General features: G+C 49.6%; 1 protein-coding gene across 7 annotated transcripts; it reads right to left on the bottom strand.

Moving 5' to 3' along the window:
• Nucleotides 1–356: 356 nt before the first annotated feature.
• Nucleotides 357–97,649, bottom strand: PLCG1 (phospholipase C gamma 1). 7 transcript variants are annotated; one of them, XM_065565858.1, is made up of 33 exons: nt 97,522–97,649; nt 96,283–96,626; nt 54,982–55,134; nt 53,944–54,037; nt 53,118–53,165; nt 39,372–39,456; nt 37,731–37,814; nt 35,227–35,249; nt 33,008–33,080; nt 31,498–31,599; nt 30,628–30,746; nt 29,757–29,842; nt 28,414–28,534; nt 25,943–26,111; nt 24,643–24,765; nt 23,620–23,721; nt 22,414–22,601; nt 21,082–21,282; nt 20,460–20,579; nt 18,897–19,077; nt 18,364–18,441; nt 15,942–16,045; nt 15,101–15,197; nt 14,801–14,873; nt 14,114–14,271; nt 13,400–13,496; nt 12,106–12,330; nt 11,043–11,191; nt 7,170–7,284; nt 5,339–5,500; nt 4,137–4,225; nt 2,256–2,434; nt 357–967 (listed from the first exon to the last, which is right to left on the bottom strand). In XM_065565858.1, the coding sequence occupies exons 2-33, from the start codon at nt 96,482–96,484 to the stop codon at nt 925–927; spliced, it is 3,843 nt and encodes a 1,280-aa protein (XP_065421930.1). In that variant the 5' UTR covers nt 96,485–96,626; nt 97,522–97,649; the 3' UTR covers nt 357–924. The 7 variants fall into 7 exon arrangements, with proteins under 7 accessions (XP_065421930.1, XP_065421931.1, XP_065421932.1 ...); XM_065565859.1 differs by having other exon boundaries at nt 14,801–14,870; XM_065565860.1 differs by having other exon boundaries at nt 2,256–2,431; nt 14,801–14,870.
• Nucleotides 97,650–120,343: the final 22,694 nt, after the last annotated feature.

Below are 120,343 nucleotides of genomic sequence, written 5' to 3'. Positions count from 1 at the left end.
TTCTCTGGTGAGCCTCAGCCTTCTGCACTCCCATTTTCTTGCTACCCCTTCAGTTGGGAGTGCTCATGCAGGCCTCCGCGGGACACGTTCCCTACCTGACGTGCCGTTTGGGCGACAGAGAGCGATAACCCACAGTATTTCAGACCCCTTGCCTGAACTGTTTACAAGGCAACATGAAGGCAGGGAGAGCGAGCGAGCTCCAGGTCCGCCTGAAGGTGCAAGAGAGACTGCACGCAAAAACCACAGCTAGCTGCTGGCTTGAAACGCACTGAAGAGTGGCCACTAGGCCCTTTTCTGCTGTGGAGCATGAACTCGGCAGCTAGGGCAAACCTCGAGAAAGCGGAGACGTTACACACTTAACACTGACTTTTTTATTGTAACTTAAAGCTAGAGGGGCCTTGTAAACTTTGAGTTTCACTACTGGACCCAGAGGCAGAGGCTATACAGGTACTTTGATACAACAACAAAAGGACTGAGGTGCATCCTGCCTGGTTCTTAGAAAGTACCTCCCTATGGGGGCATGTAAAAGGAGGGAGAAGAGGCAGGTCACTCAAGGGAGTGGGAAACATTTACATCGAGTTAATGCTGTAAAAAGCTTCCCTACCAGCTTCTGAGCAGGGCTGGGATCTAGATTTCTCAGGATATAGGCTCAAAGGGAGTTTGTTTGATTATAGACACAGTTTTGTCTCCAGCCTTAATAGCTGACAGGCTATACACATTAATACACTTCATTATGGGCTTGGTAGTAGAAGGTGGTTGGGTGGTGAGTTTTTTTTAATTTCTCCACTCAAACACACACCAGCAGAGAAACTGGAAAAGCTGCCTGAAAGTAGGCCAAAGCAGTGACGTTTCCATAGAAACCAGTTCACAGCGTTCCGTGATAATCACAAGCACTAGAGGTGCTTTTCAGCAGGCGAAGTTGGGCTAGAGCCGGTTGTCCCCATTCACCCTGGTCCTTCGCAGTACCCTGCAGGGGAAGAGAGGAAAGGGGAGGGGCTTGAGATGAATTCTGCTGCAGAGACCTTAACAAGCAATTGTGCACTATTTATAACCCCAGTCATTGCAAGGTCACCCAACTCCAGCACTGGGCCTCAGGCTGGGCCGCTAAGCCCTTATGCATCCATCTCAGAACTGTTAGATAGAGCTGGCCGAAACGTGTGTTTTGGGGGTTGAGACACATTTCAGGTTTGAAATGTGGGCTGTGCCGCTGAATGAAACCCCTTTTACTGAAGTTTCTTGGCAAATAGAAAATTTTGTTTCAGAAACACCAAAACCTTCTGGTTCCCAAATGAAACATGAAACTGACGTTCTTGTCAGTTTCACGGCTGCCAGTCACTCAATGTCCGTTTCATGGAGCTGCTGCTGGGGCTCTGGTGCAGCCCCATAATGTGGACTGTCCAAGAACCTTGGCTTCCAAACTCCTGGCCCAGGAGGCTCCATGGGCTGTGTGACTCCTGAGCGGGGCAGCCTGAGCCAGCAGTCTGGAAGCCCTGATGTTCCCAGCCCCACAGCAGTCTGCATGGCTGGGCTTCCCCAAACCCTGTATGCCAGTCCCAGGAATTCCAGGCTCCCAGCTTTATGGAAAGGAGGCCTTAGAGACTCGAGTTAAGCCAGGGCTCTCAGAGCTTTCAGGTTCTCAGCTCCCAGCCAGGAGCCTGGCAGCTGGAGCATAGCCAGCCCTGAGAGCCCCAGCTCCTCCTCACTTAGTGTTAAATAGGGTGAGGACTTCCTTCCTGCCCCAGAGCGTGAATGGCAACCTGTGAGATACACACCTGTCTTGCAGGCCAGAACTCTGCAGATGAACCTTGCTCATCCACCCGTCAATATGAAATACAGGCGCTTTGCAGGTGCCTGACGCACCAGCGTGGGCGGAGAAGCGTGGGCAGGTGGGGAGTGTGCTGCAACAGCCTTGACACAGGGCCTACATTATGACCTCTCCATTGACCTCTCCATTATGACCTCTCCAGTGCCTCTCCATGAATGGTAGGATGTCCCCTGCCTTAGCTCTGCCACTAAACCAAACCCCTCACTGAGTCACACTGGACTCCTGGTAACTGTCTCCATGGGCTGTCGAGATCAGGGAGCTTACACTCAGACAGCGTCACAGGGAGACGATAAGGAAAACTGCCGACTAGGCAATAGAAGCTGCACTGATTAAAATCAAGGGTAGCTTGGATCCAAGGCCATGCTTGGTTTGCGTTATAGGAGCTCAAGGTAGAGAGAACAAATCCCTTTCCAAAACTCCACCGTGTTACCTTCGCTCTCGGCTGTCAAATTGGTCTGCTAGCTGCTCCCGGAAATCCTCAAATGGCTGTTGGTAGCGGGCGTCGAAGGACCCTTCCCGGACTCGGTTTGTCAGGAGCTGACTTGAAGGGTCACCTGTCCGTTCTCGGAGGGCTGAGGCACCGAAGAGGTTAATTTCTCCATTTTCCTGCTTGAATCAGAAACAAGGGGAAGTGATTTTTAAAGCACAGCACTGGGACTGCATGCACATTCTCTGCAAGGAACCAGAACTGTCTGTGTAGTTGTGCAAACACAAAGATGATGTGAACAAGTCAGATGTGCAAATGCACATGCAATTGTGCGCTGATGCTCTTTAGACGTCTGCCCCAATTTTAACAGACAAACACTAGCTTTAGGGCAAGATTTTGTTTTTTAAAAGACCTTCTGCTAGAAAGGGAATTACCAACCCTTCAGGCAAAAATTGTGCATGACAGAACTACATGAACCAGCCCAATTGAGATGAGATATCAGCCTCTCTCCCTCTCCTCTCCCCCAGAGGGAATAAGTTTAGAAACCAACATCTCCTGGGCCTGGAAGCTAGAACTATACCTGCTCAGACGGGAGCTTTAGAGTGAGGATCCAATGAAAACCAAGTGCAGCACAGGCAGGTGCGTTCAATCTTCATCCCCAGAGCTCTGCCTCACCCCACTGGGATAAACCCACCTCAGGCAATGCCCCAGAGGGGCCCACAATATGCCATGCTTGTCTCCTGAGCAGGGGCTGCCAGTTATTCCCAGCTGTGTGGTGGGTTTCTCACAGGGACCAGCTTGAAAGAACCAAGCTGGTTTGTTGTGAGAGACTAGGGGGATGTTCTGGGCTAACGAACAACAGCTCTGGAGTCTTTAGGATGGAGGCGGCCATTCAAAATCCCGCTTGTGTCACTGCGCAGCAGGCATGGGTGAGAAAGCAGTGGGCTCTTTAACGATCGCCAAGAGGTCAGGACCTCATCTTTAAGAGCCACCCAGGAGATAGCATCTCCAGCACGGAGGGCAGGTCAGTGCTGCCTCACAGCGGGCAGTGCCACGCCGCTTCCTGGAGCGCCAAGCTGTTCAACAGAGGTCTCTCCTCCAAGCACAGACCAGACGTACCCTGGCTTAGATGGGAGATCTGATGAGCTGGGAAGCTCAGGTTGTGAAGTAAGATTAGTAAGGTGGTGAGGAAACAATGAATTACAGTCTCACTTAGAGTGTGTGTACACTGCAGTCAAAGGTGTGAATGCAGCATGGGCAGACAAACCCGAGCTAGCTTTGATCTAACTAGCCCAAGTGACAAGAGCAGTGAAGAGGTGGCTAGCTGCTTGAGTACATAATGAGGGTGAGGGGTGGCCTTGTACATCTGTGCTGCTGCGGTTTCACTGCTGCTATCAGAGCTAGCTAGATCAAAGCTAGCTCAGGTACCTCTCCTCGTGCTGCAGTCACATCTCTCATTGCACTGCAGATATACCCTAAGGCTGGGTCTACACTACCCGCCTGAATCGGCGGGTAGAAATCGACCTCTCGGGGGATCGATTTTTCGCGTCCCGATGGGACACGACAATCGATCCCCGAATCAACGCTCTTACTCCACCAGCTGAGGTGGGAGTAAGCGCAGTCGACGGGAAGCTGCAGAGGTCGATTTTGCCGCCGTCCCTACAGCGGGGTAAGTCGGCTGCGATACGTCGAATTCAGCTACGCTATTCGTGTAGCTGAATTTGCGTATCTTAAATCGACCCCCCCCCGTAGTGTAGATGTAGCCTTAGTCATCAGGGGAGCTCAAAGCCCTCTGGACCAGTCAACCCTTGGTTTCTAAGCCCATCAGTGTATCTGCTCTCCTGTGTTACAGAGAAGGACAACATTCAAGTGGACCAGCCTTACCTTGCCAGGGAAGATCTCTATTTTAACAAGCAGGGAGGCCAACTCCAGGTTCTCGCTGTAGTTGTTCTTCAACGGCACAGCTCTGTACCCTGATACAAAGAGAGCACAACCGTTACCGAGGGAAACCCAGGGGAGGGCTGGCTAACAGGGGCCATGCACAGCACAAGCAGAGCCTCATGCACACGGCCACCCCCAACCGTACACACACCTGCTTGCTCTAATCAGCACAAAGCAGACGGGGCATTTCTAACACACCCCTGTGCAGAGGAGCCAGAACAACGTCTGTGCCCACTTAATCCTTAGGTTGAGGCTGTCAATGAAGCTTGCGTGGTGTACAGACTTCATGCTGGCCCCTCGACATAGGAGGTGAAATTCATCTATTTTAGGGCCAGAAGGGACTGGTCTGACCTTCTAGTGTGACCTGCATAGCACAGACCAGAGGCCCTTACCCCATATTTCCTGCATCAAGCCCATAATTTTTGTCTGAATTACAGCATCCCTTGTAGAAAGGCACCCCGTCTGGATTTAAAGATTGCAAGGGATGGAGAGTCTACCATGTCGCTAGTTACATGGTTCCAATGGGTAAATACCTCTGTTAAATGTCCACCTTATTTCTAGTCTGAAGGTGCCTAACTTCAGCTTCCAGCCAGTGGATCTCTTTAGGCATTTTCCTGCCAGATTAAAAAGCTGCCTACAATCGGAAAAACTCTTCCCCATTTCAAGCCCTGTGAGCATGACCCAAGACAACGATGGGTGCTTGTTGCACCCAGGCCACAGAAGTAAATTGAAGGGATGCAGGGCCTCACCCTTCCCCCAGTGCCCTCCTGAACCCAGAAACCAAATAACCGTTACATCCCTAAAGGGAGCGGCGCACCAGCAGAGCCCTCCACACAGTATGCAGTTAGGAGGCTAGGAGAGCAAAGCTCCATCTGTTGGTTTCATCCCACTTGCAACAGAATCCTAGTGGTTTCCTACGTAGGAGGGTTTGAATGCAACCCAGGAAGCGGGTGAGTTGATGGACCTGGAGCAAGGACCGCTGGCCTACGCCATCCCCAGAAGGTGACTAGGAGACTTAGGGACAGAGGGGATGTGAGCCCTGTGTTCTGCCATGCTGCTGACCCACCCTGAGACAGGTCCTCCCCACACAAAGTCTACGCAACAGCGGGAAGGACACACACACGAGTGCAGACACCCAACTTTACCTGTCTTCAGGCCTTTCACTGGGAACGTGGCCTGCGCCAAGAAATTCTCGTCACTGAACATGTCCTCCTCATACACCACGAAGCGCAGGAAGGCGAAGTCGGGGTTGCTGACCTGGAAATTGAAGGACTTCTGGGGCCAGAGGGGGTTCAGGCCATTGTCCGCTATTTAAAAGCACAATCAATCAATCAAATACCAGCCCCAACATTCCCTTTGCTGCAGTATGGAGCTTCCCCACGGCTTCTCCCCGTTTGATTTCTCAGAAAAATTTACTTGAAGTCTGGCTCATTTAGTGTCTGGAGTGAACGCTGGCAACTGCTCCCTTCCAGAAATCTTGTTTCCTTTGGCACCTACAGATCTAACAACAATTGTCCAGGAGCTCTGGGCTTTGAGCTCTCTATTTGTACAGCACCTAGCGCAACATCAATCTGCTCACTCAGGCAGCTCAGCGTTATAAACCTCAGAGAGGGAAACTGAGGCACAGACAGCTCAAGTGACTTGCCCCATTTCATGCCTCAAGTCCATGGCACAACAGGGAGTGAACCCAGGACAGTGGACACCCACTCCCCTGCCGTAACAGTTAAACCAACATTCCTTCACACCTCCGACGGTATGGCACGAAGTTCAAAACCCTGCCACTGTGCCTTGGAGTGAGACTGAGTCCCGCAAACTTGCCATTCACCCCTCAGTTCTACATTAGCTACAAATGGCAAATCATTCAAAGAGTCTCCGAGCCGCCCAGCATGCTTTGAGGTGAGGAAGAATTCTTGTAACTCTTGCCTCAGGAGAACAAGCGCCTGCAATGTGGCATGGTTACACTCTTTGAAGGGACAATGTCAACTGGAATTCTTTAATATTGGCCCCTTTAAAAAAAAAAAAAAAGATATCCATTTTCTGACAGTGCCCCCCCCCCCCCCGCACCCTTTAAATAGCAAGTACTAGAATTAAAAGATATCCCTTCAAAGGGAACACAGATAAGGATTTCTGCTCCTCTGATGGAGGTTTCTTCAGATCTTTTCAGCCAGAGGGGAAAGTGACTAGCGGCAAATTTCACCCCAGCTGTCTATAGAGGGGAAAACCATGAAAATGACTATCCCCAAAGTGCTGTCAAATACACAGAGGAAACATATTGAAACAACAGAGAAATTGTGTGTGTGGGGAGGGTTTGCTAGCTTCTTTCATTTACAGTCTTGGTCTCTAGAGGAACTGTGGTGTTTGCAGGTGGAAATGTGCTTCTCACATTGACATGTCCCCCATTAGCACTGAGCTCACACCATGCAGTACCGGAATAGAGCCCCTGCTTGGCTCAGTGAAGCTTTGAGCTATTTGCAGGGTGTGCAACGCTGCTCACCACATCAAACGGCGCCCACAGTACATTCAGGACTAATGTTTAGCATGAGCACGAGGCTTCCCAAGCCTCTCACTGGCCCCATGCCTGGAGGCTCAAGGGTGAGAGCCGCAATAAAGTGTGTGTGTGTGTGTGGGGGGGGGGGGGGGGGGGCGGGGGCAGAGGCAGCTAACATGAGGCAAGATCCTGGCGAAGAGCAGCGGGTCTATGTACAGACTGTGGAGAAGTCTAGCCTAGCTCCTGTTAAAACTACGAAGTGCTGGGTCTTCACGAGGAATTTCCCTCGTGTTCGCTAACACAGTATTTTCCCCTAGTGAAGATGCCTGCCCAAGTGTCAGATCACACACCAGGATCAATGGGAAGGGAAACCGTTTACAAACAGGGTGAAGCACATTCTATCAGGGGCTCCTGTTTCGCAAGCACAAACTGCGCCTGAGATTTTTTGCGCCCGTGGCTCCATTGGGAAAGCCAACCCCGGTACTCACCCACGATCTCCGTCTTCTGTTTGGCATTGTCGTACTCCGCTCCAGACACCTCGACCTCCACAAACGGGCAAACGATCCCCCTCCCGTTTTTGGGAAGATGGCGTGCCCCAAGGATCTAGAAAAAGGAAGAAAGAATTTGTGGTATTGATGAGAATGGAAAATTGCCTTCTGACCTGTGAATTTTCTAACACCCACCCTGTCTGACAATCTGTACTGCAGGGTGCTCCCCCTCCCCCTGCAAGCAGAACGAGGATTGACAGCCAGCCCAGCAGCAGGACCACCCTCTGCAGAATCCCAGAATGACAGCTTCCAAAGCTGAACATTATTAACTGCATATACCACTATGTCACCTACCATGGGAACCTGTAACAGAGCCCTAGGCAATAGACCAATATTCCCTTATGCAAACATGCATGTTCCATGCTAATGTGGGAAAACAGAGGACAGAAGCATCAACTTCAATTCTAGAAGTGAATCCTTCTCCAGGTGGGCCAGACTGTCAGGGCCGGCTCTAGGATTTTTGCCGCCCAAAGCAAAAACAATTTTGGCCGTCCCCACCCCCTGGTTATTTAATTACCCCACCCCCGGCCCCGCCTCAACTCCGCCCCTTCCCCAAATCCCCAGCCCTGCCTCCTTCCCCCAGGCTCTCAAGCCTAGGAGGGAGGGGGAGAAGTGGCGCCGCACCACGGCCACTCGGAGTCTCCCCCTCCCTCCCAGGTTTGAGAGCCTGGGAGGGAGGAGGAGACTCCAAGTGGCTGCAGCGCGGGCACCGCTTCTCCCCCTCCCTCCCAGGCGCCCAAGCCTGGGAGGGAGGGGGAGCAGCGGCACGCGAAACGGCCGCTCGGGATCTCCCCCTCCCTCCCAGGTTTGAGAGCCTGGGAGGGAGGACGAGTAGCGGCGCGCGAATCAGCTGTTTCGCACGCCGTGGCAGCAGCAGCTGAGGTGAGCTAGGGCGGCCGGGGCACATTTTTAGGGGCGGCATTCTGGCGCCGGCCATGCCGCCCCTAAAAATGTGCCACCCCAAGCACCAGCTTGTTTTGCTGGTGCCTAGAGCCGGCCCTGCAGACTGTCAAACAGGGAAGGTATTAGAAGGAAAATTCACAAGTAAGAAGGAATTTTTCCTCTCTTCTCCCTCACCCCCCTGTTCGACATGCTGCATTGTGGGATGCGCTAAGTAGTTCTCAACCCTAGGCTGGGAGGATTAAAACTATGTGCTGAGCCTGGATTACTACTGGGGATGCACATTCAGAAGTACCCTGCTCCTGAAGCCGAAGCCGAAGAAGAAAGGACATCACCCTTGTAGTGTTTTGTGAACGCTGATGGCCATGTAGCTGCCGGACAGATTTCTTTATGTGAAGAACCAGACCTTTCTGCCCAAGAGGTCGCTGAACCCCTTGGGGAGTGGACTCTACTGCTGTCTGGTGGACTCACTCCAGAGGCTCTATCGGCTTCGACAATATATGCCTTAATCCTTTTTTGTAGTGGAGGAGTTAGAGGCCTCCTTCTCTTTGACACGGATACAAGATGAAAAGTGATGTGGACCTCCGATATGGCTCCATGTGCTTGAGGAAGATTTTGAGTGCTCTCCTGACCTCCAATATAGGCCATTCAATCTCCTAGGGATACTTAGTATTGGGGCAGAAAGACAGCAATCTGGGGGAAACTTGGGGGTTCTCCAGTGGAGTGGCCCTTGCTCCAGGCTGGTTGTCCAGTGCTGCCCTGCCTCCAACCCACAGGGAGAGGGGCACAGTACGACTGTCTGACATGGAGGGGGTAGGAATAAATGGACTGATGTGGAGTGGGGCGAGAACTACTCTGTTCCCTTGCACATCCCTGAACAGCAGAATCAGCCCTATTGCCAGTCCAGAAGACATATCCATTACACACACTGGGGAGAATGTGGCACAAAGGCTAAAGTCACGGAGAGAGCCATGGACACAACCCAAGGTTCCCGCCTCCCAGCCCCATTCACTGAACCCACACATCCTTCCTTTTTCATTCAACTGCTTGGTTTTATTCCGTATTAGCTAATTCAGAACCACCAGCTTGGAGTGGATGACCAAGGCCCCCTTACTGGGGAGGCCATCCTGCCTTACCGGTACAGAAAGATGCTACAATTGAAGGCAACCTTTCCCCAGTGCACCTGGCCTGTACAGCAGTAACTATCCTCCAGGAAGGGGAACTCCTTTTAGACCCCACATGGCGTCAGGGGGTCTTTGCTAGGGAATGATGTAATATTATTATAGCCAAATCCTTAAGGACAAAGGACACGTTGTCAGATGCCTTCACCCTGTAATAGGCCATCATGAGCTCAGGCAGCACTCAGGGAGGGATACCATTGGGGAAGCCAATCCTGAGGTGACCCCGCCTTCCCTGTGAATCGATCTCTCACTGGCTTTGAGGGACAGTAGACCTGGTAACTCTCGTGGGCATCAAACCCTCAGGGACCCAGCTTTTCTTCAGCCCCAAGGGGAATCCTCTCACTACCATGAAATGCCTGAGAAAGTGCAATTGGTACCACCTCTTACCCTCAACATGTCTGATCCCTACTGGGCCTCAGACTTGCCCCAGGGAGTAGCTGGGCCAGTGAGTTAACAGTCGCCACTCTGTGCCTCAGTTTCCCCACCTACAATGGGGATAACGATACCGACCTCCTTCATAAAATGTTTTGAGAGCTAGTTAAGGAAAGCGCCACAGTATGTGGAACAGGGGGTATTACTGCAGACAGGTCACTGCACTTCCAGGAGGGCTGCCTATGCTAGCATCAGGCTGCCGTTAAGAGAGCAGGGCCCCAATGGAGTCAATAGCAAAATCTCATTGACTGATTTCAGTGGGGCCAGGATTACACCCCAGCTGTTAAAACCACTAGGGCGTGTTACTGCAACACTTCGCTGGAAGGCAGCTGGGATTTAGCCCTAAATTCTTTGAGTCCCTGCTCTTGGAGAAGCTGCCTCTCCCCCCCACCGAGCAGTACCCTGGCAGTAGAGATCAGCTGAGCCCTCCCTTGAGCTTTGTTAACCTTCCGGTCGCTCTGCGAAGCTAGTCTACTTCTCCAGGCTCCCAGGGGGGCTTCAACTGAGGGGAAGGGAAAAGCTTGCTTCGGGTTGCTTGGGAAAGATCTTTATATCTGGGGGAATCGGTTCATGTCTTGCACTACCATTTTCACAGGCCTGGAGCAAGGGGTCATTGTGTTTTAAATCAACCTTAATGAACCACCTGTGAGAGCATCACTTTGGCTGCAAGCCATGTGCACGCGCATGCGTTTTCCCTCCCTCACATACACTTATCATTAAAGCCGAAATCACACTGGTGATTGGACAGCAGCTGTCTTAGGAGTATGTGGTCCTGCAGGGGCAGAGCACCACCTGCTGGTGACAGAAGATGGTCATTTTTCTCTTCCCTGGCAGTTCCAGGGGGTGCTTCTCCTCTTCTAGCTTATGCTTCCAAGCAAATTCCTGCCACTAGATTCAAGGCAGCATACCACATCTGGGCTTGGTTCTGGCTCAAGAGTTGCTGCCCAAATCCAAACCATGCGGGTATTAACGGGGCCAGGACAAAGCCTCCCCAATAAAGAGCACGTGACAATCTGAGTGAGAAGATGCCAGAGGCCTAGGGGAGGAACATAATTCTCTATCAGTGTCCCCAGGTAGGATTAAAAGGGCTGATTCCACATGCCTCTCCCATGCAGTCAGCCAGGCCCCTCACCTCCCAGCAAGGGCTCAGACAAACCAAGAACAGGGTTTTTGGCAGATGTCCTCTGCTCCCCCCACACAACAGGGGTGGGGCACTCTGGGGGATCACAGCAGGGACAGCCATTCCTTTCGTAAGGGGAAAGGTAACCAGGTAACGGCAGGGCCGCAGGCCAGTACAAACCTCGATGGAGACCGAGAGCGGCTCCAGCCCGCGCACCGTGCTCTTGTCAAAGGGGTCGAAGAGGTCGTCCCGCATGTTGGCAGGCTGCAACACGTACCCACACTGGCCGCCGGACATGAACAGGGCCTGGTTCATCTGCATGGGCTTGTCTGAGAAAGACAGGCAGGGAGTGATCGCTTCAACACGGGCTGGCAGTCACAATCAGAGAAGTTACAGGAGTGCACGGTTCATTGTCCCAGCACCAGGACTGGCTCTGTCCCTACAGGGCACTGTATGGCATGTCACCCAGCCTAGGACCTCCTCCACCTCTTCCCTTCTACAGCCTGGTACATCACACACAGTTTGTCCCGATGTCCAGTTCCCCTGTTTAACCCCATCCCGTTCCTGCCGGGTATCCTCTACTGTAGCACCCTAGAGCAGTGGTTCCTAACCTGTAGGCCGCAGACCCCTGGGGGTCCACAGATGATGTCTAAGGTTTCTGAAGGGCAGCACCTCCATTTGAAAATTTTTAGGGGCCTACAAAATGAAGAAAGGTTGAGAACCACTGCCCTAGAGGATCCCCCCCACCCCCTAAATACCTATAGGCTTCCACCTCCCCTGCCCGCATTGCGACACAGGCCCTCACTCATTCCATCTCTCCCCATCCATCTGTCCTTGCAGCCCTCTGCATTTCTGTTGCTGTTCCCTATGCAGGGGGTCAGTGTCCCCCCAGTAACATGGGGCCTGGGACCGAGCGCCAGGATCGCATGCTGCGCTAGAGAGTGAGGAATGAAGCCCCTCTGCCTGCAATGGAATGGGCCAGATGGGCTGCAAGCGTAGTCTCACCTACCCCACTCTTCTGCTCAGGTGTCAGCGATCGCAGGGGGCGTCGCGTGCTAGTGACACTGTGTCCTGAAGCGATTGTGGGAGGGGCAAGTGGCTGGGTGGGACTGACCTTCAACATAGGGATCAGGTTGCAACTCCTCAGGGAGGGGGTTTGGCAGGGCACCTTTAACTGGGAGCTCTGTGTGGCACCCAAGCTATGCCCCCCCTCCCCTTCTCCCTCCTGGCAGGCAGCTCTCACCTGGGGTCTGGAAGTTGAGCGCCACCAGCTGGCTGCCACAGATCCACATGGGCAGGGGGTCGTAGTTGGAGGAGTCGAGGCGCTGGCCCTTGGGGTAGATGCGGGAGAGCTGCAGCCGGTTGTACTGCAGGAACTTCTTGCCTTTGATCTTGTTGACATACTTCTCCGCCTTGGTCTCGGGGAAGGACGACATGTCCCTGTAACAGGCCCTTTCTGTGCCAATCTCTGCCAGGAGACACGGAGCGGTCATTCGTCACGCAGGAGCTCCATTGCCCCTGGACAAGGCTGGGGGAGCTGCTCCCACCTCCAAGAGATCACCAGGGTCTGCATTCCCCTTTCCACCTGCAAGCTGACTCCCTGGCACAGGCCTCTTCAGCGTGTGACTAGCAAATACCCTGCAGTTGAATGGGGGGGGAGGGGAGGGAGGAGAGACTGTCCGAATCCAACCCCACCCCCTGCCTAAGCTGGACCACTGCCCCCTCCTCCAGCCCCTGCTCTAGACACTCTCCTGGTCCTCCCCTAGCCCTCCCTTAGCCAATCTGTGGCCACACAGCTCTTCCCTCCACTAACCCTGATCTAGCTCAGAGATGCTTCTGGGCATCTCCAGAGCCCTCCACCTGCTATCCCCCAGGGCAGGGGTTCTCAAACTGAGGGTCGGGACACTCAGGGGGTTATGAGGTTATTACATGGGGGGGGGTTGCAAGCTGTCAACCCCCACCCCAAACCCCGCTTGCCTCCAGCATTTATAATGGTGTTAAATATATTTAAAAGGGTGTTAATTTATTAGGGGGGTCCGAACTCAGAGGCTTGCTGTGTGAAAGGGGTTGTCAGTAAAAAAGTTTGAGACTCACTGCCCCAGGGCGTGTGGGCGCAAGGTGTGGGGGCAGACAGCTGAGACTGCCAGAGCCACCGTTAATTCTGAGGGGAGCTCTGTGTCTCAATATCCCCCTGGTGGCTTTGACAGCTTGGCCTGAATCCCCAGATCCGAACCCACTGTGGTGGCTTTGGTTCTAGGCCAGATCCCGTTGGCAGGTGGCTGAAATCTCTCGAGAACAGCTGGCTGTGGGAGATTTCCACCACCTGGGGCTTGGAATCTTAGGAGCTTGACCTCAACTTATTTCCAATCTGGCCTTGAACCCCAAACCTCTGGTTAAATCGAATGGGGTCTGCGCCCAGCAGCTCAGCCCACCTCTGACAGACAGTCAGGCCAGGTTGTGCTGGGGGCATTTTGGGGGGTTATAATGCACCGGCAGCCTGTCTGCTGTGTACCGGCACTCTGGGGACCTGCACTTACTCTCTTCATCGAAGGGGACGGGCCGGCAGTAGATGACAAGTTCCGATAGCTCCAGGGCGATCTTCTTCCTCCTCTCCATCATCTTCCCTTCGGAGAGCTGCCAGGAGGCAGACACAAAGTCACCAAGGCTTCTGCGCTAGCAGCAGCATTTGCCCAGCTGTGACCTTGGCTACAGAGCGATCACTAATCACCGGATCACTAGTCACCGTGACTGGAGGCTGCTGGACTCTGCACTAGGAAATATCATGGTCCCTGAAAGCCTTTGGGGGCAGAAGGGGGCTTCAAAAGCCCCTGACGTGACTTAGGAGCACAAGTCCTAGTGGCCTTCAGTGGGGCTTGTGCCCTTCAATCACTATGAAAATTCATGACTACCAGCTGCCTCCGTCCTACCTCCACCCCACACTGTAGGGCGCTCCCCGGCCTGCCTCCACCCACCAGAGAACTAGCCATCTACAGAGTGGAGGGGGGAGGTTACAGTCTCCCCTTCCCTCAAGCCCCTCTCTCTCTCCAAGCGAGGAGCGCTTTGGTTATTCAGCTGCTTGTTCCAGCCTCTACCAGGACCTGTCCCTCTTCCCAAGGGCTGGGAGCAGAACTCCCTTTACAAGGCTCAGTGGGAACAGGTGTCTGGGCTTGAGCAGCCAGCTCTAGGAGGACCTGGCGTCCATCCCCAAGGATACTAGGGGCCTGTAGGGCAAGGTGGCTAACCAGACTCACCCTGGCGTCGGCAGTCTGGGCTGCCTCCCGGATCTTCTTCACCCAGTCCAGCAGGTCCTCGTGCGTGTCAGCCGCCACGTCCATGGATGGGCGCGACATGGAGGCCTTGCTGATGGAGAAGACGAAGGTGCGGTTGTTCTTCCCCTCGGGGCGGATGGCTGTGACGGGAGAGGGAGGGAAGGGAAAGATCACAACCGCTCATGCAGCCAAATCCTCTGCGCTCTGGACTGCGATTAGTGAGGGGAGGGGAAGGAACAAGTGCTGGGTGGATTTCCTACGGCCAGGTCCCGAGCTGCACCCAATTCGCTGGCCTCCAGGTTTATGATGACCAGAGACGAGGCGGGGGGGGAATGGAAATGGGCCAGCGACCTAGAGGAGGCTTGGGCTTGATTCCTGGCCTCACTGCCCAGAGCTGGGGGAGCAGGCTCATGGCACCCCTGAGTCCATTGCCGAGCGCTGTTCCTGGGCTCAAAGTGGGAGATTCCCCAAACCCCCAGAGAAGCCATGTACCCCAGGTGTCCAGGGGATGCAGGGCAGGAGAGGAGGTGCGGCATTGGGCTCCAGGAACTGGAGCTGCTGTGGACGGAGAGGGAAACCAGGCCCCTTCATGCCAGGGAGCTCCCAGCAAGACCCACATATGGGTGCGAATGAGAAAGCAGCCGACCCCACTCCCACCCCAGTGCTTACCTATCTGGCAGGATGGCACATCCAGGGTGCCTCCGAGCAGGACTCCCAGGGGGCTGTTCTCGTCTAGCTGCTGCTGGGAACGGATCACAGGTCGGCATGTCAGAACTGACTAGTGCAGCAGCGAGCCCACCCTGCACCCCAGAGCCACACTAGCACCCCAATCCTGAGCATGGGGCACGTGTCCCAACAGCCTGGAGGAAAGCATTCCACTCCGGCTCAGACACGGCCACTCTCCCGCTGACACGCCCTCACCCCACCCCACCTCCACGTCCCTTCCCAGGCACTCGGAAACACGCTCACCTCCCTGTCGGGCTCCTGGCCACCGAGGCTGGCTAGTTCCTCCACGTAGTTGGAAGGAAACCACAACTGTTTTTTGCCCCCATAATCTCCTCTCCACCTGGGACAGACAAAGGTGCAATCCCTGTCAGAACAGTCCCCAGCAGCCCCAGGGAGCTGCCCAGGAACTCCTGGGATCTCAGAAGGACACAACCCTAAGGAGGCTCCACATCGGGAAGGGCCCAGCTCCTGGAGCCACTGTGCGGCCGCAGCAGAATCGGCAGAACCTGTCCCCTCTCACCACACTCCTGTGTGAGCTCTGCTGGCATCGGGCACAGAGGAATGCCCCCGGCCCTCCAAAAGGGTCCCGGCCCCACCGGCTGTGTAACGGCTCCCACGGACTGTATTTTGAATGGCTCATTACAAGCTGACGGGCAGCGGTGGAGTTTACCCCACTGACAGGTGGCCATTTCACAGCGAGGCACTCGTCCACGCTCATGGGTCCGTCCCTCCCAACGCCCTTCCACCACCACATTTATTGTGGCCCCGCAGCTCAATTTCACTCACTACTTCTCCAGCCCCACGTGCCCCTCCAAAGTAGGAAGGGTTTGAGTGCTGGTGCCAGATGGACAGTCCTAGAGACCAGCATCCTTTGCTCATCTACAGAACAAGAACAGGGCGGCAGCAAGGCCTCCTCCTCTCCAGTGGTCTCCATGACCCTGGCAGACCCCTGGCTTCTCCTCTGAGGCTGCTGGCTTTTGGGACCCGTCTGCTAGGATGGGTGCAAGGTCACCAAGCTCATCCTCTGGCATCCACCATCCATGGGGGGCAGACACAGGAAATGGGCAGGGTGGGGGTCGCTCACCAGCCTCCTTCCTGCTTCTCCACGTTCTGGATGATGGCGTTCTTCATGAAGGTTAGCTCATCTTCCCGCTGCGCCTTGTAGTCAAACAGGGCCTTGACGGCACACTGCAAAAACAACAGAGTGCCGCCAGGCATGAGGCTGGGCAGCTGACACCAAGGCCAGCATGAGGCCTCCTTCCTTCAAGAGCTCCTCGTCCACTCGCCATGGCAGGTATGATCACAGGGTAACACAGAACCTATGCACAGCCACTCCACAGGCAGGGCTCGCTCGCCTAAGGGCACCCGCCATTCGGATTGTCCACCAAGAGCCAGGATCTAGCAACCATCCTAGGACAATGTGCAACCCACTGCTGAGAGCGTGTTTCTGGTGCCTAGCTGTGCCTGTCTATAGAGGCTACACATCTATTAGGGAACCTGGGCTCCTTAGCTCAAGCTCTAGCAGCTGTTAGCTCTGGAGGACCCTGGTTCTACCCCTGGTGTGCTGGCCAAGATGGCAGCCATCACACATGCAAGAGCCATTGATTTTCCCTAGCGTGTCTCTTCCTGGTTTGGTGTTGCATTTTGTTTCTCTGTCATTCCTGTGCCTGGCTGCTATAAAGATGAGTAAAGGAAATGTTGCTGCCCCGCCCAGCTTGATGGCGCTATTGGACTAAGCAATGACAGATACGGGTCACAGCTCGGCCTTGGTTTTCTACACGGCTTGTGTGCAATTGGGCACTTAGTCTCCCTGCACAATCAGATCAGGAGACATCACGTGCAAATGGACCTTTACACGGTCAAACAGGCAGTGGCCCATGACGCGCATAAGATGCAGTTTGCACTCAGGCTTTGCAACTGTGTTTTGCAGACGACACACAAATGATACAAACTCGCATGCAGATTTTAGGGGGGAAAAAACCAAAACAGGAACCCAATGTGTGGTTTGTTTCCTTTATCTTACTGCTAGGAACCCCATGAAAAGAAATACAGGAGATTCCACTTATTAGCACCCCCCCTGGGTTGCCCACAAAAAGTTGCCATTATCCGGCAGTTGCTAATGAGCGGAAGGCAGGTGCATGAGGTAGCAGTCAGGGAAGGAAATGCTGGGAGGCGCCTTTCCTGGCTGCAGCCCTGCCTGCTGGTAGGACAGCGGCAGGAAGGGGGGGCACTGGGGAACCGTTAGGCTGCCCTGTACCTCTTCCTGAGCTCTCCAGAGGCTGGGGCTCTGCTAATCCCTGCGCTTCCTTCCCTGCCTGCAGTCCCCTAGCAAGGTGCAGCCTGGAGAGCGCAGAGAGACCATGCAATCCCAGCAACTGGGCTGCAGCCCCCTTCCAGCTACTGCCCTGCCCACAGCCCCTCACCTCCTGTGCAGTCCCTGTGTGCACGCAGGTTTCAAGGGCTGCAGACAGGGAAGGCGCATCCCAGCAATTCCTTCCCTGCCTGCAGCCGGGGCTTTTCTTAAAAACAAACAAACGAAGTTGCTAGTACGCGGCATGCCTGTTGCCAATATTCAAACCCCATTAATAGTGAGGTTCCCAGAAAAATGTTGCCATTAACTGGAAGTTGCTAATATGAACATCCGGATTGTTACGAAGTGGAATCTACAGTACACAAAAACTTCAGAGGACAGCAAGTGGGAGATCACGCCCCTCCAGAAGCTGCCAGCAGGGGGAGTCAGAACAGATCATTTGAACCCAGGCACCCTGTTCTGATCACCAGGAGAAAAGCAGATTCTTCCCTCTCCTGGAAGCTCAACTGGTGGGGACTGAAGTGCCCTCACGGAGATCTCAGAGACATCCCTCTGAAACACAGAGACTGCCAAAAGCACTGCAGTCCCCGGAGCCAGAGCTGCAGCCGGGAGCTATTTGATCACTTTCGCATGAAGGCTGCAGAACAGATGAACAGACCCATGAAATGCCACGGGGAACGCTGAGGGAACCACACTCGGCCGACTTTCTCGGCGATACAGTAACAGACTCGACCTTAGAACAGCACTGAAGCCACCCATGCACACACACTCTAGCGACGGGCTGGGACGAAGCCAGGAAACCCCCCCGCCATCCCTCTGAACTCTCTATGAGAGCAACAGAGGGGCCAGGAACCAGGCGCAGGAACACGGACTCCTGTCTAGGCAGCAGGCATTGGGGGAGGAGGAGAAGGCATTCCTGACAGCAGGGCAGTGGGTCAGGTCCTGCAAAGTGTCCTCACTCAGCCCAGCCACCAGAAACTCCTCTTTTCCCCTCAGCAAAGGTCCGGCCTGTAGCGATGGGGGCAGCCCCAGGGGCAAGCAGAATGGCAGTGGTGGGAGATGGGGGGCAGAACTGGAAGTGAGGGGGAGCCCAAGAACAGAGCTGGATGCTGAGGGTAGCCCAAAAGCCCCAGGGGCAGAGCTGGGCGAGCAGGCCATTAAAATCGACCTGTAAAGACAAACAGCAAGAGAATACCTTGAAGGTTGGCATGGGATTGGCCTCCACATAGAATCCCGGATGGCGTCCTTCATAAAGGGCTCCATAGTCTGGCTCCTACAAAACAAAAGCACATACACTGTCGCTTGGAACCAAGCATTTGCTGCAGGGAGAACTAGCCCCTTTTCTTGCTGCTACTGGGGGAAAGGGCCACAGAAGCTAGAGGTGCAGAAGGGCTCTGGCGTGTAGGAAACAGACCCTGTCTAAACTAGTGTGCTGGCCACCTCTACTGCTGGCCAGAGGGTCTGCGGTGCTGAGCACCCACACACCTCTCTGAAGCCAACGAGAGCTCGGGCTGCACATCAGGCTGTGCATACCCAAGGTCTGGTGGGAGGAGGGATCCCAGGTCCTCCTGCTAATTTGGCTGTGCAGGTACCACACACTCGCTCAACCTCCGTATGGCCAGGGGCAAGCAAATGGCTCCGGACAAGGCCAGCAGAGCCGAGCCCTCGCTCCAGATGGGCTGACTCCTTTCCTCCCCTGACCCGTTAACAGGCCTGCCTCGCGCTCACCGCTGTCCCAATCTTCTCCAGCGTCTCCTCGTTGATGGGGTACCTCAGCTTCATCTTGCGGTAGAGCGGGTGCTTCTCGTAGTAGCTGATCAGATCCACCAGGCTGTCGAACTCGGAGTTGCCCAGGAGCACGGTCTGGCCCTCCTGCAGCACTCGGCAGTGCTTGATCTTCCCTTCCGCCCTGCCAGGCCGAGACGAGCAGAAATGCTGCTTGGCAAACAGCCAGAGAAACCCCCTCCCCAGGCAGCCACTTGGGAGAATGAGACCCTAGCCCAGCCCTGACATCTTCCCTCCATGCCTGGGGCCACCCTGACTACCCAGCAGCACCGCTGAGCAGAGAACACTAGCACCCGGCGATCAGTATTGAGGGAAGAGGTGCCCCCACCCCAGATCACACAGGAATCGCTGTGGAGCCAGATGCCCATCTCCAGAGCCCAACACCCTGAGCTAGGGGAGATCTGAGCGAAGCACTAGGATGGCGCATGCGGCACCAACACAGGTCAGAAGAGGGCGACACAAACTCAGGGATGTGTCTAAAGCTTGCAAGGAAGCCGAGTCACTATGAAACCTCCGATAGTTAAAGCACAATCCCACAGATCCCGAAGGCCGCACCCGTTAATGAGACAACACAGGGAAAAGAGCTGGGGAACCCCCCCGAGCATCCCCAGATGGTGAACATCCCCAGAGCAGGGCAGCTTCGTGAGCCACCCGAGTCTAAACGCTGCACCAGCAGGCATGCTCTTCTTCCCTGCAAGGTCAGGGCTGAGCAGGAATGGCTATTGGGACAGAGGGGGAGGGATCTGAACCTCCCTTGCTTGGTGCTGCAGAATCCAGTGGCCCAACTGTCTGTCTGAACCAGCACAGCCATTAGGGACACAGGGGCCCTGAAAGGCCCCAGAACCAAATACAGCGCTTCATCACAGCAATGCAGGGAGACTAAGGTGCAGATCCTCAAAAGGCAGTTAGGCACCTGTCTCCCACTGAAATCAATGGGAAGTAGCCTTATTTCCAGTCTGAATTTGTCTCGCTTCAACTTCCAGATATTGGATCGTGTTAGACCTTCCTATGCTAGACTGGAGAGCCCATCATTAAATGCTTGCTCCCCAAGTAGGAACTTCAAGACTGTGATCAAGTCACCCCTTAACCTTCCTTGTTAAGCTAAACAGACTGAGCTCCTGGACTGGCTCACTATAAGGCATGTTTTCGAATATCTCGGAGGATCTGCGTGGGCTCAACTTTCGGCAGGGACGCCTCCCTGACCAGACAAACTGCTCCTTTAATGCAAAGTCGCTGGCAATTTAAAGGGGTTTATAGTGTGCTAAGCACGAGCGGCGAGGACTTCCCCCACACCCAGGTACACACCGAGGGAGGGGCGCAAGGCAGGGGCCATGCAGAGGAACTGCGAAGGCTCGTGAGAGCGCAAACGGTGGCTCAAGGTGGAGATTCCCAAGCCAAACCCAAAGCAACACAACCCCCCGAGTGCTGAAGGCCAGGGCATAAACAAAACCTTCCCCATGGGACGGATGGACGGCTGCACGAGCGCTTTCCAGCCCGGGGGCTTACCGGAACGAGATCGCATAGGAGTTGGGCTCACTCCTCTTGCGCACTAGGAAGGCTCCGTCCCGCGACACCCTCATCAGCATGTGCTCGGCCTGGGCCCGGGTGAGGTTGGCGTGGTACCACCTTTGGGTAAAGACATCATGACGTGAGTGCTCGTGTCCCAGACACATCCAGCCGAACCCCAGAACCAATCCAGGGCGAGGTCCCTCTCATGACGCAATGTAACCAAATCCACTGGTGGCGGTTTCTCTGCTCACGGGGGAGCGCGTGACACGGCCAGGAGGCGGAGAAAGGGACAGTATCTGGAGTGATTAAGGCCCATCTCACCCCCTCGGCAGAGACAGGCCGGGGATGAAAGGAGCGCAGACGTAGGACAGATCGGTCCAGTAACCATGGCAAGGGGGAGGCATTGTCCCCGCCCTCTCCCCCCAAATGCCACATGGCTCAGGGTCAGAAGGGCAGGACGGCAGGCTGCGGATACCACGCAGAGCATTGCCTCACACTCCAGCACCAGGAGTGGCACAGCAGGACCACAGTGAAGCGGAGAGCGGCGCACGCTAGGGGATCACCGGGCAGCCACGTGGTTAGGAACTCCCTCCCCTCCCCCGGCCCCGCCCGCGCTTACTCTTTGCTCTCGTGGGCGTTGGTCTGCGGCACAGGCTCAGTCAGCTTCATCTCGAACTCGTTGCACCTCAGAGGCACCTGCTGGTAATGGGTGATGAGGTCGTAGAGGCTGTCGAACACCAGGTTGTCGGTCAGGAAGAACTTGGGGCTGCCAGCGTCCTGCCGGGAATGGATGCGGCAATGCTGCACCTTCCCATTTCGCCTGGATCAGAACAAGGAGAGAGAGAGAGAGAGACGCTTGCCCTTGACTGCCTGCCCCAGCATCCAACTTGAGTGAGGACTCTTGGCAGGCGGGGAGAGAGCCATTCCCTAATGCAAACTGATTGGGCAAGATGCCATCATGTGACTGGCTCAAGCCAATCACTAGCTGGTCATTTCTGTAAGGCCATGGCCCAGCTAAACTGGACACCAGGAGTAAAGAAATCTAGGATGCGTGGCCCCCGTCGGCTCGGGGATTACATTAAACAGGACAAAGGCGTGATCAATGTACACTCACACTAGAGAGGTCAGCAGCATTACATGGCAGAGGAAACCCCACATGCTTAAAGACAAAAGCCGATGGCGAACTACCTGAGTTAGGAAGGATCATCTTCTGGGGCATGTTACTCATAATTGTAATTTATGTATCACACAGGCCAGCGATCTGCCTCGCCATAATTCCTAGTGCAGATCTTTTAGAAAAACATCCAGTTTGATTTAAAAATTGACAGTGATGGAGAATCTACCACCACACTTAGTGAATTGTTCCAGTGGTTAGTTACTCTCACTGTTAAAAACGTACGGCTTATTTCCAGTCTGAATTTGTCTCGCTTCAACTTCCAGATATTGGATCGTGTTAGACCTTCCTGTGCTAGACTGGAGAGCCCATCATTAAATGCTTGCTCCCAAGTAGGAACTTCAAGACTGTGATCAAGTCACCCCTTAACCTTCCTTGTTAAGCTAAACAGATTGAGCTCCTGGAGTCGCTCACTATAAGGCATGTTTTCGAATCCTCTAATAATTCTCAGGGCTCTTCTCTGAACCCTCTCCAATTTATCAACATCCTTCTTGAATTGTGGACACCAGAATGGACACAGTATTCCAGAAGGAGTCGCACCAGTGCCAAATACAGAGTTAAATAACCTCGAGTTCTACTCAGGATTCCCGTTTTTGCATCCCAGGTAGAGAAACTGAGGCCCTGAGAAATCAAGTAACTTGCTTCAGGTTACACTGCACATCAGTGGCAGAGGAGGAATTGAACCCAGGAATCTTGGCACAGAAGTTAGAGGTATTGATAAGGAGTTAATGGATTAAGGCTATTTCAGAGCTGGTGAAAGGGGTTGCAGATCCTTACCAGAAAGAGAGGGTGTAGTCTCCCACGAAGGTTTCACTCTCTCGTACTAGGAAAGACCCATCAGGGGCGCCTGTCTCTATGCAGTACTCCATCAGCAGCCTCTCTGCTATGTGGCGCCCATCACGCCCGGCCCCCAGCTTGCCATGAAACCACTTCTCAGTTGAGTGAAGTTCAGTGCTGTTGCTCACCTGGCAGGGGGCAGAGATACATCTCCCACTTCACTGAGCACCAGCACTTCAGCTGAGCTCCCTGTGGAAGGGGCCTGCTGTTCTCAGAGGCAGAGGGCCTCCAGCTCTGGACCATGAGTGTTTGAATTCCCTTCCCCTTCCCACTAAAATAAAATCCCTTGGGACTCCAGTAATTTACATCCATTACTGTTCAGCATAGAATGTTCCAGGGCCCAGACCATCCCCAGGGTGGCATAAAAGTCATTAACCCCATTGTACAGATAGGGAAATTGAGGCACAGAGGGGTAAAGCAATAGCCTGATTTTCAGACGTGCTGAGCACCTGCAGCTCCTGCTGAAATCAATGCTCAGAACAGCTGCTCAGACAATCAGGCCACATAGCATAGGCAAGGCCCTGAGAAAAAAATCAAGGACTTTTTTTGGGGGGCAGGGGGCCGAGAAGGGGGATGTAATTCCTGGCAGTACCATGGGTAAAGTAGTCAATTTCACAGAACTTGCCCGGCCCCTGAGTCGCCCCTGCACTGCTGCGATTTTTCACACAGCGAGGAGGTGGAAGCGGGCATCTGCACACACCGATCTCTTGCTTGGGGTTGCTCAGAGCACACGGCAGGGCCACGTCGGAGCAACAGTTTCGGCGTGGGAGGGGGCTCCGTGGCTGGGTTTTAGCTGAGGCACAGTAGCCCACACTGCTGCGGCGTGGAACACAGACTATTAGATCGGCATGTGCCGAGGCCTGCCGAGGCCATGGCTGCTCGTGCGCCAAGCAGCGGTAGCACTGGCAACTGTGCCTCTTGTAAAACCAACCGCTGAGTCCTCCCTTGCACAGCTACTCCGACGTGACGCTGCCATGCGCTATGAGCTGCGCCGAGCACGAGGCCGGCGTGTGTGGCTGCCCGCTTCCACTTCCCTGCAGTCAGAAAAGTCACGGTATTGGGCTAATTTCACGACTTCCGGGCAGTCCATGAAATGGAGATTTTCAAGGGGCATAGGCACCCCCTCTTTGAAAGCATCGCCCTCACCTCCTTTGGTTCCTCTTCATCCTCGTTTCCCTGGTGGCCGGTCGTCTCCTCAGAGTAATAGATCTTGCTGCTGGTCAGGACAAAGTAGTGTGGATTCCATTCCTGCAGGGAAAGACAGAAAGATCTGTACAGGGAATTCATCCAAACAGCACCCAGCAGACCTTATACCACCTTTGGATGGATTTTCAGCCCTGTGGTTGGTGGGGCTGGGGGGTAGCGAGGGAAACTGATTGGTGAATTTTAAGGCTCATGTAAGACAATGATCAATGGCACTGATAAAAGGTACATGCCAGCCAAGCTTCCAAGACACCACCAGCTCAACTACACCCTGCTAATTCAACTCAAGAGATACTCTTGAGCAGAGACTTTCAATAGCATCAAAGCGTGGGGTAGCTTGGTGATGCAAACTGATGCTCATGCGGGATCAGACTGAGAACTCTCAGCACACTTTTACGGGATACTGTCAACGGGAAATCTAGTTAAAAAAATAAAAGTTCAGAGTTGATTCAGGTTCCACACTAGACCCGGAGTCACCCAGGCAATTTCTGTTGTTTCACCCTGGCACCTCCCTTCTTTTCAAAACATGCGTGAGAAAGATCCATGCAAAAAACAAGGGAAATTGACCGGAGAAAACACCGTCAAAAGCACACAGTAAAACTGAAACAACAGAAGTGCTCAGACCCATAAGAATCAGACTGTTTAGTCAGGTGCCTGAATATGGATTTAGACGTACCCAAGTCTGTAAACTCTGGACTTATTTATAACTTACTGCAATAATGGAACCTGGTCTATTAAACAAGGCACATTCGGTGTCACATAATCAGAGGAGTGAGAAAACCCCTAAGTAATTTACACTATCTCCCTTCCCAGGCAGGATGGCTCTCTACCATGCACATGCTAATGATTTTCCCAGCAGCGTTATTGTTAGTTTACAAGATCAAATTGGCTTAATAATCCCCAGGAAACGATCTCTAGGTAACCTGAAGGAAGTGGATGAGGTGGCAGCCGCAGAAAGAAACATACGTGATTGATGGGATCTTCCAGGTAGAGGATCCCGTTCTTTATGGAGTTGCTGATATCATTCTCCGAATACATTACAGACGTCGGCAACTCTTCATAAGCACTGCCCTCCGCCAGCTTCTTGTGCTGCAGAATGAGACACTCGGATCAAATACCCTAAAGGAAGCAGCGGTCCCAGAAGAGACCATATTCACCTGTTATGCTCCGATCTGAGCAACCTTAACGTTCTTCAGCTCTATTACAAGGGGTTCCCCCTAGATCATAATTATGGATAAAAGATCCCCCTCCACGCTGCAGAGAAGGGTCAAGAAATTCAGTGATGCCAAAAACCCCACTGTGCACTTTGTACTGCGGTGGTAGCTAGGAGATTCAGTCATAGACCAGTACTCCACTGTGCTAGGGGGCTCCACAAACACATAGCAAAACCAGGTCTTGTCCTTAAGTGCTTCCAATCTATGTCCCTACCAGATGCATGGTGGCTCTTGGAAGAATCCTTCAGAATTTGTAATCGAGATTATGTGACAGTACCATCTTGGCCAACATGCCAGGGATTGAACCAGGGACCCTCCAGCCGTTAAAACATGAGCTGGCCACAGCTGGTTCTAAAGCTCCGTAGATTCCTCTGTGGCTTAGCGCTGCAGGAGATCCGTAACACACACTCGCCAGTGGGTTAGAATTAAACCAATGTGGTTCTAAAGAAATGACTCCAAAAAACTAATCGAAGGAGATTCTGTCTGCGGGTTGCTTGAATTTCAGAGCATAGGATATTTAAAAACAACAATCTATACATTTCCCAGGTGGCCACCAGGGGGCAATAAGACAGAGGAGTTAGAGGCTCTCCCCAGTTCTGTTTAGTTTTCAGCTCCATGCCCCCTCCCAACCTTAGAGCATCCTGCATTTCCAGCAGAATAGAAAGTATTCTCTGCCAGTGCAAGGTGCCATGGTAACCAGACGGTGCTGGAGTAGACAGTGAAGCAGATCAAGGAGACCCACAGTACAAATATCAGATCATTGGCGACATGGGGGGAAAAAACCTAAAGATGGATCCTAAATCCAAAGCACCCTGAACTTTGGGGAAATTAGTATGTGGATCCAGATCGGATCTTCTCTGGCTCCTCTAGGAAAAACCAACCTAATTCAACCTTCTTGGGAAATGGGCCCAAATAAAATCAACATGCACTGTCCCTTTAAGGTTCAAATCACTGATGAGCCCTTCCAATGCCTAGGTGAACATTCCTTTCATCCCAACTCCACTCCCTACTTTCCTTTGCAGTAGAGACACCAGCTACAAAGGAAATTTTACCTTAATGAGAATCTTCCTCTTCAGCTGGTTCGGGGAGGGGAGCCCGTCAGCAGATATATCCACCGGCTTGGTCAAAAGCATGTCCCCAAAAACCTTCTTAAAATTCTGAGCCATGTTCCTCTGCTGAGCAATACTGCAATGATCTTCAATGGACAGGATGACAGGATATCTGGTAGGTGAAGAAGCAGGAGGGAATAAAGGGGTTAAATAACAGAGTGGTGATTGGGGGAAGGTCAACATTTCTGTAACTGCATGAATTAACTACTAGCACCAACTTGCAGGAATTTACCAGTTGCCGACTAGACAACTCTACAAGTTACTCTCCACAGAGTCTGGTTTCAGCTTCTTTGCATCCCCTGGACATTCTAGATTTCACTCTCATCCCCACCAAGATGAACACAAGTTTCTGCCCAATGGCTCAGTAGAGTCCATCTGTACATTCCAATTCAGGACTGGGCTGAGAGGGGGATCAGAGACACCTATCAAAAAACTGCAGGGTGCTTCCCAGTTTAATTTAACCTAACAAAAATTTGCCTCCCCACTAACTCACAGAAGGACAAGGACTTCCATGTAGGAACCAAACAGACTACAAATATGGCACATGTACTTATAATACACAACACAAAACAGGCACTTTGGTGCCTCCTGCTGATCATGGCCCTCTTGTGGAGAAACAATCACATCTGTGCCATTGGTAGGGCAGGAGCCCATGGTCAGAGGTTGTCCCCTCGTTGCTGGACCAGTTTAGCAAGAAGAACTTCAGTATCTGATCATCTGTGTACCGTCCATGTGTGCATAAGGGTCACACAAAAACCATCATGGACCAAAGTTGTACATGAGTACAAAGAGGAAAATAAGCCCTTGGCTGCAATATCAAAGGACACTAACTAAGGCTATAAGCATCACTTGTCCCAGAAAATCCCAGGCTACCAGAGAAATTACATTTAGTAATTTAGTTAGACACATTCGCCAGCAGGGATCCTAGTTTTCAGTGATTAAAAAAAAAAAAAAATTCTCCAATGAAAAACCATAAAAACCCGCATTTTCCCACGATTAAAATACAACACTAAACTTTAGTTTCCTTAGCCACAATATACATAGGTATCAATTGAACACAACATTTTATTGATATGTTTACAACTTTTAAGCAAGTTCAAAGCCTACCAGTGCCATCAATCATTATAATAAAATACAATTAATAGAATGATCCAGAGACAGTGCATTGTTTCTTTACTGTTATTGGGGGCACTGCTCTTTCAGCATCTTGTTTTCGTTTCTTTTCATTCAGTTTATGTTTAGTGCTTTCCAGGTGTTCTACAACTGTCTGCCTTCTAATGTGATCTACAGCCTTGCTGCATGCAGTGCAGACCAGCACATTACCATCAACATGAAAGTTGTCCTTGCCAAACTCAGTGACATGGTCTTTAGGGGGAACTTTTAAAGTTTTCGGCTTCTTTTCTTAACTTTAATTACTCATGTCTGGAGGCCAAGTGAAATTTGAGATGCATTAAAACATGAACCCTTATGCACCATTGAGTAGCCTCTATATGCAGGGAGCAGTTTATTGGAGTAGGTTTAGCTATGTAAATTTAAAGCACATTGAAAAAGCAACCACAACAGGGGAGGTCGTGCACATTGAATAAGTGACACTGGTACTCTCAGTAACATTTAGTTACTAGTTAACATATGTTTTTACTTTTTCACAAAATGTAAAAACTGAAGATTCTCTGTAAAAATGCAAATTCTGTGCTTTTCCATGGCAAATGGATTTCTAGGAGCCCTGTTTATCAGCAAGGACACAAGTCAGATTTATCAAGTAGAGTCACCAAGTTCAAACCTAGAGAGAAGTTAGGCCCTACATTTTCAGAAGTGTTACTAATTCTGGGTGCCCAGCTGATACTCCTCCACCCCTGCACTACCAGATTTAGAGTTTGCCAAGCACTTACAAATCCTATGGACTTCAGCCAGAGCTGGGAGCTCACAGCTCCTCTGAGTATCTGGACCGAAAGTGTCTCCAGTTGGGCACCCAAAATTAATGGACATTTGAAAATTCAGGCATAAATACCATGCTCAGCATCACAAAGTGAGCCCATGGGAGAGCCAGGGACAGAACTCCCAAGACCTTGACCAAATGAGGACATTCTTTACTGGTGAAATCACCCCTGTGCAGAGGGGGCAACAGTGCTTAATTTGTGCCACGGCTTGGCAGTTCATAGCCCCGGCACCTCTGGGCTTGGCACATCAGTTATGAAAGTAAAAAAATTGCTTGAGCCCCTGTACCTAACAAATTAAACACTGAGGGGAGGTGCGGGGCTGGGGGCAAGCAAAAGGCCTGCATGTGCCACTTCACGCCCACTTAAACCCTGCATGGAGGCTTCGGGTGTGTCCTTTGCACAAACATGAGTTTCACTCTAGCTGAATTAGAATCAGACCCAGGAGGATTCTGCCTTTTGCACACCTGTTCTACTTACTCAGAGGTCATGAAGGCATGTTCCTTGATGGTCATCAAGACGTCAGAGAATTTGATTTTGGTGGTTAAGGTGTGTCCATGGTAAATCACAGGCATCCCATCGGGGCCGTCCCAGCAATCCACTAAAACAGAACCCAATGGGAAACTTAATCAAACCCAGTGATGCAAACAGGACGTCAGCGCAAAATGGGTCAAACCAAGCTAGCTCTGCAGGGGAATCCATATTGGATGGGAAAAGGAGAGAGGTGAAAATCAAGGATCTTTCTGAGAAAACAATGACTTTAACAAGTACCAGATGGTCCAACAAACAAAATCTCCTGAACCCTTTCAGTGTGAGCCCACATGCAACCATAGCATTATGCTGGGCATTGCAAGAGTGTCAAAATGCAGCATGACAGGACAATAACAGTGCTAACAGCACTTCAGTGGCACCTTCTATCTACTTCCATGGACTGAATCTCATAACAACCAAGAAAGTGAATCTCTTCATCTTACAGATGGGGAAACTGAGGCATGGATCCATGATGTGACTCACACAGCCAGTCAGCGTCAGAGGGAGATTAGCCTTCAGGTCACCTGACGGAGCTGGTTGAAATTTTTTGACTGAAGATCTTTGAGTTAAAAAATGGTTTGGTTGAAATCAAAATATATTCCACAAAAACAGTGTAATTTTCACTAAATGTTCGATTTGCTGACAAACAGGATCCTCACTGAAAACGGTTTCATTTAGAAAAAAAATTTCAATAAAAAAAAAGGCGAAATTTTCTGTGAAAAATTCCAAAAGAAACAGCTTCATTAACATTTGTTGTGGAAATACAATTGGATTTTTTTAAATGAACACTGCCTTCAGGTTCCCACTCCCCTGCTCTAACCACTGCAGCAGGCTGCCTCCTGGAATGCAGCATAAGCATGTGAAGAGCTGACAGGCCAGACTGGTAAAAGTAGGGAAGTGCCTAACTCCCACTGGTTGCCAAAGGGAGTTAGGAACCTACATGCCTTTAAAAATCTGCCCCAGAGTGTCAGGCTGTGGTGTTGTGGCATTAGGACGAGGTTCAAGTGGGTGGTAGTTCTATCGCCACCATTGCTATTTGGTCCCAGGAAAGAGAGGGGTGGGCTGTGACCCGCAGGCCAGGCACGGCACGGTGCAGGATGGAAAGATGGGGCCGTGCCCGCCCAAAATGGCCCACGGGCCAGCCTCCAGGGCACACTCTTTCTAAAGGCACTGGCTCGCTCACCACACAGCAGGCCCCACTCAACAAAAGGAACCAAGAGCCTCAGATGAGGGCAGCACAAAATTCACGGCCATCGCTGAAGAAAAGGAGCCAGCCCCTGCTAGGTACTCACACTCAATGCAGCGGCATCCCATGCGCAGACAGCGCGCGTAGGCTTCCAAGGAGGACTCGCTGGAGAACTGATCCCCCGTCAGGTACCTTCCACGCAAAAGAAACACGCCATCAAAAAAAAGTAATTCGCTGCGGAAGGGAACACGGAGAGCTCTGCACGGGACATCACAGGAGCAAGGACTGGTGCAAGCCACAACCTGGCTTCGTGCTGCTAGAATATGACAGACACACGGTCCTCCTCTTCTACCCATCCTGTCTCTCGTGCTACCCACAGGAATGGTTCAGATCAACCCACCCTCAGCCCTGCTGGGTTGCAAACTCAATCTGCAGAGCTGTGCCCTTTCCTGCTGATGGCACCTGTGACTGTGGATAGACAGGGAAGCAAACCCAAGCTGCCGTCCACTCCGTGAGACGCACAAAGCGCCATCAGCATTTGCCAACTGGAGGATGTTCCATTTCTATGGTTCTAAGAGGGTTTTCCACACAGCAGCAATTCAAGCAGTCAATCTCATCCTTCCAGGCTTTTTCTTATGACCCTCCGGAGAGGCGGGGGAGGTCGATAATGCTGATGGTAAATAAAGCAATAGGACGACAGCCCAGGCTCTCAGACTGCAGCCAGCACAGAGGTGCTCCTGACCATGCACAGAATGAAACACCGCCAGAAGCCAGCAGTGGGGAGGCTTGGAGTACTGGGGAGGTGTCTCTGACGAACAGGGCCACAGACTGAAACCTGGGGAAACCTGGACCTGGGAAATCATCATGCCGCTGGAGTTGGCACAAAAGGGAGAATTTGAGTACTGCGTAATGGCGCAGGAGGCCTGCGAGGACGGACGCACGAGGGCTGGGGAGAGACACCTCTCCTCTGTCCTTACGTGTTATGCGAGGAGGAGATCCAGTAATGGGAGAGGGGATTGTTCATGTTCTCCGCGCACACCGCGTCCAGCTGCGAGTTCCAGATGCTGTTCTCTTTGGAGAAGAGGAAGGCAAGTATCTGCCCAAGAAGAAACGAAAAGGCGTCAAGGACAATTAAGGGTTTTACTTCGTGGGTTGTAATTGACGCAGAGGCAGATGCAAACCAGATCATCCTCACTACACGCAGTCACAAGGGCCGGGACAGTTCCTAATGCAGTGCGGGCTGTACCTGGCCCCAGTGAAGTCAATGGCAGTCTGCTCATTGACTCCAGTGACAGCAAACTGATAAAGGGCCTGCTCCAACCCCAGTGAAGTCAACGGGCAGACGGGGATGGGAGCTGGTTGTTTAAGGTCTCAATGCTGCGGGACTTTAAACATATTTACACACAGCCAGGGACATGAACCCTTATTTAATCTCTGTCAACGAATAGACTATATTACGTGGCAAGATTATTATTAATAATCACCAAATAATTCAATTAAACAAATAATTCTCTAGCCCAAGGGGTCTTCCTAACCTTGCAAGATCAGCACAACCAGACAGAGCCCCATGGAGCATTCTGGTGGGGAGCTCAAATGCCCAATGTTTGGTCCCAATCACAGGGAACTGGGACATTTAAATTCTCTCGTGCGGTAACAATCGAGTGCTAGCTATTCATCGGGATGATCACATGCAGCAATGCTATGCAAGAGAGACTTGGACCCCTCAAGCAGCATTACACATGGCAGAGGTAAGGGCACACTTCCTATAAAGAACACTAGATCAACTGACTATTCTGAGTCCTCCCTCAACCCCATTTTTTATACTAATAGCTTCCTCAGAGCCTCACCTCATCCAGAGAGAAATAAGGCTCTTCAATCTCTCTCAGGGGGTCTCTCAGAAAGTTAAACATGAACTCCTGAACCTGGAGGATGTCTGTAGCCCAGAGTTCCTGCAAACGTAGAGAGGGGAAAGGAAGAGTTTTGCTTTGTGTGAAATGAACATTTTCAGAAGCTTCCATTTAAAAACCACATTGAGTTCATTTAATTTGCTGATTTAAATTAAAAAGGGGTCTCAAAGGAAAAGGATCCAGGACTGGGAATTTAATTGTTAGTACGAATCAAGTAAACTAACAGTAAACCAACAGTGAACTCAACCAAAGAAACCCTCCCCGTTGTTAATTAGATCTTATGATTTTTAGGATTTCAGATATATTTCTCTCTGCTCATGCTGTCCTCTGCTACCGAAAAATGCTCCTCACCCAGCTACACCTCCCTCCACACCCTGGGTCTAAGGCAACAGAAGCCAACCTGGTTCCTTTTTGTCAATTTCTCTCCCGGCACATCAGCATCTTTCATTAGGTCAGCCAGGGAGATCAGGTTAGTTAACTGCTGGCTGCAAAGTGGCAGCCAGAGAGGCACACGCGGGTCACTGCAAGGCGGGAGCTCCATGCTATGAAATATTAAGTATTCTCACTGTAGTTACAACCCATATCAACAATGAGGGCACATGGTTACTGCGGTCAGCTAGGTTCTCCAGTGCGTACTCTAACTCACAGAGCCCCTGAGCATGAAGTTTAATTTGCACGATTGCATTAATGAGGGCAATAGTACAGTGGTGGGTGCCATTTATGAACCTAGATGGAGAGAGGTTGCACAGTCTGCAAAATACACAGCACATGTGTTAGCTTACTGCTTTAGAAGATGCACTTTCAAAAGAAAAGTCAGCGATAAAATCAATCAATTGCCTGTCAGACTCTGCTGGCAGTCACACCACTCTCCTGAGCGGACAGGCAGAGACAAGCAGCGCTTCTGCTACCTTAACCCTTTTGACTGATCTAAAAGCCTAGACCAAACCCTCTTCATAGAATATCAGGGTTGGTAGGGACCTCAGGAGGTCATCTAGTCCAACCCCCTGCTCAAAGCAGGACCAATCCCCAAACAGATTTTTGCCCCAGATCCCTAAATGGCCCCCTCAGGGATTGAACTCACAACCCCGGGTTTAGCAGGCCAATGCTCAAACCTCTGAGCTATCCCCCCCCATCTCCTTCATGGAACCTACATGCGCCCCAAGTATTTGACTAGGATCTCCCCACACTACTTTCTCCTGCTCCCAGACCCGGATGGCTGGATGAGATGCCTTCATAAGATGGTCAATGCTCTTCCTTAACCAGCCCGCTGTTCCTGACAGGAAGTGTTGTGCTCCCAGGACTGCCTCCGGGGCAGAGCATGCCGTTACCCAAGCACCCAGCACCGCCAGATCAGAGTCACCCTTTGGACACTAGCTCCCTACAGATGGCCCGTATCAGAGGATAGCGGAGTCCCCTTCCTCCACTCTCGCTTGCCCTTTGGGGAGCTCACCATCTGATACTCCAGCAAGAACTTCTGGAACTCCAGCAGGGACACTTTGGAGTGCTCAAGTCTCTCTGCACACCTGGGGGAAGGACACAGAGAGAATCTACAATCAGTGATCTCATCGTTTCGCTGAATGGTCTCTGGGATCCATCGGAGATGTGAAGCCATTACAGATCAGGATGGCACATGCAAGTAACACACAACATCCCTCAGAGAGCAACACAGCAACCCCCACCACCACCCTAGCACCAAGAAAAGAGAGAGACACTTTTGGTGGTGCACACACAAAAGAATCATGTCAGGGAGCAAAGAGAGAAGTGCTCCTCTCGCCAGCCTCAGCCACCTGCTCCTGGACATTGCATTTGCCTGGGGCACCATGTTACAAGCAATACAGCACCAAGAGAGGCAGGCCAGAGAAGAGCAGCAAAATTAATCAGGGAGCTAGCGGGCTTGACTTGTAAGAAAAGATTAAAAGAGCACAGCTAAGGGATAACTAAGGACAAGGCGTGGTAACAGCCTACAAACAGATGAAGGATATAAACATCAAGGAGGGAGAGGAACTATTAGCAAGGCGGGGGGTAGAACGAGGGGTGATGTGATGAAGTCAAGAAAAACGTTGGCTGACTATCAAGAATGTCCTCTGAGTGAAACATACTAGAGGCATCAGGACAGTGCATAGGACTTGCAGAACTAGGCTAGACAAGACACTAGAAATCCTGCACTGTCTTCTAGGACAGGGATTAGCTGAGCTGGTAGGTTTTTCCATCTCCAGCTTCCACAATTGCATTGAACTTCTGATTAGCCATAGCACAGATGCACATGGGCGAGTGAGGGCATGGTTTGCCAATGTACCTCCAGCACCATCTGGCTGGGATGACCTCTAGGGGTCAGAGGGGTGTTATTTACCAACGGCTAAGCCCCTTCGTTTTCAGTTTAAACCGTTTTTTACCAAAAAATTCCTGAGTTTTACAAAAAGTATTATTCATTTTTTTCTGATTTTCACCCTAATTTTGTATCATTCAAATATAAATAAAATAACATGTTTTATTAGGAAAATACAATACATCACATGAGCTATATGTATTACAATAATACATTAGTCTGTGTGTATATGCAAAGCTGCCTGTTGAAGTAAGGCTATGTATTAGTCTAGAAGATACACACAATAGACAAACAGGCAGGCATGCAAGCTCTGAAGTGTGTGCACATCTGAATGTACCGATGAATCTCATGCCCACCATGTACACATTTCAAACTGTTAGCAGATAATGGTTTAAAGATTTGACACACTAAAATGGGAAGAAAACCAAAATCTGTCTCAGACTACGTTTCAAAACACAAGGAAGTATTCAAAAGTTTTAAAAAAAACAAAACAAAACAAAAAACAGGAGAAAAGGATGAAGTTGAGTGTATGTGTTGCAAATGGTGTGTCCCAATTATTAAATGTAAATATTTATAGGCTAATAGTTCTAAGTCTACAACAGCAAACTGTTCATTCAAAGGAAAAGTTTTATTTGGGGATTACAGATCTATTGTTTTCTTAAAACACAATGCCACTTTGGAGTTTGAGTTCTGTTATAGTTCTGCAGCAAACCTCATTGAATTCCACTCATCAAAGCATTCAGCTACTGAATACTTTTTCCCCGTCCTTCCGTCCACCAAAATAAACCCCGATATTTACCCAGAAAAATGAATAGTTTTTTGCACTGATTTTCACCTGTTTTTGTTGTTGTGGTTATAAACACTGACAAATTCTTGGAAAAAATTAAATAAAATAAAAACTGAAAACGAAGGGCCTTACCAATGGCCCACACAGTCCTTGGCTTCTCTGATGAGACTGTTGACATTGCAGGTGCAATTAGCATCAACTGTGGGGACAGCTTCTGAGATGTGGGCAGCTGTCCTCTAGAAACTGGATCAAGACCAAACTTAGTTCACACAGACCAAACAAACAGCCATCAGATGGCGCAACTTCTGGTCGCTACTGACCAGGGCTGGATTGTGTCTGGTGAGCTAGAGGCTCCAATACTAACCTCCTGAGCCCTGCGATTCTACAACAGAGATGCTGGTTTAGGACATGCGTAAGCACGAGCAGAATCTTCTCTGACAAGCAAGGTGCGCACAGGACGGCTCATGCTCCCACACAGCTGCCAACACCCACGTGCAATGAAAGTGTAAGGAAATAGCCTTCCACCCCCCACGCCCAAAGTGAGAGAGGCATTTACCTTTCCAGGAATGGGAGGTCCACCTGCAACAGAAGAAACACGCACATCAGCCTTTCCATTTCCATGGACATAGCTTCTTTACAAGACTAGACCTCAAACGCAGCAGGGCTAATACTGTGCGTCCCTGCATGGCGCTGGAACCTGGGATCCTTTGCTGACCTTCTCCAGTTGAATTTGGGTCTATGGTGCTTCAGAGGAAAGCCTGTGCTAAGCAGAGCTACTCAAGGTGAAAAGTTCCTTCTCTCCTGCACATACCAGCCCCCTCCAGTACTAGGCAGCATGCCTCTGTCAATTAGGCAGACGTCCCAACTTTCCTGGGACAATCTCACCGTTAGCCCAGGAGTCACTGGGCCTGTTCACCGCGGTCCTCCACCTTGTGCCATCATTTACACCAGTACAAAGTGAGTCAGTGGAGAATTTGGGTTTAGCAGCATTTTACATTCTCTTTGATCCAGGCCTGAAACACAAGGGGCAAGTTGGTGGGGAACCAGCCCCGCCGCATGTTGATGACTGGAGTAAGGGGCAGGGGCTCAGCCTACCTCTAACAGGCTCCACAGGGGCAAGGTGGCCATTCAGGTTCACCTGGGACTAATTAACTCACTGAGTAACTGGGAGGCAATTAATTAGGCAGGAAAGCACCTGGGCCTGATAAAAGGCAGCTTCTCCCAGTTGGGGTGAGCTAGAGACCAGGGACTCCTGGGGAGAGGAACAGCACAGAAGGGAATCTCCCAAGGGGAGGGCTTCTCCGGGGAGCCTGGGGAGGAGGCTCACCAGGAAAGGAATCCTGATGCTGGGTGGAAGAGGCTCCGAAAGGGAAGTGCTACGAATGCTGCGTCTCGGCAGAACTTGGCCCCACGGAAGCACTTCACCGTGCGTAGCAGAAGTCCTAGTTCGGAGGGATTACAGGCTGTTCCAAGGAAGGGTTGTCACAGTTTGATCTCTGTGGGGACCCCGACCCAAGAGGAGAAGCCCTTCCCCAGCTGATGACAAGAGGCCCTGGCTCCAGAAGAAGCTCTGAGACCAAGAGGACCTTGCTGGTAAGGGAGCTGGACATAAGTGGGGTTGATGGACCATGATTAACTCAGCCCTTCTCCCCTTCAGTTAGAAATGCTGAGGTGGGGGCCTATTTGTATAACGTGCCACCTTCGAGTTAAATAAACTAGACCCTTGACGGGGCACCGTTCAACATACATGAGCCTCATTGGACTCACTGAAGCCCATTAGGGGAAACTGAGGCAGACACACAAATGCAATGCTGCACCAGGCTGCCAGGGACACTCCAGGGGTGAGGGTCCCCTCATTGGCCTCACTGAAGCCCATTAGGGGAAACTGAGGCAGACACACAAATGCAATGCTGCACCAGGCCGCCAGGGACGCTCCAGGGGTGAGGGTCCCCCATACACTGCCCCTCCATCTTAGATGTATGGCAGAACAATGGTCTTCCTTGCTTCATCCTACCTCTGGATCCAAGTGCAATGATTAAGTGCCGCCGCTGGACCTGGTCTCTCACCAGGATCTGCCCAGCTTTGTTAAACGTCCTTCAGACACAGCTAAGGCCCATGGACTAGCCCACAATGCTCAGATCTTATCAGCAGGAGAGAGATCAGGAACCTATAAGCTAATCACACTAAAGCGATAAGTTATCAACCTCTAAGCTTTGGAAGGGTCAAGGATGGGTCTGATCATCCCATTAGTATTTGAATGGGAGAAAAAACATGGTTGGAGGATGACAGAACCTCCAAAAAAGACAAAGGCCAGAGCTCTGGACACATCACTTCGGTTAACAGCCTCAAGGGAATAATCCCGATACGCAGCAGGTGAAGGCTACACCGTGAAACACTTGATTCACTGATGCCAGATTTGCCAATTGTCTGGCAATCCGTGGTAATCACTCGCACAGCGCTCGACATGGGGGGAAGTCACAGCCCGCTAACCTACAAATGTGCATTCTTTCCCTTCCATTACCTACGTTGCTCTCCCCTGAGCCCCTGTGCACTGAGATGGGCCAGAATCCCAACCTCCAGGGGCTCTCTGCTAGTGGCAGCCAGCCTCATGCTGTGGCTAGTGTACGCAAAGCACAGGGGCACATCGGCCGGAGGGGCAACACATTAAAAATGGTAGGGAGGAGGGAGCAGAAATGCAAATGCATGAACCCTGCAGCCAAAAGGGGAACATCCAAAGGGTAGTTCTGCACTGGAACGGAAACATTCCCTTGCCCCACTTAGGTGGTTGAATCAGTGGCCGGGGAAGGAGAAAGATGCAAAGCAAGGAGAGGGTAAGCAAAGGGATGCTCCCATAGCGAAGGAGAGACGGAGAAAAGGATGGAAGCATGCGGGACAGACACATCCTGGGCAGACGAGTGCAAAGAGGCAGAGGAGTTCATATATATATGTATGTGAAGTGCCAGAAACGCCAATGACCAAGTCACTCCAAACCATCTCCTCTCATGGCTGGCACGTTTCTTCCCCCCGCATCCTCAGTACAGAGAACTTGAGCCATCTCACCGTTTTCTGGGCGTCATACATCAGGCTCCGGTAAAGCTGGGCGAACTGGCTGTACGTTATATCCCCGTTCCTCTGCTCCACATCCTGCAGCCAAGAGGAGCAGAAATATGACAGCGGCTGTGATCACCCGAGACACCACACCGTTCGTGGCCTGGACAGCCTTCCCTGCACTGGGGCTTGCTGCAGAGGCATGGGGTCCCTGCAGGGAGGGCAAAGCGAATGCTTGGCCCAACTGTGCCCACTGTCCTTTCGTTCATGCGCTACAACCAGGAGGGCCACCGCGGCACCACACAGGGTCTAGAAACATGTTTCAGAAACCGATCTCTCAGATCTGGGTTTCTGCCGGCAAGCATCACCAAGGGCTGGGTCTCACCGATACCTCTGCCTGCAGAAGGCACAGGGTGTGAACTCTCTGATCGATGCAGAATATGCCTACTGCTGTAGCAGCATGCCAGACGCTCTGCCTCCAAGCTCACACCCTCCCCCACAGCTTACAAGCTGGAGCGGGAGGAGACTCAGACATATTCTGCTCCCTGTGGGTACCGGGAGATCTGCAAAGCAAAGAGTTCAGCGCAGTAAAAGCACTGCTGCTCCCGGGCGGGAGGCTACGGGGAGGGAAGCAGCAGTCTTCATAGGACATTCAAACCCCAGCGAGTGAGAAACAAATGGAGTCTTCACACATCAGCCATGCACTAAAGAGCAGGGTCATCTCGTGACTAGGGTAGGGGGCTGAGATTGCAGAACTCCTGGGTTCTATTCCCCGTCTCCGCCACCGACTTCTTGCGGCTGCAGGTAAGTCACTTTCACCTCCCCATGCCCCAGCTCCTCTATCTACAAAATGGGGTTCATGCTGGCTTATTTCACAGTGGTCTTGTGAGGTGTAACAATTTCACGTGTGCTTCGAGATCCTCAGGTGGCATCGTTTAGAACTGCCTGCCAATCGCATGGGTGGCAGAGCCTGCAGGGGCGCAGTGGCCCTGGGACAGGAGTGGATCAAGCTCCATCATCCCAGATGACCATTGCCCTGCCCCCACTAACGCGGCATGTTTGCAAGCTGCCCACGACCCGGCCATCCCTGGTTCCATGGTGACCTGACGTAGCCAGCTGCCGGATCAGCTCAGTGTTTGCACAAGGCTGCAGGGTCAGGCAGCAGCCTGCTGGGCTGAACTTCTCTTCTCGTGCAGCGCTTGGGTCAGCCAGGACAGGATGTGTGACAGGCGGCATGGGGATGTGCACCCCCACCTCTGAGCATGGGAGCATCTCAGGGAGCAGGGACCACAAAAACGTGGGAAAGATCAGAGAGCAATAAACACCAGCTGGTGAGGAGGGGCCTAAGAAGGGTAGGACAGAAAATCGAACTGGCCACATAGGGGCCAAGGAGTGGCATGAACAGGGATTTGGCCCCAATTCATTCACTGCAAGAGGGCTGGGAAGCCTGGCACTCAGACGTGCACAGCGTTATAGTCACAGGTGAGGCTGGTTTAAAACCAGGCAAAAGGCTGCCGCGGGTCCAGAGACAGGTGTTTAGCAAGGCAAGAGACCCTTTATCGCTTTGCTACACACCAGTCTCTGGATCCTTGGGTTTCGAGCGGGGATGGGGAGAAGGATTGTGACCGGTCAGGGTAAAGCCCGAGCACTCACCGTTAATCTCTCCCGCAGGAACCGCATGTTTGGGACTCGGTAGTTGACCTGGGACAGCATGTTTTTCAAATCCTTCGCTGAAATCCTAGCTCAACAGAGGAAGGAGGGGAACACACACAGTTAGAGACTCTGCTTTCATGGAATGAAGAGCCCAAACCTCAAAGCTCTGCCCATAAAGCAGAACGTTTCCATAGGGGAGCAAGGAGAAGTAACCATCCAAAATACCCCAAGCTGGCATCAATCATCTACACGTTAAAAATGGTAGGGAGGAGGGAGCAGAAGTGCAAATGCATGAACCCTGCAGCCATAATAAGGGGAACATCCACAGGGTAGTTCTGCACTGGAACGGAAACATTCCCTTGCCCCACTTAGGTGGTTGTATCAGTGGCCGGGAAAGGAGAAAGATGCAAAGCAAGGAGAGGGTAAGCAAAGGGACGCTCCCATAGCGAAGGAGAGAGGGAGAAAAGGGTGGAAGCATGCGGGACAGACATGTCCTGGGCAGATGAGTGCCTGGCAGGAAACCGGGGACGGTCCTCAGGGTAGATTGAAGAGAAGATCCGTAACCATATAAGCTTTCATGCCCACACAGTGCAGTGAGCCCCTAAAGCTGGAAACGGGATATGGCATACTGAAGGGGCCATTGCAGGAGGCTGTATTGTTCCCTAGATTTGAATTACCTGGAGCTACTCAGAGAATTGAAGGCCAGAAGGGAGCATCACAATCATCTAGTCTGACCTCCTGCACATTGCAGGCCACAGAACCTCACCCACCCACTTCTGTAATAGACCCATAACCTCTGGCTGCATTACTGACGTCCTCGCATCATGATTTAAAGACGTCAAGTTACAGAGAATCCACCATTTACTCAAATTCAAACCAGCAAGTGACCCTTGCCCCACACTGCAGAAGCAGGCGAATAACCCCCAGGTCTCTGTCAATCTGACCTGCAGGAAAATTCTTCCCAACCCCAAATATGGCAGTTAGTCTTAGAGCAATGGGTGAGACCCACCAGCCAGACACCTGGTAAAGAATTTTCTATAGTAACTCAGAGCCCTCCTTGAATAGTGTCTCATATCTGGGCATTGGAGATATTTGCTAATAGCAATCACGGATGGGCCATTCTAGACAACCTCATCATACCATCCACTCCATAAACTTATCAGTCTTGAAACAAGTTTACATATAAAATTATGGGGTCTAAATTAGCTGTTACCACTCAAGAAAGATCTTGGAGTCATTGTGGATAGTTCTCTGAAAACATCCACTCAAAGTGCAGTGGCAGTCAAAAAAGTGAACAGAATGTTGGGAATCATTAAGAAAGGGATAGACAATAAGACAGAAAATATCATATTGCCTCTATGTAAATCCATGGTATGCCCACATCTTGAATACTGCATGCAGATGTGGTTGCCCCATCTCAAAAAAAGATGTATTGGAATTGGAAAAGGTTCAGAAAAGGGCAACAAAAATTATTAGGGGTATGGAATGGCTTCAATATGAAGAGAGATTAATAAGACTTGGACTTTTCAGCTTGGAAAAGAGATGATTAAGGGGGGATATGAGAGAGGTCTATAAAATCATGACTGGTGTGGAGAAATAAGGAAGAGTTATTTACTCCTTCTCATAACACAAGAACTAGGGGTCACCAAATGAAATTAATAGGCAGCAGGTTTAAAACAAACAAAAGAAAATATTTCTTCACACAATGTACAATCAACCCTGTGGAACTCCTTGCCAGAGTATGTTGTGAAAGCCAAGACTATAACAGGGTTCAAAAAAGAACTAGATAAGTTTATGGAGGATAGGTCCATCAATGGCTATTAGCCAAGATAGACAGGGATGGTGTCCCCTCACCTCTGTTTGCCAGAAGCTGGGAATGGGCGAGAGGGGATGGATCACTTGATGATTACCTGTTATGTTCATTCCCTCTGAAGCACCTGGCATTGGCCACTGTTGGAAGATAGGATACTGGGCTAGACGGACCTTTGGTCTGACCCAATATGGCTGTTCTTACATTAGGTTTTTTTGCCCCCACTATTCCCCTTGGAAGGCTGTTCCAAAACATCACTCCTCTGATGGTTAGAAACCTTCATCTAATTTCAAGCCTAAACTTATTGATGGCCAATTTATACTCATTTGTTTTTGTGCCAACATTGGCCCTTAATTTAAACAACTCCTCTCCCTCCCTGGTGTTTATCTCTCTGATGTGTTTATAGAGAGCAATCATATCTTCCCTGAGCCTTCATTTTGTTAGGCTAAATAAGCTAAGCTATTTAAGTCTCCTCTCATATGGTAGGTTCTCCAACCCTCAGATCATCCTAGTAGCCCTTCTCTGTATCTGTCCAGTATGAATTCATCTTTCTTAAACATGGGAGACCAGAACTGCACACAGCATTCCAAATGAGGTCGCACCAGTGCCTTGTACAATGGTATTAATGCTTCCCTATCTCCACTGGAATACCTCACCTGACGCATCCCAGGATTGCATTAGCCTTTTTCACAAACCTATCACACAGGTGGCTCACAGTCATCCTGTGATTGACCAACACACTCAGGTCTTTCTCCTCCTCTGCCATTTCCAATTGATAAGTCCCAAGGTTATAGCAAAAATTCTTGTTGTTATCCCCTAAGTGCATAACCTTACACTATTAAATTTCATCCTATGGGGCTATCAGGGTAATAGTACAGATGGGCAGGCTATGGTGGCTTCAGTAGGTTTGGATCACTGTGTCTTCTGATTCTGACGGGGCAGTGGCCTAGTGCCTAACAGAGACTAAGGACTAGACTAGCTGAGAGTTGGAGGAAACAGCCCAGTGAAATGAGTTGGGAAGGCTTGGGCCTATGAGCCAAGAGTATGTACGAACAGGTAGGTGTGGCATCAGCAAGCCAGGTGTGCACCACGCTCCCGCCTAGGTCAATGGAAGTCCCACACAAAGAAGGGCTTGCAGGGTTGGGCCTACAACTGCCCGTGCAATTACTCCAGGAACAACCTACGTGCCTCAGCCAAAAAGAAAAAACAAGCTGGCATTCAGTATTTGTCCTTCAGGCAATGCAAAGTCACAGTGTGATGATTCAAACCTCCCACTGAACCCGGGTGATCCCCGGGGGGAAGTGACTAGGCTGGGTGGCAACTCTAGAGAGAGAGACGGCACAAGTGGGCGTTGTGAACAGCACAAGCGGGAACTGCCAGAACACAGTTTGGTATCATTTTCCAGCTGAGTCTGATGACACTACTAGCAAGGAGACCCTGTTGGTCTGGGGGAGACCGGGCATGGACGCCCACAGAACAGTGATGTGCAGAGACAGCTCATGTCTGCCAGGAAGCCAGAAGGGAAGCCCGTGTGCCTCGTTCGCAGGCGCCCTTCAGCACCAGGCCCAAAGCGTTGCTAACCTGGGCGCCGTCTACCCAGCTGGGAGGACACTCTTCTGTTCACAGGACAGAGAGTGAGAGTCAGATCATTCTGCAGAAAAAGGCAGCAGGCCCAACACACAGCCCCAGCCCTCCCCACCCTCCCCCTTCGAGCAGCCAAATAACTGCAGAGCCAGCGATGCGGAGTCACCCAGAAAGCTGGATCAATAACATCACCTCCCCTACCAGGAGAAGGTTAGTCCTAATGGCCGGTGCTTAATTTGTAATGAAAGAGTTGTCAGGGCTCAAGCAATTAGGTGCAGGGGCTTATGAATTTTTTTACTTTCATAACTGATGCGGCAAGCCCAGAGGTGCCAGGCTCTGAACTTCCAAGCCCAGAGGTGCCAGGCTCTGAACTTCCAAGCCCAGAGGTGCCAGGCTCTGAACTTCCAAGCCCAGAGGTGCTGGGGCTCTTAACTGCCAAGCCCTGGCACAAATTAAGCACGGGTAATCGCACAAACCCAGCTTCCTCTGGAAAGAGAGTGCGACAAAGATGGGGAACAAACGTATTTAATGGAGCTATGCAAGGTCTTGGGCAAGCCAGAGAGAAGGCCTGCACGCCCAGAAAACAGCTACCAGGGCCTCGGGAGGCCCGGGATTCAGCGTGCATCTGAGATGGTAGCACGGGGTCAGACAGGGAAGGGATTGCAAGGGAGCGCAGTGCCAAACGCTGGAGGATGGAGCACACACAGTGGCTGGATCAATGCCACCTGTGACTCCTATTTTGGGATCAGCCACAGGAAATGAATCACAATAGAGGAGCCACAGGATGGGGGAGGGTGGGGGGAGACAAGGGAGATTGTTCCTGTGTCATCATCCCGCCATTTGTTTGTCAGCTGCTTTTACCTTCCCTGCCATCCCCTCTGCGGGAAGCAGCGGGCCCTCTCTGTTCCCATCTGGGGATCCCCTGTGTTTTGCAGCTGTCCATCTTTGAGGCTCTGTACTGTGGCCAAGGTCTAGTCAGGATACCCTTTGGAGACTGTTGATGCAGATCCTTAAAGTGGCCGTAGGGGTCACTGTTGAGCACGGCAAGGTGCTCATCCCTCTCCTCCTCCTCTCCTGCCTGCCCTGTGCAGAGCAGGGCACGTAGGGTTGCCAACTTTCTACTCGCACAAAACCAAACGCCCTTGCCGCGCCCCTGCCCCTCCTCTGAGGCCCCGCCCCCACTCACTCCATCCCCCCTCCCTCTGTCGCTCGCTCTCCCCACCGTCACTCACTCATTCATTTTCACCAAGCTGGCTCAGGTGGTTGGAGTGCGGGAGGGGGTGAGGGCTCTGGGGTGGGGCCAGAAAAGAGGAGTTCAGGGTGCAGGAGGGGGATCCGGGCTGAGGCAGTGAGTTAGGATGTGGGAGGGAGTGAAGGCTCTAGGGTGGGGCCAGAAATGAGGGGTTCAGAATTCCAGAGGGAGCACCGGGCTGGGGTGTGTGTGTGGAGGTGTGAGGGTTCCAGCTGGGGGTGCAGGCTAGGGGGTGGAGCTGAGGCAGGGGGTTGGGGTGTGGGAGGGGTAGGGGCTCTGGGCTGAGGCAGGGGGTTGGGGTATGGGAGGGGTAAGGGTAGGGATTCTGGGTGTGGGTTCTGGGGTAGGGCCAGATATGAGGGATTTAGGGTGCGGGAGGGGGCTCCGGGCTGGGGCAGGGGATTGAGATGTGTGTGTGGGGTCCAGCTCCAGGCTCTGGTGTGGGGCCAGGGATGAGGGATTTGGGGTGCAGGAAGGGGCTCCAGGCTGGGGCAGGGGGTTGGAACAGAGAGGGTGAGGGCTCTGGCTGGGGGTGTGGGCTTTGGGGCAGGGCTGGGGATGAGGGGTTTGGGGTGCGGGCTCCGGGCTGGGACTGAGGGGTTCGGTGGGTGGGTGGGGGATCAGGGCTGGGACAGGGGTCTGAGGGCTCCAACTGGGGGTGCGGGTTCTGGGGTGGGGGTGAGGATGAGGATGAGGGGTTTGGGGTACGGGAGAGGGCTCCAGGCTGGGACCGAAGGGTTCGTAGAGCAGGATGGGGATCAGGGCACAGGGTTGGGACATAGGAGGGGGACAGGGGTGCAGGCTCCAGGCGGCCCTTACCGGAGGCAGCTCCCAGAAGCAGCGGCATGTCCCCACTCTGGCTCCTAGACAAAGGCGCGGCCAAGCAGCTCTGCGCATTTCCCCGTCCACAGGCGCTGCCCCCCGCAGCTCCCATTGGCTGCGGTTCCCAGCCAATGGGAGTTGTGGAGCTGGCACTAGGGACAGGGGCACTGTGCGGAGCCTCCTATCTGCCTTTATAACTAGGAGCTGGAGGGGGGACATGCCACTGCTTCCAGGAGCTGCAGGGAGCCTGCCTTAGCCCCACTGCGCCGCCAGTTGGACTTTTAACAGCCCGGTCAGCAGTGCTGACTGGAGCTGCCAGGGTCCCTTTTTGACTGGGCGTTCCAGTCGAAAACCGGACACCTGGCTACCCTAAGGGCACGACTTGTGCTAGGGGATCCCTTGCCACCAGCTCAGCATTGAACCACATTGCTCCAACCAGGGTGTGACTTTCCCTGCAGAGCTTTCTCCACAAGCATCCCAGCCCACCCATCACATCACATGCTTGTTGCATCCTAGGTCCAAGAAACAGGGACAATCAGCTGGCCTCACTCAGAACAGCAAGAGGAAGAGGAGAGGAATGGGACATCCAGCAGAACACCTAAGAATGAAGTCGCAGGAAGCAGCTGTCACAAGCTAGAACCATGACCCAAAGCCATCGGATTACAGGACAGACCACAAAGAAGGTGAGCCCCGACCTGCCGCTCCACATTAGCGCTAATACATGATGTGCACTTTATGAAGAGATGTGTGCATGGGATGGGGAGGGTGTAAGAAAAAACCTATCCCTATGTAGCAGTGGCATTAGCCTTCACCTCTAGCAACAAGGGTTCCAGCTCCCAAGGGGACATGAACCTGGTTCTCACTCACAGGGGGCATCCTGTCTCTATCTTCCAACAAGACACCACTTCATTTCTAAAGCAAGGCAAAGGGCTGGAAGCGCCTGGGATTGAGTGGGTCAGGACTGAGGGGCAGATCTGGGTGTGTGGGGCCCAGGACTGGACCAGTAAGAGACACAGCAGTTGAGGATGAAGGGGCAGGGGCAGAGCTAGGAGACTAGGCACCCAGGACCGGAGTATCAGGAGGTGCTGTGGTCACAAGTGAGATGCATCAACGGGACAGGGCCAGTGGGTGGTGTTACAGGACTGCAGGGTACATTGGCAGAGCTATTCTGGGGAAGCTTTCAGAGCTCCAGCTCCTACCATGTGGGACTCTAGCCAGGGCTCTTACACCCTCACTTTCATATACAATAAATACACCCACATGGGAAAGACTAAAGTTTATCCAATTACTGTACCACAGGCACTGAGCCAGGCAGCTCTCTTACTTGGGAGAGAGATAAGATCTGAAACCCACCAGTCAGAGGCGGAGACAAGCTCTTCATAGATCTTTAAATATTTGCTCTAACTGGCACAGTCTGTCTTTTTCCAGCCTCCCCACTCTCATTTTCCATGATGCATGCATGAGAAACAGATGATGTGTGTATGTGTTTGCTTTCCATTCCCTCCCCACTATATATATATATATATATATATATATATATATATATATATATACACACACACACATACATACATACACACACACACACACACACACTTCACACCCACCCACCGTGCACCCTGCCAATGGAGAACTTAGCAGAAATTTCTCCCCGCCACGAGGGCCCTCTGCATAGCCAGAGACTCCCAAAGAGCTCACAGAGAGAGAGAGGACAAGAGACACAGCACACTCAGCATGAATCCCAGCCTGTTATAATCCATGGCAGCTGGGAGCCAGCCCACATGCCTATACAACAAACTCTAATTCTCTGAGCAGGCCATTCTCAGAGCCCAGGGAAGAACCCAGCTGTCTTGACCCACAGGACTGGGATGATAAACAGGCACGGTAAGGACTGTGTCACAAGATACTTATCAACCGCACTCCCCCGCCCCCAAGCAATAGTCATCAGTCACTAGATCACACGTGGACTTGGTGCTACAGCACTGCCCATGCTCTCAGATCCTTGTGCAAGCCAGCCTTGGTGAGGTCCTTGGGAGCAAAGGCAAACAGCTTTGGGAAACAAGCCAGAAGTCTGAGCCCAACCTGCAGACAGCCAAACTGGCCCCTTTTAAAACTGGGGCTTGGAAGCCACGGCTGGCCCCTGCCCACACACCTCCTGCAGCCACTGGGACTTGGAAGTGACCAGTTCAGTGAGACACACTCACAGCTCGAACTGTAGACCCAGATTGCCCCCATGTTGGGAAAAGCCTGCGCAGTGGGTAGGGGACTCCAAGAGGTTTCATTTGCATTATTCCCCCAGTATGCAGAGAGGGCAGGAGAGTCAAATCTCCAAGCCAGCATGCCTTGGGGATCAACAAGAGGTTGGTGCCATCCTTGTTTCCTCACTGGCTCCAGGGCTGCTTCCCCCTCCCCGCCCCCAGCTCCATGCCAGGATGTAGTCCCAGCACCTGGCCCGCAACTTTCCCTCAGCAGGGATAGGAGGGGGAAAAGCAATAATAGGGAGGAGGTGGTGTGCCTTGAAGTTCATACTGACTAATGACCTTCTCACACTCCCAGCCTCACAGAAGGGCTTCAACAGGCCCCAAGGAAAGGGGGAAAGTGAGCCAGCACTCCCTGCACCCCCAGAACTGGGGATCCATAGGGCCTTTGACCCCCTTCTGCTCACAAAGGGCCACACCGATTACAGCTGGAGAGGTCTAGCAGCCCATGGCTGTTATTTCAGATATAGTAAGTCTCCTGGCCTGTCCAACTAGCGCACACAGTTCCTTCTGCAGATCTGCGGAGCATGTGATGGATAGTCAAGGCAGCGAGAGTGCGAGCATATGTACGGGCTCTGGAGCTGGAAATGTGATACCCAGTCTGCCCTGCTCACTGCATAACAGCCACCCAGCTAATTAGCTAATGTGCCCACACAGTCTCCATGCACAGCAGCCAGTGCAGACTGACATTCAGAGGGGAACTCCTCCCCCCCACTCTAATAATTCTCTCAGATTTGTGATCAGCCAAATGCTGACTCACAAAGCCCAAGCTAGTCAGTTTTAGATGATGATTTGCTGGCAGAGAACCTGTCTGTGCCTGACAACATGCTGGTGCTGATCTACTCACCAGGGAGAGGGATGCAGAGAGTCCCTTGATAGTATAACAGGAAAGGATTGATTTAATCCAGTTAAAACCCCTCTTCAGCTACCCTCCAGAGATGCAACTCACAGACAACCAGTCTTAAGGGCCTGCAGTTTGATGCTCAGGCTCCAGTGATTAGGTCAGGAAATGGAACCCAGTAATTATCTATTATTTCCAGACCTCACTGGGTGAGCCAAGAGCCCTATGTCTGCGAGGTTACTGCTTTCCAACGTGGGAGGGAAAACCGAAAAGGATTAACCCTACCCCCAGAAGAGGTGGGACATGACTGACAGGGAAAGGGAAGCCTGCAAGGGTATCATCCTCTCACCAAGAGAGGAGGTTTCCACGCAAGGTTTTTGTTTAGCTGGTTCACTGCAGCATCTTCAAGACTACTTGTTCCAATGGAACATTAGCAGGAGTGGATGGCGACAGAGGAGGGTGGCTTTGCAGCACAGACAGTTGCGACGTCTAAGAGGAAAAAAGGAACCCACCACACCACAATGAGACGTGCCAAGCATTCCCCTCACTGCTTGTGGCAGGAGGAACCAGCTTAGATATGGATTTTATGTACTGTGTTATTAATTACATTAAGGTGCCTAGAGCCTTGGACGGATGTTTTATTATTTTACATCTCAACACAGAAAATACACTGGGTTTTCGGCTTTTTAAGGTATTTATACATAGGTGCAATCAGAGCAAAACTTGAAACACCCATCCCAAACTTCTCTGTAACCTGACACTGTCATTTCACCCCAAAGGGAGCAATTTCTCATAACCACAGCAAAGCGGTGTTTTCTGGATTGTATTTAGAAAAGAAAAAAAAAACTAACATCCTCCCCCCACTAAAAACAGTGACCAAATAACCCTGAACAGCCATTGTGTGTGTGTATATTTGTGAGATGCACACAAACACGCCCTTGGCCGGACTCGGGGAGGGGGTTTGTCCTACAGCACCTGCAACAGAGGGTTGGGGGGGGGGAATCATATACACACCATTGGTTTTAAAAGTGTTGGTATAAAACTAGGTCCTGCATGTGCAGTTGGTTACACACCTGCTTAACTGTAGACATGCAAGTAGCCCCACTGAAGTTGACGGGACTGCCCACGTGTATGTGACTAAATACATGCCTGTTTGAAAGACGGGGTCTCTAGTAAGTGGTGGTGATGGGGATGTTATTTTCCAGCTTCCAAGAACCTGCTACAATGGACAGTTGGTTTGTTGCTGATTTTTAAAGAACATTATTTTAAAAACACAGCTCACTGCTCCCTTCTTAAAAGCCATTTCCAGGTTCAAAACCATGGATGATCCCAGCTCCACTGAAACAAATGTTACAACTCCCCACTGAGGCCAGATTTCATCCCATACTTTTTAACTCCCCACAACCTCTCCAACCATTTTACCAAAAGTACGTAAGATTGTTATAAAACAGAAGCAACTAAAAACCTCATTTACTTTCACTCTTCATGCGCCTGGCTTAACATTTTGCGCCTCTCACAACTTGGACAACAGAAGGAGATTAGTCACTTTCACATTTTGCTTTTAGTCAATTTCATTTGAAGGCTCTAGTGTCTTGCCTGATGCTACCACTGGCAAGCACTGAAGGAGAAAGTTTATTTTCTTCACTTCATTTCAAATGCCTTGGAGAGATTATACATTTAAAGAATGCTAGCAATGTGTCTTCTGGGTTTTGGATACAGAAAGAATTCGGGTGGCTTCTGGGTGGAGGGAAGGGTCAGGGTGTGCGTGTACGTACGCACATGTAAGTACACAAAATCCAAATTTTATGCCACATTTTATCTGATGGTCTCTTTAAAGCAGCTGTGTGTGTGACTGGAGCCGTTGAAATAAGGGCCATGTTTTCATCTCTCTTTAATCTAGCCTCCAAATCTGTACCTCTACGTCTGCACCTGTTTTGCATCTACACATTGAACTGCTGAGCACCCAAACATCCAATTTTCATGCACAGAGGCCAGCTAAACATGCAAAAGATATAGCTGGCATTTAGATTTGGAGGCCTGAGCCTGGTAATTTGGCTCTTACCCTCTCATACAAAGAGAAGCCCCATTAGCCCTCACCTTAACAAGGACTCTGTTTAAATGAGCCAATCAGTTGTATCTTTGCTCCCCCCCTCCCCAGCCCCCAAGAACACACAAGGAGAGGGGAAACAGGAAAACAGAGTTTTAAAATATTTAAAAAACAAGTAACAATTACAGAGGTCCATTAAATGCATTAGCCTGCTGGAACATACTAAAGACAACACTTCTGTTCCTCTCTGCTGCACAAGCATTAATCACCTCTCCAGTCCTCTAAGTGGCACATTCAGAATGGACAAGGCAACACTCTCACCATGCCATGATACACGGACAGAAGTCCATCCGGATCCAAGCAACATGAAGCACTCCCCTCCCTCTCTCATACATGCTCTGCCCTGTATTTTGGCCAGGTTTGATTACACCCAGGCTGCTTGAGTTCAGAGGCCTGTTTCTGCCCAGAGCCAGCACTGGGTCAGAATGAGCTGCAGCTGAAAAACAGACTCACAAACTGCAGAAGGGAGAGTGGGCGATCACAACAGAGGTGGCAGGCTCTCCCCTGGCAGGGCACAGATCAGCAGGGGATGTGAAATGTCAGAGGACAACGGATGCCCCCAAGGGATCTGTTCATACCACTGGTTTCCCACTAAATTCAGAGTCAAGGATTGGTTCTGGTATTCAAGGCCTTCCGTGAAAACAGCCCGTGATACCTCACCATGATACAAACCCACCTGTCACATTCCCAGGACAGCTACATGCCACAAAGCAAAAGCAAAGCTCACGAACACGGGAGAGACGTTCCCGGGCTGCTGTGTCATGAGCGTGGCAGTGGCTTCCTGCAGGGATTAGAGTAACAAGCCTTAGGATGGAACGTGGAACTTGCTGGCCTTCCCGCCATACAACACAATCAGCAGAACGGCGAAAGGACAAACAGGAGACGTTTTGGAATATTTAATCCCAGTCACCATGGCAATAAGCATGGCATTAATGCCTAGATAAATAAAGGGGGCAGATATAACCCTTTGGCAGATGGAGTCCAGCAGGTTTCTTATTGTAATCTGAGGACACACACTGCTGCATGAGCAATGCCTCCACAGCCTTCCCCCGCAGCCCCTTCTCTCACTGTTCAGCGGTAATGGACGAATGTTTCACATCTCAAGGGGAAAGGCACTTACAAAAAAAAAAAAAAATCAATAGTGAAAGGTTAATGTGCTCTGTTAACATCACTAAGGAGAACCATGTCATGGAAAATGAAAGGAGGAAGGCAACAGTGCCCTAAGAGGAGACGGCTGCTGACTCTGGTGTGGAGGGCAGTCTGAACAAGAACACGGTACCCATTTAAATTCATGTCAGCAGTGGCGGAGTTCAGAGGGCAGAGCTCCTCACTGGATGAAATTCACCTTTGTGCACAAATCTACACACCACTGAAATCCCAGCGGAGCTTATACGGGGCCCAGACCTCAGACCAGCCCTCCTCATGGTAGGGGAGAGGGAGTCCCACCAAGAGACCTCAACCAGGATGGGACCGGCACAAACACACTGTCAGTGGTGCAGTCCATGCCCCAAAGAGCTCACAGTCTAAAAGACAAGACAAATGGGTGAGAAACAAGAGGGTGATGGGGGTTGAGGGGTGGGGAAAGTAACACAAATAAAAGGTTTTAGCACCGATTGGGCTGTTGCTGCTGTATATTGCTTTGCACGATATGGTTCTTTGAGCACACACAATTGGGGCTCCATGGCTCAGTTTACCCTGCTGGTTCCCAGGAGACCCCAATACCCTGGTGTTTTGAATTCCTAACTGCAGGGAACGGGTCATAAGAACATAAGAATGGCCCTAGTGGGTCAGACCAAGGGTCCATCTAGCCCAGTATCCTATCTTCCAACAGTGGCCAGTGCCAGGTGCCCAAAGGTAATGAACAGAACAGGTCATCATCCAGCGATCCATCCCGTCGCTCATTCCCAGCTTCTGGCAAACAGAGGTGAGGGGACACCATTCCTGCCCATCCTGGCTAATAGCCATTGATGGACCTATTCTCCAGGAATTTATCTAGTTCTTTTTTGAACCCTGATATGGTCTTGGCCTTCACAACATCCTCTGGCAAAGAGTTCCACAGGGTCAATAGAAAACCAAAAAAACTGTTTACATGGAGTATTTCAAATAACCATGAAAAGATTTAGACTCCTCTTAGGGTATATAAAGCCTCTTAAAAAAAACCCACACAGCTTACGCTTTGGACTTCAGCTAAAACTGACAAAGCCCTTTAAAAGGCAGAGGGAAACACCAATACACTAAACCCGTATGTTATCAGTGTTACAAATTAGGAGCCTGATTCTACAAGCCTAGCTCAGATGAGCAAGGTTCACTCAGATCAGCAAGCCCCACTTCAACAGAATTGCTCACCAGGGTAAGAGCTGCAAGACTGTGTCTTAGGGCTTGTCTACACCAAGGTTTCGTTCGAAATGAACTGGGTGTGAATCTACCCCACACTAGCCTGCCTTGAAATGAATGGTCCCTGTGGACCCTGCTGATGCATTCATAATTCCTTAGTGAGCTTTGAGCTAGTCCCATGCCAAAGCAGGGAAGATCAAAGCTCACTAAGGAACTGTTAATGTGCTATCGGCAAGATCCACACGGACAGTTAGTGCACCGCAGGCTAGTGCAAGGTAAATTTACACCCCAGCTTGACACCAACTAAATGTGTTTCAGAGTAGCAGCCGTGTTAGTCTGTATCCGCAAAAAGAACAGGAGTACTTGTGGCACCTTAGAGACTAACAAATTTATTAGCGCATAAGCTTTCGTGGACTACAGCCCACTTCTTCGGATGCATATAAGAAGTGGGCTGTAGCCCACGAAAGCTTACGCTCTAATAAATTTGTTAGTCTATAAGGTGCCTAACTAAATGTGTGTGTAGCCAAGCCCTTAGTTTTGATCTTTAGACGGAGGGACAGCACCAGTAGGTGCTCAAATGCCCTTATTACACGTTTGGTTCCTAAATGCATTTCACAGTTTATGCCAAGTGAGGAGCGCCTGAGACGTCTTCAATTTTGAAACTTTAGGACTGAGTAAAACAGGCCAAACTTTTCTAAATACGTAAATCTGTGTAAACAAGAGCTCCTCTCTCTTTACCTGTCTTCTCGGTTGCGATCCAGCGAGTAGAACTGCTTCCGGAGCCACCTAAAAGGAAACACACACGGTCGTTTTACTACATAAATCTTGATTGCTCGGTATCCAACATTCTCTCCAGGCCTAATTCTGCCAGGTACTGATTTGTCCTCAACTCCCTTTGGTGTCATCCCCCCGCACTCATCAGAATGCCTGGCTGCACCCCTGTGAAGCAGGTTAGTTTCTTGTTGCAGACCTGTGTTCTGACATTTTTTATGCACCCAGAACCCCTACTGCATGCAGGATCAGGTTCATCCTGATCATGGAGCAAGAGGAGGATCACTACCACAGCAGGTCAATGCAATGAAACCTTTTGCTTAGGGAGCCCTGGGCTCAAACCCTTTGTGGTTCATAAGTGGAATGAGGTGGGCCTCTCTCAGCCTAAGCTCTAAGTGGCTCCTTCCTCAGATCCCAGAAGCTCCCGCACAATTGGCAGGTTTGCTGAGGTGACTCAGCACAAAAGCATGCCTGGAAGAGGTGATGCTACCAGTGAGGATTCGGATGCCTTGGCAGAGCAGGGTGGGATTGCAGGGATGCTGCAAGAAAGGACAAGACAGACAGCCGTCTGGGCGCAGACCATGGTGTCAGGAGCCACAGAGAAATGGAGGAGGGCGAGGACTGAAGTGCATTGGCGGAGAAGGGCTCTGAGGACAAACTGCACCAAAGCAATGACGCTGCTGCCAAGTCAGGTGCTTGAGCAGAGCGGTGAGGGGGAAGCCAGCAGAGCGGCTGCCTGCCCTGTGCCCGCCTTGGTGTCATTAGCTCCTCACCTCCCTGATGCTCGCCTTACCTTTCGATTTGCAGGGGGGTGGGGGCTCGGAGAGTGTCTCCCACCAGCCAGTTTAACCCTTTGATCCACATGTTGACTTCATCCTCGGATGTGGCTGTGAAAATAAAGAACAGGGCCCATGAAGGAACGAGGCAGCCGCACTGACCCTGGCTTCCATGGAGGAAGCCCCGGCACAGCTGCAGCATGGCAGGAGGAAGTGGATCCAGCCAGGCCAGGGGCCTAAACATCACCACAAGGTGGATCCGTGTCAACCCCTCTTTCACCATCCATTGCCTAATATAAAAAAATACAGCACCCCTGTCTGTTCTCCCCTCCAATGCCCATCCCTTCCCTGCACTGTCAGTAACTCCCACCTTGCTGATCTCTGATCCTCTCCTGCTCCCCATAATGTCTCCCTCAGACAGCAGTTCTCCCAGTGAGATTGTCTCCGGCCATCAGCTCTCACTACTAAGCTCTCACCCACATCTCTCTCAATACACATGACTGGTCGGTTCCTATTCACCTCCATACTCAGCGATCTAAGCCACCTCGCTGACAAGGCCCTGGGGTTTCTTGGAGCCTGTTTGTTTTCAAGGAGCGAATTTCAGCTGCTCTTCAGACACAAGCAACAGCTATTTTTAGAATGTGCGCGGATTTCTTTTTAACCTCCCCATTGTTTGCTGTATCCTCTTTGAAGCTAGAAAATAACATCTCTCTCCCTGTGCGTTCCAGCAATCGCCGTGTAGAAGACACCGTTGTGTTGCATATGCAGAAGCCTGCACGGCTGCCCACCAAGGCAGGAGAAAGATGCACCGATTTAACGTAAATTGGTTTGTAAACCGATAGAGAAATCAGTGCCGAAGGCTGTTTAGAGTGGCTTGTCTCAGTTTTAGTTTAAACCTGTTCCTAACTGACCTACGCTAATCTGAAACAAGCCACCCTTAAACCGAAATAAGAACGTCTACACTACCTTTGGCACTGATCTTAAGTTAAATGCCCCGAGGAGCATGCAATCAAAATGACCTTGCAAAGGCAAAGCTAACGGAGGGGACTGCCTACCTTGCAGGCTGAGAGTTTTCAGCCTGAACTCCATTCCATAGAGGACGACGAAACAGTGAGACGGGTCTGACCGGAAAGAGGGATCCTCCTGGTATCGGTCAAAATCTCGGGAATTATTTCCTGGACGAATCTCTTGGATTTCACGAATATCAACTGGGGGAAAAGAGGAAGGAAAAGGAAATGAGAGGACTGAAAATGTAGCAGAACAGCCATGGGGTATCTGAGTTCTCAAACACACCAATGAAGGAGGGAACAGGGGAGAGGAGAGCATGGCCCAATGGTTAGGCATTAGCCTAGGACTGGGGAGGCTGAAGTTGAATTCTCTGCTCTGCCACAGATTCCTGCATGACCTCAGACAAATCACTTCATTTCAGCTTTCCCTTCTGCAAAACTGGCTCTGATTTATCCTAGGTGATTTATCACAAGGGTGTCTGGAGGATTCATTAGTAAATAGCCACTCAGTGTTCTGAAGCTGTAAAGCACTACAAATGCCCTACAGATACATGCTATCCCTAGGCTTGTGCAGGTAGGCTGCCCTCTCTAGTAACCTTGCGGCTTGCACTTTTCATTGGCATCACGGCTGTCGGAAAGGCCCCAGGATCCCTCAGTCACTAGAGAAGGCCCAGGGAAGGGCACTGATAACGTGACTATCATTATCCAAGGGTCTTCTGGGTACACAGGTGACATTAGCAGCCATTACACACTGTTGGTGCTAGACAAGGCCTAGGGGAGTTGGACACCTAACTCTTTGAAAACCCAGACATAAACTACATTTGCCAGGATAAGTTGAAGGGCAGGGATGGGGAGGCTGCTTTATAAAACCATTCATCATTGCTTCACCTGCAATAAATCCCGCTCCATTCTGTGGAAGGACAAGGAGCCCGGGCAGGGATGGTGGTGTGGGGGCAATTTAATGACCCTCTGCAGCAGGTGTGTCTGTGTTTCACAAGCACTGGAATCCAGTTTTCTCCGCCATCTCGGCACAGTGACGTGGGAACTGGCGGATCCACCAGCACAGCTCCCTGCAGAGTCAGGGAGCAACAGCAGCTGGGCCTAGCCCAGCTTCAGCACAGTCGGCAGCAGACTCGGAGCAATTCCACGGCTGCTCCACAACCCGGAGAGGTGGCAAAGGAGGCCTCCTCCCAACAACCCCGGCATTACCTCCTACTCCAATCCTGGCACAGGAAGCATTTGACCTCTAGTTATTTTAACCCCCCTTCCCTGTTCTTATCCTGACCTGCCTCTCTCCTCCTTAAGAGGCTTGTGTTTATTGATGCGGTTACAGAGCCTTGCACAGCCAGACCCAGTGTCTAAGTGCAAGCTTCCTCTCACCCCAGCTGTGCACCTTAGCCCTGCCCTCAAAGGGGTTGAGAGGGCATTTCAATCTCCGGGACTTGTTCAGTCCTTGGTTTCTCAACTAAGAGACTCTCAGCTAGGGTCAGCTGTGGTGGTAGACATTTCTCTGGTGGGATCCCTTTTTACTGGATTGAGATCCACCAACTCTGTTCATGCAGGGGCTACTTGAGGTTGCACTTTTTAATGTTTTCCAACTCTCTTTCCCCACAGCCCCCTCCTGACTCAGGTCATTCATCAAATATGGTTTGGCCTAGAATCTCTGAACTCGGCTTACTCCGCTGAAATCAACATGGATGGTGCCTTTGGTGTGAAGTCTGGTGGGTTAGCTTTGGACACAGTCAGGACAACACTTTCTACACTTTGAGAATGCCACTGAGTTTATAAACCCTGGTTGCTCGTAGTCTGTTACAGCTCATCACGCAGCTGCGAACTTTAACAAGCCTGCACGTGAACCGACAGTATGGAAGAGGGTCAAAAAGATCTGAACTGGACATAGTTTAATACATCAGTCAAAATCCAGGCCGATCAAACACATACACCAAGGTGTCACTGATCATGTATTACACTTATTGAGAGAGGAAAATTCTCAGAAACTCCCATACCACCGCACTCTCCCACCCAGTTTAGTTAAGCTGCAGTTTTAAAGTTCAAATCTATAATTTGAGGGACAGGGAGCTTCATAGACCTTTTTTTAAAAATGTGAAAGCAAACCAAGGTTGACGTTTATTTTTAAAGTTACGTTTGGCTAGAAACGTAGGGGTAAATTACTGCAAACGGGCCTTCACACAGCTTTCAAATCCCTGCCAAAATGTCTGACAGAGTCCACACTGTATATGCTCTGCCACGATACTGAAAGCTGCACCCTTCTGCTACGCCGTTTGATACTCGACATACCATCCTGTGCCCACTATAGACAATTCCTACTGGACCACAGTCTTCTTTTCTCCTCCAGTTCTCAGCCCCTTCCCAAGATTGCTATGCTAACATCTCAGCTCTTACCCTACACATACACACCAAAACCCTTCCAAATAGAGTCAAGATCTTATCAAGATTTTCTCTTACTGACTAATACACATACACATTCAGAGTCTATATCCACCATTTCAACGGAAGTTGAAAAGCCACATCTATTGCCATCGCCAGCACCTCTACAAGTATCTCTATTCCACACCTTGTAAGTGGTTCTCAACCTTTCTATGCAGTGACCTCGTGTTACAACAGAAAAATGTTTTGGGACTCTCCTCCTCAAGTCTGGCCACAAAAAAAGGGAGTGTGATCATAATGTGACCCCCCGCTCCCCAATTTGAGAATCCATGTGTTGCATGAGGGGGAGGGTAATTAACATTGTAAGTCATACAGCCAGCCTCTATAGCCAACCACTTTGATCCCATCCACTCTAGCAACACTAACCACAAACCTAACTGTAAGTATATCACTCACCAAACTAAGTGGGACACATTAGCACCTTAGCTCTTCCAGACAGAGTAGAATGAATGTTGCACGCAATGAATGACGCTTTCATTGGCAAAAGATACAGAACTATTTCTGTCCGTTACACAACCAGTGCAAAGCCTTGTCAAATTGCCATACTCAATCATAAGCATTTCTTATCTGCCAGATATGGATAATAGACAAGAGCAGTGAGATACGGGGGCAGAGTTAAGATTATTCGGAGTTCCTGAACATTTCATTCTCACATTTTCAAACAGTTCCCCCCACAAGCGTAACCACATCTTGGAATCATTTTACTATTTAAGGCTGTCGTTTTTTTTCCAAGCGAACAAAACAAATAATAAATAATAATAATTGTATAAATAAGGTTTTTCCTCCCTGAACTTATGGAAATGAACATACAACATGCAGTTCAGTTTAATCATGTATTTAGAATCTGTTCCTCTCCTAATTACGAGCTGTTTTCAACACCATCATATTCTTCAGTTTAAACTACTGACCAGTGTCCCTTTCACTCTTCCCTGCAACCATTCCCACTCAAAATAGATCACACAAGCCACTGCTGTCCACGCCGCCCTTGCATGGATTCCCCTAGCGAATCTAGCGATGAATAGGAATCACACTGGCCTCTGCCTCCCCGAGTGGTGCCAGGTTTGTATACATCTGCAGAGCTGCAAGCTCAGCTTGCCAGAGCCACTGTCTACATTAATGCAACACCAGCACATTTCCCTGGCCTTCCCCCAGCCAGATACGGCTGAATACCAAACATCTGGACGGCACTCAACCGGCCACAGGAAAAGCACAATGCAGGAACCAACAAAACAAAACCTGCCGCGTTCTAATTGTGGCTTATTCCCCACAGAACCAGAGAGAGGTTTCACTGAATCCAAGGTCTGTCCTGCTTCCAAAATGGAACCCTCCCCACAACCCAACAGGAAATCTCTCGTATTTTACTGCTCAGCAGCGACCAGAGAGCAAATATTTAAAAAAGGTATGAAAAGCAAATTCAACTACCGAAAACAACCCCCTAACTGGAATCCTTGTCATGAAGCATTTAAAGAAACACAAGCCCCTGATTAGGATCGGGTGAGGAGGGAGGTGGAAGGAGGATACAAGGTGGCCACCTGTCCCAATTTAAAGGGTTTAACCTTCGCTTGCTACATGAGTTCAACAGGCTTTGGATCTGGCTCACACAGAAAATCCCAACTTTGCTCTGGGACAGACAGAACAGCATCATTATGGGACATGGAGATGACAGCACAACAGGACAAATCTAAGAAGGAAGCAACCCTAGATGAAGGCGGCAGTGACTGAAAATCATGGCCCTCTCACAGCCCGCTGACGAGGTAACAGATTCCCACATCGCCAAAATCCCTAGCATGACTGACAACAGCTATTTCTTGGTTCTGCCAACTGGGGGCTCATCACTATATGCCTTCGATAATTTAGTGGAACCCCACTTGCTGTGGCTGGACCCGAGATGTGGGCGGACTTCAGATGCTACACCCCAGTCAGGGCTGGCACCAAGAACCTCATGATGCAGATCTTACATTTGTCATATATGATACATTCATCTCAGGTTATGAACAGCCAGTACGTCAGCCTGTTTCCCCCAGGCGAGAGGTCCAGCAGAAAGGCAGCAGTGAAACGGGGCAACTTAAACTTCAGTTAGAACCTGAGTGCCCAAACGGTATCAGCGTGAAGACAGCATGCAGCTATAATGAATGCCAACAGCCTGCAGGATCAGACTGATTGGGACACAAGAACAGCCTTGCGGCTGTGGAAATCCTCCCCACCTCAGACTTGGCCGCCCTAGCGTCATGCTGCTGGGACACAGTGCAAGCCAGTAGGCACTCCCAACACGGAATGGAGCTCCAGAACATCCCAGCTACGGTCCTCTCAACACACCCAGCCAAGTGATCTCGCTTTAAGACAGCATCTAGAACAAGCAACGAGACGGAGAGGTTTCAAATTCGATGCAATCTATTTAAGCTGTGCCAAGATAGGACAGGGATGGGTTCACTGGCTGGATCTGAATGCAGGAGGGCAAGGGGACACCTCACTACCAGCCCTCCCCAGAGCAGATTCTGGGAAAGGATTTTGATTACTCTCAAAAAACAAGAACCACTTGCTTCCTGGAAAAGTGTTTCTTTAATCCTCAGGGGAACCGAATAATGACATTTGTGAGTCACATTTTCTAGACACCCAATGTTTCCAAGCAATTCAGAATACAGCTTACTGCAAACGTGGGCTGTAATTCTACCCTGGTATAGCTCCACTCGCTGCACAGACAGGTGGAGTACCATGGCCCTTCATTTTAGTGCAGTTTATTTGGCTGGGTGGAAATCTGACACGCCAGCCAACAGCAGCACAGGCGGAAGGCTCTGGGCAGGACAGCAAACAAGTGTGTTCGCTCCTGACCAAGGATCAAACCACGGTAAGGAACACTTTACTAACTGCAACTCAAGTAACCTGGGATGTGCAGTTGGAGGAACTCTTCATCTGTTACCAGTGGGGTAGATTACAAATAGCGTTAAAACATTGGAAATAGAGGCCACCACTTGGATCCATTTGTCACTGCACGCCCATACATGCACACACATTTCAGAGCAACACCCCAAAAGGTAGAAGGGTGCAGCTGATCCCCCAACTGCTGATTCAACTATTTAGGGTTGCCACCTGTCCCAGCTGTCTTGGAAGAACCCATATTTTTGACAGGGCTAGAAACTGCTATGAAGTTGATTGGCGTACACCGCCGTGTGCCTCCTGTTTGGCATAGGGCACAGCTAGCCTGTAGCAAGAACCACTAATGACTCCCCAACCCACAACCTTCAACTCCCTGCCAGTTCCCAGAGAGTGGCAGGGCATCAGTTCTCCCATTCAGGACTGTACAAGGCTCTTTGTAACACTTCTCTTTTCACCTCTGTCTAGTCACAGGAATCCCGACAGCACTGTCAACTGAGTCAACACAGAGCGCCAAACTTTATATATATAAATCAAATGGACTAACAGATCCAGAAATAATTCTTCCAAACACACAGTTTCCATGTGTCTACCTACCGATCTCATCACCACCCAGAGTCTGCGATACAAGGGGAATTCCATTCAGGGCCTCTTCCTTAACACAGGGGGGCCTTCCTTGTATTGAAGAGCAGCAGTGAAGATATGGTTTGCCTAAAAGCTCTATTGTTCATTCTTTCCTCCACCCCCCCATGTACTACTTAATGCACAAAGAGCCAACCTCTGCTCTCAGCTGCACTAATTTCAATCAGAAGTAACTCCATGGAGAGTTCAGCTCAATGTATTTTACTGGGATCTTTACAGGATTTTATCCATTTTCAAGACGACACTTCACAGGGTAACCAGATAGCAAGTGTAAAAAATTGGGACGGGGGGGAGGGGGGTATAGGTGCCTATCTAAGAAAAAGCCCCCCAAATCAGGACTGTCCCTATAAAATCAGGACACCTGGTCACCCTAATACTGCAGCATTCCACAGTAATGGTCCAACATGGCTTATGAGAGCGACAGTGCAGGGCTGCAGGCTATTCCTGTGAAGGACTTTAAATACAGGATGTGGCTAGAAGAGACTCAGCAGCTAGGTCTTCACTGGCTGAACAGGTCTGTTTTTACCATGGGATCACCAAGGCGCATTAGCTGTCCTGCTGTAAAAACAGAGTGGAGACAAATCACAGTTGTATCGTGTGATAAACTAGAGCGGGTCAACCCAGGCAGCCAGTATAATGCTGACCTATAGGCCTTGCAGCAAAAATACAACAACTGCTGTGTCTCCATTCGGATTTTGCAGTGAGATAACTATCCTGCATTAATTACTTCACTTTAAACAAAACAAAACCAAACCACGCCTCTGTCAGTGCAGAGAAAGCCGGGGTCTCAGTGCACACCTGACACTTGCATTCATGCAAATATATCACTTTTGGAGAAAAGCCAATCAAACCAGAAGCTTCTCAGAAACCCAAGCACCCACTCTTCTGGGAGTAACTGAGTTCACAGCACAAACTTGTCTCTCTCTGCTCCAAGAGGGAGCAGTGTGCCAACTGCTAGCCCAGAGTGCATAGCAGCTCACTGCTGCCTGTTCTGCTCGCTCTCAATTGCACAGACACACTTGCATGGGCATCTGGAGAGAATTGGGGTTTAGCACATACAATTTCTCTTCTCCCTTCTCAGCAGCTTCTTTTGTACCATGCAACAGCAGAGTAGCCACTTTTCAGGGCTCTACTCATCCGCCACCCCTAGCAGCTCAAGAATCTCCCTGGCCCCTTCACATGCTACGAGCAAGATACTCCTTGGAGAGCAAGTGCACATGTGAAGGCCCTGATCTAACAGACACCGGAACATCCAAGTCGCTTTCCCTGGATGATTCTGTCTCCTTTCCATTTGATAAGCATCCATCCACCCAAACCTGTATCCTCCCAAAGAGGGGAGATGCCGACATGACTTAAGGGTTACTTCCCTGTTCATATCCAAGCTTCATCAGCCCCATACATACCAACAGATACAGGGCAAGAATGCTCAGTGCTTCCCGCAGCCCCTTAGATTCATGCCTCGGTTCTCCCCCCAGGAGAATCCTCCAGCCCAAGGATTTTGCCCTCCTCTCTGTCCCTCCCACCCCTAGAAGCAACTGTAACATCCCGTCTGACAATAAAACAAATCTCATCTACTCCCACCTCAGTTCACAAGAGCCACAAATAAACAAGGACGACTTAGCCCACACCAGCCACTCCCCTGAAGGGAAACAGGAAGCCCAGAGCCCCTCCACAGACTGCAAGCTTGGTCCTGTTTTCCACAAGGAATGCGTTGGCCAGAGGTTATTGATCCCTCATGCTTGGGTTGGGTTACACTTTCACTAAGCCTTGTTAGCACCTGCATTCTCGGGATGTGCAGAACGAGTCCTGCGGCTTTATTAACTGGAAGAGGGTGGTTGGGTTGGAGGATTGTGCTGGAGGGCTGAGGGGGGCAGCGTACACCTGGACCAGTGAAGGGGGTTGAAACAGAAATCAGAAGCTAACCAGCTTGGTGCCATCCGGACACTTTCCAGTGATTCTGGAACAGGGAACAACTCTCAGGAACACATTCAAGGATGGAAAGCCTAATATTAGATCAGGGGTCGGCAACCTTTGGCATGTGTAAGCACTCTGACGGGACGGGACGGTTTGTTTACCTGCCGCGTCCGCAGGTTTGGCCGATCGTGGCTCCCACTGGCCGCGGTTCACTGCTCCAGGCCAATGGGGGCGGCGGGAAGCGGCGTGGGCCGAGGGATGTGCTGGCTGCCGCTTCCCGCCGCCCCCATTGGCCTGGAACGGCGAACCGCAGCCAGTGGGAGCCGCAATCGGCCAAACCTGCGGACGCGGCAGGTAAACAAACCGGCCCGGCCAGCCAGGGTGCTTACCCTGGCGAGCCGCGTGCCAAAGGTTGCCAATCCCTGTATTAGATCCACCCCCAGCTTTGCTTAGCCTCTCAAGTGCCACCCCATGCACAGCTCACCTGCTTACGCCACCTCCCAGCTTCTTCCATTCTGGCTAGGAGGTCGGGGTACTGACTTTAACAACATCCTGCCCCAGGGAGCGGTAGTCACCCCTTGGCTCATCAGAACAGCACGCAGCAGAAGCGAACTGCGGGCAAACCTGCCTAACCTCAGACTGTGGGAAGGCGGGTGGTTTTCTCAGGCCTGCTCCAAGATCTGACCACTGGCTGACACAACTATGACCATGACACTGCACAGGGGAGAGGAGGAAGAGAGCAATAGGTCCTGTCCAGGAAGATTGACTACTCTTGGGATGCCCGTTGTCCAGAGTCCCTTTCAGCCAGGAAATGGATGATTCTGGTCTTTAAAATATTGACCGGCATTAGTCAAATGTGAAACAGCATCTATGGGGAGAGGGGTCAGCCAAGAGGAAAGAGGGGAGCAGAGAGCTGGGAGGCAAGATGAGACACGGAAAAGGGGGCTCAGATCTCAGAGGAGGAGGAGGAATGGGGCTGAAGGCAGATGTAGGGCAGCTCCAGGAGTGGAGTGCTGGGGAACTCCAGAGGACAAAAGAGGCTCATGAGGAAAGTGGATAGAGCTGCCCCTGAAGATGTGGAAAATGGATTTTAAACACCCCCTTTGTTTTCCAACAGGCCAAGAATAGTCAAATATATGTAAATTAGCAATTATGTTTATGTAAATTTGTCTGGTCCCTCACACGCACCTTGGATGGATTACACTGTAGATGTGCTGGGGCAGACACCTTGGCTTCTTAGCTTTGCACAGCATGGAGTGCATCAAGACCTCGCATCGCACTACCAGAGAGATGATCCACTCCATATTCTCCTCACACACACACAGTTACCCACCAGGCTTGGGAACCCAAATTTACCTCAGGTCAAAATGATGGCAGACTGCAGTCGTCATGCGTTTCTAAACCTTTGGTGCTGGTTTCCTATTTAAAACTGGCCTCAAAAGAGCCTGCAGCCAATGTCCCAGGGCACTGATGGGTAAAGAGTGAGGCGGCAACAAAGGAAGCCAAATCACCTGCTGATGGTTAAGTGTGTCCTCAGTTGCGGCAAGCACTACAGAATCACAAGGTCCTCCCCTTGAGTCTCCAGGATCCTTGGGAGCAGGAGAGAGAGCCACACGCAGATGGTGACCAAGGATTGACGCACACTGGTGGTTTTCTGAATTCCACTCAGCTGTGGCCGGCCGGCTCCCACTTTAGCAGAAGCCAGCGTGAGTCTCCAAGTAGCTTGGCCCAACCATGCCATCACAGCGGAGTCAGTGTCTTTGTCGCTGAGGTCAGTAAAGCCCATCCAGGAGTCCTTAACTTTGACCGAGGTCTTAAGAAGCTCTCTCTCAGGGAATGGAGATGTGAAATGGTGCCCATTGTCTCTTCACGTGGAGAGAGTCCACTTCTCAAACTAGGTGATGGCATGCCGGTGTTTTACCATAGCATTCACACCTGGCTACTGTGCTTTGCTTTCTGTGTTTTGCCTCATGTTCGCTCCTCCCACGTCATGTCTAACCTGACCTGACCCCCGAGGAAGAAGTTTGAAGCCTTCTATGGACCAGTCAAATTCCTACAATCCATCCAAACTCCCCTCCCCAGGAACTGCTCCGACTGCTCTCAATAAGTACTGCTTGGGGCTGGTTGAAAGCTTTCACATTACAGTTCGTACAGCATCTATATTTGTTCCTGCAGCTGCCCTTGTAAGTCAGGTCCACAGCTTGTCCTGGAACCTTGTGCTGGGTGGATCAGGGCAAATTTAGCTTCACAGAGATGGGTGGTGATGTTTTCTTAATTCCACAATAGTTTCCAGCACCTTAATTTCCTCCCTTCTCATGTCCTCAGCAACAGGATGTTTATGGCATACTAATGCCATCAGCATCTACTGTAATTTGAAGAGCAGCTAGCAAAAGACAAAAAAACTAACAGAAAAAAAATTTTAAGTACATCAGATGCAGGAAGCCTGCCAAACAATCAGTGGGGCTACTGGACAATCAAGGTGCTAAAGCAGCACTTAAGAAAGACAAGGCTGTTGTGGAGATGCTATATTAATTCTTTGCATCTGTCTTCACTGTGGATGATGCGAGGGAGATTCCCACACCTCAGCCATTCTTTTTAGGTGACAAATCTGAGGATCTGTCCCAGATTGAGGTGTCATTACAGGAGGTTGTGGAACAAACTGATAAATTAAACAGTAATAAATCATCAGGGCTAGGTGGGATTCACCCAAGACTTCTGAAGGACTCAGACATGAAATTGCAGAACCACTAACCGTGGTACGTAACCTATCACTTAAATCAGCCTCTGGACCAGATGACCGAAGGATAGCTAATGAAATGCTAATTTTTTTAAAAAGGGCTCAAGAGGTGATCCTGGCAATTACAGGCTGCAGAGACAATGCGTAACTCTTGATGAGTGGAGTGGGGGGCACAATTTAAAGATTCGAGGTGGGCATGTGACCACTCCACATGTCGCCTCTGGTCTGAGGAGCAGCAGGGGAGCCAGAGTCTCGGGGGGGTGGGGGTGGGGGGCAGCTCCTGGCAGGACATGACGGTTTTCAAACCGTGGGGTGCATCCCCCTAGGGCCACCACACAGTTTGAAAACCTCTGTGCTAAATGGAAGGCAGAAATCTGGGGAGGGGGGGGAGGGGCATGACCTTGTGTGCCCCACCCCGTGCGTCACCTCTGACAGGCTGGTAAGTCTAACTTCAGTACCAGGGAAACTGGTTGAAACTGTAGGAAAGAACAGAATTATCAGACACAGATGAACATGATATGTCGGAGGAAGAGTCAACATGGCTTTTGTAAAGGGAGATCATGCCACACCAAGCTATTCGAATTCTTTGAGGGGGTCAACGAACATGTGGACAAGAGTGATCCAGTGGATATAGTGTACAGTAACTCCTCACTTAAAGTCGTCCTGGTTAACGTTGTTTCATTGTTACGTTGCTGATCAATTAGGGAACATGCTTGTTTAAAGTTGTGCAATGGTCCCTTCTAACGTCGTTTGGCAGCCGCTTGCTTTGTCTGCTGCTTGCAGGAAGAGCAGCCCCTTGCAGCTAGCTGATGGGGCTTGGAACCAGGGTGGACCGGCAGCCCCCTATCAGCTCCCCCCTCCCCTAAGTTCCCTGTGCTGCAGCCACCCAGCAGCCTAGCAATTGCAGCTGTCCCTCCTGCCACTGCCATGTGCTGCTCCCCGAGACTCCTGATTGCTGTGCGGGGGGGGGGGGGGGGGAAGAAAGGAAGAGGAGGGCTAATGTCAGGGTGTCCCCCTCCCCCCTGCTCCTGCACCCCGCTTACCCCATCTTCCATAGAGCAGGGGGGATACACCAGGGCTCAGGATGGAGGGAGCTTGCAGCAGCTGAGCTCTCAGCAAGCTGATCTAATTAACAAGACAGTGTACTTAAAGGGGAAATGCGCATATTTTTCTCTCACATATACCCCCTCCCTCCATTCCTGCTGCCTCATAGAGTGAGAGAGTTAACCCTTGAGGGCTGAGCCAATTGCTAGTTCATCATTTAGCAGTAAGGGATATATCCTACCCTCTGACTCCTCCACCTCAACCAAGCTTCACAATCATCATCACTGTGTACCAGTATTAAACTGTTTGTTTAAAACTTATAGTGTGTGTGTGTGTGTGTGTGAACATCGTTTCGCTTAAAGTCACATTTTTCAGGAACATAACTACAACGTTAAGTGAGGAGTTACTGTACTTGGACTTTCAGAAAGCCTTTGACAAGATCCCACACCAAAGGCTCCTAAGCAAAGTAAGCAGTCATGGGATAAGAGGGAAGGTCCTCTCCTGAATCAGTAACTGATTAAAATATAGAAATCAAAGTGTACAAATGAATGGTCAGTTTCATAGTGGAGAGAGGCAAATAGGAATCTGTACTGGGACCAATGCTGTTCAACATATTCATAAATGATCTGGAACAAGGGGTAAACAGTGAGGTGGCAAAGTTTGCAGATGATACTAAAGTTAATAAGTTAAGTCCAAAGCTGACTGAAGAGTTACAAAGGGATCTTACAAAACTGGGTGACTGGACAACAAAATGGCAGATGAAATTCAATGTTGATAAATGCAAAGCAATGAACATTGGAAAATATAATCCCAACTATATATACACAAAATGAGAGGGTCTAAATTAGCTGTTACCACTCAAGAAAGAGATCTTGGAGTCACTGTGGATAGTTCTCTGAAAACATCTGCTCAATGTACAATGGCAGTCAAAAAACTAACAGAATGTTAGGAATATTAGGTAATAAGACAGAAAATATCAGAATGCCACTAAAGAAATCCATGGTTCACCCAACCTTGAATATACTTCATACAGCACTGGTCACCCCATCTCATAAAAGATATATTAGAATTTTTAAAAGTACAAAGTAAGGCAAGTAAAATGATTAGGGGTATGGAACAGCTTCTATATGAAGACAGATTAAAAAGAATGGGACTGTTCATCTTAGAAAAGAGATGACTAAGGAGGAATATGATAGAGGTCTATAAAATCATTAATGGTGCAGAGAACATGAGAACAAGGGGTCACCCAATAAAATTAATAGGCAGCAGGCTTAAAAAAAACCAATAGGAAGTAAGTACTTCTTCACACAACGCATAGTCAACCTGTGAAATTTGTTGCCGGGGATGTTGTGAAAGCCAAAAGCAAGGTGGATAAAAATCAATTTTTTAAATTTAAAATCGGATTTTTTTGATAAAATGCTTTTGGAGGAAAAAAACCTACCTAAAGATAGTTTTAATTAAGATACATTATAGCTAAAAGATGATATCCCATCATGGAATAGAGATTATAAATTCTATAGTATGAGACAATATATTCATGTAATGTTTAAGAAAAGTTTTGTAAATGAGTTCCAATAGTTCATGGATTAGAGATCCAATCTTATAGGGTTCGAGGGACTTCTGTATAGATTATTTAGGTTAATCTTTCTATCTACCCAATGGGACTCAGTGCTCAGTCTAGAAGATACCATCAGAGATGCTTAGTTTTGCAGTTCTCAAACTGTGGATTTGTCTCTCCAGACATAACATGCTTGTTAACAGCAAAAATGTTTTTAAATACCGTAAATAAAATATATAGAGGTGAGAAATAACAGACCTCAACCTCCTTCTCAGGAGGAAGCTGCATTGATGATGATGATGAAAGGAACATTAGGGTTACCATATTTCAACAATCAAAAAAGAGGACGGGAGGAGCCCCGCCCTAGCCCCGCCCCTGTCCTGCCCTAGCCCCGCCCCTGCCCCTTCCACTCCCTCCCACTTCCTGCCCCCTCAGAACCCCCAACCCTCCCCCCCACGCCTTGTCCCCTGACTGCCCCCTCCTGGGACCCCTGCCCCTAACTGCCCCTCAGGACTCCACCCCCTACCTAAGCCTCCCTGCTCCTTGTCCCCTGACTGCCCCCTCCTGAGACCTTCCCCACATCCTAACTGGCCCCCTAGGACTCTATCCCCTACCTGTCCCCTGACTGCCCCAACCCTTATCCACACCCCCACCCCCAGACAGACCCCTGGGACTCCCACGCCCCATCCAACCACTCCCCACCCCCTGACAGCCCCCCCCCAAAACTCCCGACCCATCTAAACCCCTCTGCTCCCTGTCCCCTGACTGCTCCGATCCCTCTCCCCACTCCTGCCCCCTGACAGCCCCCCCCCAGAACTCCCAAACACCCCCCTTGCTCCTTGTCCCCTGACTGCCCCCTCCTGGGACCCCTGCTCCTAACTGCCCTCCAGAACCCCACCCCCTACCTAAGCCTCCCTGTGCCTTGTCCCCTAACTGCCCCCTCCTGAGACCCCCCCCCCCACCTGTACTCTGACTGCCCAAAACCTTACACCCCCAACCCCCAGATGGCCCCCCCAGAACTCCCAAACATCCCCCCCCGCTCCTTGTCCCCTAACTGCCCCTTCCTGAAACCCCCCCACCTGTACTCTGCCCAAAACTTTACACCCCCCAACCCCCAGACAGCCCCCCCCGAACTCCTGACCCATCCAACCCTCCCCTGCTCCCTGTCTCTTGACTACCCCCCCCAGAACCTTCCTGCCGCTTCTCTGACCCCCGGCCCCCTTACTGTGCTGCAGAGCAGCGCGCTCGACAGCGGGGGAGGGGAGCAGGGTTGGAGCTCCGGACTGCCGGAGGCCGAGGCGACGGCCGGTGATCTGTGAATGCAGGGCGGGGGGAGGGAGGGAGAGGAGGAGAGTGGTGTCAAGTTGCAGGAGAGAGGAGGGGGGAAGTAGAGGAAGGGCTTTGGCTGCCGGAGCCCCGTGCGAGTGGCACCATCCGGCCGGCTGCCCTGTAAGCCCCGCACGCTCTGCATGGGGGGGCGGAGGAAGTCCGGACATTGACAAATTCCCCCCGGACGCTATTTTTAACTGAAAAAAGCCGGACATGTCCGGGGGAATCCGGACAGATGGTAACCCTAAGGAACATGTCTGAACATGCAGGATCTTCAGGTTGGTAAACTTTTATTTCATACTTCTTTCTTAAGGACTGCCTGTCTTCCTTCTGGACTATTCTTGAATTCTCATGTTTGAGCAAAAAATATAGTTGTTATTCTATGGTACTATTATTTTAGATGCATCTGTGATAAAAAAATAAATTGCTGAAATACAAAGATCTTCTTTTTACAATTTTCACCTTTAAAGTAGTACTGAGTGTCAGTGAATGCAATGAGTAATACTAAATGAGCAGTATGGTAATAATAATTAAATAACTGCATTGACTTATTTTGTTTAGGAGAATCCACCCTCAACATACAGAATTCTGAAGACTATCCACCTTCAAGATCATTTCCTATAGTTTCAGAGTTATCTGCCAATGATAGTGTTTCAGTCACATCATGTATGTCACATAGCCACAGTAGATAGATGCACACTTGATCATTACCTGTTAGGTTCACTCCCTCTGGGGCACCTGGCATTGGCCACTGTCGGTAGACAGAATACTGGGCTGGATGGACCTTTGATCTGACCCAGTATGGCCATTCTTATGTTCTTATATCACTTGTAGCAAAAAAAAAAGGGGGGGGGAATCTCCATCATCCAGAAACAACCATAAATAAGTTTGTGATAAGAACCAGCAGATTACAAAAAGAGGTAATTGATGAAAAAAATTGCCCGGTTTGTTTATGCAACAAACTCTCCTTTCCATATGATTGAGAACCCACGCTTCATTAACATCGTTCAGTCATTAATACCAGGATGCAGTCCACCCAGCAGAACCAGATGTTGCAGGCAAATTGCTGGATAAAAGTGTATGAAAGAGAAATTGAGCAGTGTGCAAAAGGTCTAGAGGGTAAAATTGTTAACCTGAGTCTTGATGGGTGGAGCAATGTCCGCAATGATCCTGTCGTATGTGCTTGTGTGATGACAGAAGAAGGGAATGTCTTCCTTACAGAAACAATTGATACATCAGGAAATGCACGCACAGCAGAATACTTACAAGAAGTAGCAGTAAAGGCTATAACAAACTGAAAAAAATTTCAAATGTCTAGTACACAGCTCAGCCACAGAAAATGCTGCAAATATAGCCAAGATGAGAAGAAATTATTTAGAAGAGAGTGAAGAGAGTCCCAAGCGAACATCATACGGTTGCAGTGCTCATTTGATGCACCTCCTAGCCAAAGACTTCGGTGTTCCAGAAATACAGGCTAATGTTGTTGAATTGCAAAATACTTCCGTAACAACCACTTTGCAGCAGCTGCTCTGAAAACAAGTGGGAGGAACCAAGTTAACTCTCCCACAAGATGTGCGATGGAACTCAGCAGTGGACTGTTTTGAGCACTATATCAAGAACTGGCCTAATCGGATGACAGTTTGTGAACAAAACTGTGAAAAGATAGATGGAACTGTCACAGCCAAAGTTCTCAACATTGGGCTTAAGAGAAATGTTGAACACATGCTGAGTACCCTGAAGCCTATTTCTGTAGCCTTGAACAAAGTGCAGGGAAATCGCTGTTTTATTGCTGACGCTGTTCAAATTTGGAAGGAACCGAGTGAGATCTTAAAAAGAGAAATATGCAATGACAGAGTTAAATTACAAGCATTAAAAAAACAAATGGGACAAGCACTATCTCCAGCTCATTTTCTTGCAAATATTCTCAATACTCGGTACCAAGGTCAAACCTTAACTGCTGAGGAAGAGGAGTTGGCTATGACATGGACATCCAGCAATCATCCCTCCATAATGCCAGTTATAATAAACTTCAGAGCTAAGGGTGAACCATTCAAGAAATATACATTTGCTGATGATGTTTTAAAGAAAGTCACACCATTGAACTGTTGGAAGTCACTTAAGCAGGATTCAGAGACTGTTGACGTGATAATCTCACTTTTAACAGTAGTAGCTTCTTCTGCCAGTGTAGAAAGAAAAGTTTCTTCCTTTCATTCCAAACTGAGAAATCATTTGGGACCTGAAAAAGCAGGAAAGCTTGTTTTTCTTTTCCAGATTACAAACAAACAGGAAAATGAAGGTGAAGGTGATTGAGTTAGCTGCAGAAGCCAATATTTTAAGTTTCTCATGTTGACCTGGCTGACACAGTCGATTTAATTTTTTTTTTTAATATTTAATTTAACTATTTTAGTTCAAAGCGATTTTAACAAAAACAAATTTGATTTTAAAAAACTTGAATGTTTAACTAAATTCAAAAATTCATATGCTTGTTTTGTTAAAATATTATATGTTTGCTGTTGAAAAAAAAATCCATAATAATTAATGTTGTTGTTTTAGTTAAATAAAACAATTTAAATGTCTGTCTGGTGATGTTCTCCTCCTAATACAGCATGGCAAGAAAATCCTCCAAATATTAATGATTAACCTGTTGAATTGGAGATATTTATGAAGTCATCGGGAGGTGAACTATCTGCTTCAATTACCTTTGGTAAATGAAATAACCAAACAATCATTCATTTTCCGATACATCTGTAAAACGAATCTGAAAAGTTTTCAAAATAAATCACTTTAAAAATGTATAGTGTGTACCTTCTAAAAATGAAACCTACATCTATCTCTGAGTTTTGAAGAATATGTATTAAGGTTATAACAACCAACAAGAATGCACTTTTATGTAGAAATCCATGATTAAATCGAGTCTTCCTGACCAGTGATTTAAATCATGGCCAAAAGTATAATTAGGTTAAAAAAAGAATTAGGTAAGTTCACGGAGGATAGGTCCATTGATGGCTATTAGCCAGGATGGTCAGGGATGCAACCCCATGCTCTGGGTGTCCCTAAATCTCTGACTGCCAGATGTGGGACTGGAAAACGGGGGATGGATCACTTGATAATTGCTCTGTTCTGTTCATTCCCTCTGGAGTACCTGGCATTGGCCCTGTCAGAAGACAGGATACTGGGCTAGATGGACCATTGGTCTGACCAGTATGGCCGTTCTTATGTTCAGTTATACCTGTGCAATCCACTGTCTTCCAATCTGGACCTCAGGAATGCCAGCTCAAAGCTATTAACATTCAGGGGCTGCACAGATGTAACCCAGCACAGAAATTACAGGAGAGCAGAGAGAAAGAATGGTCTAGTGGTTAAAGCCCTAGCCTAGGAAGACCTGGGTTCCAGTCCATGGTCTGCCACAGACTTCCTGTATGACCTTGGCCCAGTCACTTAGCTTCTCTGTGCCTCAGTCCCCCATCTGCAAGATGGGGATAATAGTACTGCTCTACCTCCCAGGAGTGTTGCGAGAATAAGTGTGGTAAAGATTGTGAGGAGCTCATATATTAGGATAATTGGGGACATATGAGCACGCTGGAGAGAGAAGATAATTTTCTTGCACTCAGGAGATAGAAAGAGCCCAGCTTGATGTTAAAACAAACACCTTATTATCTGAGCCAATCCAATATGGACTCAATGAGACACAACATGCAGAGAGTCCCACATTACAATTTTTTGCTGCCACCGTACAGGACAGAATCCCACATTAGGGAAGGTCAGATTTGGGGTCTGTGTACTGATGAGCAAGATTTCTTTGAAGTGGTCAGGTTATACCAAACCACAACTATGCTTAATGTCAGTCTCTGCTAGTCTCATGGACCCCACCTACCTATAGCCTTAGTCTTCTCTGTCTTTTTTACTATATGTGCTTAGGCTGCCCTACCCATAAGGAAGGATCCCTAGAGCACAAGTACTGATTTCCTGTCTCCAAGTCAGATACCGGATGATGTTAACCTTTAAACCACAGTGTCATTACACTAATTGGCTTTTCAGAATCAGGCAAGCGCTTAAATAAAGAAGTCAACATTTGACCTCACAGAGAAATCAGCTTTACCTAAACCCATTATATAGTCAAGTTTTTAGACACCATTCCTTAGCCCCAATTGACATGGGTTTAGGGTTGGTTTTTGGGGGGATGGATTTTAGTTATTGATATTTTGGGTCGTTTACAATAAGACATTACATTGCTTTAAGAAATTTTAAAAAGTGATTCAGAGATCCCTATGGTCAAATCAGAAACCAAGACTCAAAACCGAATGGCTGGACCAACAAATTGAGATGGGAGGCCTGGCTCTGCGACATTTCAAAAGGGTGGCACAAATTAGACGAGTATTGGAATGGATCTCTAAAGGAGAGAATCCATCATGGATACAGATTGAACAGAAACTGGCAAATCCAATCTCGTTATAGAATTGTGCACTGAACTTGTATCCCAAAATTCTGTCACTCATGAATAAGCCCCATCGTTTTCAGTTTAAACCGATTTTGACCAAAAAAATCCCGGGTTTTACAAAAAGTATGCGTTTCTTTTTCCGATTTTCACCCTACTTTTGTATCATTCTATATATAAAAAATAACGTGTTTTATTAGGAAAATACAATACATTATATGAGCTATATGTGTTATGATACATTAGTCTGTGTGTATATGCAAAGCTGCCTATTGAAGTAAGGCTATGTATTAGTCTAGAAGAGACACACAATAAACAAACAGGCAGGCACGCAAGCTCTGAAGTGTGTGCACATCTGAACATACTGATGAATCTCACACCCACTACATACACATTTCAAACTGTTAGCAGATAACGGTTTAAAAGATTTGACACACTAAAATGGGAAGAAAACGAAAATCTGTCTCAGACTACGTTTCAGAACACAAGGAAGTATTCAAAAGTTTAAAACAAACAAAACAAAAACAGGAGAAAAGGATGAAGTTGAGTGTACGCACTGCAAACAATGTGGTCTAATTATTAAATGTAAATATTTATAGGCTAATAGTTCTAAGGCTACAACAGTAAACTGTTTATTAAAAGGAAAAGTTTTATTTGGGGATTAGAAATATTGTTTTCTTAAACTCCAAGGTGGCATTGTGTTTTGAGTTCTATTTTAGTTCTGCAGCAAACTACATTGAATTCCACTCATCAAAGCATTAATCTACTGAACACCTTTTTCCCCTGTCCTTCAGTCCACCAAAATAAACCCCAATATTTATTCAGAAAAAGTAATCTTTTTTTGCACCGATTTTCACCTTTTTGGTTGTTATAGTAATAAACACTGATAAATTCCCAGGAACATTTAAATAAAATAAAAACCAAAAACGAAGGGCCCGACCCATGAAATATCTCCCGCCACTTAAAGTGGGTTCAGTTAGAAGGAATTAGCTTATCCCAGTCTTCCCCTTGTACTCCTTCTAAAATCGATCTCTGGTTGCAAGGAAAGTGTACCAGCCCTTAAAGTTATTTCAGATTTAAAACTCATCCAACCGGCACATAATCACCCCGATACAAAGCTTTCTACGTACACAACATCTGAACCTTTTAGGACACCCCGCATTCAACCAAGCACTGACTGCATGTTAATTTTAAAATTTCCCCATAGCTTGACGGGTTGATTTGAAAGACAATCCCCTGGGAAGTGAGAAAGAAAATAAAAATGTGGTATGGTTTTAAATATATTTGGGTAGAAATAAGAGGAACAAATTAATAACCTAGTGGTAAGTTTCTCCTCAATCAGTGTAACGCGGTGTGTGTGGAAAAGGGAATGTTGCAGTTTTCCTTGCAATACCTCATTAGAAATCTGACAGGTCAGACATATGGGCCTTGTCTATACATGAAAGATTTAACTAAAAATCAGATTTTAGAGCAATATAGTAAAGCTAGGTTCAAACCCCTGTATGGAGACACTTAAAACAGATCACATCTGTCCTTGTATCAAGTTAGCTTACGCCAGGTCCTTACATTGGACATAATCGCCCGCCTCCTGGAAAACACCCCACACATGACTTCAGTGGAACCACTTACCTGAAGTCAAGCATGTGCTTACATGTTTTGCTGGACTGGGCCAGAGTGCTCAGCACCTTGCAGTATTGAGCCCTATCTTACCATCATCTCACATTTACATAGCCCCTTCCATCTGCAAGGATTCCCAGGGGCTTTGCAGCCTGTGTACTATCTATGCACAAGTGACTCAGCCCTGAAATGCAGCCACCTCTTGGGTAGAAGGCAGAAGACGCTAAACAGTGCACAGCAACATGGAATAGCAGCTCAGGTCAGGAAGTAAACAATACCACATCCAATTGTAACTGCAAAGGGAATTTAGGTAGGCAGCGACTACTTGATTCTGAAATTGGCTAGGATGCTGAAATTAACATCACTGCTCTTAAGAAAAATGTTGTAAGATCTTTAATAGCCATGAGGCACCACGGCCTACCTTTTACATCTCATTCAAAATAAAGAGAGATAGAACCTCAGCACGTGTTATAAACCAGAGTGGGGAGGTTTTGAATTACACAGATTTTTAAAGCTAGGGATTACGGCTCTCCCACTAGCATTGACATGGTTTTAATAGCTCAACCTCCAAACTGCGCACCTTCCTCCACCGTAAATCAGACAGTGCCAGAATAACAAAGCTCTAATTAAAAAAAAAAAATCAATCCATAGCTTGCAGCTGGAGGATTAGAAAGCACTGGGGTTACCGCTTCCTCACCACCACCACACCTATTCCCATACCAGTCTTCAGCATTTTCTGGTGCACCAGTGCTATTGGGTTTCTCAAAGAAATGCATATCCACATTGTTAGCCACAGGTGCTGGAAGCAGGTGTTCTGGGGGTGCTGCTGCTTGAAGTGGTTTCCATCCTATACAGGGTTTACAGTTTGATTCAATGGCTCTCAGCACCCCCATCATACAAATTGTTCCAGCGCCCCTGTTGTTAGCTGTCTGGTTTATTAAAGAGGGGCAAGAGTAACCCAGTCAAGGCCCCACCTTTGACCTGCCTTGTTCTTCCTGGGTGAGAGATGCTGCTAAGAGGAGGTTATCTCTGGATTCTAGTGTCTGCAAAGCCCCAAACCCAGCAATCCTTCCCCATTCAAGGAGAAATAAAAATTAACATGGAAAAGCTGCTATTTTAGTGCAATGCAATGGACAAGCTCCCCCTTCTGTTCTGTAGTTGAATCGCCATCCCAGCACTGTCCCCAATAACGCTGGTGCTCTCGTGAACAGAAGGTCAGATTCTGCCATTCTAACTTAATGCACAAGTAATAGCAGGGACTCAGGTAAAGACATTTGCTTTGGGACTCAGGAAAGCCAGGTTTAGTTGCCACCTCTGTCACAGGATTCCAGTACGACCCCGGGCAAGTCGCAATCTCTCTGGGCCTCCATTCTCCATCTGTAAAAATAGGGAGAACAGTATTTCCCGAGCTCAGTGGTTTTCAACCTGTGGTCCGTGGACCCCTGGGGGTCCACAGACTAGGTTTAAAATTTCCAAAGGGGTCCGCACCTCCATTCGAAATTTTTTAGGGGCCTGCAAATGAAAACAGGTTGAAAACCACTGCCCTAAGCTCACACAGGTATTGTGAAGATAAATACATTAATCCTGGCACAGATACTACTATTCATGTACATGGCATCCCTCATAGATTACACTTGAACTTCCTGCATAGCAACATGCTGCACAACATGAATAAGGCTGGCAGATTTGTACTCAATAGGAGTCCTATTAATGGAGTCACCAGAAAACAAATCAGCATTTGCTCCAAGCTAGCGTATTTGGTTGACGTGTGCGGTTAGACGGCTGCTGTATTCCTCTTAGCCCCACCGCAGAAGTGGACGTATGCACGGTGTGTGCAGGTATACGCCTTTGGGATGGAAGGTGCTATGCAAATATCATAAGATACTCGAGATGGGACCAAGCTGGAACACCAGAGTTCCCCACTCACCCTGAACTCTGGGAATGTCCCAGTCCGGCTCTAGATCCGAACACAAAGGCTTGAGTCCCTCACTAATAAATATCTGCCAGTCGGTACAGAACAAAAGACGTCTACAGGGGCAGGATCTTTACTTTCAGGCGCCTATGATGTTTTGTGCGATGTCAATGTCCTTTTAGCAGAAATGCTGTGCCTGGAACCAGCCCTTTGTTCCCAACCCCTGCCAAGTGTGGTTCAGGCCAGCTGTGAGAAGAGCAATGTAGGCAGCACGTGGGGTACGCTCCCCCGTGCCGTAAGCGCTTAAGACGCTCCGTGTGGCTTCGCTGTGGGTGCCGCTATTTCCTGCCTTAATCTCTAGATGTTGCTGCCTCAGCTTCATTTCTGGCTCATGTGCTCTGTCTTGTACACTCCAGCACTCGGTAACCCCCCCCCCACCTGCACAAGTCATTATCAAACAAAGTGAACCACATGATGCAAGGACAGACAAACAGATTATGACCGCTACTAACCGAAGCCAGCTGTCACACACAACAGGCATTTAGAGAAGGCCTCGAGTGGGAGGAGAGGGTGCTCAGAAAAGGGTCTTCCTCTCCTTTTGCCCTGACTCCACGTGCCCTGCCCCCACATTCAGCATTCACCCAGTGCACGTCCAGCACTACAGACAGCGTTCCCAGTTAGCTATACAGCTCAGGAGGGACTTTTTTGAAGGGGCTGACTACCAATTCCAAACCACATGACTCAGCTCCTCAGAGCGGAGGATCCTTTTTCATTCCAGTTTATAACATGGTACAAGGGGAGAGAACTGTTCACAGGAGGCTCGGGAGTGAGGAGATCGTCTTATAGTCCAATTTCGTGCATCCCCCCTCCCCCCCGCAGTGAATTGGCTTGGATCAGCATGCGCGTGCCATGGGCCCAGGAGAGGGTGGGAGGCAGAGAACTTGCTCAGCGATCACTCCATTCCTACAGAGAAATTTACAAAATTCCTTTCCAAATAACCTGCTTTTCTGCTGGACTAACAGGCAAAGCCTCATCAGGCTGCCTCTAGGCCAATGGGGGTGGCGGGAAGCAGCGCGGGCCGAGGGATGTGCTGGCCGCCGCTTCCCGCCGCACCCATTAGCCTGGAGCCAGTGGGAGCCGCGATTGGCCGAACCTGCCGACGCGGCAGGTAAACAAACCGGCCTGGCCCGCCAGGGGCTTTCCCTGGTGAGTCACATGCCAAAGGTTGCCGATCCCTGGACTAGGTGATCCAAGAACCTGAATGATGACAAGCTTTCATTAAGCCCAAGTGATGCCCGAAGCAAAGGAAGTAAAGGGACAGGGACTGTACACCCAGGCAGCTACTCTGAAGAGAGCTGGGGATTTCCATCACGCTTGTCTCAGGCTCAAAAGGCCAAGACTGTGACCAGGTCTACACTAGGAAATTAGGACAGCATAAGCACATCGCTCAGGGGCGTGAATAATTCACACCCCTGAGCAGCATAGTTAAGCCGATCTACATCCCCACGTAGACAGCGCTAGGTCATCGGAAGAATTCTTCCATCCACCTAGCTGCTGCCTCCTGGGGAGGCGGATTAACTACAACGATGGGAAGCTCCCCTACCCCCCGATGGTAGTATCCACTACCTGGCTGTTGTAGCTCTTCCGGTGGGACTCAGAGAGCAGGGCCAAGTGGCTGGGAGACAGCATGAGCTACTGGATACGGCACCAGCTTAGGAGTCAGGAGACCTGGGCTCTAGGTCCCGGCTCTGCCACTGATGTGCTGGGTGACTATCCCCTCCCAGTGCCTTTGCTGCCCCTCCCCCTCTCCATCTGTCCTGCCTATTTTACAATGTAAGCTCTTTGAGATGGGGACTGTCTCTCACTATGTGTATGTGCAGCGCCGAGCACGACGGACCTTCAGTCTTTGCTGGGGCATTTCAGGAATATAAACACACCACAAAAAAGCAGCAAACCAGGAAGTGCCCTAAAATCCTTGTTTAAAAAACAAAGCAAGCAAGCAAGCAGTGCCCGAGTCCTAGATTCGAAGAGGCTGGAGTTTGTTTTGTACAGCTGCACCAGGCACCAGGACTGGGAGCCAGGACCTCCGAGTTACAAGCCCAGCTCCTCCACCAAAACCTGGTGCCCTTAAGCACCTGACTTCATTTCCCTGACTCAGTTTCCCATCTGGGACAATACTCTTTTACCTGCCTCAAGGGGGCGCTAATGCTGTATAAGGACTACAGGAAATAGTGTGTGTGTGTGTGTGTGTGTGCGCGCGCGCGAGATGAGGGAGAGTTGAGACTTTCCATGAAACCCACCGCCAGGATTGAGGCTATTTGGCTTACTTAGCAGCATAGCTATAGGTAGTTAATGGCAAATAATTTATTCAAGGGATTTTCCTGTTCACCTGATGGCTGTTCCTCTAATTTGTTACTTGAAGTTACTCTCTGACTAGTTCTCAGTCTTGTTTGGAGGCATGTTTCCAGACAGGAAACTCAAGCTCTTCTTAATAAGGCACATGCTATGGTTTTGTTCCCTGATTGGATGAGCTGGTACAAGGGGAGGTTTCTGGGGCAAGTAGGTATTTGAAATTTGTTCTCCTACAAACACTCTTCAGTGCTCACTTAAGATTTGCTGTCTCTACAAATGCTCTCGCCAGGAAATTTATGGCGAGTGAACATGGGGGGGGGGGGGGATGAACACAGACAAAGTGGCGGTGCTTAAAAAAGTGAGCGAGTCCTGCAAAAAAATAAAGTAACCCAGCATTCCTGCACATTTGTTTTATTTTTTTAACAACGACATTTGAGAGATGCGCCTGGTCTGTTAAGTACATGTAATCAGAGCTTTCACTCACTTTAATATCAGGGGGTAGCCATGTTAGTCTGTATCTACAAAAACAACGAGGAGTCTGGTGGCACCTTAAAGACTAACAGATTTATTTGGGCATAAGCTTTTGTGGGTAAAAACCTCACTTCTTCAGACGCATAGAGTGAAAGTTACAGATGCAGGCATTATATACTGACACACGGAGAGCAGGGAATTACTTCGCAAGTGGAGAACCAGTGTTAACAGGGCCAGTTCAATCAGGGTGGATGTAGTCCACTCCCAATAATAGATGAGGAGGTGTCAATTCCAGGAGAGGAAAAGCTGCTTCTGTAATGAGCCAGCCACTCCCAGTCCCTATTCAAGCCCAGATTAATGGTGTTAAATTTGCAAATGAATTTTAGTTCTGCTGTTTCTCTTTGAAGTCTGTTTCTGAAGTTTTTTTGTTCAATGATAGTGACTTTTAAATCTGTAACAGAATGACCAGGGAGATTGAAGTGTTCACTTACTGGCTTATGTATGTTACCATTCCTGATGTCCAATTTGTGTCCATTTATTCCTTTGCGGAGGGACTGTCCGGTTTGGCCAATGTACATGGCAGAGGGGCATTGCTGGCACTTGATGGCATATATAACATTAGTGGATGTGCAGGTGAATGAGCCCTTGATGGTGTGGCTGATGTGGTTGGGTCCTCTGATGGTGTCGCCAGAGTAGATATGGGGACAGGGTAGGCAACGAGGTTTGCTACAGGGATTGGTTCCTGGGTTGGTGTTTCTGTGGTGTGGTGTGTAGTTGCTAGTGAGTATTTGCTTCAGGTTGGGGGGTTGTCTGTAAGCGAGGACTGGCCTGCCTCCCAAGGTCTGTGAGAGTGAGGGATCATTTTCCAGGATAGGTTGTAGATCGTGGATAATGCGCTGGAGAGGTTTTAGCTGGGGGCTGTATGTGATGGCCAGTGGTGTTCTGTTATTGTCCTTGTTGGGCCTGTCCTGTAGTAGGTGATTTCTGGGTACCCGTCTTGCTCTGTCAATCTGTTTCCTCACTTCCCCAGATGGGTATCGTAGTTTTACGAATGCTTGATAAAGATCTTGTAGGTGTTTCTCTCTGTCTGAGGGGTTGGAGCAAATTCAGTTGTATCTTAGGGCTTGGCTGTAGACAATGGATCATGTGATGTAATAAAATCACTAGAAACGACATAGGTGCAATAGGGCGACACCCTGATACACAGAGAGATGTGATGACAATATTCCTGGGCAGTCTCTCTTTGCACAAAAGCTCCCTGTTGTAATGGCTACCAGGGGTGTGCGCAGGAATTTAAATCTGACTGCTTTTGGTGGGGCATGTTCTGTGCCCCTGCTGCAGCCCCAGGGAGGTGGAGGAGCTCATTCTCCCCGCCGTGGCCCTGGGGGCCAGAGGAGTTCTGTGCCCCCGCCGATTACTGGGGGGGTGCCCCTGCTTGCGCTCCCCCTGCCCCCGTGCATGCCCCTAATGGTTACCGTTTTCTTTCTGATATTTACATGGCAAGGATTTGTTAACCTGTTAAAGCTTCCTAAGTAAATAAATAGTATAGAAGTGAGTGAATTCTCGCTGAACATTGATACAGCTTTCACCCAGCTCAGCAGAGACCCGGGAACTGATTAGTCCTGTCATTTCTAGACTCTAGCTACACATTATAGTTCTCCCCTAGTGCAGCTCTCCTGGGGTCAGTAATGGTGGAAGCTGCAGTGTAGAGAGGGCGCCGGCATTTTTACCACCATGGCAGCTAGACTTGCAGGGTTGGGCAACTAAGTGGTAAAAACACCAAGCAAGAGCCCTGTGTTTGCTACAGCATCCATCGCTCCCGCTGCCCCAATTATGAATGATGGGGCTCAATTTTGCCAGCGCCACGTGCACCTGGAGAGAGTCCCTCCGGACCAGGTTTAAGGCAATGCAGGGGCCTGCACTGGTACCTGCCATCCTGTGGCTACACAGAGGACTTCAGTCATCTGGGACTGTCCATCTGGCACCATAAATGAGCAGCAACGGCTTGATCCTCACATCAGCAGCGAAAACTTTCCCTGACTTAAATGGAAGTGGGATCCAGCAGACGTCCTGGGGCTGCTGGAAGAGTCAGCGATGGGCCCAAGGTGACCTCTTCCGCTCTGTACTTGAAACCCTCACCCTCGACCCCCTCCCTCCTCCTTTCCCAGAAAGATCATCACCATTTGGGGGGGAAAAAAAACCAAAACTGAGGGAAAGCAGCAGCCAAGGATTTGCGAGTTCCACAATCTCGCCACCCCTCCAGCAGCCCCGTGTCATTCTCCAGGGCGGATGGTGCGGCGGTAACAAGATCGGAAAGGTCCTGCAGAGGACAAAGACTGATCAATAGAGTGACTCTGACGCAGCTCTTCATCTCAGCATCCACGGGGGTTGGGACTGAGGGGCAGCGGGGTGGGGAGGGAAAAGAAATCGAAGCACCAGGTTCGATTCCAGGAACTGACCATTGGCAAGGAACAGCACCGCTCTCTCCAGAGCCCAGGAAACCTGACTGCTGATACTAACACCTCCACACAGCTAGACCCGTGGTCCACTAGCAACATAGCACTTGGCATTAGGGGGACAGGGATGGGGCCATACCATTCAACAACTGGAAGAAGAGACATCGGGAGCATGCCAGCTATGCCTCTGCGGAAATACTCTGGGGCTGGTCGAAGGTGTGGGAGAGGCGTCAACGCTGGGACCATGGTGATCCTAATTAGGAAGCTATGACAGCAGCTCCAGGCATCAGTGCCTTTAAAAGCAGCTTGGATAGGATTTTGTTCGTTTTGTTTTTTGGTTTTGGTTTTGTTTTTTTTGGGGGGGGTGGGGGGGGGAGAATTAGTTTAGTGCAGTGAGAGATGGTGACTTGATAGCCCGGGAGAATGAATCCATCTGTCCCCAGAGCAGGTACTGCAGGGGGAGAGGCAGGGCAAGACATTGAACACAATGCAGGAAGATGATCGGGTGACAAGGAAGAAAAGTGAGGAGAAGTTAGGAAAGGAAAAACAGTCCAATGAGTCAGTAAAGAACAGGAATAAATTCTGACACTTAACTGACATCTTGCCAAGCCACGTCCAGCAACTGAGCAAACTCCAACACTACTGACGCTTTGGGATCAGAAGAAGCTCAGGGACAGGTGTAGGGCCTGAAACTACTTTTAAATTCTTGTTTTGAGACCAACTGGATTTTGAGCTCACCAGGCCCCTGTGTGTGACTTTCCCAGGTCACGCAACAAGCCAGGAGCAAAGCTGGGAGCAGACCCAAGGTCCTGACTCCCAGCCCCTGCCCCTGAGACCATGGCTTCTCAAACTGCCAGGTTGCACCAACAGAAGCTTCTGGATTTGTCCCCCTGGCTCTCTCTGCTGATACCTCCTCACCCCCACCCTCTGGCTGATCCCCCACCTCACCGCACCCTCGGCCCGCACAATGCTCAGTTGTAGTCAAAGGGAAGGGAAGGGGCGCTCCAAGAGGCTGGGCTGCCCCTCAATGTGGTGCTGTACCCAGAGCCAAGTGCTGGGCAGAGAGGCGTTTGTGGGTGCTACGCTCCCCTTAACACCCCACCCAAGATGCCCTCCTCCAAAACCACCGGCAGCCTCGTGCTTTCTTATCAAAACCCCAATCCCGCGGTCCTTGGTAGGCACAGAGGGTTGTGGAATCGGGGTGGGTCACAACAGGAACCCAGGGTGTTTTCTAAGTCACAGGTGGACAAGGTCTGAGAACCACTGATCTAGCCTACACCAGTATGAGAATCAATACAATGAACGATGCTGAGACTTTAGAGCAAGCCTGTGAAACAGATATTGGTTGAAAAAACAATTTAGAGGCGAGTTCTGCCCTCAGACGCACAAGCGCAGCAGCTACTAAGATCCGAGGGCAGAATGTGAACTTTTGATCCACTATGTCCTCGAAGCAACTGAAGCTTATCCTAGATACCGTGGCATCTGTCCTGAGGTAGCACCCGAGCACCTCACAAACAAAGCCTTCCTTTATCCTTGTGAGGTAGTACTGTCCTGTCCATTTTATAGGGAGGGAAACAGGCACAGAGAAAGTTCCGTGACTTGCTCAAGGTCATAGACCAAGGGAGAGGCCAGATCAGAAACGGAGCAACAGTACGAGACAGGAGAGGAGCAAATATAAGTAGATACAACACAAACAAGTGACCTAGTAAATGCCGAGATTTTAAGATTCACTGATAGGCAATATCTAGAAAGAGCTCAGTTTAAGGAAAACAAAAGGACAAGGGCACAGAAGTGGGGGAAGAGAAAGGACATCACAACCACACGCATGGCTTTTGATCATCACCCGGCACCTCGCCCAGCATGTAAACAGGAAAAAGCCACTCAAACAACAGCCTCTAACCAGTATCTCCCCATTGAGATCAGACTGACCCAGAAATCTGCCTTGATGTCTTGCCAATCCCAGACCAAAAGAAATCCTTTCAGGGAGGAGAAGTGCAGGGAAATTAAATAGCCTTTAACAGGAACCAAATCTGCCAGCATCAGCTTGGAAATCATGGCATGTTGACGAGCAGAGACCAGGGAAGGGGACTGGCACTGGGTAACGAAGACTGCTTGGTCTCTGCACAGCTTGGGCATGAAGAGTGGGAGGTATGTGACACAGCTGGGTGTTTAACATTTTATCCCTCCCAGTGGGAGAATATTGATTTCCTTTAATGGAACTGAAGTGACCATGAATCTGAAGGGTCCACTTTAAGATGCAATTAACTGTGCCCTTTAATTTAGGCCATGGAAATTATGGTACAGCCGGGCTGGTCAGCTTCTATTTTTAAGCCAAATCAGACTTTTGCTGTATTGGGTTCCTTTCTGCCCTTACACAAACAGATGCTCTGCTGAAACAGAGTGTTAAGTTTACATCAGCCAAGAATCTGACCCTCTGACTTTTTTAAAAGCGGATCTCTCTTTGCAAAGCCACCTCACACCGTGGATTGATCAGTTCGTTCCTCTGGAATTCTGGCAATGGAATGCCCCTATTCTGACGCGCCGTATGTGCAATAGCAGGACAAAATGTTGTGAAGTTGGCACTCCAGATCTCTAGAGCCACTTCGAAGGGCAGAAGGAAAGGGAGAAAACACATCCAGATGTAGTTCAGTCACCAGCACCCCGGCTGCACAAATAATGAATGCCAGGAAGACTGAGTTCCCACTTAGAGCGAGTCAGAAAATGTTTTTTTCCCCTGCAGAAAGTTGCTAATTTTTGGTGACACTCTAAAGACAACATTTGCAACAAAAACTTCAAGCTTTCTGCAGGAAGCAAATGCTTGTCACAGAAAAATTAGTTTAAATCAAAAACCCAATTTTCCAGCAAAAAAAAAAAAAATGTTGGGATCAAAATTATTGACCAGCCTTACTTATACTTTTTTTCAGAATGGCCAATCCCACTGCACCTCTCTCAGAGGCCTCTATCCTGCACTTTGCATAGCTAGTCTGCACAGCAGTCCTCCTGCTCCACTTGCCAATTCAGCTGTGGGAAACATGTTCATGGAACAGAATCAGGGAAGCAGCAGAGGAAACCATGAGATCTTCGCCTCCACTTGCATGCAATGCAGGATACAGATACTAGATAAAGGAATTATTAGATTTAAAAATTTATTAAGATGTTTAAAAAAAGTGAACGGTACAGAGTTTAAGGATAGAAGTTTCTTGTTATCAGGGAATAACATACAGATTATCAAGGGGTGAGATGTTCTGTTTAAAATAGGGTGGTGTAAGGAATACATAATCTGCAATATCTCCGATTGGGGGTAAAAGGCTGACGGGTCAAAGTACAGACATTAAGATATGGGGGTATGATGTTCATACAATGGCCATGTTCAGGTGTGGAGTATAATGAGTGGATACGATGATGAGGATGGATTGACCCTCATTTGGTGAGACTTAAAGTTCAGTGAGTTTATGGTTCCAGTTCATATGGTCCAACGGACAAAGTCTCTCGGTCCCTTTCTCGTAGTTGAAGCACGATGTTGCTCCGGCTCACACCTCTTGGTACTGTCGGTGGCCGGTGACGTGTTCGATGTAGATGTTCCTGGTATTAAACTGGTACTACTCATGATCCTAGCCAAAAGGTCGAGAAAGTGATAACAGGCATCCCAAACACAGAGAGATGTGCTAATAAGACTGCCACATGCACATCTGCTTGGAGGTCTTAGACGACGACAGGGTTTCGACAGCATTTTTCATTTGCCAGTTCCAAATTCAACTGTGTGTGAGTCTGTGCATGTGTGACAACTCCTCCTCCTCCCCCGAACACATTCTCTTTTTCCCTGCCCTCCTCCAGAATGTCACAAGGGGCACACTCTGGCATCATCAGGTTTTTACTTAATAAACAAAAGCTTCCCCTTAAGTGTTCCAAGCTTGTTTTAGGGAGAGATGTTCAAAAGCATTGAAAGGAGTTAGGAGCACTAGCCCCACTTACTTCCAATAGGACTTGTTCTCCTAAATCTCATGGGTGCTTTGGAAAAATCCTCCCCCCGACCAGGCAATCTCAGGATGCTTCCCTTCGGTTTTACAACAGGGTTTGGTGTTTGGTCGGGTGCTCTCTGCTGCAGCAGAATGAGAGCCAGACACCTTCTCCAACACACGTGACAGGCTCCCATGGGTCTCCCCCCAGTTTGACCTCTGCAACAGGTCCTGCCTTATTTTCTAAAGAGCTAAGATATGAAAACAGTGTGACAAGTGCACTAAGCCTATGTCCTACAGGCAACCCCGCTGTCCCACGTGAGCACTTTATGGCATCCCCAGGGTCTCCAGTGCAGCTTTATTTGACCTGTAATTAAATCCAGACTTCTGCAAGGAGATGGTTTGTGATGCTCCCTTCGGCTGACGGGCTTCACTGCATCCTGAGTTTGTTACCACACGGTTTGGGGAATGGCAATAGCCACGTATCGGATTGCTCATCTGGAAGGAAGGTTTCCTGGCTCCCTTCAGCAATGTTTTATGGACCAGATGATATGGGCACCAGGATTTCTAATGCCCCAGTTTTAGCCTAAATGATGTCTTGCTTTGCCACAGAGAGATCCAGTTACATGCTCAGATCAATCATCTGTGACCCAAGTTGCTAAAAAAGTTTTCAGCGAGCTTCGAAAAAAATCCCACGTGGCCGCTAGCAATCGCCATGCAGCTCGTGATCACAGTGCCGCTAGCTAACGGGCGCCGGGAGCCCACAAAGTGGCTTGGAGAGGAGGGGCAAAACACAGCACCTGTTCAATGGCACACAGCAACCCTACGCAAACAGAGAGAAAGAAGAATGCCAATGGAAATTTCATGAGCACATCCAAAGGAAACCGTCGATGTCCAGCACATTAACTGCCAACCTGGAGTTTGGTCAGAACGTACTTGCTCTGCCCTGGGATCTTTAACAACCACAAGTGGTCAGGACCTCAGGTTTTACATCTCAGCTGAAAGATGGCACCTGTGACAGCAATGCCACACCAGCCTGGCTCTGGAGCTGTGGATCAGAGAGAAGAGGGCTACTTACTCCTAGTTGCGAATTAGCAGTCTCCCCTCCAGGCACTGACCTTTCCAGATCCTGCTTAGCATGGACAGACACGACTTTAGCACAAAGTAGCACGGCTGTGAACAAAACCCATATGTGGCCAAAGCAGAGATTTATTTTTTTATTCCATTTTATGTTGTTTGATATAGTTTCTCTCTGGTGTAGAGAAAAGAATCAGCGTCTCTCTTATTGGCAACTCCAGGAGACCCCAAAGGATACAGCAGCTGCATAAAGGATTTCCCCGGCCTCTACCCCACCAAGTCTCCCTGCCCAACGGTTCATTTAATTCTGTAAAGCTGTCCTATCGTCCGTTTCACACAGGGCAAGGAATGCACTGCAGCAATCTGCATGAACTGGAATACTTTTGTGGAGTCCCAAGAACCACCTCTCTCCCCCTCAACTGCAAAGCTCGTTACTACAATTTTGGAGATTTCATTAGTTCCACGCAGCTTTGAGAACAGCCCATTGGTCACATTTTTTCTATCATATTCAATACTCTGGGTTCCAGTCTGATCTCTGCCACAGACTTGAGGACAAGTCACTCCTCTCTACGTCCATCTCCCACCTGAAAAATACCAAATAGGCTTTTTAATCCACCTTTGGGGAGGGCTAAGTGACATAAGGAAGAATACCACTAAGTACATAGCTTTAGTAATACTCTGTCCTTCGCCCTGAGGTTCTCAAAGCACTTCAGAGTTATTCGGTAACCACGCCATTCTGTTGGCATAGATAACAAGTTACTCTTCCCATTCTACAGATGAAGACGCTAAGGCACAAAGAGGTCAAGAGGTCACAAGATGACTGGTGCAGGGATCCAAGACAGTTTAAGGTTAAAAGTATGTAAAAACTAAACCTACTGCAAAAATCCCAACCGAGACAAGCTACTAAAACAATCAATGCAAAAGAGAAAGAGAGGCAGGCCAGCATTTCAAACCCAGTTCATTCAGGCTACATTTACTACAACGTTCACATATCTGGCAGGCAAGACTGCAAATTTCCATACGGCAGAGTCGGACAAACATAAACCCTATTTGCCTCTGCCCCCGAAAACTGGGAGTAAAGTGACAGCCACTGACAGCTAATAAGACTTTGATCCCCACAGCACGGGGCCTGCTGCACCACTTCTCAGCCAGCAAGGCTTAGAAATTAAAACTGGCGCTTTACAACTCAATCACCCAGGAGCCAGGGAAGAGGGGGAGAAAATGACGAGACCAATAGAACAGGCATGCAGTGGGTGGGCACAGGCATGCAGTGGGTGGGCACAGGCATGCAGTGGGTGGGCACAGCAATGGTGCTGGTGGCACATGTAACACAGATCTGTCTCTCCCCTGCTGTTCACCTCTGAAAGGCAACCTGCAGAAGGAAAGCCTGCATCCCTTCTTGGCCTCTCTAGGATATCTAGAGAAGGCCTGAAAGATGGATGGGAGGGAGGTTGTTTTTGAAGGGCTTTTAGAAAATAAGTCTTGTCTAGCCTGTTCTTCCCGCAAGACTCAATGGAGGACAAGAAAAAGTAGCCAGATGAGGACGCCAAAGACAAGCAAGCGGAATCTGACTGAGAGGGGAAGTAACTTAATCAGACCGTTTCCATTTTTTATTTTATTTTTTTTGGAGGAGACAAGGGTGCTTCTTTGCTCACCCACATTTAAACAAAAACACCTCACTAAGCAGTTAGGATAAAAGGTCTGTTTGGTAAAGATGGAAATACCCCTCCCGCCCCTTCAAATAACGACTGAGAAAGCTCCCAGCTCCCATCGGAGAACTCCAGCAAAACCAGGGGTGACCAAATCAACTACGCCTGACACTTAAGGTAAAAAGACAGGCAGAACCTCCCGCCACCAAAAAAACAAAACACTTTTTATGGTGAGGCTTCTTTACCCACCACAAAGCAGCACCTTTGTCACCTTGACAAATAGCTGGTAACAGCTTCATGAGCTGCGTGGGATAAGATATGTGTTGCACAAACAGTATCTGTACAGAGAAGGGAGGTGGTTTATATTTCTCACTCTGAAGGAGCCATTGTGATGCAATAGTAGAGCTGTGTCCTGTTTTACAGTGGGGAAGGTTAATGCCGAGACTCACTGTTTAACAGTGCTCTGAAATCCACATTCTTACTCAGATTGTCTCAAAAATTGCTATCCTTCATGGGGATCCAAGTAGCGTTAGTGGCCTAAATCTGGACTTGTTTGAGCAAGGGGCTCCTGAGATACAGACTCCCTAAAAGTCACATTATTTCAAAAATGTATAGTTCTTGTAATTTTTTGCACACAGCTGGGGCTCAGACTATGACACTGATCCTCCCCAAACTGATATGACCCACTTGGGACTAGTCTCATTACACTTAAAGCAGGAGATCACCCTGTTTGTTTTATAGAAAAATAAATTTATCTGCTCCAAATTCAGTTCAGTCTCAGAACAAACCTCGAATTTTCCAAGGAGTTTCAAGACAAACTCGTTGATTAAAAAAAATGGGCTGACAACCATTTTTTTTATGACCAGATCTATTAGGAAGCATCAGGGGCTGGTCTATCAAAGATCATGATCTCCGAGAGGCTGTGGAGGCGTTTGTCTTGAATCGAATGAACAATTTCATAATCACAAGGATCGTGTGTGAAGTCGCTCGTTGAGAAAGCAGCGTTTGGTAATGACTAGAGCCAGCTGAGATATTGTAGCTGAAAAAAATATTTACTGATAAATGGTCTGTTTGCAAAATCTCTCATTTTTGGAAAAGGGAGGCCGCCATTTTGCAAATTAAATGGTTTTTTGTTTGAGATGTTTGATCCAGCTCCCATCGGTGGATTCTGATCTTCATCAAGAGCGACAGAGCTCTGGAGCTAACTGAATCGTTAACAGCAAGATCATCAACACAGCAATGGCTCCTCCCACACAGAAAAGGTTCTTCATCATAGAGCCCAGCTGGCTGAAAATCCTATTCTGCCTGAAAGAAACTGTTTCTTTGTCGGAGATGTTAACTAAACAAAGCCCACACCTGGGCAATTAACACACCAAAACTGCGGGTGAGTTAAGGTTGCTCTTTACGTAATATACCTAACGCAAAACCTACAAAGCAAGGAAATGAAAAGTTTTGGGTACCAGCAATACATCCCCTCTACTCCCCACCCACACATCCACCTCTCCATTAGCACAGTAGCCTTAACTCCGCCCGCATAGGACTCCAGCCTCCCTGCACGAACTTCCCCACACCTCCTATTCTGTATGTAGTTTCACAGGACTGTGCTGAAGGTGGCATGTGAGGAAGTCTAGTCTGTCCATGGTGGAGGCATGCAGATGGAATTTGGGGAAGAGCTTGCTGGCAGGCAGCCGCTGTGGTGCATTCTCAGCCTTGGGTCAGCCACAGACATGCAGAGTTCTCCACTCCAGCCTTTACAACTGGGTTAGCTGTCTCCAGTTAATTGGCAATCAAATCCAGACTACATTTAGGCACCTGAGTAAGAGTGTTGAGCACCTTTGAAAGTCAGGCCACTTTTACGTGTATGACTAAATAGGGATTTAGGAGCCTAACTCCAGACACCACGTGTAAGAGTGTTGGCCTGCTAGCTCAGGTTCACACAGCGCCATTCGCTTCAAAATACCTTAAAGCACACTCAGGCCCTGTTCTTGTGACCTACTGAGCATGCACTGCACCCATAAGTATGCTCAATGCCTCACAGGACTGGGCCCTAAAAGAGCACTTCAACCAGGAGGGAAATGCAGCCACCTCTAAGGTGGAACAAAACTAAGAGCGGGTCACAACACTGCAGAGCTCAGGGCAGAACAGGAATAGTGACAAACTTTACTACAAGAGGACCTTGGGGAGGCAAGAATGTAACCCAGCTGGTACTAGGGGAGGACCCCAGAGCTAAGAGTGCTACATTTGTGAATGACCACCAACGGTCAGGACCTTTCTTCAGCCAAAGGTGCAAGGCCCTCTCCAAGCTGGAGGTCATGGCCTCAAAGTCAGTTGCTAAGACAGCCGGAAAGACAAGCAAGCTACTAAAACTGCCACCCATGGAAAGCCTTACACAGCAGCATGGTGCGAGAGGATGGGACCTGAGCAATAGCACAATACAGCTGTGCTATCTGCACCACTCACATCCACGCTGTTACAAGCCCCCACTTTCCTGCAAGTTATTTGTCTGTTATTAGGGTGCCTAAATTCCATAATTAGGTGCCTAAATGTAAGTGCCCTGCCTCTCAGAGGCCACTGAATGCAATGGGAGCTGCAGGTGCTCAGCCACTCTGAGAAAATCAAGCCATTCTTATTTAGGTGCCTAACTTTAGAATCACCCATTAAAAATCCTTTATTTCCCAAGAAGCTGAAGGAAGTTTGTTATCGAACAGCAAATGGTCTAGCTTGGATCCCGATCCTTCAAAGACTTATTGTGCCCCTGCTTAAATTCACACAAGAATAGTCTCTTCAAAGTCAATGGCATTACTTCTATGTAGGCGTTTAATCAGGTGCCTATGTCTTTGCAAGACGGGGGCCTCAAAAATCTGAAAAATCCAGGAAACTTTAACGTACATAGTTTGTTCTTGAAACTCTAATATATTGTCATTAGAAGGGGAAGAATTCTCACAGACCGTCAGTCCCACACCGTTTTACCTACTTGCTTAAAGCAAACAAACCTGTCTACTGGACCAAGGCAATAAAATAAAAAATTCATCGGATACACTTAAGAAAAAATGTAATAGTGTTAAAGTCAACAGGAGCTGTGCACCTAATTCCCTTGGGCCCCTTTGCAAATTCCAGCCTAAAATTAGGTAAGGATCCCCAGCACGAAGCTATATCGACAAGTCCCTAAATTGTTGTGACTGTGCACTACAGAAACGCTGGCATATTCCACCCCAGAGAAAGCTGCATTTCTGCAGCGAGTCCAGCGATCCCTGGATGTGCAGATTCTGTAAGTCCTTCTGTGATACACCCAGATGGAAGATGCTATTGAAACAAGAGGTCATCCTGCTCTCTTTTACAGTTGCTTCAGCCACCTGAACGATCTCTGCAGCCTCTTGGCATGCACACAACTCAAGAACTCAGCCCTGTTCAGTCAGGAAACTGTCATTTCTATTTCCGCCTAACACTTCCCTTTATAGTCTTCTCTCTGAAGTGGGAAATCACATCCCATCATCAACTATTGCAGTTAAATCAACCCTCTCCCACCTCTATTACCCAACCTTACCCGCAACATTTATTATTTGTATTGCAGTAGGAGCCCCTGTCATGGACCTGGACCCCACTGTGCTAGGTGCTGTACAAACCCAGAGCAAAAAAAAAAAAAAAAAAAAAAGACAGTCCCTGCCCCAAAGAGCTCACAGTCTAAGTGTGAGATGAAAGACAACATACGGATACAGACAGGTAGGGGGTACGAGGAAATGATGAGCCAATACCGGTCAGCATGACAGGCAGGGGTCTCAGCACACCAGCAGCCCAAAGAGCTTTGTAGGCATCACGGCAAAGGGGAGTTTTGAGGGTGGATTATGAGGGAGCTCTGCAACGTTTACGGGGAGCACCTCCACGTGAGCGGGGCAGCACAGGAGAAAGTGCAGAGGTGCCTATTTGCAAGTGTAACTGGAGGCTGGCATCGTGGGCCAAGCGCCGCCAAGCGCCAACAGCTCGAAAGTGACCGAGAGACGATAGGTACGGCAGGGATAGGCCGTGAAGGGCCTCGAAAGTGAAGAGAAACAGCTTACGTTGGATGACAGAGAAGGGGAGTCAGGCGATGTACCTATTACCCAACTCCCTTTATCGTGCTAATAAATAGTTACACGCTGCCCTCCCTGTTACAGACTAAACATGTTGCTTAGATTTCACCTACGCCCCTAATGCTTTTGGCAAGGAGAGGCCTCAGGGCTCCAGCTGTCCCAAGACTCTTCTTTCATAAGGCATTAGCCTAACAAATGGAAATAGGCTCTGCTTGCCCTCCCTTGGTCCTGCAGGAAAAGCAGCTCCACTGACACCTCCCTTGGCAATATTAAATGTTTCAAACCTCTGTGTTTTGGGCATCAAGACAGAATCACAATGTATTGTGAGGCGGAACTGTGATCTAGTGGCTAACGCATGGGACTAGGACAACCCTTGGGTTCTAGTCCTGGGTTTGTCACAGACTCATTGTACGTTTCGTCATGACGCTCCGTGCACCATCGGAAGGTGCTAATATATATGATGATGAGGCAGTATAAGAATATAAGCAACAGACCAGACCTTGCGTCAGTCACTTCTCCTTTGTGTGTTTCAGTCCCTGTTCCCCCTTGCAAAATAGGGATAATATTTACTCGCCTTACAGTGGGGTTGTTGGACGTAATTAAAAAGGGCCCTGAGCAACTTGGAAAGAAGAGAGGAGTTAAAAGTAGTTTCCAGTTTGACCCCCAACACCTGAGCCCCCTGCTAGTCTGTGTGGGTTTACGTGCACTGTTTCCTATGCTTTTCTCATTCTTGTCATGGTGTTAAAGAGCCACATCAAACAACAAGGAAAACTGACTAAGGTCTGAACCAGCAAACAGGTCTGCTTATGGGTCTGCCTACACAGAGCAGCTTGCAGGATCAGGGCCTGACTATGCTGGAAACCCTGAGTCCCACTACCCACAAAGTGTTGTCAAATGCACAAAGGAAACAAATGGAAAACAAAAAAAGTGTTCTTCTCTCCTGCCTCAGGTGCTACATGTAAAAACAGAAGAAGGGTTTAAATTATTGGGTTGCCTTCTGTAAAGCTTAGCTATCCTCTGCTATAGAGGTGCTGTTAGTAATATATCATGGGGGAGGGGGTTTGTCACAGACTCCAACCTTATCCTAACTTTTTGCAGTCACTTACCAAGATGAAAGTCAAATAAATATCCAGCTTTCTAGAGTGCAATTTAGTGTCTGATTTCTACAGCACCCATCACCAGAGTATCGAAACACTAACACACACCACTCTACTTATGAACCAGGCAATCTGATCACGTAGCAGATGGTTAGCTTGCAGACAGAAATGTCTCAGGGAAGCAGAAACCAGATACCTTATCAATTATCATGCTGTTTCATGAAGGAGACAGGAGAGAGCCACTCTCCTTTAGAATTCAATATTGATGCCCATTTCTTACTGCAAACATTGCAAGGCCAGAGAAACAAAGGATGCACCCCTCACTTTAGACCTAGCCTACAGGCACCATTCTTACTGGAACCAACTTCATACCAGACTACAGCCCCTATTAGCTAATGCACATCAGAGTACTAGCCATATAATGATTACTGGCTATAATTATATTAGTATGTTACAGTTTAGCTAGCAGAGTTTACAAGAGGATTATAACTCATCAATCCACCACCCAGCTGTGACAACATCTGCTTATGTGCCTGCAAGAGAGAAACTGGTCACTCAATAGCTTATTTGACAGACAACCTTTCTTGTTTTGCAGATTCTTATCAAGCTCAAGAAAAATGAAAAGCAGCAGAAGTCACTACACACAATGCTAATTTCTTCACCTGTATTTGGCAGAGAAATCTCTCTCTCCAGCCCTCCATTGCTTCAGATCTGACCTCACTGCAGTGATCAAAATCAGGGCTGGACCTACCAACTCTGTCCACAACTTTAAATACCAGAGTAAACAAAGCAGCCAACTAGTTAATGTCTTTAAGATAAAAATTAGGTCTACAGACAGTTAAGAGTTTCCATCTAAGTGGCTAGACTGCTGTCTTCGTAAGCAGGCACTGATAACAAAAGGAGTTTGTATCTACATGTAGTGTGATTCCCAACAACCAACAAATCAAAGATGGTAGGGTGTCTGTATAGGGGAAATGCAACTTTTCTAAAAGCAGGGCAGAAGGTTAAATAACCCAATTTAGCTCCAAAGACTTCAGCCTTTTTGGATCATTTGCTCTTGCAAGTGAAATACAAAAATCTAAACTTCACTTTACTCCACACACACAAACACACATATATTCGGGTACTCAGACCATGAGAACCTAGCTACACTACATTACAGCAGCAAGGATGGATTAAAATATGTTTAGTTTTTAAATCCTGAGGAAACAGGAAATCTATTTTTCTCTGGCAGTTCTGCTGAAGTTTTAGGAGGTGGGGTGGGGGAGGGAGAGAACATAAAATGGGCCAAAACAGATGAATTATCAATGATTAAGACAGATCTACTTCTTCCTCTGAGAGAAATGAGTGTTTATAATAAAACAGAATAATAGTAACTCCAGATGGGCAAGAGGCCAGAATCTGAAGCTAGGTAGAAATGTATATGGCAGTTTTAGATCCATGTTTGGGTAGCACTACCACTTCCATACCAGTAGTGTAACTAGAGAAAAAAAATGTCAGGCACTTTTGAAAATAAACTGGTTTGGGAAACTTTCACTGCGGCATCTATTTTACAGAGATCCTTGCTTAGTCAAAACAGCCTGTCAAGGGCCATCCTCACCTCCATGCACCACAAGACTGCCCACCCATAGCCATATTCGGATGTTTTGGGAATCAGAGGCAACAATGGTTAGTTGTTTAAAAAAAAAGAAAAGAAAAGAAAGAAGAATCCACTTACTCGCTCCTTCTATTTTCTCCGACCCTCTGCTCCAAGTGATCTGCCTGGTTTCTAGCTTCACCTGGAAAGTTTTCCTCTCCGGCCTCTGCGATTTTTTCGAGTAAAACAAAGTCATCACGGTGCCAACTTCCAGACTCCTGCAGAGGTGAGCCACCTCCGCTTCGTTCTGGACGCAGGGTCCATTGGAAAAGCCAGACGCCATCGCGCCCCTCCTTCCCCAAACGCGGCGAGATTTCCAAACACAAGGGATCTGCAGCTCACTTGTGGTACTTGGAAGAGTTAAAACACAAACAATCCAAGAAGCAGCTTCAGTTCATGGCTCCCCGGGCAACAATCTCCCCTTCCTACAGGGGGGGAAATGAGTGTTTATACTGGGGGAGAGCTAGAAGGGCAAAAGCACAAGCCGATCGCTTGTTCCCCCAGCTCTCCACTTTTCACTCCCCCCAGGCAGCAGAAAATCGCCTCTCTCACGGTTTGAATCATGCACCATTTTTTTTCTCCTTCCCGAGCGGAGTCCAAAGCGAAAGCAGCCCGACACAAAGCATTCCCGAAGAGCCTGGCTCCTCCAGCTGGATTTGGTTGCAAAGAGCGCGTGCGGGGGAAAGGGGGGGTTACTTGGTGGCCCGATTTGCCTTTTGTTCGGGACCCCCGGTTACAGCTCGTCCCCCCTACGCCGCCACACACACGCACTGGCTTTTCCCTCCCGCAGCTGGCGAATCTCTCTCTGCATCGATCGGAGACGGAGCAGATCTCCCGAGAACTCAGCAAGAAATGGCTGAAAAAATCCGGCAGCCTGCCTCAGTTTCACCCTCCAGGGCTCTTTTGTGTCAATTTCCCCCCCAGCCGCAGCGGGGATTATTCCAGCCCCTCCAGCTCCGACACGTGCATTAGGAAAAAGACCCCCGCCCCTCCTCCAGACAGAGCCGGGGGGGCGGGAATATGGGGCTCCTGGGGGGCAGAGAGCAGATCAATGGCTGGGGGCTCGTGCTCCCATTCCTTCCTGGCCTCGGCTTTTCCGCCCCTTGCTGGTTGCCTCCTGTTTAATGAGCCCCCCCGGGGGAAGTGCCATGCGGCGAGTGAGCTGGCAGAGGTGGTAAAAACTCTTCCCCCTTAGCCCGTCCCCTCCCAGCCTGCATATAAAACAAAGCAGGGCAGAGGAGCCAGAGATCAGCCTCTTAAAGAGACACCAGACTCGTTTCCTCTGGAGTCCTAACCCCCTCCCTCTCGGCACGCAGTTACCTTGCTGCCTGGGGTGTGTGGTCTCTGCTTCGATCAGGTCCACAGAGGGCCTCTTCTAGCAGGAAAGACCTGGTTGGGTATCAGTCATCTTCACACACAGCCACATGTGCTGGGGGGAGGAGGGCAACAAGGTGGCATGCAAGCGAGAGGCTGGATGGGAAGCCACCTGTAGGAGTAGGTGAAAGGGGGACAGTGACAGATGGGGCAGCTTTCCTTCTCCCCCAGTCCAAATTGGCTCTGGGAACGAACACACACACACACACACACACACACACACTTACTTTTCCCCCTTGGCAGTCACACAGCCAGCCAGCCAAAGCTGTGCTGCTTAATGCTGGGGCCTCGGGAGGTCTGGCATAGGGATGCTTCCTTCTCTGTTCATGCCAGCCCCATGGCTAGGCTCCCAGGCTGGCCCTGCTCCTCCAGCTGCAGAACAAGGCCGTTTCCTCCTAATACATCATCTCTCACATACACAGCTCACCTGCCAGGACGGAAGGAAGACAAGAGAGTTTAAAAGGTGGATAATTTAGCTCAGGACATATTGCTGGGTCCCCAGGCAGGGATACCTAATGCTGGCTGCCCCCATGCTATCTGGGGACAGGCAGAGCCCCCCCAAGACACCTGTACCAGCAGCGCTTCCAAGAGCTGGTGCATGAGACTTTCCCTGCCAGGGCTTCTCCCATATATTGTGACATTCACACTGCTCCCCACCTGTGTGTTCTTCCACCCTCTGAGATGATGATGATGTCATCATAAAGTAATCCCCCTGGGTTGAACAGGGGACTACTTTTGTGTTAGGCTAGAATCAGTGGTGAGGAAGGACACCCAACTCTGAAGACACTCTGGGCAGTGGGCACTGAAGTTTCACCGTTGTGGGAGGTAGTATGGGCCAAATGGACAAAGGGTGGGTAGGCAAACAGAGAAAGGAAATGCAGGAACTCACCCAGCAGGTCAGTGGCCGAGCCAGGAACAGAACCAAGAATTCCTGAGTTCCAGTGTAGTGCCCTCGCCACTAACCACACATTGGCCACAGGAGATCTGGGTTATCATCATCATTTGTATTATGGTAGCACCTAGCGACCCTAAGCCAGTCCGGGGCCCCATTGTGATAGGAGCTGCACAGACACATGGTATGGGGCAGTCCCTGCCCTGAAAAGGTGCCAAAACAAGACAAAGGGTGGGAGGAAGGCGATGTCATCCCCATTTGACCAATAGTGAACAGAGATACAGAGAAATTAAGGCCCAGATGCTCAAAGGTATTTAGGTGCCTGACTCCCATTGGTGTCTAGCACACCACTGATGTCAATGGGAGTTAGGTGCCTAAACACCAATGAGCATTAGGCCTCAGTGACTTGGCCCCAGGCATACAGAGAGTCTGTGACAGAGCAGGAATTGAACCCAGCTCTTCTGAATCACAGGTGAGTCCCTTAACCAAGAGCCCATCCTTTCTATCTGTTATATCCCCTCCACACTGAAAAGTCCCTTACTGTGTCCACTAAACCCAAACCGGACAGAACTTCCTTTGCCGGACTGCTCCATGCCGTAACGTTTCATTCAGAGGAGGAGAGCAGCTTTCCTCTTCATGCCAGGTTTGTGTTAGCATCCGATAGTGCCAGGCCAATTGTGCAGTGCTACATCCTCATTCAGGCCAGTGGCAGGAAACCAAACAAAGAGAGGCTTAGTGTGGGGATAAGCGGTTGCTTTGGAAAGTATTTAAGGGCTGTTTGTCACTTTCATTCTTTGGAAGCCCCCTGATTTCCCTTCTCCTCCCCAACCCCAAATCAGCAGGATACAACACAATGACATTAGGGCAGGCTGAGTTTTCATCAGCCATGGTGCGTTTTTTGGTGTATTTTTTTAAGTGTATGTCAAACTTTTTGCTCTGATTAAATTGGCCAACAGTCCCTTATTATGGTACAAACAACACAGAACAGCACCTGAGAGGCTGTGGACAATTTTATTGATTCCTAACAGCATTTGCCTATCCAAAACAGGGGAAACTAATAATAAATCACACTTTTTAAACACTAATTTGTCTTGCTGGTAAGAATTACAGTGGTCCTGTTTTAAAGGTTGGTCTGTCTTTTGCTCCTTGCACAAGAAAATAATTTGTAGAAACTGCGAGGGCACTGTGGGAGTCCAAATCACCCTATCTACTTAATATACACAAAAGGCCAGGCCTAGCTACATACATGCTGCTGCTCCGACTGCGTTCTAAAACATAGAACACAGTGAGCGCCCACGAGAGGGCTCACAACTATTTAAAAGGATACTACCCAATACATATACACTACAGACACTGGAAAGGAAAGACCATAGAGGTTAAGGGCCTGCCCTCACCCCTACTAAAATGACTAGGAAATGTTGCCATTGGTTGCACTGCAAGTAATATCAAGGCTCTGTATAGGGTGACCAGATGTCCCGATTTTATAGGGACAGTCCCGATATTTGGGGCTTTGTCTTATATAAGCGCCTATTACTCCCCATCCCCGTCCCGATTTTTCACACTTTCTGTCTGATCACCCTAGCTCTGTATGATGTGCCCAACCTGAGAGAGGAATTTGATTCCCATGCCAGGATTAAAACTCCTAGGCTTCCTGGCTCCCAGACCTGTGCTCAGGTCACTAACCCAGGCCTTATGCAGCGTAGAACAGTTTCAACATTCTGCAGCTTGTCTCTCTCCCATGGCTTCTCTATCATAACTAAGGGACCAATCCTGTCCTTCCCCCTTTTGGAGGGTATGGATGGCCCTGGGTAAGACAGAACTGGTGTGGTTCTGTTGGGCAAGAGCAAGCATGCGTTGGTGCAGAAAGTCCCAACTGCCTGGGGTTGTGAAGCACACCTCCACAGAACCGGACTATGAACCACAACTGCTCAGATACGCCAGCACATGCTTGAGCTACCACAGCCCGGTGACTGCAGAGCTGCTGTGCTGCTACTCCATAGCCTAAGGGCAGAGCCTTTTCCCTACCAGCCCACACAGGGAATTCCTCCTTCCAGCAGCTGTACTCCGAGCAGGTGCACAAAAGTCAGCCTGTTGCAGGAGCATTATCCAGAGCATTTTCATACACAAAATTATCCAGTTCCCATGTGCAATCATGTTATTTTCATGTGCAGTTAGTCATATATTATGCACACGCAACTGACAGGTATTCTGCATGTGCTGTTATTTTAAAAAATGTTACAAAGTGCACACTGGCAAAGCTGAGAGTTGCTATTTAGAGCCACTTAAAGTCAGAAGTGACATGAAGTTACCTGCAGTGGTGGGGAGGGGATCAACCCAGGAAATGAGTAAGTCGTCCGGTAAGACAGAGGTTCTTTGTACAGATCTTCAAAATGATCTTAAAACGCATCATTTGGAATTCAGTCCATTCCCTCCAGGCCTGGAGGATGAAATCATGTAAATGTGAAAGACCCAAGTAACTGGCCCCAGAAGGGCCACAGGCAGGGGTTGGCCCCAGGACTTTCTTCACTCAAAGCATGAGCTGCTAGTGCTCAAGTTAAAGGATCAAATTCCCTTAGCTGGCAGCAGTAACAGACCATTAACCTCTTATGTGGACAGTTACGTCCACAACATCAAAACAGAGAAGGTAGATTAAAAACCTCAAACATTCTTTCTGGAAGGTTGCAGCATAATACTAATTCTATTCTTAAATTCCAGAACCTTAACACACAAGAAGCAAAAACCAAGAGAAAGCAGGCTGTTCCCTAATTTAAACGAAAGAATCTACTTCTGGCTTACAGGGTCCAGGTTCTTGTCTGGGTCTCAGGGTCTATCACAAGGGTAGGCAACCTATGGCACGCGTGCCGAAGGCCACATGCGAGCTGATTTTCAGTGGCACTCACACTGCCCGGGTCCTGGCCATCAGTCCAGGGGGCTCTGCGTTTTAATTTAATTTTAAATGAAGCTTCTTAAACATTTTAAAAACCTTATTTACTTTACATACAATAGTTTAGTTACATATGATAGACTTAGATCACCTGGGGAGCAGTAATGTCAGTCCCACCTCCCACCAGTGTGGTGCAGTGAAACAGAAAAGTGAGAGAGAAAGAGATTCTTCAAAAACAAACTACAGGTTTATTAGGGATAAACAACAAAGTGTGGGATAACAGGGGAAAAAACAAACAATAATAAACACGCAGATGTGGTTGCTTCCCTGATTGAACCTGAAGCTCAGGTCCCCAAATGACCCCTCCCTTGGTAACAGCCTAACAAAAACATAAACCCCCTAAATACTGTACTGCTGTCTGATGACTTCTGGACAGATTGATAATGGGGAGTGCCTTGCTTGCAGCTTGAGATCATTGGACCCAGGACCTTCAACTGTTGTCCCTGGCCAGGCTCAGTCCAAGGAAGAGTTCCTGGATTGGCAGTGCTGGAACCCAGACCCACAGATGGAGGATGGATCAGGAACCAGGAGACCACAGGTAAGGTGCAGGTAAAATGATGTTGTTGCCATCTGGATCAGATGAATCTTGGTCCGTTGCCCACGTAAACGATACGGCACTTGGCTGCCTTCTGAATGGACAGCAAGAATGTCCGTTTTGCGCAGTCTATTTGTAACCTCGATGGTGCGAAGATTCTGTGGTGGAGCCAGTTAGAACTGGTCACCCCACAGTCCGTTATTTTTCACATGAAACTGTCCATGAAGATGGGGTACCAATATGAGTCACTGATGTCCTTCAAGGCAAACGCCACTTTGAATGTTCAGACTCCATCTTTGATTTGAATCCCCATAACCTTACATCAACTACAAACATAGCAAAACATTCAATAAATCATATGAAACCTTACAGAACCTTAGAGTAAGCATAACCAAACATGAATTTGGGGGAAATTCCCCAACCCTAAGGCAGAGAGGCACCAGTCACCCCACTTTGCTCTAGGCTGGCTCTTTGCAGACTCACAGCACAGCGCATGCACAATAAAACCCAGACTGCTTACTTCCCTACACAGCCCCCTCCCCTACAAGCAGGACCAGGAAACCCCTTACTCTGAAAGTGATAGCTTATGATTTTAAACATAGTTTTCAATACACCACAAGGACCAGCCATCGGGGCAGGGAGATGCACAGACTCTCACTCTCCTAGTGTTAATTCCCACCCTCATGTCTTTGTTATTTGCTCCAGGGAGACATATCTAGTCTGTTCTCTGTGTCTGAGCACGTTTGGAGTAGGGGATTGCTCACTGACATTGCACTGGGGACACCCCAGCTGGGATATCAGGTAACAACAGCAGCTGTCCAGAGGCAGCTGGCTGTAACTCCTAGGCCACACTTCCACCTTGTACAAATATTGGGGACTGGTGGAGTTGGGACTCCCTCATTCTGTTCACAGCTCTGCCAAGTCACTTAATCTCTGTGTGCTGGACATTCCCCTTCTGCCTCACCAGTGGGTTGGGAGAGATAATGATTGTTTGTAAAGCACTTTGAGATCTCCCAGCTGAAAGATGTTATTACAATACAAACTATTAATGGGCTCATCTGCTCTCTTAGGGCCCAAACCTGTAACTCCTCAAGTAGGCACTGCTCGGAGGAGTCAATTCATTCTGCAATGACATTACTTGCGTGAGTGTTACCAGACTGGGCTCTGTATTTCTGTAGTGTTCAGGGGGCAATACCCTGCCTGATAAAAGCAGTGATAACAGTGACCTGCAAATGGAAACCATTTGTTTTGCTCCCTTCTTATGTATAAAAGAAGCCCAAAGTGTTCTCCAGGGGTTCTTTGCTTGCTTATTTTTTTACATTGGGTCATTCAATTCATGTGTTGTCTATCCTGGACTCTATGGAGTGTTCGAAAACTGGGAGCATTGTGACATCACAGATATAAAGAAAGTGAAACCTGGTTAATTGAGAGGGAAGGCAGTTTTTATCTAGACTGTTTTTGTGAAGCCATTTGACTCAAATACCTCACATACAGATGGAAGAAAAGACGCCTCTGTTAAAGATTCAGCACCTCCATCTCTTTGGTTAACAGCGGAGAAAGTGCAAAATAGACACACCTGATGCCCCCAAAAGCCCTGCAGAGAGAGCTGGAAAGACCAGACTCAACATTCGTGATATTTCAAAGGTTAAAAAAAAAAAAAAGGTTGAATTTGTTTTGGAATAAAAGAAGAGGTTACTTACCAAGAACTGGAGGTTCTTTGAGAAGCGTGGTCCCTATTTGTATTCCAAACACTAGTGCGTACATGTGCCATGCCCTCAGAGCTGGAAGTTTTCAGTAGCGGTGTCTATTGACCTGCACATGGGTCGTGCGTTGCATCGTGCTCCAGGTGAGGTTACAAGAGGCCAGGCAGGGCAACGCTCCTTCAGTTGCCCTCTTACTGCTGAGCAGCGCGGTCTGCAACAGAGGGGGCAGGGGGCGGATACTGGAATACAAGTAGGGACCACACATCTTGAAGAACCTCCAGTTCCAGGTAAGTAATTTCCTCCTCCTCTTCTTCGAGTGATGGTCCCGACATGTATTCCAAACACGGGTGAATATCAAGCAATGGTCAGCTTGGAGGTGGGTGCAAGGATGTAAGAGGTATTGCCATCTGCAGGACACCAGGACCCATGGCCACATCTTCCGCCACTGCTTGAGCAATGGCATATGTCGCGCCAGGAGGTGTCTGCCAGAGAGGCAGAGGTGGTCATGTGCGACCGCATAGAGTGGGCTATAATCCGGCCGGGTGACAGGGTGTTAGACCGCACACAGCACTCTCTGATGCATGTAGAGACCCACTTTGATATGTGCTGTGAAGAGAGGGGTTAGTCCCAAGTCCTCTCTGCAGTGGGCAGGAAGAAGCGTGGAGAGGTGTGAAAGGTGCAGGTTCTGTCAAGGTAGAATGCAAGCACACGGCGGACGTCAAGTGAATGCAGGGTTCTGTCCACTGGTGTGGCATGGTGTGTGGCTTAGGATGGAAGACCGGGAAGTGGATGGACTGGTTGAGGTGAAACTCCGAGACCACTTTTGGGAGAAACTTAGAGTGAAGGCCTAGGGAGACCTTGTCTTTATGAAAGACCATATACATGGGGTTGACCATCATGGTCATCAATTCAGAAGCAGAAGTGATGGCCAAGAGGAAGATGACCTTCATGGATAGGTGGGAGAGGGAGCATATGGCCAGGGGCTCGAGGGGTGGGGGATTGGGTTGGTGAGGACGGAGTACAAGGGTTGGTGAGGGCGGAGTACAAGTTTGAGGTCCCAGGGGGGTGTAGGTTTAAGGACCAGTGAGAAGCTGTTCATCAGCCGCTTCAGAAATCAGGTGGTGGTTGGGTGGATGAACAGTGAGTGGCCATCCACCGGTGGGAGGGAGGCACTAAGCGCCACCAAGTGGACCTGGACTGAGCTGAGGGTGAAGCTGGAGGAAAGTTCTAGGAGATCATCCCCACCTTCCCAGACTGAGCCGCCCCTGAGGGGGAGGTGATAACGTTGCGCCCAGGAGGTGAAGTGTTCCCATTTCACTGCGTAGCATGCTCATGTGGAAGTTCGTCTGCTGCATGTATGTTCCGCACCGGTGTCGAAAAAGCTTTGTCTACGTGTGAGCCCCATCCAAACACCAGGTCATCAGTCGAAGCAAGCCTGGGCTGGGATATCGGACTGCCCTGATCCTGGGTAAGGAGGTCCAGCAGTGCAGGGAGATGGATTGGGGCGGGTGGAGTGTCTGTAAACCAAAACTGACGGGGCCAGAACGGGGCTATAAGTAGGACCATGGCCAGGTCTTGGTGGATCTTGCGTACGACTTGGGGAAGGAGTGGAATGGGGGGAAAAGGTGTAATGGAGACCGTCCTGCCATGGAAGGAGGAGAGTATCATTCTGGGAATCATGCACCCTTTGCTTCCCGGGAGCAGTAGAGGGAAAACTTGCCATTTTCACGAGTGGTGAAAAGGTCCCAGCGATGGGGGCCCAGGCACAGCAAATGGAAGGGAGATTGGGGTCACATAGCTCCCACTCGTGATTGAGGAACCAGGTCCAGCTGAGCACATCCACCAGAGTTCTGCATATTTGGGAGGTACGCCATGTGGAGTGTGACATTGTGGCAGATACACCAGTTCCAGAGGTGGATGAACTCCACATAGAGTGACTAGGACTTGGTGCCCCCTTGCCTGTTTATGCAGGCCACCACAGTCATATTGTCACAGAGGATCTGAACCTAGCAAGCATGGAGAAGGGACAGGCCATAGCAGGCCAAGTGGACCACCAGCAGCTCCAGGACATTGATGGCCTCGCACGGAGTCCAAGCCCCTTGGGTTGCATGCCTGTCCAGGTGTGCAACCCAACTGACTAGAGAGAGGCATCCATGGTGAGGGTGGGGGCTGGGATGGAGGTATCAAAGGGGGTCGCCACGAGGCCCGTCAAAATGGTCTGCCGGGAGAAAGACCCAAGCTGCCACAGAATCCAGGCGTGCACCAATGAAGTGCATTGTCTGCATTGGGACAAGCACAGATTTCTCCTCATTCATACAGATGCCAAGAGCGGTGAGGAGAGCGCGGAGAGCACAGATGGCCGACGTAGCCTCAGCGAGGGATGGCGCAACAAGAAGCCAGTCATCCAGGTAAGGGAACACAGAGTGCCCCAGTCACCTCAGTTGAGCTGCCATGACCATGAAAACTTTCATGAAGATCCTTGGGGCCATTGCAGTGCCGAAGGGGAGAACTCTGAACTGGCAGTGGTTGTCACCCACACAAAAGCGAAGAAACTTGCGGTGAGCTGGATGGATGTCGATGTGAAAGTACACATCCTTTATGTCGATATCTGCGAATCATGCTCCCTGGGCAAGGGAAGGGATGACCGATGTGAGCGTCACCATATGGAACTTGGCTTTCATGAGGAAGGTGTTGAGTAGGTGGAGATAGAGTACAGAGCCGAGTCCTCCTCCCTCTTTTGGGATAAGAAAGCATGGGAGTAGAAGCCCTTGCCGACAACGAGATCGGGCACTGGTTCAATCGTGCCCTTTGCGAGGAGGATGTCCGCCTTGAGTTGTAGGAGGCTGTGATGAAAGGGACTCCCAGTAGGCATCCTTGGGGGTGGGGTGGGGGCAGTGGGAAGGGAAGGGAAGGAATTTGATGGAATAACCGTGCCGTATGACCTCTAGGACTCAACACTCCATAGTGATCTTGCCTCAGTTGTGGGCAAACAAGGCAAGCTGGCCCCCAAAGGTGATGGGGGGGGGAGCTCACAGTTCTCGACACGCATGTCAAAACTGGGCTTTGGGTTGATGCTGCGATAAGGTGGAGGCGATCGTGGTGACTGATGGTCGTGGATGCTATGACCGAGAGTGCCGTCACACGGGTTCCTGGTACCAGGGATAGGTGGCCTGGTATGGTGTGTAGGAGAACGGTCAGAAGGATGGTCACTGCTATTTCTGCTGGGGCAAAAATTCAGAGAGACCGAAGTGTCGCTCTCGAGTCTTTCAGGGAGTGGAGGGACTTTGCCGAGAACAGCTGGTCCTTTTCGAAGGGGAGGTCCTGGCTAGTGGTCTGGAATTCCCTCAGAAAGCCAGAGAATTGCAGCCAGGACTCCTGTCACATGATACATCCTCCTGCTCCCTTGCCATGGATGTCATCTGCTGCATCTACCACAGCTTGGAGGTCCACCTTGGCCGTCAGGCGACTTTCCTCCACAAGGGTCTGGAAGCGCCACTGTTTGTCCTGCAGCAAGTCCTCTAGCTAGCTTGGCATAGTTATCGAAGTCATACTTCGCTAGCAGAGCCTGGCAGCTGGAGATGCAGAACTGCAGGGCTGCGAAGGAGTGAGCCTTATGGCCCAGGAGGTCGAGGCGTTTTGCCGCTCTACTGTGGGGGGGGGGAGAGGAGGGAAGAGGCATATGAGCGTTGCCTCACCTGTTCAGTCGCTGCATGCACCACCAGTGAAGTAGTTGGGGACTGGGGGGAGAAAGTCAGCTCCCCTTGGATGGGACAAAGTACCAGCATTCCACCCTCTTAGCCATGGGGGTACAGAAGGCTGGCATATGCCCGACTGCCCGTACAGGCTAGAGGATAATGTCGTTTATGGGCAGTGCGACACAAGATGGTCCCCTGGGCTGGAGGATGTCCAACGGTTGGTGGTGGTGCTGGACCACCTCCAAGGGTATACCCAAGTCGATAGCTACCTGCTAGATTTCAGATTCTGAGGAAACCTCCATAGCGGGGGAGCCGTCGGTGCGGGCGTGGTCTCTGTCCCAGGAGGAGCGGTGCATCCACTGGAGTAGGGGGTTGTGGCACTGGGAGCAGGTGGATACAGTAAGTCCAAATACACTGTTGGTAGGAGAGGTTCAAAGCGCCCAGGAGTCCAGGGGACGTCTCTAGGACCACTGGAGTGTGGAGCCGTGCACAGTGTGGGAAGACTGGTCGCGGCAGAGGCACATATCATGGAGGACAGCAGGCAGCGGTACCAGTGCGTCCTTCTTCCACTTAGTTTTCCCACTTAGGAGGCGGTGCGGCAGGGTCTGCATGTGCCGTCTCACCCAACCTGGCACGGCTTGGGGAGGGAACGCGGTGCTTGGCAGCAGTCTGCGACGGGGACTTGCTGCAATGCCCATGACAGCCCTTGGGTTTGTCCTACACCAGTGGTACCACTGGATCCAGGTGGGAGGTGGTTGGTGGGGCACTCGCTGCCGGTGAAGGATGATGCACCATCGGTTCCGCTGATCCCAGATCGGACTCTGCTCATGGCCAGAAAGCCTCGTTGACAAGGAACTTCCCGAGGTGTAATAGACGACCCCCGCGGGGCCAGGACTGGCAGATCTCGCAGTGCGTAGCAAGATGCACCTCCCTGAGGCAGTAAAGGCAGCGGGGTGCTCATTGCTCACTGAGAACGAGCAAGGGCATGATGCACAGTTTTTGAACCCTGGAACGCAGGGCAGGGCGGGCCCCAAGCAGGGCAAGACTAACTACATTATCAACGATCTATATAAAAAGAACACAGAGAACTATCTAACTATAGACGACGGACAAGCGCGTTCTCGCAGTCAGACTACGAGCACGGAGGAACGAGGACTCCGACTCCAACCATGCGGTGGTAGAGGGAACTGAAGGAGTGTCACCCCGCACAGCCTCTTATAACATCGCCTGGAGCAGGAGGCAGCATACGACCCGGGTCGGGTCAACAGATACCGTTACTGACAACTTCTGGCGCATGGTGCGCATGCACACCCACGTTTGGAATACACATAGGCAGGGCCGTCCTTACTCATACACAAAGTACGCAACTGCAAATTTCCTGGTGCCCTGCGCAGCTGCGTGCTGCTCCAGCCCCTGCTCCGGCTCTTCCCCATGACCCCCGCCCCTGCTCTGCCCCCGCCCGCCCCTTCCCTGCCTCAGCCCCACCTCTTCCCGCCCCTGCAGCAGGGCCGGGGGTGCTGCACTCACCGGTGGTGGGAGTGCAGCGACCCGGCCCCAGCTACGCCATTGGTGAGTGCTGGGGGGTAGTTCCCTCCGTCCCCCAAGCCAGCCCCACCCCGCGGAGGCCTGGGGCCTACTCCCTCCCTGTGGAGGCCTGGGGCCAGTTCCTCACCTGCCCGCCCCCCGCCCCTGCGAACGCCTGGGGCCAGCCCTCCTGCTTCCCCTGCAGAGGCCTGGGGCCCCACACCTCACCTCTGTTGGGGGGGGGTTGCATAGGGCCCCAGAATAGCTAGGGACAGCCCTGCACATAGGGACCATTGCTCAGAGAAGCAGCTCACTTTTCAAGTTCTCTCATTTTCCCTGCTTTGCATCCTGCCAGAAAAACCCCAGACAAACAAAAAACCTTCAGAAGAACCACATTTACATCCTCTCAATGCTTCACATGCAACCTTTCCACGGTCTGTCTCTATTTCATTTACCTCCATCATAATCCTGACCACGTTTATATCACAAGGCAGGGCAGTGCTATGAGCCCCATTTTACAGACGGGGAACTGAGGCACAGAGAGGATAAGTGACTTGCCCAAGGTCACATGGGAAGCCTGTGGCAAAGCCAGGACATGAACTCAGGTCTCCCAAGTCCTAGGCTAGTGCCTTAACCACTGGACAAGGGGATTGGGGTGCAGGAGGGGGCTCTGGGCTGGCGGGTGGAACGGGCTCTGGGCTGAGGCAGGGGATTGGGGTGTGAGAGGGGTTACAGTTTCCAGGGTGGGGCCAGAAATGAGGGAGTCAGGGTGTTGGAGGGGGCTCCAGGCTGGGGGAGGGGGTTGAGGTGCAGGGGGTGTGAGGACTCCAGTTGGGGGTGCAGACTCTAGGGTGGGGCTGGGGATGAAGGGTTTGGGGTGCAGGAGGGTGCTCTGGGCTGGGACTGAGGTGTTTGGAGCACGGGAGGGGGAACAGGGCTGGGGCAGGATGTTAGGGTGCAGGAGGGGGATGAGGGCTCCAGCTGGGGGTGCGGGCACTGGGGTGGGGCTGGGGCTGAAGGGTTTGGGGTGCAGGAGGGTGCTCCAGGCTGGGATTGAGGGGTCAGAGGACAGGAAGGGGATCAGGGTTGGGACAGAGGGGTGTGGGAGGGGATTCGGGGTGCAGACTCTGGGCGGTGCTTACCTCAGGCAGTTCCCGGAAGCAGCGGCACGTCCCCTCTCCGGCGCCTATGCAGAGGCACAGCCAGGCAGCTCTTCGTGCTGCCCCACAGCTCCCATTGCTGCGGTTCCCGGCCAATAGGAGCTGCAGAGCCAGTGCTTGGGGCTGAGGCAGCGTGTGGAGCCCCCAGCTGCCCCTACACATAGGAGCCAGAAAGGGGACATGCCGCTGCTTCCAGGAGCCGCACAGAGCCACAGCAGACAGGAACCCTGTCTAGCCCCACTGTGCCGCCGACCGGACTTTTAACGCCTGGTCAGCGGTGCTGACCGGAACCGCCAGAGTCCCTTTTCGACTGGCAATCCGGTCAAAAACCGGACACCTGGTAACCCAGCCGACGCACCCATATAGCTCACCTGTTAGGGAGCTGCTGCAGCTCCCAAAGGGGAATAGCTAGTGTTCATTAGCGCAGGGCTAGTTGGTAGGAGACAGATATGAGTGTGGAGGCCTCTGATGAAAGGTGAAATCTACTGGGGCCACTGTTATGTGTAGAGAGACCTTCAAACCCCCCCAGGCTGGGAGGGGCAGGAATGCCCCCGGCACTATACATGGTGAGTTGTGGGATGCTGGCAGAACCTCTGTCCTAGGCTCAACTGCAGAGTGAGCACTGCCCTCTAGCTGCGAGGTGCCCTTACTGCAGGTTCTCCAAGGGCATGCAGCTGCTAACAGCTGGATGGATACAGACAGAGAAATGGAAACGGGCACTGTTGAATAATTCAGCCAGCTGGATGTGTATTACAGGTAGAGCTGGCAGAGATGCCTGTAGTTAAGGTTGCCTGATCCTTTCCATGGTCAGAGGCGTGTGTGTACACACACACACACACACACACACACACACACACAACATACATAAATACAAACACAACATCCTACCAACATCTTCTCCCTGCAGGCCCACACCTTAGGCACGGATTCACTGCAGGCCTAAGATTAAGATTAAGCCTCAACCTGGCCACGGTTAGACATGGCTGCGAGATGCACCTGTGTTTGGGTCTTCCCAGCTGATCAAGCCCTGACCTCCTTGCTGCCTGGGCCAGGGAGCCTGGCACTCTGAGGTTCTGAATGGTTCAGCGAAAGTCTTATTGGGCACCAGAAACAGATGCTTGTGGGAATAACTAACTAGCAGAAGGGATTGTGCCTGGGGAGCAGAATAGAACAGCTTCTGCAGCTCGCATGGAAAACAGACGCCTAACACAAAGGGGAGGCTGCTCTTTCTTGAGGTGCTACTGTAATAAATAATGAGCTCACGCTACAAATACTGGAACAATTCTGGAGTGTTCCACTGCAGTCACTTGTTTTAAGTTTCAGCAGCAGAGGAATGTTTCTGCCGAAAGAGAAAGATGCTGAGAAACTGATGGACGCTCCCCCCACACACTCTCGAGGCAGGACAAAATCTAGAATCTAAAACTTCTTGCCAGATGTAAAGATCATCACCACACACACACAACTCCTTTGAAATGAGAGCCGAGGAAAAGGTTTGGGAGATTCTTCCCAGGCCAGCTTTCAGAATAAAGTGGAAACTGCCATAGGTGGGCACTGTACCTCTCTTTTTAGCTTTGGACCTGTGGTGCACCAGGGCTTCCTCGCTGTTCTATACTGCCTTTGCCTTTTCTGCAACTGTAATTGTATCTTGTGCAACGAAGACGGCATAATGAACCCACGCACCCAATCACTGTGTTAATTCTTCAGTGCCTTAGACTGGGCTTTGAAACTGACCTGGTAACTAATCAAATGCATGCAGGTTGAATGGACTTTAAGAAAACAACCTATCCCCATTCCCTGGTGTGCTCCGATCAGCAGATCTAATTGTGTAGTAAAAGGAGGAAAGGTTCAATGAAAAATGAGCCTGAGGATGGCACAGCCGCAGCATAATGGCCATCCCCGGGGGAAGATGACTGCTCTTTCAGCTCAGGATGTCTAGCTTGAAAACTGTCCATGCTGCACTTGCTGAAGCTTTTAGATGAGTTTCTCCAGGGAGTCTGTAACTGTACTGTGGCTGCTGTTGGGACTATCTCCCCGCACGCTACAATTCCCGAACAGACCAAGCTAATGAATCATCTTCAGTATTTTTCGCCTGGCTCAGCCACACCACCAGGCTGCAGTCTAATAAGCAGAGACTGTCCAGGAAACAGGAATGGGAGAGATTTACAGTAACCCCGTGAAGAGGCAGCTTAGGGCCACATCATGGGCAGAGCTTTCGGCAGATTTGGAAGCACAAGTATTTGTGATTTTCATGCCATCTTAGTGAGTGGCATGCAGAGAAGATATTCAGACACATGGAGTGGGGGGGGGAGGGGAAATGGTTCCTCCCAGCCCATTTTTACTGTTCCTGGTTCCATTAGACTCCCTCACTCCATCTCCACCATAAGCAGGTTGGCTGCTTGCTACTTTCACATCCTGTGGTGGACCATGGCCATAGTAAGATCGGATGAGTAAAACATCAACCTGCCACATAAACAGGACTTCCCCCACCAATTTTACCGCAGGGTCCCCCTCCTCATTCCCCCATGGCACCCTGGAGCCTCCCAATCTCTGTATACAAATCCTCCTCCTCCATGCCCTTTTTCTCTAGTATGGGTTGACACTCAGAGAGCCTCTTTCATACAGGAAACCCCGCACTGCTGGCTGGAGTGTGGCTACTTCTGGGGCAAAGGGCCTGAATCTAGGAGAAGCAATTGGCATACAGCATAACCAGGGGAATATTTTAGCCCAGGGAGTGGGGCTGGGGTGAGACAGTTAACCTCTAACTCTTCTGAAAACCACCCCAGAGAACTGGCACTTCCACAAACAACGGACGTGGAACTCAATTCATCTCTTTTGGGAAGGCAAAGGGCTAAGTTAACACAGCCACATTCAAACCCGCTCTGCAAGGTAGGCTAGAAGCTTTGGCCATGGAACGGTGCCAACACGCCCTGCAGGGAATCGCTCCGAAGGCTCTGACCACTTCCTTCTGTATGCACACAAGCCTTTGGTCATGGTCTGGGTCCGCATGATACGCAACATATCCCTCTATCGGTCAGAGTCAAAGCTGCTCTGGACGCTAGGAATGCTCACCAGTGCCCTGTACTGGTTGGAGTCAGACTTAACTCTGGCGCAGCTTGAATGTACCAACGTGCTCTGATGCCCTCTGCTGGATGGAATCAGAGTTGCACAAGTTTTTGTGATTTTCATGCCATCTTAGTGAGCAGCAGGCAGCGAAGATATTCAGACTCCTGATATTACTGACTGGCAGCTTCCAGAGCTTCTCCTTTAACCAATGATTCTGGAGCAGAAAGAGCAGTGCACTAGTCCTCATTTCCCCTAAGGCTACAGGTATGTGGGTTAGCTGCGGATCACAGCCTCTGCTACATGCAGCAATAGGTTGTTGTTGCAATGTAAACATCTTTCACGCCCTGAGTTCAAACCCCCCCCCGCCCCCCGTCGGGCCTTACTCTTGTTTTCAAACTAATGCCTGTGTTTGAACTCAAGCACTGATCCCATTTCCAGACAGGCAGCAGAACCCTCTGCTCCCTTCCAATTCCCAAAGAGCCTCGAAGGCTTTTTACAAAATAGGGCGTTTGCTCAGTTCCAGGCAGCAGTGTTGCTGCATCAGTGTTGCTGCATCAGTGCAGATAAAGTAAATCATGTTTGGCATCAGAGCAGCTCACCTCTGCGTGGACCTGGGTAAAGTGCACCAACTCACACCATGGTTACCTTGGCTACAGCTTTGCAACACAGCCAGTTGGGATTTTTGCAACAAACCTTTTTTTTTTTTGTGGGGGGAGGGAGGGTTTGTTAAAAATTACAATGTCCCAAAACAAACTCGTCACAGAAAAGAGTCGGATTTGATTCATTTTTCAACATGAAAACATTTGAAAAAACACGTTTAAAAATCACCAGAATGTTTCATTTTGACATTTTCTAAATGGAGAATTCCAGTTTTCTGCTCTGAAATGCCTTTTCATTTTGCAATTTAAGCGAATTATAGTAAAAGAAAATTAAACATTAAAAGTGAAATAAAAACGTATTATTGACCCACACTGAAATTTTATTTATTTATTTTTGGGTCGCAAACATTTTCCAGATTTAGATTTTCCGTCTGGATTCAGGACAGGAAAACTTTGATCTCTCAGATTCTCACGGGATGGGAAAACCATTTCTCACCCAGCTCTACGTTGCACTGGGGCATCTCCAATGCTGGCTGGAACTGGGGAAAATCCCCCAGCATAGGCCAGGCCTAAAAAACAAGAGCTCCCCACTCCACAGTCTCAAACACTGTTTTCTGCCCTTTCTCCAACAAGGAAAAGTGATAGTACATATAATGCTGAAGCAACCCAGTACATAGATTATAATCCAGTTTGCGTCCTGTTACAAACATCAGAACTCCTGCACACCATTTCCTTCTCCTGGAGTGTTTGCTTCCTAGAGAATATTTTTGTACTAGAAAAACATTTCAAATGTGTAAACATGTACACACTATATTCTATTGTATATAGATTTATATGTGATCCTTATCATACCAGGAGATCGACAAATCGATGTCCGGTAGCCTTTTCACAACATTCATTGTGGTGATCAACAACACATAACAAGAGCACAACCTTAAGGTTGTCGTCTTGAACTTTTGTGTAAATTCATTTATGCTGACATCCTCACTTTTGCAGTACAAGGGAAAGATCTCACCACCTTTGGCAACTCTCTCTCCACTGACCTACAGAATACTTTCAATATTGGAAGCTCCATCTCAAAGCCTCCAAAACCTTGGTAATAGCTTTTCACCTAAACAACAAAGCCACCAAGGAACCAGCCAGTGTCACCTTTTGTGGTCAATGGGTCCGTAATGAGCCCTATTCAAAGTACTTGGGTGTAACCCTGGACAGATGCTTGACTTTTAAAGCTCATTTGGCAAAGGCACATGAAAAGGTAAAAACAAAGACTAGTTGCATCCCAAAACTTTCTGGCACTCGGGGAGACAATGTGCCCGCACCTTGAACAGGGACTCTAGTACTGGTATACTCAATGGCTGAATATTGTGCACTAGTCTCTGCGGGTAGCTCACTTACCAAATTGCTGCTATGAGAATCGTAACTGGAAAATGAAAATCAAGACCCATTCAATGGTTGCCCACTCTGGCACATACACTCTGCCCAAAATTGAGAGAAAGCGGCCCTCCACCCTTGTGAGTACAATCAAACCAGGGCCAGCTTGAACTTACCAATTCATGAGGACCTCCAGGATCTTCTGAAGACACACCTGAAATCTTGCAAGCCTTTTGGGGGTTGGGCTAACGTACTGAAAGTGCCCACATTCAATCCTAAGGCACCCTGGGAAGAATTCTGAGATAATGCTTGTGTCCCAAACACACCTGATAGCCGTCACCCCCCAAAACAACTTTGAGGCTTCAATCTACCCTGGAAACAGTGGTCTACTTTGAACCATTCCAGAACATCGCATGGAAGATGCTGTCATCTCTTACACATCTGGGAGATGAGAGATAATGCACAGTGTGACCGTGGACACCAGTTGCAAACTATAAATGAGGACCTACTTCAATCATTGGTTGGTAGCATCTCAGGTTTGCACCAAGCCACTTTATAATATATGGAGATATACCTATCTCATAGAGCTGGAAGGGACCATGAAAGGTCATCGAGTCCAGTCCCCTGCCTTCACAGCAGGACCAAGTACTGTCCCTGACAGATTTTTTGCCCCAGATTCCTAAATGGCCCCCTCAAGGATTGAACTCACAACCCTGGGTTTAGCAGGCCAATGCTCAAACCACTGAGCTATCCCTCATTGATTTAGTAATCTGAACCTGGTTATGTGAACGTTGCTCATCACCTCTCTTGCCATATGAAAGACTGCCCCAGCACTGCAGAATCAGTGCCCCTTCCAATAATGAATTAAGCATTGTGACTTACATCTGTCACATGTGGTTTGTGCTTTCTCTCGTCCCAGGGGAAAAGCTGTGTGCAGAGGAGTGTTTTGTTTTGGTGGTTTTTTTTTTTTTTTTTTTTTTTACACACACGTACACACTGCTATGTGTTAGAGAAGGCAAGGTCAGAAAAGTGCACCTTGCACTTTGGAGCAGAAGGTGAGGTTTGAGACATCCTTTGTACCTGTGGGAAGTCTCTGCAGTCTGGGATCAGCCCCTCAGAAACTTCGGTCTCCTGCACAGGTGGCTTCAGGTCAAAAGTGCCGTTGTGCCCAAGGAGAGGCCTTCTGATTGTCAAAGCATCAGTAACTCACGAGGAATTTGCAGTATTGCCAACCCAAAACGTTCAAAAATCATGAGTCAGACCCCAAAGATATCGTACGACTGGCCACAAATTATATCATTTTTTTTTTTGGTGGGTCCATCTTGATTTTTGAACTCCTCTTGCCCAGCCAGGTGGTGGGTGACTGTGGGTGAGAGACAGACAAGACACCTGGCCCCTGCTGCTAGAGTTCTCACTGATGCTTGAGTACCGAGCTTCCAGCTTCTCCACAGACTCCACCATCCTAATCAACTGTCTCCTCCCAGCTGCATCACAGCTCCTTCCCCAGCCCAGATATTATTATGCATCCCCTACGTCCCCACATCAGTTCTCCCCCTGCCCCAAATCTGCTGCTTCTGCAGTGCCAGTTGCTCTCCTCTCCCCGCCCCCAGTCATGAGCTGACTTACCCATTGTTCACAGGAGAGGAGGGGGGAATGAAGCTGGCCTGAGTGACTGGGCTCTTTCTATTCTCCTCTCCCCTCCCCTCCTTTAGAATAGTGTCAGTGGCTCCCTCTCTCCCCCCTTTCCCCACGACCTCCCCTTGGCTTTGGGTGTGGGGAGCTCTGCCTTCTTCCTGCAGCAGCTCTGAATGGCGGCTCTTCTCCAAGAGTTGGGCAAACGTGGATGACAGCCAATCAGAGGGAGTTTTTCCCCTAGGCAGGGCTGCAGTTCAAGAGAGGGCTGGAGCTTCTGGGAACCGGGACCGCTGTATCTGCTTGACAACACATGGCAGATGGAGGATGCTGGTGGGGTGCACAGAAAATGGAGCAAGCTGGTTCACACAGGGCCCCCGGGGGAGATTTTCAAAAGCTCCCCGGGGGATTATGGAGCATACCTTGCAGTGATTTTTAGTGGGAACTGGGCTCTTGACCTCTTTAGGAGCTTTGGAAAATGTCTCCCCTAAATGTGGAACTAGTCAAGTGCCTCGAGTCGCTTTGGCCTAGGGGAAAAGCACACTGCTTCCTGCTGGACAAGTTACTTCCAATATGCTGTGTCCTGAGAATGGAAACAGCTCCCCCCACCCTGGTGCATCAGGGCTCAGAGAGCAACCTCAATGACACACGTAACTGTGGGAGGATGTGGGAACTGAACCATGGTTTAGCCTTTGGATGCAAGTCACTTAACCTCTTTGGGCCTGATGCAAAGCCCTCTGTCGACAGCGAGAGTCTTTCCATTGATTTCAGTGGGCTTTGGATCCGGCCCTGTGGGGCAGATTTTCAAGTGCTCAGCACCTACCTCTGGAGAGGAGATTTCTGAGAAGCTCTCCTATTTCCAGAAACGTTTAGCCTCCAGCAGCAACCAGTGTGCTGAGACCCGTGTTTAAAAACCTCCCCTTATTTAGCTGCCCAAATGGGAACTGAGCTCTTGAAATCGGGGCCAGTGTCTCTCTAGTTTCCCTATCTCTGAAAGAGGGATAACTGTGTTAACCACATCAGAGGGATACAAGGTGGATTAATCAGCGTTTGTAACAGTTTTTGGAAGATACCAACTGTCAGGGATATTTCTCTAAATAAGAGGGTCATGGCCTTGTCACTCGCTTGGTTCTATAATTTTGGATGCATACAATGTCTTCTCCTCCCCACACCCTAAAAAAATAAATAAAAAAATTGGTCCTTTTCCATTTGGCAATACTGGGTTTTCTTCACCTGTTTCTAAACTAGCAAAAGCCTGGCACTTGCTTTCATGTCCGGATACAGTTTTGTCACAAGTTCGGCAGGAACAGGAATGATTCTTGCAAACAACGGCCGTACATGCAGCAAGCGAAGGTCCAAGGTATCATCACCTAGAGCACGGGTTCTCAAACTGGGGTCGGGACCCCTTAGGGGAGTCACAAGGTTATTACATGGGGGGGGGTTTGCGAGCTGTCAGCCTCCACCCCAAAACCTGCTTTGTCTCCAGCATTTATAATAGTGTTAAATACATAAACAAGTGTTTTTCATTTATAAGGGGGGTTGAACTCAGAGGTTTGCTATGTGAAAGGGGTCACCCATGCAATAGTTTGAGAACCACTGACCTAGGGTATATTTCAGTATCAGAAGTTCACGTTGCCAAGATCTGGGTCCAAACAATGGGCTAGTATCACTTTAAATTATTTCTGAACAGACTCGAATCTCTTGTGTTCTCTCACTTGGCAGCACTGATCACATCCAGTATCACGTTTCATGCTGGAGAGGCCTTGGGGCTTCGTATTTCCTGCTTGCTTTAGAGTAGACAAAAGAAAGAGGGAATCCCCGGTGGGAAGCGCCGTTTCCCTGAAATCTGGGGGACGTGCTCAGTTTCCTGCTCCATAACCTTAGGCATCAGAAAATAATCCAGTCCTGGGTTCTCAACTACTGGACAAGGGGGAGTCTGCATATATAGAAAGGATATTTTTATCCATCCGCATTGTTCCAAACACGAGCAAGCTGGGAAGGCACAGGAAAATTATTTACAGAAATACGGACGTTCCAGTTCTCTTGGCATGCGTTTTCTGCAGCGTGTATTTGGTTTAAAAGGAAGCGTCCCAAGTAACCCAAAAGTCAAATCACTGCAGCTACCTACAGACAGCAAATCACAGCAAACAAAAAAGCATGTTTTAAAAGATAAAGAATAATTCAGACAGAAAGCTATGCTTTGTGCTCAGGCTGCTAAAAGCATGGACTTACTTAGGGGTTATTCCTAGTAGAATGCACTGGACGTTGAAATTGGCTATACCCTGCCTTACAGGTTTAAAAACAAACAAACAACAAAAAACCGTTTGGGTCATTCAGGTTTGATGGAAAATGTCTGCAGCCTTGAGGATCATCTGGGCAGGGGTGGCATGGTCATCAAACCCAGTGGGTAGCCCCCAAATCATGATGCTTTCCCCACAGATCTTTAGAGCACTCACAAAAAGCAGGAGCATTCCTGCAGAGATCCAGTGCCTCCACAATACTCACAGGGCCCCAGCCCCTCGTGGCAGGCAGCCGGTGGGACAACCACTCCTGGGCCGAACCCCGGAATACAAGTGTCACTGTACAGGAGGAAGGCTGGCATTAACTTACATGGGGAAACCCTCACATGTCTTCCTTAGAATATAATATAATATATGGAGATATACTGATCTCATAGAACTGGAAGGGACCTTGAAAGGTCATTGAGTCCAGCCCCCTGCCTTCACTAGCAGGACCAAGTACTATCTCTGATAATTTTTTGCCCCAGATTCCCTAAATGGCCCCCTCCAGGACTGAACTCACAACCCTGGGTTTAGCAGGCCAGCGCTCAAACCACTGAGCTATCCCCCCTCCCTTCTTGCCTCCCCACCCTTCCCCCATGAAGCCAGAAGGGTGTCCAAAAGGGAAATGATGCAATCCCAAACCAATTCCGCCCCTCATCCCCACCCCTTGGAGAGAAATTTGGCCAAAGCACAGCTATTCAGCAGATGGAGAAAGTGAGGCACAAAGAGGTGAGAACACATGGCAAATCAATGGCTAATCCAGGAATAGGGCACCAGGTCTCCTGACGCTCACCCCACAACTCCACCAACAGACTGCACCATATTGGAGCCTTCAGCATTCCTCCTGTTGCGAGTTCTGCACTGGACAGACTGGAGCAGGTGCTCCAAGGTAGAAGGGGTTAGTCCTTTCTCTGCGACACCCCCTTACATCCCTCCCAATCCCACTGCTAGTTTTGTTGCTGCACGTTCACCAATTCCTCCCCCTAGTGGGTCTCTGAGTGAGTTCAGACCTGGGAGAAGTGCCAGTCTGGAGCCCTCTGTCCCGCAGCCAGCGGCAGGAGAGGCTTCCAAACACAGGGCACAGCCCAAAGCCCTAGTGTGCAGGGAACAGCTGTAGGGGTGGGAGGGCAGGTCAGCTTCCTTAGCTTTCCCCCCCAGCTACGGATCATACAGGGGGTCCAGTGCCGAGGTTCATCAATGCAGAACTGGTCGAGACCATCACCAACTCAAACACTAATGAAGTGGGACATGCTGAGTTTGCTGGCCTGGGGAAAAATGAGGGTACAACTGGAGCTCCCTGAAGTATCACTCGATTCCCTATACTCTGAGCCAAGGGAGGTCCCACGGTCAGAAAGGGGGCTTCTATCC

The sequence above is a fragment of the Chrysemys picta genome, chromosome 13, assembly GCF_011386835.1.
Source record: "Chrysemys picta bellii isolate R12L10 chromosome 13, ASM1138683v2, whole genome shotgun sequence".
In the NCBI taxonomy this organism is placed as follows: domain Eukaryota; kingdom Metazoa; phylum Chordata; order Testudines; family Emydidae; genus Chrysemys; species Chrysemys picta.
The sequence above is the reverse complement of the archived record's forward strand: the minus strand, read 5'-3'. Positions and strand labels throughout refer to the sequence as shown.

Excerpts from the sequence above, each read along its gene's own strand:
- PLCG1 (XM_065565858.1), bottom strand. The coding sequence starts at position 96,484 with ATGGCGTCTGGCTTTTCCAATGGACCCTGCGTCCAGAACGAAGCGGAG. Across the intron at positions 53,166-53,943 it reads ACCCCCCTGCAAATCGAAAG|GTGGCTCCGGAAGCAGTTCT; the intron begins GTAAGGCGAGCA and ends GTTTCCTTTTAG. Across the intron at positions 35,250-37,730 it reads TGTATGACGCCCAGAAAACG|GTGGACCTCCCATTCCTGGA; the intron begins GTGAGATGGCTC and ends CTTCTGTTGCAG.